This window comes from Polistes dominula, unplaced genomic scaffold, assembly GCF_049000335.1.
Source record: "Polistes dominula isolate Pdom_NZ unplaced genomic scaffold, Pdom_raw_medaka contig_37, whole genome shotgun sequence".
Lineage (NCBI taxonomy): Eukaryota > Metazoa > Arthropoda > Insecta > Hymenoptera > Vespidae > Polistes > Polistes dominula.
In genome coordinates, this window is record NW_028301169.1 from 2,142,760 (window position 1) to 2,269,380 (window position 126,621).

Consider the following 126,621-nt stretch of genomic DNA (forward strand, 5'->3'; position numbering starts at 1 on the left):
ATCGTAATTTAGAAATAATATTATTTTAATTATAAATAATAATATAAATAAAAATATTCTACTCTACATTGTTATAGGCACACATTGCATTTTTATTGCATAATAAAATATAACATAGAATTTGAATTGATGCATATTGATGCATCATGAATAAATATATTTTCTAAATAATAAAAAAAAAAAAAAAGTTTTAAAAACGTGGAATTATCTTGAAGAAGAAGAAGAAGATATTCAAAGTATCAACTGGTGGAAAACGCGTGAAACGCGATCACCGAATGAGGTTGATACGAAACCAAAAGTTAGAGAAAGATAGATAAATAGATAGATAGAAAGAGATAGATAATTGAGAGGGCAAATTGGAGAGGGTTTTAGAAGATGATAGAGAGAGAGAGAGAGAGAGAGAGAGAGAGATGGTTTAGGTCTCTCATATACGTATGCATAGCATTATAACGGAACAATCGATATACGCTGTCAGCGGCATACAACTCGAGCAGCCGCTCTGCTGTGTTGCATGAACTAAGCCAACCATCCTCTTTCCCTTTCCCACCCACACCTTGTCTCTCTCTCTCTCTCTCACTCTCTCTGACTCTCTTTCTCTCTACGTCCCTCGGCAGCACCGTTCAACGACCGCAAACTACCTAGTCCTCCAAAGTCCACGTTTCACTTTGCATAACCTACGAGGCAACCGCAACCTCAAAACCATTTTCCCACCCCGTCTATGTTCACCGCCTGCCATCGATGATATTTTCTTCTCTACGAATCGCAATTACGCCAAAAGGATTTACCCAACTCTCTAGGGAATCAAATATTTCAAATAAATAATATTTGAAGATTGTATGTTCATTATTCCCCATATGTGGGACATGATCAAATTTCACGCATTTTTTTAGTAGAGTGTACTCGATACGTAAAATCCTATCACCACTTAACACGTTTAACGCCACATAAATTCTTAGGGAAATTCTCGTCAGGCCACAGGCGTTACTTTGTATTGAAAAAATACCCTAATAGCACAAAATATTGAACATACATATGTATTTAATATATTAATTGTTATATTAAATAGACATTGAATCTCTTTTTAATATTAAATACACATGTATTCAATATTTAATGCTATTAGGGTAGTTGAACGTGTCAGTCACCAATGACGGACGTGGCCTAAACAGAAAATCTAGTGTCAGCCACCGATGGCTGACGTGGCGCTCAACATTTTAAAATATAACCTAACTGGAAATGAAGAAATAAGAAGAATCATAAAAGAAAGATGAAGAATCACGCAGGTGTTGTTGTGCCATAAGAGAGAAAGAGAGAGAGAGAGACGTTCAAGAAGGTAGACAGGACGTTGGCAGCAATTATGTTCGTCGAATGAACGGGTAAAGAAACTGAGACGAATGAAAAGCCCACTGAGAATAGAAAAAGAATAAGAGAGAAAAGAAGAGGGATAGAGAGAGGGTAAGATAAAGTCAAAAACGAAGAGGAAGAGGAAGAAGAAGGGAGTGAATTTTTTATCGGTAAAAACTCCATTAGAGAGAGAGAACATAGCGTCAGTGTTTGTTATTGGTCATCCTTGGAGAAGATGGAGAAAAGAAGGAAGGAAGGAAAGAAGGAAGGAAAGGGATGAGTAAGAGGGATAGGGAGGGGGAGTTGTCCGGCGCAGAGATATCCATTGATCCGAGGGACGGTAGATCTCCCCTTTACTCCACCCCTGCACCTAAGAGTCCATCTTCTTCTCTTTCGATAGAGAAAGAAAGAGGAAGGACGAAAAATATCGTGCGAGACAGAAAAAGTAAAAGTAAAAGTAAAAGAGAGAGAGAGAGAGAAAAATAGAGATGGTCGGGTAGATAAGTAAAAAAGAATACGGGGGTGAGGCTAAAAAAAAAAAATAAAGTAAGAGAGAGAGAGAGAGAGAGAGACGAACTATAATCCCTTCCAAAGTGTCCAGAGTGTACGAACGTACGCAGGCATCTACAATGTTCCTTTCCTGCGGGTGGTATCAAAGAAATCAATTATCCAGCAATACATACATGTTGTGCAGTCCACCTCTCCAATACTCTCACCCGATCCCTCCCTCCTACCTAGCCACCATTCCCTCTTTTTCTCGCCACCACTTCTTTCCTTTTCGAGCCCCTTCTCCTAGCAGAAGACCTTCCTCCTTTCCTTTCCTTTCCTTTCCTTTCTATCTTTCTCTTTCTCATTCTTTCATACCACCCACATACCCCCCGTTTTCTCCACGACCCACATATTTATTTTATACTGCCCGCAGCTTATACGAGAGTTCCGTAGAAGAGGAAGAAACGCTTTTGCAATACCCCGGAATCCCCCAAGTTCCATGAGGATGCTTCGTCGACGTCGTCGTCGTCGTCGTCGTCGTCGTCGTCGTCGTACCCAGGAAAACTCCGCCTTTTTCTTTACCTCGACCGTGGCCCGTGCTCAATCGATATTGGATGTCACTTCGCGATATACCTCTACACGTGTATAATCCTCCTTCTCCTCCTCCTCCTCCTCCTTCTCCTCCTTCCACAACCCTCTACCCACTGGTCCCCTTCCTCTTCTCTTCTGCGTCCTCTTCCTCTTCCTACCTCACTCCTATCCACCCACTTCCTCTAACCCCCACGAACAGTGGAACCAGAGCTATATTCAAACTCCAACTCCAACTTGTTCCTTTCCGTTTCACCGTTCGATTTATATCCAACGCGTTTCCGCGAGACGGACGATCGTAATTATCGGCGTTGATCGTATGGAACGGATACGAACGAACGAGTAAACAAAATACCAAACGCATATACCCTACCCTACCTCTCTCTCTCTCTCTCTCTCTCTCTCTCTCTCGCTCTCTCTCCATCTTCTTCCCTCAACCCAATATGCGTATATAACGTAAATACATGTAATGGATATGTATATATGTATATACTTGAGATATACGTCGATTCCCCGTTAAGGGTATCGCTTACCCTTAACGGGGAAAGGTTTCCCTTTGCTTGTCCAAAGACACCTTCGTGTTTCGATGTTAAGTCGGTGTCGAATGAATGCCCGGACAAGATACGTTAAACTACTTTCGAGAACTTACCGAAAACAGGAGTAGAAAATACTCCTTTTTTTCTTTGATTCACGTAGTTATCCTACGTAAAGGAATTAATCCAAAAAGAAAGTTCATTCATTTGAAAAATAAAAAACCAAAGAATTTGAGATTTATCAAAAACACGAACAATGAACGTGAATGTCTCCTGGGTTCTAGGGATAAACGATTAGAAAAGATTTGAAAATAAAGAAAGTAAAATAAACGATGATTACTTGTGTAACTATTCCAAAAAAAAAAAAAAAAAACCCATGGCAAAGAGAAGGAAAGAAAGGGTGAGAGTTGGGGGGAGAGAGAAAGTGGGGAGAAGAATGTTAAGCGAGTATATACAAATGAATGGCGCCAATGTCCGGTAAAGCTATAGAGATCCGTTTATCAACGGTGCATCTCGCTTCCAATCACTCGGACGATATAACGGTATTAATCTAAACTAAAAACAGTCCGTCAGAGTAACGTCGCTTCCGGGATACACGGGGCTTCGAATCGAATGGATTGCAAACGGACGGATAGGCAACGTTGGGAATCGAACGAGAGAAGACAATGGCCAACGAACACCAATGAGAGAAAAGGAGAAACAGAAAAAGAGAGAAAGAGAGAGAGAGAAGAGATAAAATGAAACGATAGCAACTAAAAAGAGAGAGAGAGAGAGAGAGAAAGAAAATAAAGAAAGAATGAACAAGAGAGAATAGGAAATAATAAAAAGAGAAGAAAAAAATAATGGAAAGAGATAGAAGAGAGAAAGTGAGTGTGAGTGTGAGTGAGAGAGACAGAGAGAGAGAGAAAGAGAGAGATAGAAATAGGTTCGACTGGACAGCACGTGGACGACTGGACTCTCTCTACCTACTTTTATATCGCTCGGGAAATAATGGGATTCCCATCATGAAGTGGATTTCCCTCGGGAGCCAGTGGACATCGATGCACGCGTCAAGAGATCCTACGCCATCCGACGCCCGTATCCTATCGCTCTTTCTCTCTCTCTTTCTCTTTCTCCCTTCTACACCTTCCTTCCCCCGTAACTATCCTCATCCTACCTACTCTCTCCTCCTCCTCTTCCTCCTACATCACGACAGAGCCCTAGAGAAGGGCTGACTACTCCTCCTCGATCGTCTCTCGTTCACCTGTCCGTCCACGTCTTCTTGTCTCTTTCTTTCTTATTCATCTAACTCGATCACTGTCTATCTCTCTCTCTTTTGTTTCTATCTTTCAATGTTATCATTTAAAAAAAAAAAAAAAAGTTTAACAAATATAATCGATATTTCGTATTTTCAATTAAAAATTTTGAAAATATTATTATTGCAAGTTTTTTTCTTGTTTTGTTTTGTTTTAAATTTAGCGGGAACATTTTTATAATTTCAAATTAGTAAAACAAGAAATTATTAAATTGAATTGATTACCTTTTTTATTTGCATCTTAGTGATAAACTTCTTCGATAAATTGTAGAATGGATTTTCCTCTTCATCCTATTTCGATCGAATATATTCCTAGACTGTTTAAATTGCTCAAAGTTTAGTCTTTAGAAGGGGGAACACTTTTTCAAACGATGTACTTCCTTGGTAGACATATTTGTAAATGTCGAGAACCGCGCTTCTTCAATCTGGTTCAAGTAAATGCACCACTGACGACATCTGTTGATACATTTGAGGAATTTAATTACCATCGTTGGATAAAAAGTAATCTGTTTTACCTTATGAGAGATGGAAGATAATGCAGAGATCTTCTTTATTCAGCCAAACTCCTTGGATAACATCATTGTTGTAGTTTTGGTTAAAAAGCGTATATTTTTTTTAAGTCTATATAAAAAACAAATATTTTTCTATTAAAAAATGAAAATTACTTAATAATCAATTTGATTGTTATAAATTGTTATAAAAACGAATATAATTAAATACATATAAAGTAATACTTGTGCGTAAAAACATCAAAATTGCATTATTTTTTAAGGTTAACCGGGTATCATGGATGTATAATCGAAAGAAAAGTATTTTCACATATAAATACATTTTATACAGTAAAATAATCAAATACGATTCATCATGACGACGTTTTGGAAATCAATTAACAATAATTTAATTTCACGTGCACTTTTAAAATACAAGTAAGCGATATTATCATTGTATTACTTTTAATTTGAATATCTAGGTTATGTTCATAATTATATTTCTTTTTTAATACAAAATATTCTATTATAATTCTTAGTGTGGATATTATTAAAGTTCCTGTACGAGAAAGGTTTGCAAATATACCTAAAAAACGTCATCCAGGTTGGCTTCCTAAACAAAACCGTGTTGTAAGTTAAATTTTATTTAATATTACTAATATAATTGTTTAATCTTACATAGCCTAAAAAATCTTATATAATTGTACATGTGTTCGCATTTTATTAATTACAATTTTATATATATATATATATCTCTTTCTTTTTCTTTTTCTTTTTCATAATAGCTACACGACGAACATATTACCCCAGAAAATAAAACATTTATTAAAGAAGTCATACAATCAAAATATAATTCACCGCTTAATATAAAGCCAATTGAACCAATCACAGAATGGAGAAAAGGACTCAAAAGAACAGGTTTGATAGCCAAAAAAATCGGTATTTATCCAATGTGGTTAACAAATGGAAAAAAAGTTTCATCTACGTTACTACAGGTAAATTAAATGACTCTCATTAACGTCGTGCCATAATAAAAAAAAAAAAAAAAAAAAGGATGAAAATAATAATAGTAATAATAAATTCATTTTTACAGATCGTTGATAATCAAGTAGTAAAATATATAACACCAGAAAATTTTTTCCCAGTTAGAACGAAAGCCAAAAACATAGATTACAGAGTAAAACACAAACTTGGATCTCTCGTGGTAGGAGCAGAAAGTTCAGACCCACAATTGGTATTAATTTTAAAACGAATTTTTATCTATCTTTTTTGTTTCTCTCTCCCTCATTCTCTTTCTCTCCAGTTCACGTCAATGGTACAATTGATAACATTGAAAATATTTTTTTTATTTATAGTTTAGAAAAGAATATTGCGGCCTATTCAAAGATTCCGGAGTAATGCCTAAACGTATTTTGATGAGATTTATGATATCGCCAGAAGCTGCATTACAACCCGGTACACGTTTGTACGCGGCTCATTTTAAACCAGGCGATGTTATTGACATTCGTGCAAAAACGTAAAAACTACTTTATTTTCATTTGAAATATATATTTGTATATTAATGATAAAGCATGCGTTATTCTAAAGAACGATATTTCTATATATCATTATCATTAATATTAATATTATTATTGTTATTATAATAATAATTATTATTATTATTATTAATAATAATTAGGGTAGACCGTGGTTTTCAAGGAGTCATGAAAAGATGGGGTTTCAAAGGAATGCCTGCGTCTCATGGCGTAACTAAAACTCACAGAAGGCCAGGAAACATTGGCAGTGGTGGAGCAATGGCTCGGGTAATGCCAGGTACTAAATTACCTGGTCACATGGGTAATCGGTGGCGCGTAATTAGAGGTTACAGGGTAAGATATTAAACAAATACAATTTACAACTATATATGTATATACATTATTCATTAATTTTTAGTGATATTTCTTAAAAGAAAACAATATTAATTGTTGTTGATTAGGTGTCTCATATAATTCTTGCTTTTTCAGATTTTACGAATAAATACAAAATATAACGTCATTTGGGTTATGGGCCAAAACATACCTGGAGAAACGAATACCTTTTGTTATTTATTCGACACGATGCTACCTTGTAGAAAATCAGAAACTCCCCCATATTTCCCAACTTATTTACCCGATTTAAGTAAAGAACCATTGCCAGAGGATTTATATGCAGATGATGTACATCCATTCAAAGCACCCACAATTCGAATCAGCGAAGAATCTTAATTGTATTATATAATAAAGTTAACATAAAAAATTATATATATACGAAATATATATATATATATATAATAATGTCAAAATAAATTCTTGTTGTTTACGATTACTTTTCCTTTCGATGCTACTTATTTAGCATTCATTGAGATATGTTGTATAAAATAGTACAATTTATTAATTAATTCGACATTAAACTTGAGGCAAAACGCCCAGACTGAAGGTTAGAGTTATGCCGGATTCACGCTATTTACTTTTTTTATTATAGCCGCTAGCTCCTTATAGAAATGTCGACAATCATTAATTATGCTAGTAAAGAGTAGTCAATCGATTCATTTATTTAGTAATCAATATCATTATAAATTTAACATGCCTAAAATATACACGAATCGTTTTATAAATGTAACATCGCTAAGCAAGACTCATCCTGAGTTTGAGTAAAGAGCAACATGTTCAAGCAATAAAAAGGTCTCCTCTCTGCGCCTCCATTTGAGAGAGCAACTAATCAATTTACTAGAATAATTTACTCGCACATATCGTATTGCTAGCTGCGTCCGGCTAAGACTCGCTCCGCCAATACTTTTATTATGCGTAATAAAGAAAGGTAACATACATATCAGAAGAATTGGAAGGATAGAACATAAGGACACAGTCGATGCTTGCTTCGTAACAGTTTGTCAGCTCCATAAATCTTCCATTTTAAGTTTTTTTGTGGTCAGAAAAATCAGCAGATTGCTTTGTCTCTGAATCAGCAAGAAGTACGACTCTTGGTTCAAATAGTGGCACGAGATAAATAATACCACGTGTTGTCAGTGGAGCAGAAAAAAATGTAGGATTAGGAGGAAAGGGAAAGCAGATTTGCTCCACCTCGGATTTTGTCGGGGGACGGCACGATCGGATGAAAAAGAAAGGAGACTCTCTCAGAATTTAAAACCTTCACTCGGAATACTCATTGTCTGATCAAATTCAAATGTTCCATCTCCAGCCTGCGCTGGGCAATTAGTTTCATCAGCCTATGTAATCGTGAAAAAATAAATTCGTTAGTTAAGTCATATTAAAGTAATAAATCTTATCAAATAATTGTTTATAAAAAAAAAAATAATAAAAAAAATTTAACCCTAAACCCTACCGACAATTTTTGTATAACCTATTCCTACCTACCACGCTCGGTCAAATTGACCGGTAATGAAAAAAGTTATCGATTTTAGTATTCAATGTAAAATTATTTTGTATATCTAAAATTATTTATAAAAAAAAAGAAAAAAAATCAAATAAAATTAAACTTTTATATGCAATGTTATGCATACATACATTACTTATATACTATAATACTACATGTATATACTTTATTCGGCTTCCTTACAATATTTACAAATTATTTTAGTCTGAAATGTACATTTGCCGCAAACATATTTTTCACACTTCGAACATATTGTTGTTGTTTTATAATCTTTACAAAATTTCATTTGACAAGTTTTTCAAATCTGAACTTGTGGACGCTGTTGACAAAAGTATTTTTTCGTGAGATTTTTAATATGTATCGCAGAGCTCTGAAACTAACTTGGATCCCCAAATGGACTTGAACATTCTCTCCTTTCATCCTTTCCCAAATAGGGAAACCCATTTATTATATACTTGCTATTGACGTTACACGCCAACCAGAACTTTATTCCAAATTTGTCTGGTTTGTTGGGAATATACTGTGTAAATCTACACTAGTAAATCGATCCCATATTGTAGATACCATATTGTAGATACCATAGAAAATTTATTGGTTTGTATTTATCATTTAGCAATAAATCAATCATTAACTGCATTGAATACTAAAATCGATAACTTTTTTAATTATCGGTCAACTTGATCGAGCGCGGTAGGTAGGACACCTGATAAATTTTTCTTGGACAAAAAAAAAATAATAACTAAAAGTACAGAGTGAAAAAAAATGTTCTATGCATATTCTAAGAATTGTTAGATAGTTCGATAACGGTATTATAACGTTTAATTTAATGTGTGTTATTTCATAGTTGTATAGTTTAATGTATGTTAAACGTGTACATTTTATAAAAGTTTGATAAAGGTCAATTTGACCAATACTATTAGATTTAGTATTAACAATATCGTTCCTTACCTCTCCTGAAAAATATTGCTCGATAATATCATAAGCTAGTTTATAGATGTCTACATTCTCATGATTTTGGAGACTTTCAATTTTATCCAAGCCTATAAAACATAAATATATATTTTCATTAGTTTATACGATCGGATAAAATATTATACTATCGTAAAAACGATACAAACCTGAACATTCCTCTATCATGTTAGCTAAGTATTCAACATGTGCACCAGCAACTTTGAGCATGTTTTGTATACCATCAAGTACAACTTGTATAACTTGGGTATCTTTACATGAAAGGAGATCGCAGAAAGGTGCGATTACTCCTTCTTGAATAAGCCGTCCAACTTGATCACTATTACCACTTATTGTTAAATTACTGATTGCCCATGCTGCTTCTTTTTGTGTTTGGAATTCTCCCTGAAATTTACATTGCAATTTCAATTAAAATTCATCTCTCAAACGTGTCACTTTAAAAAAAATTAAAAGAAAATAAGTAGATATATTTATACCTTCGCCAAATTACGAATAATAAGTGGCAATAATCCAGCATCTATTACCGCTTGAACTTGTGTTTGATTACCCGCAGTAATGTTAGAAAGGAACCAAATAGCTTCTTTACAAATTTTCTCTTTTGGATGAGTTAATAAATTTGGAAAATGTGAAAGAGCGTCACAATTTAAAACAACTTGTGTTTGTTCATCCGAACCAGTTACAATATTGCCAACCGCGCGTAAAGCTGCTGTCAATAGTTTAACTTCTTTGTGCGAAAGAAGAGGAATAAGACGTGGTACAACACCGCTATCTATCACCATCTGGATTTGTTCATTACCGCTATCAGTAAGATAACTTAATGCCCAAACTGTGTCGATAAGAACCTGAAGTAAGAATAATAAACATTCGAATTAAATAATAATAATAATAATAATAATAATAATAATAATAATATAAATATAAAATAATATCTTATTACTACTAAATTTTGTAAAATTAATTTTCATTACTCAAAGAGATATTACGAACATTAATATCTGAGTGATGGATGAGCATATTAAGTGCAGGTAATATGTCCTTTATCGTTTGAACAGGTGGAGGAGGTTCTTTATTTCTACACAAGTTGACGATCACCCATGTGACATTACGTAAAAAAGGTAGTGGAATATCAGGTTTAATAAACCTTAATAAAGGCTGTACAACACCAAGATTGATAACATAGTCTCTAGGTGCTGGACCATCTCCAATAATATTTCCTAAAAACAACGTCTCATTGTTTATTGTATATGAAAACATTCAAATGAATTTTCTTCAAATGAATACTCACCTAAAGCCCAAACAGCTTGTTCACAAACATTTTGCTGACTCGAAAGTAACAAATGTAGAAAAAGTGGAACAGCACCAGCTGCGACTACAGCTTGTGTTTGAGCGGATGTTCCACTAGCGATATTCGTAAGTGCCCATGCTGCTTCGAATTGTAAAGATGAACTACAAATTAAAGAAATAAAATAATTTCAATATATACACATAATCATACATATCATTTAAGTTATATCACATTATCATACCTATTGTGCTGTTCAAGACAACGAACTAAAATCGGTAAGATACCACTTTTAATTAATGGATCAATTGGTGGATTGCGATCCGAAGAAAGTAACTTTCTTGCTGATTGAACAGCTTGTAATTGTTCAGCAGGATCAGGACTTTCCGCTTTCATTACTAATTCCTTTAAATTGATTTGTGACAAATTCTTTTCATTATCATCTTCATCTAATATCATAGAAAGTCGTTAATGTATTATATTGTAAAAAGAAACATTAAGAAAATTATTATTATTATAAAACAACGAAAGTTCTAATAGAACTTTCAATATTTATTTCAGCAATTATTATATTACCAGTTGAATCTGTGATAGGTACGTTTCTCCTTTTTTGTAAAGTCTCTTCGCGTCTGTTTTTACGCAACTCAACTGTTACTTCATTTCGTCTTCTTCGCATTTCCTGTTAACAATATAAAATGAAATATACATACAAATACAATAAACATATACAAATATAATCTTTCATACGAAGGATATAAAGAAAATATACTTATCTATACAAATCATAAGCAAATGATTTATACATAACTTATTTTGACTAATATTGCTATTTGTAAATTAATTGTTCCCGCGTTAAAAAAAAAAAGAAAATAATAAAACTAAAAACGTTTAATAAGAATACACAAATAAAAAATTATAATAAAATATTATCAGCAACATCGATATAATAATAAAACGATCATTAAGACGCAATATAAACAGTAATAAATAATTTAAATGGAAACAAAAAATGTTTTTCTACGATTTCAAACAAATTGCGTCATATTTTGACATAAATAACATTATGATAATTACTCGATTCTAATATTTTTATAATGAATTGTGCGATAGAACAAATTTTATTAAATACGAAATAACGTGTATATAAAAAAAAAAATCTTCCTCAATAATAGTATTTGTTTTGATGTCTGTCGAGAAAGAATACGAGTAATAAACAATCTTTGTTCAAAAACAATACGTTTATCATCACTACCATGATGGTTTGATTTATTCGTACAAATGATATGGAAGGAAAGAGAATGTGGTACATAGGAATCGGAGGAAGAGATTCGCACAAGACGAGGAAGACATATCAAACGTAAATTGTAATTGCCCTGTCATTGCCAAAAGGAGTAAGCATGGCGTCGATCATTCTAGAATGTTAGCTGTTAAAATAGATTATTATCGTATATCTCAAAGACCAAAAAATACTCACTTCTTGATCCTTGCCTTTGTTCTTAAATACCATCATTCGGTTCTTGTTTAGCATTTCGGCCGCCATTTTTCCAATAACCAATCTTTTTAATAGCGTAAATTGATGAATGTATGCCGGTAGAACAGACCCGTACAAACCGTTTTAATCTTCTATCCGTGGAAAAGTATAAATGATTTATTTCGACAACTGCATTCCGTCACACAATATCTTTATTATACGTTAGTATGCACTATCATGCATAACACTCCCTCTTGTTGAACCGCCACACGAATCGGTTGTCGCACGGTCACGTTTTTCAACACGAACGCAACGTTCGACCGTTCCGGAAAGTACTATGGGAACTAATGAAAGATGGCGTTCTAAGTCAAAGAAAATAACTAAGGAATTTTTTTATATATTCACCAATTACAACTCTTACTAATTAATATTTTTGACAATATCCTTGCAAAGAATCATGCGAATTAACCAATCCAATTATTCATAAAGAAAGCGCCAATTTTCTATCGAATGTTTGATTTTCTATTGGTTATTAATTTCAACGTTTTCATTGCGTTTAATCAATTCACCAATCAAATTCAATCTTCCAATATCTTTCGACTAATGAACAATTAGAATTACTTACATTTAAAGATCCAATAACAAAATTGTAAATTAACATTCAATATTTCTCAAACGCTGATTGGCTATCAAATTGCCAACCTATAGACTTGCGAAATATGATAAAATGTACATATTATTTACGCAAATTCGAAACTTGCCGAGTCATGCCATTAATACGTGTACTAAGAACAGTGGTGCACAAACTACAAATCGAGAGGGGGACTCACAATGATTGGCTGTTCGAAAATTTCATGAATTTTATGAATATATAGCAATAATATTATTTCTAAATGATCAATTATTTTCTATTTTTAACATCACATAATATCACTAATGTTATATTCACTAAAGAATTACAGAAAATTGAAAAATTGATTGTTTTTCAGCAACGCCATATACATATATATTAAAATAAGAAACATAATATTGGTAATTCTATTAATAAACTAATGTTGACTTATTATTTCGTTTTCTCGATAATTCGGCTTTTTTGACATCCTGTATTTTTGTTGTGAAAAAACAAAATTTTTATTTCAATTACTTATTATAGAAAAAATTCATTCTAAAATTATATCTATAAATCGTTAGTTCTCACATAAAATTAATTTTTACATCAAATACAATAGAAAAAAAAAGAATATTAATTATTTACTACAGAAAAAAAATTCTCTCGTTATTATGTCAATGAGTATGTTTAAAAATAAATGTCTACAGAGACATTGCAAGGAACGCGCGACGCGTTTACTTCCGTTTAAAAAGAATTGTCACTCAAAGAGAAAATTCTTTTCTCAACATTCGTTCCTCATCATTTCGGGATAGGCCGTCGTTCGTAAAAACACAAACACCTCTCATCTTTCTGCCGTTTGGTCTTTATTATTTTAGACGACCCCCTTACAGCCCACCATCTGCATGCATACCCACGCTCATTTCGGCTTTTATACCCGGTAAGCATCGAACACTACGAGAAGGATCTGCAACTTCGTTTACGAAGAGTGTAAGGCATCCTGAGTATAGTGTTTAAGTCCCGTGACCGATTAAATATCAGGTATCATATTCTTTTTGTCTAACAGGAAGAAGTGACTTCCGATATCTTTTAAGTACCATAAATATGTCACTAATGTAAAAACAAATGTATCAAAAAAAAAAAAAAAAAAGAATGTGAATAGTAAAAGGGGATAAAAACTTGATCGGATCTTTTTGACAATCAGATCAATTAATAAAATATTAATAAAAATTAAAAGAATCTTTGAAAGATGAGACTGATCGAGAAACCTCCATCTTGGTAAATTCGATGGCATTGATGTCACCAATCCCATACTCGTCTCTTTCTCATTTCTTTCTTTATGTACATATTATTGCATACAATTAAGAATGTGAAAATACTTTTAATGAATAAAATAAAGATTTTCTTCAAAAGAGAATTATTTCTTTTGTCAAACACGAGTTGACTCACGAGCAAGAAAATACTTGGAAGAAGAACCGACGCTATTCTTGCATCCAGGTGTGAGCCTGTAACGCCAATGTAAATATACAACACTTACGCCATTCCGACGAAGCCTCTTCGAGAACTATTAACGTATCCCTCTCTTGTTCCTTTCCTCATCCACTTTCTTATATTTCGACCTATTTCTCGGCTACTTGTCTGCGCTCTTTGGCCCTTTGAGGGGCTAATAAAAAAGAACGACGAGAGATAGAGACATCGTTCTCGATTCGAGGGAATGAAAACGATGACTTTTTAAAGTCAACATGTTTATAATTTCAAACTTGTAAAGAGCATTCATCGTTTTTGACATTCTTACAAAAATAATAATCAATAAAAGAGAGAGAGAGAGAGAGAGAGAGGTATAATGATATTAATTTATAGTGAATTAATATTAAATATTATTTTAATAATATATTAATTATTATTTAATATTATATATTATTATTATTACTCTCTGTTATATATAAATATATTGATAGTAATAATAATAATAATAATATTAATACAATAAATATTTAATTAATTATTATTACATTGATATTACATATATATGTTTCCTATAAATCATTTATAAGTGGAATATGTACTAATTTGTATATACTCGTAAAAGATTTTTTTACATCGTAAACAAGCCACGCGTCTTGAATTAAGAAACGCATCCTCATGATCGTAAACGGCCTTGTTTATCGCGATCGGTAGCTGAAAAGTCGAGTTGTTCTCCAGAAGAGTTTTGAAGCGTGTCAAGGAGTCGACTTGTACATCAACCATAGTAATAACAGTCATGGAAAAAGATATGAAATAATATTTAATCATCATTAACAAATATTAAGATTTACGCGCATATTCAAAATGTTTATAATTTTTGTTTTCAACAATAAATGATTTTTGGAAACGTTTGACGTTAAAAATAGAAAATAAAGAAATTGGAATAATACAAAATGTATGGGGGGGAGGGGAGATTGAAAAATATGAAACACATCGTAAAAGAATTTCGAAGAAGTACGAGATTTCACGGTATAATTTCAAAGTTTAAAAAAACGAGCAGTTAACCTTTGTATTTAGAAATAAAAATACAGATAACTCTAATTTCTTCCTAAACCAATAGCTAATTCTTTAACATTCTGAGAAAGTCATCTAAATTATCTCTATATTTCTTTTTTATCTAATGCATCATCACAAGATAGAGTATCGATTCAAAATAATATCTCAAATGAATACCATCTTAATTATCAAATTTGTACACATATATATGCTTATAAATCATTATGTTTGTGTTAATAACTGTTAGTTGAAGAAAACAAAAATTGTCACAAAATTATCTAGAAACTATTTATATTACAAATATAAATAGTAAAGTCAACTTAAAAAGAAAAAAAAAAAGCTTTTTAAAAATTATTCCACTGTCATAATTACCGACACTCATACACACACACACACACATACACGATGCAAATGATTTATTTATTTAAACAAGATTTCTTCGTCGAGTTTTCTGCTCGTTGATATGGTATTAGAAAATGTTACGACCTAAAATTCATCGCAAACATTAGAAACGAGCTGCGATAAGAAACAAACTAGCTGTTAACTACTACTCTTTCTCTCTCTTTCTGGTATCAACATTAACTCGTTTTATTTCTTCGTAAACAATAAGTAATAATCTACGAATAAAAATAAATGTTTAAGTAGAAAAAAAAGAAATTCAAAAATAATAATTTACAATCGATCGTTAATCAATATCGTTAATCGATATGCAAATGCATTTAAAACAATATGAAAAAAACATACATATATCTTACAAGATAATTATTACAATACATTACGTAGATTTTCAATGAGACACGAGTATATGAGAGAGAATCAATCGCAACAATGTCCAACAGTAAAGAAAAAGTAATATTCGAATATTACTGAGAAACGTTATCCAAGAAACATTTCTCGCCGCATTACGATAGCGTAGGACGTACAGAAAAGATGATGAATTGCGTTTGTCTCTCTTGTAAATCCTTTGAAAGTACGTAAGTAAGTATAAATATATATATATATATATATAAATTTCTTGTTGTTGTTGTTGTGTTGTGCGTAACACGTAGAAAATATACATATATATATACACAGAGTAGAATAAAATATACATAGAAGAATAAAATCAGTGTGAGTTCAAAGATATTACATTTGTATATGTTGTATATGTGTGTATAAATGTGTGCGCGCATACGAACAAGTAATGCGAGGGAGTTCTCGAAGTCCCAGTCTTTAGTCGGTCTTTAGTTTCGAATAAGCATTCGTTCAAGAAGAGAGGATTCACCGATCCCCTTCGGTACGCGTTCACGCACCCTTCCTCTCACTCACCCACTCTCACATTTTCTTTCTCCCTCTCTACCCTTCATCTTCTTCTTTTTCATCTTCATCTTCATCTTCTTCTTATTCCTCTTCTTCCGGCTTAATCGTCCACCACCCAGCCGGTTCTTCGTATATGTTCTTTTATCCTATTCGTTCACTAACAATCCTCGAACTTCCGTTCACCAATTTAATCATATTTATTATTTAAATGTTTACACGTCAAATATTACATCGATATCGACATTATTTGAATTATATTCAATATAATACGTTGTTTTTATTTTATTTAACGATGACAATTATATTATAGAAATAGTGTGACGATTTTGTGTTGAATTATATTTTTGATTAATATTAAATATATATTTGATATCAGTGTAATTATAAAGTTTATGTGAACTCTGACAAATATCGATCGATCTAATGGATATAAAAAGAAATGATAATCGTTCTAACAAACTTATGAATAATAGTGTTGGATAAAGAGAAGATACGCGGAAGAGAAGTTTCTCTTGAAGAAGAAACTTACTGCAAATGCGAAATTTTACTTAAAACAATGACGATGTGTTAACGCGTCGATGGTAATTGCAAAACCGGGTGAAGTGCAAAGTGCAACGAACGAGAACAGAAGAATAAAAATCAAAATCAAAATCAAAATAAATCAGGAAAAAGGAAGAGAAATTCTTTTGACCATTTCTTTTCTTGTTTGTTTTTTTTTTTTTTTTTGTTAATTATTGTTAATTATTGTTAATTCGCACGAGTGATTCTTCTATCTTCTATTCTTCTTCTTGTTGTTGTATTTTTCTTCTTCTTCTTCTTCTTCTTCTCGTATTTGAAATTTATCTTCGAAAGAAAATCTTTTTCTTTCGTCATTTGATCGTTCGTTATGGATCGACGAAGGATTCCAAAAAAGAGAGGACTCTCACCTTCCATTAATTCAACTGAAACAGGTAAGAAATGATGAATTAATTGAACAACTAAATCAAACTCAATTAATTATAAGTACGATTTAATATTATGATTAATTAATTCGACGCACACGAATGAAATATCTTTTCGAACGCGTCACGATATTTTGATCTTACGTTGGTGGTCCGTTTTATAAATGTGTTCCATTGATGAAAGTGCGATCGTATCTCAAGTAGCTACTGAATAATACCCTTTTTATTGAAATATTGCGAAGACTCGATCATAATGATAATTTAAATAAGGACGAGGTCTACGTTTCTAACATAAATAATATTTTCTTTAAATATTTTTCATTAAAAAAAAAAAAAAAGAGAAAAGAAAAATATTCTAACCGATAATAAATTATCTCTTCATATTCTAGCGTACAAATAAGACACAACTTAATTTTAACTCAATATTTCACAAAAAATCTAAAATATATATATATTTTCTCTCCCCACATATAAAAAGACAAATACTAATGATACTAAAAATCGTAGAGAAAAAGAAAAAAAAGGGAAATCGGTAAAGAACAAAAAACAAAATTTACATTTTTCTTATGTCTTTCGAAATTATCTTCAATATCGATATATTCAACCTTCTGATAAGACTGTGACCCTCTGAAGATAACCATATGCGTTGCATCAACACACACGAATCTCTCTCTCTCTCTCTTTCTCATAATATTCTAACATGGGGAAAAACGTTAGAACGTGACAAGATTGACATCAAATATGTAGTAATATGATTAATCGTTAAAAATATAAAAAAAAATATATAATCGTTAGAAAAAATGTACAAAAAATATCAATGTTTGTTTGTGCATGTATATATCATCGAATATAATTCAAATACATAGACATATACATATAAAGACGCATAAACTCGCACACATACATATATAATGGACTTTAATACGATTAGTTAAATGAGAGACACGAAGTATAATATAACGAAGGATGGCTTATTGTTATGTTCGTGTTCCATTGTTAAATATTCAACGACGTCTTTATTGTCGTCCCTTCGTTAGCCTTAAAAAAAAAAAAGAAAAAAGAAAAAAAATCAAATCCATCATCTTCATATATCTCTTTTTTTTTAAATTACGATTAGTTTTAAATCCTAAACTAAATCCATACAAGCATGGATTTACAATAATATTAATCCTTTCATTTTCATCCCTTTATCTTACAATTTGTCATTAGTTTAAATTTGAAATAAAATATTCACAATGGTACACGCACAAAAATATAATCCTGTTTTTTTGTCATCGTCAGATTTAAAATTAAATTGTAATTAATTAAATTCTAAACAAATTACACATATAAACAGATAAAATAAATAAATAAATATATATACATATATGTATATGTAAAAACAAGTACAAATTTACAATAAATGGTCCATTATAAGGATAACATCGAACTCTTCTTATTGGATTTTATTACTTAGGAAATTTTTTGTCGAATACACGGGCACACAGAGTCTTGGTCTTCATTACTCTGGTTTAATCATCGGACATCTTCCGCCCTTTTGCCGGTCAGTTAGCTTGCAAATCTCGCACGCTTTCGGCAGAAAGAGAAAGAAAGAAAAAGACGTACACTGGGGAAACGTATATAATGCCTCTATTGTGGCTTCTCTTTCTCTGACCTAAAGCTTGCTTTCGTAAATAAACTTCTCGTACACGTGGTGGTTGATTCGAATGTCCTTCAAAGTTGCTAAATCCTCTATAAATGATCGTCTTTACAATAACACGAGGGTTGTGGTAAACGCTTTCTATTATTCCTCCCCCCCCCTCATGAAATTTATTCTCAATGTACTGTTGCTTTTCTTTTTTGTTATTGAAAAAATAAAACTAAAAAAGAACAAACCAAAATATTGATTAATATTAGAAATGTACATATATTATGAATAAATTTATATGTATATGTATGTGTGTGTATGTGTATACTTTGAAAAGCCTTGAATAATTTCGATAAAAATCATTGAAATGACAATTCCCGGAGGCGAGAAAAAATACGCGGACGTTGACAAACGCTATCGTAGGGGTCACTCGATCGTACGATGACAGTTGTAGCACTTTACGAGTAAGAGATGAAAAAGATCATAAGGTCATCCAATATAACGTCGTAGGTAATAAAGTAGCTTTCTTAACGTTTGAGAAAAATCCCATGACAGTTTTTTTTTTTTTTTTGCTCTTCCCTCTCCTTTTAACTCAACTCTTATTGCCTTTCAATCCAAGACAATGTTGTTTCTCCTACGAAAGACGAGATTTGATTGACTCGGTAAAGTAAAGACACTTCGTACTTCTAATTAAATTGATTACAATGTTTCGTATATATCAGTAAAGTGTTTACGCGACCTTCATACGTTGGAGATTAGAGAACGTGATTAGAGAACTCGCGCATTCCATCATGCGAAATGATGAATTTTTATCGTTTATCTGTTACACAGTGAATGCATTTATTTACTAGCTCTCTATATCCATTTTTTTTATTAAATTATTAAATATACACTATGATATAAATATACGAAAGCTAGTAATATATAAAACCTAGTATAAAAAAAAAGAAACAAATATTAAAGAAAATTAATAATAAATAAAAGCTCGAAATTGATCTAAGGTAGATATATCTAAATAAAAAAAAAAAACAAAAAGCGAGTATAACCTTTTTGACCTTGGTGATTATTTATTTTTTTGTTCTCGCTCATTTATCTCTCCCCATGTTCTACCGTCGACCAATTCCACGAGAATGAAGAACTAAACTTATCTAATCCTGAGAAAATGGTAGTGCGTATTTTTGGGAAGGGTATAGTGATTTTTTGAAAAAAAAAAAAAAAAAATAGTTGGAAACCCCTTTACGCGTACTTACGTACCACGGAGATGCTTTAAAAGTAAGTAAAGGAATACGGGACGATAATAGGTACTCATAGCGAGACTCGTTGTCGGGGAGCGCTGACCGCAGAGATAACGCTTTGACCCGTTACAAGCTCGAAGCACCAAATGAATGCCTTCACTGTATCTATCTTCTCAGGCCCAATCCAAATATGCAGCCCTTTTTCCTTCCTCCGATGCCCTTTTACCGTTTTCTCTCTTCCTTTACATCTTCGCGAATTAACCGCGACTACAACGGGCCGACAACTTGGATTCCCTTTTTCAACTGTACTCTTGTGTTGGATTCTCGAGTTAAATACTTTGATCAGTTAGTTTCTTTCGAGTCTGTATAAGGATTATTCCATCATCGGAACATTGGTTTGTTCAACCTCGATTGACCCTATACCATATTCGAGTTACAATTTCAATATAGAGAAAATGATTATTCAGTAAGATGTAATAATCCTTAATACGAATGATCCCCAATCGAGACAGAAAGAAATGTAGGAAATCAAAACGTTCTCTCGTATTTTCTAAGAATGAAGTAACTGTTCTAGAACCATCGTTACCAGTACCATCCTCAACCAGTCAGCAATATGAAACGATAACTGAGTTTCCAGCAACTAATGGTGTTACGGTAATTAGTGGATGCAAAGATCGGCCTACTATTTGCGGAACTGAAGCTGCCTGTCGTAGTTTCAGTGATAACACCTCCCAATGCGTTTGTCCGCATGATACTTCCCCACCTACGTCAGACCTCAAATGTCCGAAACGTTTGACCGGTAAGGGTTAACTTTATTTTTTTTTATTTTTAAGAGACCTAACGTTGTCCAACGATATTTCTTTATATTTCTTTTAGTCCCTTTGACTCCACGACCCATACATAATATAATACCACCAAGTGGTAATGGAACAAACAGTACAACTGCAATACCAGAAGCTGAACAGGTATTCATTATTTGTACAATTCTATTCGACATATTTAAATTATAAATAAATAATTAAACTTCTTAACGTACACATAATGGATAGTATTATGATATTATCGTACAGGTTGAACGTTCGAGGCATAAAGTACCTGAAATAGTTGGAATTGCTATAGCATTCGTCGCGATTATAGTTATCCTCTTGAGTATAGTCTATTGTGTGAGGAGACGAAGTTATGGTGTTAAGTCACAGAGAAATTCGTTGGATGTAAGTAAAATATTTTCAAGTCAAAAAAGAAAAAAATGACTTCTCACAATTGTTTGATATTTTCCAGTCATCTCCGATGAACCTGAAAAAGGGATTATTGTTACCAAACAAATACACGCCTAATCCTCAATATTATAGTTGTAACTCGCCGGAAGTATTCATTTTGCAACGTGAAAATCTTGTCTTTTTCCATGATATCGGCGAAGGCTGCTTTGGTAAAGTTTACAAAGGTAAATTTTCTAATATATTTAAATATTCTCATTTTTTAAAAATAAAATTAAATATTACCTTTTTGTATTTCTTTGTAGGTGAATTAAGAACTGAAGATGTAACCGAGATCGTCGCGATAAAAGTTTTAAAAAATATCGTCTCAAGAGAAGCTGAGGAAGATTTTATGCGAGAGGCGGATATCATGTCAACCTTTAAACATGAAAATATTTTAAGTTTAAAAGGTGTGGTACTTCGTGACGCCGGTAACAGTCCATGGATGGTATTTGAATATATGTCGTATGGTGATCTCGCTGAAGTTTTGAGATCTAACTCGAGACAACTGCATTCACCTAATCCGGGATTAGAACCTTTAACAAAAGTATTTATTATTATTATTATTATTATTATCATAAGAAAATATTAAACTTTTTAGTTTATTTCTAACGATATTTATATTAATTAGGGTTCCTTACACTGGATAGCCATTCAGATAGCTGCCGGTATGACATATTTATCAGCACAAAGATTTGTTCATCGTGATTTAGCCTGTCGTAATTGTCTCGTTGGATCCGGACTCGTTGTCAAGATCGCAGACTTTGGTTTATCAAGGGACGTCTATACCTGCGATTATTATAAAGTATGTACAAACATGTACAAAGACATATCATAAATAATATTAAATAAAATTTATCATAAAAATTGAAAACGTACTTGACATGAATATAAAATTGTAGATCGGTGGTTCAAGATTATTACCAATCCGATGGATGGCACCAGAAAGTTTGTTATATGGTAGATTTACATTAGAAAGTGACATTTGGAGTTTCGGTGTAGTCTTATGGGAGATTTACTCCCTTGGCAAGCAACCATATTACGGACACAGTAACGAAGAGGTAAGATTAAAAGATTTGTTTGCTTATGTAAAACAAATGAGGTATGTTACTTCATCATCAAGATTTTGTACGTAGGTGATGAAGCTTGTACTACATGGAATTATGTTAATTCCTCCTGACGAATGCCCACAATTCATTTGTCAAATAATGTGCGAGTGTTGGAAGACAGAACCGAAAGATCGTATTAAATTCTCCGACATATTGGAGAGATTGGAAAAAGTCCAAGGAAAATTAAATCAACAGGGAACATTACCTAGACCACCGCAAGGTCCTGTCACCATTCGTACACCTGATATTTTAGATTCTGACGGTTACTTGTTGCCTTCGCCATTTACGCCTCGCGAATATTTACAAACTTTGCCGGCATTGACCGATTAAATTAAAAAAATACAATAATATATTAATTTAAGAAAATATGATTTCTTGAACGATCGTCAACGTTTCGTAGATTTTTGTTTTGTTTTCTTGATGTTTTATTTTTTTTATTTTTTCATTTATTTCGCAATGCAATTCGAATACTTATACATATATATATATATATATATATATATATATATATATATATATATATATATATATATATATGTATCATCATAAGATGATCGAAATTAAAAACGATCCTACGTGCTGTGAGTAATAATTGAAACGAATGAAATGCACGTAAAATGATATCAGGGAATTTATGAAGGTTCGGACGGATCATCGATCCTTCAATGTCCACGCAATAGTATTATTCCTATTATTAGGATAAGTTAATTGAAACGAATCGTTGTTAACACATGTACAACTAATGTATCATACTTCGAGATAATTTATTGAATCCTTGACGCAAAGTCGACCGACTGCATAAGAGTACAGTTAAGAATAATTTGCTCCAATTTGTATACTTGATTTTTTTTTGTAAAATAATAAATAATAATAATAATGATAATAATAATAATAATAATTATTATAATATATTAAGTTAAGAATATAATATCTGTTTTTTTTTTGCTCATGTATTGTATCTACTAATTTTTAAATTTCAAAGATGTATAGAAAAGAAGAGAAATAATAAGAAAGACAAAATAAAATGATAATTCGTTCGATTATTAAAAAATGACATCCATCACGATTTCTTACAATTATTAGTCCAACATTTCGGACGATTCGGCGTTCTGGAGTTTTCTTAAAATTATTGTAGCCGTGATACGACAGTCATTTGTTTTACGAAGTAATCGTTCTAGGGAAATGCCTCGAAACATTCTCAGAATCGTTTTTGTTCGAAGATAGAGCGTTCCAATTGATATCAGCGGGCTGTCCCATCATCATGTACGACGATCGTATACTTTCTATGAGATTTCCTCAAAAACTTTGGAAGATCGTTAACGCTTGTAAAAGTGGTGCAATTCGATGGAACATCGATGGTTCGACAATTCTATTGGATTACAAACAATTTCAAGATGAATACCTTGACGGAGAGACGTCCATTTTCAAAACAAGAAATATCACGAGCTTCATCAGACAATTGAATTTATACGGTTTTCGTAAAGTGACATCGCATAATCGTGATCCTTTATGCAGTTGCTATAATCCAAATGTTCACGAATTCATGCACGAACACTTTCAAGCCGGTCATGTTGAACTCTTATCACGTGTTTGCCGAAAAACTATTGGAAAGAATAAATATTTTCAAAATTTCGGACACCTAAGATACCAAGATGGAACTCCTATTTCGCATTTACGTATGTGCCAGGTAAGACATTTCTCTTTTATTATATGGTTAATCGTTCTATCGACTAAAAAAAAAATATCTTCTTTCTTTTATTTTTAATACGACATAGCTTGCATTGACCAAAACTTTGGAACAAATAAGTCGCGAATGTCGGGAAAAATCTGCAAACGAATCAACTAGAAGCGAATCCTTCTCTTCTATATCTCCGAAACAAGGTTCTATTTATTTATATATTATTAACCCTTTGACTGTTAGCTACTCTAAGTCGAAACGCTTAGCGGTGTGCGGCCAACAGTAGCGGTCGCTGGGGACTGAATACTTTTTCCGGTAATATGAATCTTGTGAGCGGCGTATTAATACATTGTAATATAATTTATAATCCAATTACTATTACTTTGTCTACTGCAAAACGGATCAAATAATTTTTATTTTTTTTTATGTTTAACATATATTGTTTATTCACCAATAGTAAAGTTTTAAAATACCATATTTTGATAGTTATAAATTATAACTGTACATTTACTTTGTTCTTTTTTTATAACTTATATAATGTATATATTTGGATATTTGAAAAATTGAACAAATAACAAATAAGTAACATAAGTACTGTAAATCTAAACAAAATGAAACGAATTTAAGACAGAGAATGACTGACCAAATAAACGAAATTTCATTTTTTTCGTTGCTAATCAACGAGGTTTAAGGATTTCTGCGAGTGTATTGGACATGTAAAAGAGAAACCATTTCCGAGCATACATATAAGACAGCAGTAAACAGTCAAAAATTCGCCCAGCGTGCATTTGCATCCATAGTCTATTTCGATGGCTTGCGTTGGACGCATATTTGAGCCCATAGCAGTAGTCAAAGGGTTAATGTTATCGTATTAAATTATTTCTCTCTCTCTCTCTCATGCTTTTCTATATTATAAATAAAATTATTTCTATTTCAGAATTGCCGGAATTTAAACTTGTTTCGATTCCACAAAATGATCATTCTCAGGAATATCTAATAAAAAATGGAATGCACTTTTACTTAAAAAGAAATTGCACTTCGATCGATAACAATAACATCTACAACAAGAACAACGTTCCACAACCTTGGTTCGTTCCTAACACACATAATTTTGCTTTTTACATGCCTCCAAATAATACTAAGTAAACCTGATTGATTATTAGATATCATTCTTTGTTTCCTTACATATATGGACAAGTTCGTTCAATGTTCTAAAAAATGATATTGTCATAATATATATATAGTGTTTTTTACATTATGTTATATAAATATATATATATCTGTTAAAATATTACCTCTTACAGTGACTAAATGAAACAATGTTTTATTAAAAGAGATACTTTAAAAGTTTAAAAAGTAAAAGAATTATTATTGTTTTGTACGCAGAATATAAACTATGTATGTACATCAGTGCTTCAAAATACAAATCATTTGTATGCAATATATTAACAATGTTTTTTGCTTATTTTAAAATATAAAATAAAAATGACATTTGAACATAGAATATAAATTACATACTTTCATCACTAGTACTGAATTATTCTTGTTGATTCGTAACTTTTTTACTAATTTGTTCTTGTTTATGCCTTTCTAAAAATGTTTTAAAAGATTCGACTTCTTTCTGTTCTATTACATCATCATCATAAGTATTTTCTGTGCCCTCCTCATCTTCACTTGATTCATTGCCAGCATGTTTTAAATATATATCTGAAATTTCTCTACCACTCTTTACGGTTGTTACAAATGATGTTGTTGCCACTTCATCACCTGTTTTAGCATTTTCTAGCGCTTCCTTTTCCATTGTTTTCCTTTCAGTTTCTCGCAGTTGCTTTAATTTCTCCCAATTTGGTTTGTACTCGCTTAAATTATATAAAAAATATATTAGTAATTTTTTTTTTGTTCACATTGTTTTTTTCTTTTTTTTTAATTAAAATATATATATACATACTTTTCATATTCTTTAACCGCATCTTCAACACGTTCCAAAAATTCGGTAATACCAACACCAGTAACAGCGGAAACTCCGCAATGGTGTAAATGAGAATAAAATTCATCGAGAGTAAGAGCCATACTTCTTGTCAAATTACTGATATAACTAGTTTCGGAATTAAGACTTTCTTGAAAAGCTTCAAAATCTTTCATCCAATCTACAGCGAAACTGCAGTCGACAACGTCAATCTATAAATAAATTAATTACAATGATAATTCTAATTGTACTTAATATTAATATTATTTCTTCTTACCTTGTTCATAGCAACGATAAATGGTAATTTTGTTTTGTATAATATGGAACACGCATAGAGCATATTTGACATAAATGTAACAGGATTATAACTACGCACTGTATCTAACACATATACAATAACAGTTGGAAATTGAGATGCCAATGCTTCTGTTATAATTCTACCACTAGCAGACCAGGTAAATACTTCTATTTGTCCTGGGGTATCAAAAATCACATAATCATGTTCTTTACCCGCTTTATCGATAAACTCCATGACTTGATCAAATTTTGTAGTATATAAATTTAATGTTGTAACTATACCACCATTTGGACCTAAGCCATATTGTTTCATAACTTCTTTGTAATTAACGGTATCCCTTATATCTGAAATTTAACCATATCATAATTCATTAATTGAAACTGTTCTATATTATGTATACATAACAATGCATTTATATAATAATTACCTATATTAGCAGGATAAGGAACTTCTTTACAAGCTGGATCTAAATTGATAACATAAGGTTTTTTAATACTGTACAAAGTAGAAACAACTCTTTGTACAAATCTGGTTTTTCCAGAACCAGCCATCCCAAGAACTATGATACAGGTTGGCTTTTTTCTTTGTGAACCTTCACCTTGTACTTCACTTGATTCAAGCGTTTCATTTTCTGTTGATTGGGACATTTTTATATCTACACATAAATATTTTTATAAAATACACGTATTTATATATGTATAAAAATAAATAACCAAATCATTCAATTTCAAATAAAATATATACTTACATTTAAGGAATCTCTTGTCTAACCTCAAAATTAGTATAAACTGTCTGTAATGTTTAACCACGAATTTAACTTATAAATTTGTAAAACAGTCGTTTATATCGATAAATTTTTTATAAATTATCACAAATTTCACGTTATATATGTATAACAATACATAAAAATTTGATAAAACAATTACCGCGTTATGATATCCGATTTGTAATTCGAATTACGATGCACAGATTAAAATAACGTGTTTTGTATACTGCTGGTATTTTCGTCTCTAAATCGAACTATTGTGTATTGTTAGAAACTATCTATCGATATCACTATTTGCGATAATCGATTTACGACGTGTTCTAGGGACTTAATGTCATCGATGCGCGTCGAAATGCGCAGAACAAGAGCGCCAAAAATATCGTATTCAAATATTCTCATTTCTAAAAGACAAAATATAAACATTATATCACATTCTTTCGATCTCTTTCCATTATATATATTTCATTTTCATCTTATAAAGTTAAGAACTTTATATAAAATAAAAATTTATACCATCTTAAATTTTTTATTACTTATTGAAAAGTATAAATGTATATATAATTTTGTTATTGTTATTTCTCTGATATGAAAGTAAATTCAACAAAATGATTATTTTCTTCAGTTTAAATTGTAAAGAATGCAATGAAATTTGACGAAAAAAGAAATATTTTGAAATAAACTATCTGCAGAGAAATGTAGTCTGCATATGTATTTATATTCATTGCTTCCCTTGTAGGGTTCAAGCGCATAATTTGTATGTACTTTTGGTTTCTTTCAGTATAGATGCAGTACTATTCTTATTACTAAAAACACAAAAATCTGATCTAGTTATACTAATTTAGAAACTTACATATTTAATATCTTTTATATCAGAGTATGTATATAAAAATAATTATTATTAAATCCACAAATTAAGTTGCTTTAAAGTGGTCATCTGTACATGTGGTATAAATATGACCTTCGGATATTAGAAAATGGATGATATTATCAACATCACGTAAAATATGTGAAGGTGTACGAGCTCTCACTACACTTCTTTCAATTCCAGAATCACTGGTATCAGCTTGTATTATATTAAATATTGCAGCTTGTTCTGGACTCATGCCAGAGCAATCATTAGCAATTTTCGAATCATCATCATCATTAAAAGGAGCATTATTTGAATCTTTTCCTTTAAATAATTGTTCCGCTTTTAACGTTACATAAGTGACTTCTAACAAGTGATTGGTTAACTCGTTGAGTTCTTCAAGAGGTGATATACGCAATACAAAAATTTGCTTAGTTCCATTCTGTTCACGCAGAAGACCAACTACTCTGACATAACTATTTATTTCCAACGATGGCTCTGGCATTACTTTATTTGCTTCTAACCATCGAACAGCTGTGATTGCACCTGTAATATTTGTTTTATAATTTTAATAACTATTATTATGTTTAGTTTTTATTTATTTTACTTTCTATATTAACCTGTTTCATCTTCAATTTCATATGTGATCTTAGTTGTAGATTCATTAACGTTGCGTAGTATGCCAAGAATTGTAATCATACGTGCTGGAACTCCCCAAATTTCAAAATCGCCAGAAGAACGTAATATTTGTCCTATCATTACAGGAATAACATTTTGTACTCTTTTCAAATTCTTTTCGCCAGAAACCGATAGTGTGTCGTTTAGAAAACCACCCTTGCTATTATCCATACTTGTATCCATGTTTGCGGTTATTGTATTATTATTATACACTATTTTTATAAAAATATCTGTATAAATTTGATCAACTCGTATATAAAATGATAACAATTATGATATAAAGTAGATTTTTTTTCTTTCCGGCTAAATATACTCTTTTAAGTAAGAAAACAACAAATTAGGCAGTTACGATTTTGTATAAATTCGATGACAGCTCCATTGTGGTTACTTTATGAATTATTTTTATTCACTAAAATCTAACTAGAATTGAAATAGCGTATTGCATGGTAGCAGAGTAAACCTCAAAATCATGACAACTGCGTACAATAATTACAAAAGTGTTATAATTATTTAATGATGGAGAAAATATTAACCAAAACATTACAGTCCAGTCGTTATTTAGCTTATAGATCATTACCAATTAGTCAATCAAGTTTAAAGTAAGTTACATAAAATATTTAAATCAGAATGTTGAGAAATATAAGAAATAATATTAATAGAACAATTTCATTAATATAAATACAAAATTATTAATTTGATATATTTTATGTTTATACTTAACATTTTACAGGATCTTAAATAAAAACGTTGTGAATTTACATACAGATTTACAAAATTTTAAATCAAGGCAACATGTTCTTTGCAATAAAAACAAATATAATTTATCACAGTTACAAAAACGTAGCATGTTTATTCAAACCCAGGATACTCCTAATCCAAATAGTTTAAAATTTCTTCCTGGCGTTAAAGTGTTAGAAGGAGGTGGTACTAAAGATTTTCCAAATGCCACTAATGCTTATTGTTCACCACTTGCAAAAATGTTATTTCGTATCGAAGGAGTTAAATCTGTATTTTTTGGTCCTGACTTTATTACAATAACTAAAGCAGATGAAGATATGGAATGGGGTATTTTAAAACCAGAAATATTTGCAACTATTATGGATTTTTTTGCAAGTGGATTGCCAATATTAAATGAATCACAACCTCCACCAGATACACGTAAAAAGACACATTTTTTTTCTAAGTTTACAAAGAATAATTTTTACAATAAAAATAACTATAATAATATTATTTTAATTTTATAGAAATTAATGAAGATGATGATGAAATTGTTCAAATGATAAAAGAACTTTTAGATACACGAATACGTCCTACAGTACAAGAAGATGGTGGTGATATTGTTTTTATGGTAAACATAATTTACAATATTTAAATAACATGACTTTTTTCAATTTTACAGATATTTAAATTGATTTCGTTGCAGGGTTTTGAAGAAGGTATTGTAAAACTTAAAATGCAAGGTTCTTGCACTAGTTGTCCAAGTTCTGTTGTAACATTGAGAAATGGAGTTCAAAATATGATGCAGTTTTACATACCAGAAGTATTAGGTGTCATACAAGTTGAAGACGAAACTGATAAAGTAGCAAAAAAGGAATTTGAAAAACTAGAAGAAAAATTACAAAAGTCGTCATCGAATAATGACAATAACAAATAATTTTTCTCAGTCGCTTCACTTTATATATAGTTGACAAAATACATATATTGTGCATAATTTATAAATCATACGCAGATCAATTATAGTAAAAATACTATGTACATTGTTTAAAAAAAAAAAAAAAAAAAAAAAAAAACAAATAAAATAAATATTTAAAATGAGAAAAATATATTGACGTTTACATTTTTTTTTATTTTTCTACTTTTTTACAAAGTATTAGCGGCTAGATACAGAGACTTGCCATACGCGAATAGTATTGTCGGAGTAACCTGCGAACAATGTTTGTCCATCAGTGGACCAAGCAAGGGACAAGCATTGAGGTGGTTCTGCTTTACTGGTTGCAGATACAACTTCAGGTTTTAATTCCTCAACCATTTCTTTAGTCTCAAGATCCCAAATCTTGATCCATGGTCCAAATGCAGCACAGAGCCAGTAGCGATTAGGGCTAAAGCAAAGTGCAGTAATGATGTCATTATGATCAAGAGTATGGAGGTGCTTGCCGTCATTCAAATCCCACAACATAGCTTTGCAATCCTAAAAACAAACAAATTTATGTTTAACAAAAGTTCACATCGTATTAATAAAACAAATATTTTATTATAAATTAATTCGTTAGGTACCTTTCCACCAGATGCACATAATGAACCATCTGGAGAAACAGTAACTGTATTGAGATATCCAGAATGTCCATTATGGTTGATCTTTAGTCTGCAGTTTGTCAAGTTCCATACCTGTAAAAGATTAATCAATCAATAAAACAAGAATATTTATGAATTTTTAATATATAAATGTAAACATGAATATTCAGTCCCATATCCGCTAACCATTCATAGATATCATGGTGTTAAAAGGTTCATCATTTAAAATAAATTTGATATAACACATAACATTTTTATATTATCTTTTTTTAGCATACCTTAACAACGCAATCCCAGCCAGCAGATACAATAATAGGATTGGAATGATTTGGAGAAAAGCGTACGCAGCTGACCCAATCCGTATGTCCCTCATCTTGAATGGTATATTTACATTCTGCCAATGTATTCCACAACTTGATAGTCTTGTCTCGTGAACCCGAAACAATTTGTCGATTGTCTACAGAGAATGCGACACTCAGGACATCCTAAGAAACAAATGTTGATTTTTTTACTTATACAATTATATTTGAAACATTTGTTAACCCTTATGGAACGATATAATAAACGGGCCAATACTCACAGTATTGTAGGTTTAGCCCACCTCTTCTATATAATATACAAAATAAAATATATAAAAAAAAGCTTCAGTTAATTCCCAATTTGATGTACCGCCAGTATACCCCACTCTCAGAATAAGAGCCCCACCTTGGTATGATCTTCAAATCTCCGAGTGGTCCTGCCTGCAGCTAAGTCCCAAAGGCGCAAAGTTTTGTCCCAGGAACCGGATAGTGCATAATTTCCATCGGAAGATAGAACAACATCGCTGATAAAATGTGAATGACCGTATAGACGCTTTTGAGGAATACCGTAGTTAGCGTCATCACGTGTTAACTTCCACACAATTAATGTTTTATCTATAAATGTAATTAAAATGTTAATGCATTATTATTTTAACACGTAGAGCCAACGTTGCATGCAGGCGTGGGTTGTTTGAGCGGCCATTACTCGCTACGATATAGACAAACCGCCAAATGGAAAGATAATGTATGGCAAACAGTATGAATTTTAGATATTTTATATAAACAAAATTATGTTCTCTTAAAAATTAGATTATTAATTGCACTTTTGAAATACGTCATAACACGAATGAATATCAATATAAGTTATTACAATAAAAAGTATATATAAAAAAGTAACACCAATCTAACAGATGACTTACCACGTGAGGAGGATAAAATCATATCCGGGTATTTCGGATTTGTCGCAATTTGCGTAACCGAGCCATTATGACCCCGAAGAGTTCCCCTTAATTGCAGAGTTTCAGTCATCTTAAATGCAATTAAATTTTTTTAAATCAAAGATGTATTCGGATTACTTGGACCATCCGCTCGTGTTGAAATGTCGAGCATAAAAGACTAGTCGGAAACAGGCAATACGCATTCAAGCATAGTATATGAATACATAGAGAGCAGAACTACTTGTTATAATATTCTGATGGTATATAGATACAAATATATAATACAACAATCACTCTATTAACATTTAAAGAATTTATTTTATAAATAAATAAACATTAAAATCGATAAAATAATTATTAAATATCGATTTTGTTTTTAATCGATAATAATTAGAAGAATAAAAACATGTCGTAATAGCGCGAATTTTAAATTTGTAACTAAGTCATTAAAATATGTCTTAAATAATAGAACTAAAATATAATGAAAGATAAAATATAAACGCAATATGAAATATTATATAATATAAGATACGAAATTGTAATAAAAGCTAAAGAGTTTTGATAATTTTTGTAATTGCGATAATATACCTAGTGCATAGTGCATCTAAATTCCGCTAGGAGGCATTGACGACGCTTGGCAAGCTATCAACAGCATACTTTACTAGTTTCTTGTATTTTATAGTAGTAAAGAGATGAAGCACGATTGGTGAATGAATCGCATGGGTGGATCTTGTAAGAGTTTTGAAGGTGTAAGTACGTGAAAGGGGATAAAGAAAGTAATAAAAATAGGGTCATTGAAATCAGTAGGACAGAATTTAAAAATAACATTTACTCATGAGAGTTTGACAATTTATAATGATGTGGTTTGTATCGATATGGATCCTCCTAAATGTCTGCCAAATAAATGCTTTCAATTTGGAAACACAAATACCTGTTGTTAAAAGAGGATTGAATGGTTCCTACTTCGGTTATTCGGTAGCCGAACATCAAGAAATTACTGAGGATGGTACTGGAAAAGCTAAAAGTTGGTTAGTAATTTTCAATGATCTTACTGATGAAATTTTATTTAAAAATCAACATCGTTTATTATGTCTCTTTCTCATTTTTTTTTTTCAACTCTAAGGACACTCAGATAAGAAGTGAGATAAGATGAATGTAAACATGACACTATCAACTATTATTATTTAGCATAATCAAATTTGAGTTTATTTAAAATGATATATCACGTGGTACTGATGCTGATTTAAAATAAAATAAATGATTCATTTTTTGTAATAAAATTAATAAAACTGTATAATCTTTAATAGTAATGTATTATAATATAATATTTTGTAGGATGTTAATTGGTGCTCCATTAGATCAGAACAGACAACCAGAAACAAATAGATCTGGTGCATTATGGCAATGTCCATTAACGACATATACGAGGGATTGTATTCAAGTTATTACAGATGGACGATCAAGTATGTTTAATTTTGGTTATATATTTTTATTATAATATTGATCAGTAGTAATTTATAATTAATGTTCATTTATCATTGGTGATGGAAATTTTCAAAAGAATCTATTGTGTATTATGTTTATACAGGATGTCCTGTAACTGGTGATAAAAATGAGTAGGGGATGATTATACATGAAATTAATTTAATTTTTCATGTACAATCATCTTTTGTTTGCTTGTATCACCAGTTATAAAAAATTCTGCATATAGGAAAATTATTTGTATATTATTATAAACATAATGGCTAGTATGTGGTCTAACTGTTTATTAATTTGATAAAGCATGTAACTCGTAAATTTGTGGTACCATGTATAATGTAAAGTATTCTTTTCATTATTTTTTTTGTTTCTTTGTTTAATTTTATGTCAGTTGTATAATAAGATTATTTTTTGTTAAATCATGTTTTGGTTAACCAGCAGCAGAGGGTGGTCTGTATGATTCAAGTAAGTGAAACAAAACAGATGTGACAGAATGGTTGAATGAGAAATTCTTCGAACCTTATTTTTTTTTTTTTTTTACTTTTTTTAGATTATTTTTTGAGTATTTTTATGAATACTTTTTTTCTTTTTTTGTTAATTTTCAATGCTTCGATAGGAATACTTCGCATGAGGATTAACTGTATAATATTTATCTTTGTTGTAATTAATACTGTTTCTTCATCATTTCTCTTTCTATATTACTAAACCATTTGCACGTTATGTGTATGCCATAAAAATGTCATAACTCTGTAAATATGGAAAATTTCATTTTTCCAATGAACAATTACGTCATTAACAAGCATTATTTTAATCTATGGCATGTAAAATGATAAACATATTTTGTGTGATTTATAACAGGGACAAATTTGAGAAGCCCTGATTTTTATTGCAGTATACTTCAACTAGTTTTAGTCCCAGGAAGATATTTTGTTTGGGAAAATAATATTGTTTGTATAAATTAAACAAAAAGCTTTCAATTATGGTTAAATTTATTGAGTTTTTTCCAACATTAAATTTAAAGAACTTCTTGGGACTAAAACAGTAATTATTATGATTATTAATTATTAAGAAAAAGTCAAATACTTTTTCTCTAACTATAACTATTTAAATAAATATTGTAATAAGATATTAAAACAACTTTGATTACAATGTAAATCATTTATACTCAATCATATTTTTCTTCATTTCATTTGAAAATCTTTGTGTATTAATAATATTAGTAAAGTACTAACACATGATTAATTTTAATAACAATTATAATAATAATTATATATTGTCATAACGAATTAAAAATATTTTTATATTAAATGATCTGATTTTTCGTATAGGTATACTGCATACGTTCAATTTTTCTTTTTCAACATGATAAATATATATTTTTTTTTAAATCCTGCAAAAAAAGAATTGAACACAGTTAAAAAGAAATATGTTTTATGGTTTGTTTTCTGATTTATAAAGAACAATGGTATATGCAAAAATTGATAAATAAAATAAAACGATAATGTTATTATTCTAAAGTGTCTATTTCTAGGTTTTGATTCTGATGATTTAGTTCCTCCTGGTAAAGATGAAATAAAAGATAATCAATGGTTAGGAGTCACAGTGCGTAGTCAGGGTGTTGGTGGTAAAGTAATGGTGCGTGTTTATAGCATATTATATTATTTCATTATCATTTAATGTAACTAACAACATATTTTTACTAATACATTTCATTAAAGGTATGTGCTCATCGACACATTGTTAAAACTGCTGATTCTCGATGGGGACAGGGTCAGTGTTATATATTGACTCAGGATTTAAAATATCCAGATTTAAAAAAACCATGCTCAGGAAAACCTACTAATAAGTAAGATATATAATAACAATGAATTATATTGTTTTATTTAGTTTTGTTATTTTATTTTGTTTTATTTTTATAGAGCACATGAACAATTTGGATATTGTCAAGCTGGTACAAGCGGAGTATTTACTTCTGAAGATCGTGTGGTGATTGGTACACCTGGACCTCATACATGGAAAGGAACGTTATATCTTTTTACTGTCTCTGATGAATTTTTAAGTAGAGACAATACTGTTTACAATGTTCCAATGCAAGATAATTCACCTGTTAACAAATACAGTTACTTAGGTCAGTACTTAATAATTCATTTGTATTATTTACACACAAGTCTCTTTAAATAATTTCAATTATATTATAAATCAATTTTGTAGGTATGTCAGTTGCTGTGGGTAATTTCTTTGGAAATGGTTTGGCATATGCTGCTGGAGCACCACGTTCGAAAGGTACAGGACAAGTTGTTATTCTCACAAGGAAAGAGAATAAACCTGAGATGGATGTTGTTTTAATCTTAAGTGGTGAACAATTTGCTTCAAGTTTTGGATATGAAATTACTTCTGCCGATGTTAATGGAGACAAGTAAGAAGAAAATTTGTTATAATGTATATACACATTATATTGCTATTATTCAAAATTATTTATTTTTTAGAATTACAGATTTAATTGTGGCAGCGCCATTTTATTTTAATAAAGCGGAGGGTGGAGCTGTATATATTTATACAATGTTATGTAAAAATATTAAAGATAACGATAAATGCAAGCCCGTTAAATTAGTCGGACGTGAAGAATCAAGGTTTGGTTTTGCATTAACTAATTTAGGAGATTTGAACAAAGATGGTTACGAAGATATCGCTATTGGTGCTCCTTATGAAGGAAAAGGAACAGTGTATATATATCTTGGATCTAAAAATGGAATCATTACAACACCATCACAGGTATTTAAAGCAATTAGATCTAAAGTTATTCAATGTTCATAAATGAGATTAAAAATAATTTTATTTATAGATCATTCATTCGGAAGATACTCCAGTACCATTACGTACCTTTGGATATTCATTAAGTGGAGGAATTGATATGGATCAAAATGGTTATCCTGATTTATTGATCGGTGCTTATGAAGATGATGCTGCTGTACTCTTACGTTCCAAAAAAATTATTGACATTACCACGTATATTAGTTATCTTAAAAAAGATGGGACATATCAAGACAAGATAGATCCCATTGATCCTAATAAATTAGGATGTGCTGCACATCCTGATGCAAATCATACATGGTATATATCATTTGCAAGTTAAAGAAATACGTGCATGATTAAAGTTCACATTACTATTCAAAAATGATTATATTTTTTAGCTTTTCATTTGAAGCATGTTGTAAAACAGAATCTTTGGTTAAAGAAGAAGACATGCAAAATTTACGATTAAATTATTTCATAGAGGCTGAGACATATTCTGGTGTTAAAAAATTTTCTAGAGTTTGGTTTGGCGTTGGTAATACACGTCCTCATTATGTTAATCGTACGGTTACTTTGGATACAAAAAAATTAATACATTGTCAAACGGAAATTGTGTACTTAAAGGTAGGATATTTTTTAACGAAATATAAAAATGTATATATAAAATATTTGAAATATTAGTTAATTAATATAAAAATGATTTTTTTTTTTAAGGAAAATACTCGTGACATCCAATCGCCCATTAAGTTCAGATTAAATTATTCATTGATACAAGAAGAACCAATGATGCATGCCGAAGGAGATTCATTACCTGATATTAAAAATTATCCTATTCTTAATCAGCAGGAAGCAGCTCGTATATTTGAAGCAACATTCCAGAAAGATTGTGGAAATAATGATATTTGTGAAAGTGATTTGCAAGTGTATGCTCATTTGAATTTATCAGGTTTGTATTTGTCAATTAATTTATGTAGTTTTAATTTGTTTATGTATACCTTACACATATTGATTTTGTTACGTTTGAAAATATATCTAAATATGTTATAATTATTTTCAGTGTCGTCAGTTAAGCCTAATTTCTACGAATTACTTCTTAGTGAGAAAGAAGAAGTAGTAGTTGAAGTTAACGTAACGAACGTTGGTGAATCAGCATACGAGGCACAACTTTTCATAACTCATTCGCAAAATTTAAATTACATTGGCAGTAAAACCAATGATTCTGTAATTTGTAATTTATACAATGCCACATTGGTAGCATGTTCGATTGGCAATCCATTTAAGAAAGACAAAATGGTGAACATACAAGTACGATTTGATCCTACTGGTTTAGAAGACAATGAATCATTTTTAGATTTTGTAATTTTTGCTAATTCGACATCGAAAGAAGTGACGGAAAAGAAACCAACACTATTACAGGCCACTGTACTAAAGAGAGCTGAGTTATCAATAAAAGGGTAGGTTTGTTGTAATCTACTTATTATTATTTATTATATATTTATGATTTAGTTTGTGTATTAATATTTGTTTATTAATTTAACAGAAGTGCAAAAACTCAATGGGCCTTTTATGGTGGACCAGTTATCGGCGAATCAGCTATAAAACATTTAAGTGAAATAGGACCTAAAGTTTCACACACTTATGAAGTATTTAACGAAGGACCATGGAAGGTGAGTAGCGTAGAAGTGAGAATTTCATGGCCATATGAAGTCGCAAATGATAAATCTCATGGCAAATGGCTACTCTACTTAGAAGAATTACCAACTGTGCAAGGTAATTATATTTTATATCGTTTATGAGAATACTATGAATTATGTATATTTTTAGTAAATAAATAATATTTGTTTAGCTTTAGGTGAAGGAGAATGTACACTTCCACCAGGTCATTCAGTCAATCCATTAAAATTACAAGACTCTGTTAATTTCGAAGATTTGGATTCAATTTTCCCAACACCATCTACGTCTCCTCCTATTTTATATAATCATACTAATCATATAAGAATGAAACGAGATACAGAAAAAGTTGTTAATACTCGAACAATTGTTGACAAAGATGGGCAAAAACATTATATTGTTTCAATGGTTGGTTAATGAAAAACATTAATTAAATATTAATTTAAACACTAGTTATAATACTAATACATATCATTTTATAAATGATATTTATTTTATAGAATTGTAAAGCGGGAACAGCTAAATGTTTTGATATAACATGTATCATATACAACTTACAACGAAAACAAGAAGCAATTATAACAGTTAAAGCAAGGTAACATTTTCACATAGTATAATAAATACCATACTTTTGTATGGGGTAGATAAAAGAGTAACTTTTCATATCAATTTTATATTAAAATTTATCTAGACTTTGGAATTCAACATTGGTGGAAGATTATCCGAAAGTAGACATGGTGAAGATAGGTTCCAATGCAAAAATAATTATACCACCTAATGTTGTGATACAACAAGAAAATTTAAAGGATGATCATGCAATTGTAAGTATATTTTATTATTACAATCATTCTTATCGTATTTTCATTTTTAATTAACAAATATATTATATCTATTTGTATTTTACAGGCTGAAACAATTGCATATCCAAATCCTTTAGATCAACAAGATGTAGAGCCTGTTCCTATTTGGATAATCATAGTAGCAGTAGTTGCAGGTTTACTATTATTCATTTTACTTACATTAGTACTTCGAAAATTAGGATTCTTTAAACGAAGACGACCGGATCCTACTTTGTCTGGTAATCTCGAAAAACATAGAGATGATAATCCAGAAAATGAAGCTTTATTTAAACACTGAAAAAACTTATTTAAAGAAAAAAAAAACAAACAAAACTAAAACAAAAAAAAAAGCACAAAAAAACAAAGAAAACAAAAAATACTTAAAACGTGGTTTTAAAACATTTTCACGATACTTACATTCAGTACTTATGAATAATATATAAAGAATCAATAGCTGACAGCAGCTTTAAAATGACATCAAGGCTGTTTTATACATTTTTTACGTACACTATGTGTATATATATATAACAGAAGCAGCTATATGAGTATATGCAATTTATTAAAAAAAAAAAAAGATGAAATTGTGATAATGACTTTTTATATTAACCCCTTGCATTATAATTAAACGATGAAAAATTATGCATTTCAAAGATACATTTCATTTTAATTAATCACTATATATTATAATCTTTTATATAGAAAACATATTATATTTTATGAATTATATAATTTTGTACATATTACAATATGTTTATTGTAACTTTAATCAAATGTAGTTCTCTCGTTATTGTGCAGTTGTTGATCGTAAAAAAAAAATCTCATGACAAGCTAGACTCGTCATTTTAGTGCAAGTGGGTTAAATATTTACTTCTTTTCTATAATAGTGCTAGCACTATTCTTTAAAGATATATAAAAAATATATATATATATATATATATATATATTTGTGTATTTACATAGATAGATAGATAGATAGATAGATAGATGGTTACTGCGTCCCCGAAGGGTTGCACTCCATTAACAATTATCTCCTTAACCTAACTTAACACTACCCTCTCCCTCACTTCCTCTTCTTCCCCTCCCCCTTCACCCGTTCCAGACCTCCGCTTCTTCCTCCCTTCTTTCCCTCCTTGCCTCTCCTTCTTCTCTCTCATGCTCCCAATCCTCTTCATCCACTCCTCCCCCATTCCACTCTCATCCAAAATTTCCTTGATCCTCTCCTCCACTCCTCTCCCGTCCTCCTCCCCGACCGCCCTACTGCAGCCCTCCAACACGTGCTCCCACGTCTCTCTCTCCCAACCACACACCCTACATTTTTTCTTCTCCTCCTCTTCCCAGTATCTCCCTTCCCTCATCTCATTCCCCAATCTAAATCTCGCCACTCTTCTTTTTCTCTCTTCACTCCACTTTCCTACCCAATATCCTGGCAAACCTTCCGCAACCACCGTCTTGTACCACTTGTTGTATCTCGACTCCAATATCTTCTCCCATCTCTCCACCTCCTGTCGCCTTCTTTCCTCCTATTTGTGTATTTACATATTTATGTTTATTACATAGTATTTTTTATTTTGATAAAACATTACACAACAAATATTACGATAGCTGCTGTTAATGTATCACTTATTAATTTATCTCAGTTAAGTACATTGAAATTTTGTATTTACATATTTTTAATCATCAATAATATGTGTTTTACAATGATGTTGCTTTATTAAAATATAAAGCAAAAATTTAACATCATCATTTTGAATCATAGTTTGAACAGTAATATATTAGGTCTACAGAAGACTGCTACAAAATAATAATATTCATTAATTATCATCCATTTATTTACTTAAATAATATTAAGAAGAAGTGTCCATAACGTGTGTATGTATGAGGTAATGATTTGTTTAAGGATACATTTACAGTATGTAAAGTAATTTTTATTAGCCAGATGGAATAATGGCATAACGTTCTATTAATTATATGAATTATGTTATGCATTGACAGACCAAATGCAAATTAGTTCATTTTTTATTATGAACCATTTTGTATTTAGTTTATTATTTGTATACCAAGAAAACCATTGGTCTTTTAATTAATTGTAAAAGTTTATATACAAGTAATTGTATTGACTGAAATTAGTATGAATATCAATACTAATAATTAACAAGATGGTACACGTGGTTTTTCAACAAATGGCAGCAATAATTTAATTTGTTTTCTCTGTTAATGCATAACTTCTGTCAATAATTTAGAAATGTATTTTAATAATTTTTGTAGATTATTATAACTAATAAGTTACACATTGCCTTATTTACTATTAGAAATTGACGATTTAGAAGAAAAAAGAAAAAATATATTAAGTTAATAGCTTTTGCTAACTTTATACTGCCTTTTATAATGATACTGTATTTTAAAATTTAGAGTAAATTTTTAATTGGCAGTATCATTATATTATATTTAAATATATTATTACTTTTATTACTTAAAGTAACTTTATATATTTATATTATATACACATGATAATAATTAAAAATTTTAAAAACAAAAAAAAAAAAAACAAAAAAGAATTCTGTATATTAACGTAAGATAAATTTGTTTCTTTTTTTTTTTTATACTAAAGAAATGTTATATAAATTAAATATGAAATTATATTTCTTGCAATATTTGTTAATATGAATTATTTAAAGAGTTTTAACAAATTATTTGTAAAATATATTTATATAATATTAAAAACGTAAAAAGACTAGAGATAATAAAAGAGAAGATTTAACTTCTAATAAACATTTGATCATCTTTTTCAAAGTTTGCTAATTATGAGGACGTAAATAAGAGATAAATGTTTTCAATAATTTTTTTTCTTTTTATTTTTTGTATTATGAATACTTATTGGAATTATACAGCATAGAGATATTTTAACTTTTCAACTTAAAAAGATTTTTTTTGGGGTATATTTCAGTGTTTCAAGATTACTCTCATGATTCCCTTAAACAAAATACTTTACGTATGACTAGATTCATGAACAATTTGCGTTTGTACATATTCCACAATCATAATAAGATTACATTTTTTATTTCTCAGTTCAATCAGCATCACTGGATTGTATAATACATTTAATGTAAAATACATTGTAAAAGGTCTATATATAAATGCGTGAAAAGACTTGGAAGTATTGCTTATAATAAGTTAAAACTACCATGTGTGTAAAAATCCTAATATAAAATTGCTTTATAAACAAATGCTAATTATTACATTTGCTTACTAATAATATAATGAATTGTTTAACAATAACAAATACTATTTCTGATATTTCGTAATAAACTTTATAGAAAATTTATGTAATAAAAACGTTAACGTTTACATAAAAATAGATTTTTCTTTATGAAGAAAAAAAACAACATAAAATTTCGTATAATTCGATCAACTTTCAATCAATTAATATGATGCATATTTAATATTGTTTTGTTGTAAAACGTCTGTAGATATAAACAGTCTAAAGTTATAAACCTGTAAAAAGAATTAACACAGAGATTTAAGATTCATTTTTTATTTACATTGCTTACAGTTAATATTTTCATACCTGTATATCAGAATAGTTAATGGTGCTGTAGATGCATGCCATAAGGAATGTGCATCGAAAATCCAAAATATTGGTGAAAAATCCAACACTTCTAACAGAGTAGAAAGAACTGCTAAAATATTGAACCAACCGATGAGATAAGCATGTGATAATTCACGTCTAACATTGTACCACCATGACATTGTTATCACAAAAGTTAAAAAACCTACAATTAAATATTATAATTAAGTATATACAGAATAATTAGAAATGGTTCATTAACTAATTGTATTTTACAAAACTGTGATGCCACCCGATGAATCATTTTGAATTACATCCTGTATATATGATTTATTACCTATTGCTACATTGAATTTCATGTTGTATCCATAATTAATTGCTCCAGACCATAAATGTGTTAAATGTGTATACAAAATACTCATATAACAACAAGTAAGTATAATAAAAGTTTTAGTATGTTTATACGTTATTCTATAATTAATAATAAAAAGAAAACAATCAATTAATTGTTCTATATATATATATATATAAATATAAAATTAAAGGAATTATTTGCAAATAAGTTGTACCTTAATAACATACAATATAATAATGTTAGTACAATAGCAAATGCAGAAGAATAATCCATTACTTCTGTAAAATCTGTGTCACGAGCATGGAATATCGTAGACCAAAACCATCCATTAAGACATATCTAAAGTATTACAATTAACTATTATATATTAATTATATAAATTTATGATAGTATTAAGTTGTATTAAAAAATACGAATACTCACAAGACTAAAATATGTCCAAACATAAAACATCGGATATTTGGAATTAACTTTTTTTTAAATTTCCAATACGACACCCAATGTGCATAGAAATTTAATATTGAAAACAAAACAGAAGCTGGTTCTTGGAATCCAAAAATTCGTATAAATGGCCACTATGATTAAATATATAAATACATTGAGTTTGTCTTATCTAATTTTTGAGTGTTTTATAAATGGAAGATATATAATTCTTATTTTTTAATTAATAATCTTTACAACTTACTTTTCCATTAAATTGTGGAACCCTTAAACCATGACTTACAAAGTAATCAACTGTACGCCACATACACATGTATTTACAATCCTCAATACAAGACCAAGATAATAATGAAAGAGATAATGGTGGTGGATTATTAAAAGTTACATCTGTAAAAAAAAAGAATGTATTAGAAAGATTAATTCATTAGCATTTTATAATATCAGAAAGAAATTCTTATATAGATATGTTTCATAAATTAAATTAAATAATAAATCAAATTTAAATTCTAACCATAAAAGAATATTTACAATACTTACTATTTTGACAATGATTTTTAAGATATTTTATAAGACATTGATTGTAAAATGGTGCTTCGTCTCCTATCGATGCAATTACGTTTGTAAAACAACATATCTGAAGAAATAAACAAATTACCCATGCCGGTTTTAACATAACGTCAAGTATTGTATAACACAATACGTGTAATATATATATATATATAGAAACTATATTTGATATAATATAATAATAAAGACAAGTAAATACTCGATTAAAATATAAAATTACATCTAGTAATTAACAAAAGAATTTAATTAGATAAAATAAAACAATTGAAAATGATGAAATTAAGTATAATATAATAATTTCGTTTGAAAATCGTAATGCATATTCAAATATTGCCGCGCAAAACTCCACATATCGAGATGTGATCACGTTATCACAATCGATAATTGTTTACATGCGATTCGATTTGCACGTGATAAAATAATATAAAACTTATCATTTTTGTTGCTTTTCATTAATGATTACGTCCAATAAATGTTTATTTCGTTAAAAAAATATTATTGGACGAAATCAAATGTTTTATGATGCTTGTTTTTTCTATTCATATTTTGCAAACGTTTTGTACGAAAGAAAATATTTGCGGAAAATTTTAATTTCTAAAATTTGGCAACACTTGCAATGGAACAAATCTTGATTATTTTGTTCTATGGTTTTCCTGCAAATTCTCCGGTATAGAAATTTTTTTTTTCAAGGTGCGTTTTCCGGTTTTATTTTCCGTCACGCTGCGAACTTGACAGTGTCAAAGATGTAGTACAATTACATTTTAAATGATTATATGAAATTATGCTACGTTCAACTAAGATCAATTTATTCTGAGAGATGTAAGTTTTATAAATTGTACTTTTCAATATTTAAATTAATACATTTCATTCAATTCTGTAGTTAAAAAAAAAAAAAAAGAAAGAAAAGATTTTTATCTTGAATTATAAATTGTTTCTTCTTCTTTTTTTTTTTTTTTAAATATGTTGTAATAAATTTGTACAATATGCATATAAAAAAAAAAATAATAATAATCATAATATATTAAATTTTTCTTTGAATTATATTTGATTTAGGTATAAGTACAATAGTATGATTTTATGGATTCATGCTTGTGTTACCTGACGTAATTGACAATGGACTCGGCTTTGACTGCAGTAATAAATCATTTCTATAGTCAATACATATATTAAACAATGCTAGCATCATGGAAACGTCGAACATTCACAAGGGATACATATATTTCTGGAGCACCGTGGAACACAGTGGTAATAGAGAACATAATATATAATTAAATTAAATTTTTTTTTTTTTTTTTTAAATATCATTTATAATAACAAGAATAAAAATATATATATATATATATAAATCAAACTTTTCATCTTTACAGGATCTGGAGAATATACCTGATGAATAAAAAGTACAAAAACCTATAAGCAAACGCTTATTGAGATTTTAAGATTTTAAACTCAATATTTAAAGTAAGATATAATGGCTATCAATCTTATACTATTTAAATATATATAAACATATATATATATATATATTAATGACTAACAACACATCATCATTTCATACAGTTATACAATATGTACCCAAATGTACTCTTGAAATGTTACATGTATTCCTGTGGTGCAAAAAATATCTTCTAACATTTTGTATCTTTTAATCGACGTATGATGTGTACCCAGTATTGTTTGCAAAATTCAATTTGCATAACATCCAACATGCAATATATTCAGTAGATGTACACACATATTCATATATTTACAATTATCAATATGAAATCATGTATTATTATTCATCTTTTTAATTTTCACTTCATACATATTATCAATGATATAGAAAATATAATCATTCGAACGTATTTATCAAATTTATTAAACGATTAGAGATGACAAAATTCATACTACATTAATATCATATATTATGGGTCTCTTTTGTTCATTTCACAAATAATATTAATATTTTAATCGATAAAATATGTCATCATTTAATAGACAATATTAATGGATTATATAGAAATCTGTAGTAACTTAAAAATACTCATGTGCAATTTTTTAACTATATATTACTTTTGTAATATTAATATATTAATAATCTTTGCAATATGAAATTATTTGATTTTTATTTAATCCTAATACATATATATATATATATATATACATATAAGTAGGATAAACCAATGCCATTCCTTTAATTTTGAAGAGAATCAAACAAAGATGGTTTGATGATATCAAATTTGAATATTATACTATTTAATATTATTAAATATTATATTTATATATACTATTGAAATATTTAAATGGTAATTACTGTGATGAGTATACTCGTCAATCAGAGTAAACTGTTTAAAGAAAATTTCCCCCAGTTCAGATTAGAATTGTTTCAGGTATAGCTTTTAAAATGTTTTCATGCTCTTTTTATTTTAAAATAAAACAGTATTTATGAGATTTGATCTTGCGAGTTAGCAGTTCGTGAGAGTAACCAGATATCGCGTAACGATAGAAGGTTTGTCAGCTGCACACGTGCAAGACTATTTTTGAAATTGACGTCATTTGTTGCTATTAAACGAAAAAAGAATGTGCAAACAAGGAGCACGTGTTTTCTTCGTTTGATCATTTTTGCGAGTTGATCAAATATTTAGAAATTTCTCTTTGAAAATTTCATTTGAAAACAAAAGTTTTATTTACTTATACGAAATATATACAATTTAATATATAATTATCAAATGAATATAAAATTAGTTCATTATCATATATCTATGATAATTAAATAATGCGTTTAGAGTGAAAAGAACGCAATAACATTTAAAAAAAAACAAAAACAAATTAGCTGAAAAGAACTTTAAAGGTGGGTGTATTTACCACGAAACGAACGAAAATATTTCTCTGTAATATGCTTCGATTGATTTTTGTCAGTTTATTATTGTATTATTAGTTAAAATTAACTACATTCATTTTTATATATTATAAACGTTGTATTGATTTTTTACGTTTGACATGATACAATACACGAATAAAAAATAAAACAAATGGAACATGATGACGTAAAATAAATATTTAATAACGTCAATATAATCATGAAATTAAAATTAAAATTGATTTATCGTAAATGTTCATTGATTATTGATAAATTTTTATTTATTTATATTGTTTGTTATATGTGTATTAATAAATATGGGTAACAAGGGACTTTACAAATCACACATACGTCAAATGAAAGTTATTAGATTCAACGCTTTCGTATACTAAGGAGTTTGCACAAGTCTCGAGTTAATATAGTATCTCGAATAGAGCCTCTAAAACTTGATATAGTAGTTGAAGTTAATTCTACCGTTGGGAATCGGTTCAAACTGAGTTTCCTACCATCATTTTCTAGTGCACCACCGCGACCTGACATCGCTAATATCAAATTTGTCCGAATACGTGCCACATATGTGTATGGGTATATACATATATATATGTGTGTGTATGTATGCATGCTTTTGTCTTATCAAGTTTCATTTATCCTCATAAATATAACAATCTTCAAAGGATTTATTTGATTTCGTTACACAATTAACGACATAACGAATATTACAAATTTACAATTACTCTTTTGTCTATTTGTACATATCTCTGTTAGGTATTACAATTAATTTGATGTAATTAACGAACAAATTGTTTTTTTATTTCTTTTAATTTTGTTGAAGTGTAAACATCTTTAGAATCAAGGTGATTTGAAATATTATAGTTTTTCCTATTTCCGGTCTCCTCTTTGTGCGGTGCTTCATAGTCCCCACTCCTAGCTACTAAGGGATGTATATGTGTGTGTTTGTATGCGACTGCATACATAAAATATGAAGAAAAGAATATTTGAAATAAATAGAATTAATTCTTTTGAAAATCATATAAACAATAATAGAAATTTTGATTGATTTTTATAAAGGACAATTAGTCAGTCTGACGATGAATTTCAAACAAGACGGTAGGTAAAACTTATGCTCCGTGATTTTCATTGAAATAAAACTTTACCCTCGATTAATTAACAATCATATAAAAAATAACAAATACTCCAATGTATTTTACTTATATTTAAGATTGTTTAAAAACATATACGTTGGTTTAAACATTATATACCTATTGACTTACATTAAATATTAAATAATTTTCAACTGTAATGTTTGTAGATGAAAATTTTATGCTTGATGTCATCACTGCGCAGGTGTGATAAAAAAATTACATTAGAATACAAAAAATACTTAAATTATAACGTTATAATCTTAAATTATATTAATTAGATGAATTATTACCGTTGCACACATGCGCAATGTTTGGAAAAGTCATATAAACAACTTTCAATATAAGAATTTTCATAGATGACAACTCGTCAGTCTGAAGGTGAATTTCGAAGAAGACGATACTCCGATCATATAATTCGAGCTTTTAGACATCAATACACGTTCCCATTGATTAATTAACAATTATTTTAATATTCTTATACACTTTTCTTATATTATAGCATAATTAAACCCTCGAAGTCATCACTGCGCGGGTGTGATAACAAAATTACATTAAAATACAAAAATACTTAAATTATAACGTTATAATATTAAATTCTATTAATTAGGTGAATTATTACCGTTGCACACATGCGCAGTGTTCGGAAAGTCATATAGAAATAATGGAATTTTGACAAAGGATAACCCGTCAGTCTGAAGGTGAATTTCGTGGAAGATGGTATACCTAACATATACACAGTGCTTCTAAATTACAATACGTATTCTTTTCGATTATCTAACAGTTATTTTATTATTCTAATACACTGTTTAATTATTTTTCAGATTGTTTCAACGCATATATTAACCAATTCATTGGTTTAAACTTTACATATCTATTGACGTACTTTGAATAGAAAATAATTTGGTTTCTTTATTTATAGGTTCCATAGAACAACGCATAAGTGTATGTGTGTGTGTGTATGATTTTTTAATTATTATATTTTGTTTTATGTACATTGAAAATTATTTATATAAATGTATATAGAGATTATGTATAGATTATATATGTATATATTAAAATTATTCTAGGGTGTGTTAATTTTCAATAGAATCACATCGATGGTACTTAAATTCTATTCGGGTTTTTGGTGGTACTATTATGGTGGGGCCTAAGAGTTAGGATCTTTCCTTTGAATTATATTCGGATGTGGTCATCTTCAGGATGCACATCCCTCGTGGGTCTTCAGAAGCGGTTACCTCCTCGTGGTTAGACCTGGGCAATGGATATTACTTTCCATGTAATGTTTATCATATTTTTATATGCTATACATTCCATGGCAAGTGAAATCTAGCTAAAGATCGCTTACCATTGATATTGTAATATTAATTGGTTTCTTTCATTTTCCTAATTAATATTATATTCAAATTTTTCTAGTTAATTTCCCTTAAATATTCCCTTCGTATTATATTTCACACAATAATACTCGATTTATTCTGTAGTAACTTTAATCATGTATATTTTTATAATATAATACGAAATGCGGAATGCGGAATGTGGAATGCGGAATGAACGAGCCTCGTGAAAGAGCCTTGTGAACGAGCCTCGTGAATGAGCCTCGTTCACGTATTACACACACCAGTGCCCTATGTTATATATAATAATATTACAATAAATAAACCCTGCATTTATCTTACTCTTGAACATGTGCATCCGTCTGATTCTTTCGAAACCTAATTTTTTGAAGGTATCACTTCTAACATGTGTGATCTTCACACATGATTTATCTGGATAAAAAAAGAAAAACGGAAGAAAGAAGGAAGAGATAGTTATAGATATAAAGTATTATCAAAGGTGTGGTTGGGGGAGGGATGGGAGAGAGGTAGCTTCGAATATAAAATGATCGAGGTAAAAAAAAAATTTATTTTCTTTTGGTTATGACGCGCGACGACGTCTTTTCTTTTCAAAGTCTTTTATATTTTTGATCCTTAGAACTCACGGTGATGAATTTGGTCCTTGGTTCATGTAAAACGTGCAATGGAAAAAAACATCTCGCGAATTGTATACCGAATGTATATATATGGATGTATATGTGTTTGGGAACATACATGTATATATATAGAGATATGCATATTTCCAAGCGTTCTTATACAATACGATTGAATGTGTTCTTCGTTTGCATATATCCTCACCCCCAACCCCCACGTATGCATATACACGTATACATATATATATATATATTTTTCGTATCACGAGTTCAATTTACCCCGTGTAAATATTCTGTTGACAATGAGCGTAAAAATAATAATAATAATAATAATAATAATAAATTAAACGAAATGTTTGTGTTAAAAGAATACGTTTATATTATTTTTATTATTTGTTATACGATTAAATTATAAACAATTTGTGGAAAATAATCAAAGCTTTCGATAAATATCGTAATATGTTAAAAAATGTTTAATGTTTAAAAATTTATTAATGTTTTAATAAAAACATTTTTCTATCTGATATGCAAATTTTTATTATCGTAACGATAAAAATTATCAATCACTTTTTTTATTTCGAATATTAGAAATAATTTGTCACGCGTAGTAACGGAATTACTTTTGGGTCTAATACTTTTGGAGATAACCTATAAGGTACAAAAAAATCTATATATATATATATATAACTACGTTAAAGTTCCCCCCTCCCCCCACACACACGCAAATGTAGTATTAGGTTAACCTCAAAAAAAAATTCTTTGAGTAGAATTTTTGAAATCGTGTTACATACTTAAATTGTTAAAGTTTACACCTTGGTGATGCGCCCTCTAGCATCTCGTTCTAGTTTTCAAGACCTCTCGTTCATTTTCTTTTCTTTATTCTTTTTATTTATCCCAACACGTTTCTGTTTCTTTCAATCTCATTCATCGAGTATGAATTACCCCTACTCTCATTCTCACCCCCATTTCATCTAAACCGGATGTGTCACAGTTGACAAACGAAAAATTCTAGTAGAATAAAGGCAGGTATTAACCTTTTACTAGGTGTACCAACTAAACGTTAAAAAAAAAAAACAAACAAAAAGAAAAAAATAAATTTCCATGTGGACCTTTCTCGTAAAGGAAATCTTTTGTTTTTGCGCCCCATTATCATTCTCAACCCTCTCCTCCCTCTACTCGGAAGTATACGATCAAGCCCCCAAGCAGAGTGAGAGAGAGAGAGAGATTCAGATAGCAGTTTTACAATGGTGCGAGAAAAGGTAGACCCTTTGAACCACGTAGTATGAAAAGACCACTGTGGAATGTATTTTCTTATTTTCTTTTTCTCTTTTTTTTTTCATTTTTCATCATTTTTCACTCTTTTTTTTTTATTCTACCACCAATAGAGAACGTTCAACGGCAAAATTTTTAATAACAATAGGAAGGGAGGGGGCGTATAATTCGAATAAATCTGGGATATAACGAAAGAATTCCATTTATTTTTCGAAAAAAAAAAAAAGAAAACCAAAATGCTTTTGGGAGTAATAGGATTTCAATTTTTTTTCAACCCTCTCTCTCTCACTGTTATTCTCTTTTTACGTACATATATGTTTACAATATTACATACAAATACAATTTACATATACACACATGTGTATGGTGTGTAATAATGTTATAATATTTTTTTTGTTAATTTTTTTTTTTTTTAATTTAATTTTCATCTTCTCGTTTCAAACGAGAATATGAATTCGATCAAGGTTTTTTTTATTTTTAGTTTTGCTTTTTTGATTTTCGTGAACCCAATGAGAAGAATGTACCCAATTGAATTGAATTCAATGCACTTCGTAACGCGTTATAACCTTAAAAACATTGACCCGAATAAATTGTGTCTTTTTTTTTTATTTTTTTTTTTTCATTTTATTTCTTCTTTCTTATTTCTTTATAAAAATGCATCCATTGAGTAAATCTTTTCGCGTTAGTGTTAGAACTTCAGTTTTATTCTACATTTAAAAATGTCATTTTTATGCGGTATCGAGGTAATACGAGATTTTCACGTGGGATTTCCGCAATGTGCTCCTGTTTCCCACTAAACGCCGATGCCGATGTAATTAAATAATAATTAAGGCAGCGTGGTGCACCAGTGAGAATATTTAAACCATTAACGGGAAGAGAGATCATTTTCTTTCTTTTCTTTTTTTTTCTTTTAGTTTCTTTTCTACTTCTTCCTTTTTCTTTTTTTCTTCTTCTCTTCGTTGCTTTAATGTACGATCTCTTAGGAAGAAGACAGAAAGAAAAAGAGTAAGAGAGAGAGAGAGAGAGAGAATTATCGATCCACACGTTTGGCCCTATCTGCACATTAATACCTGAGCTTTCTTTACTCTTCAACATCCTGCGAATCTACAATGTTCTTTACTTTGAAAAATGTCTATCAACTCAAACTATCATATATATTCATATATTTAATGTTTGTGTTTATTCTTTATAGAATTTAATAAATAAATTCTATAAATTCTAAATATATAAGCTGAACTGTGTGTGTGTCTCACTACAAAAAATACAGTTTATATTTATTAAATCATAATTAAAGTTATCTTACATTATTTACAACTTTCTAACCTACAAATTAGAGAAATGACATTTAAGCCTATTCTTCTCTATCTTTCTTTAATTGCTTTAACTTCTTCAAACTTCTTTCCCTCTCTTCTATATCTGTCTAATCTTTATCTTCTAGTATATTCTCTTATCATGTGACTTCAATTGTTTTAACGCCCATTTACGCGCCAAAATTAAAATGGGTTTGTAAATTAGTATCTGTACTACTTTATATATAGTATTAGGTCTACTGGAAATTTCTATCCATTTTTAAAATAAAATAAAATCATAAATTATTAATCATAATTTGAACAATTAATTAATTTAATTACTTTAGAACTCTTGCCAACATGGTGGCAATTTGTATTGGGATCTCTAGCACTTGAATACGCTATCTGGTGGCTAAATTCAAAATTACATTAGATAGGTCGAATTGCTACACCACGCCCCTGCTAAAGATTCCAATATTCTATTTTAAGAAATGGGACCTTACCTCTGGTGACGAAAAATTGAACTAATGTTTGTTTGAACGAACAGAATTTTCCGGTAGACTTAATATATATATATATTACCTATATATAATATATAATATAATGTTTGTCTATTCTATATATAATAGTATAGTAAATTAGATTACCTGTATATATAAAATAGTACACAGATACTATATATGATGGTTAGATGTTGTAGAAATATTTTTTATTAAATTATATTTTTAATGAATCACACATATATTTGCAATATTTCATTTAAATTTTGAAAATACCTGTACACACGTATCCATATTATTTTACGTATATTTAAATAATTGATATATGATATACATACTGTGGTGGTGAGGAGGCGGGGGGGAGGGCGAAGGGAGGACAGGGGAGAAATATGAAGCATAGATTTTTAATTAAAATTCAATATATATATATATATACATATATATATATGTGTGTATGTTTTAATCATTACGCGAAATACTCAAAGCGTATAATATTCGTGGGTTATGTATGCTTAATTTTTCCCTTTTTTTTCCCTTTTTATTTTCAGATATGACTTTAATCATTTTTATTTTTATTATTTTTTTTTTAAATAAATGATAACACGAAAGTAACGTTGAACATGTTCCATTTGATGCTTGTTATTTTGTAAAAGGGTAAAACTTTTAATGAATTTATCCAAAATGAGATAACTTGAGTGAGAAAGAAAGAGAGAGGGAGAGAGAGAGATGACGATGTCTTCTAAGAACTTCGGAAGATCGTTTAAAAGTTTCATTTGAGCACCACTGAAAGGAATCTAAGCAGGAGAAAGAACGTTATACCACGCTACCCTCGTTTTTTCCCCTTCTTTGTCTCCCTATCTCTTTAGCTATCACTCTGTCTCTATCTCTATTTCTCTTTCTCTCTTTCTCTCTCATTCCTTTTCCCTTTTTACCTCAAACAGCCTCTTCCGTAGGAGTCTGTAATCAGTGCAGCTGACTACGGATGACTACGGTTAGGTCAGTGAATTCGAATTTTCTCTAATTCTTTTTTTTTTTTTTTTATTAAATACCTTTTAAGTATTTTCTTTTATTTTATTTTCTTTCTTTTTTCTCTTTTTTTTTTTTTTTGGTTAAAAGTAAATTTTAATCTAGTCGTTTTAAATTAAAACGTTATAGAAAGAACATTGTTCAATATTGTCCTAGTCCTTCTATGAAACATTTACTTTTTTTTTGTAGATTTTATACGATAGTTTTGAAGTTTATTTTTTATAAATAGGGTGGGGGGAGGATTAATAGGGATTTTTAAAAATGTAGTGGTTGGTATCGATCATTAAAATCTCAGTGATATTTACACCAAATTTACAGGACGATGTGGATGATTCTTGAGGTTATAATTTGTAACGTAATTAAATTTATAAACGCGTTTGATTGTTTTAATAATACCGCACAGTAATAATGAAACAAAAGAAAAGAAAAAAAAGAAAAAAAAGATAAAAAAAAGAAAGAAGAAAGGAAAATAAAAAAATGGCGGGAAAAAAGCATCAATAATATTGTACAGTAATAATTGAAAAAAAAAAAAACAAAAAGAAAAAGAAGAAGGAAGAAAAAAACCAAAAAATGGGTGAAAAAATATGGCTCCAAAAAAAACCAAAAGAAATAAAGAAAAAGAAAAAAAAAGGAAGAAAAAAAATAAAAAAAAGTGTGCATCAAAAAAAAAAAAGAAAAAACAAAACAGAAAGAAAAAATTCAAAAAATGGGGGGGGGGGAAAGGTATGGATCTCAAAAAAAAAAAAAAAAAAAAGAAGGAAATTGTGGCTCGGTTTTTAACGAACCTCGAAGAGAGAACGATTACTTTTTTTTTTTTTTGCGGCAAATTTAGAACGACGATCGATTCGCGAATTTCAAGCTGAAGCCCAAATCCGTCTTCTGCAGGAGTTTGGCGAACCAAGTGTATATATATATATACATATACATATGCATGTATTTGCCGTCTTTTACTGTATGCGTGTGTGTGTACCACGTATTTTTGGCGTTATCTACTACGTCCCAGTTTTTCACCAAGGTACCAACCCTAACGCGTTCAACAATGGTACTCGCGCGACGACGCTTTTAAACCACAATTTTTTCCTCATCCCCTTCCCCCACCCCCTTTTTTTAAACTCCTTTTTTCCTTTTATTTTTAGAAAAACACAACGACATCTGCCGTTTGAGAAATGCTGCGCCTTTTTCTTTTTATTTTTTTCTTTTTGATTTTTTTTTCCTTCGACAAAGCTCATCCTCGTGTAAAGCTTTAACGTAACACACGTGATACACACACATACACATATACAGACAATTCGAATGCGGGTAATGCAAGTAGAAGCTCTGCATCGTTTTCTCTGTAAATTTTGTAAAACACATGGCATGGTTGAACTCATTTTATTTTTGATTATATATATATGTATATTGTATGTATAAAGAAAAAAATATTTTTATATGATTTGTTTAAAGTATATATATTAAAAATGCATACAGTGTGATCTGTAACTGGTGGTACAAGCGAAAAGGGGGTGATTCTACGTGAAAAACAAATCGAAGATATAAAATAACAATTTTTCGATTGAGGCTTTGTTTTCGAGAAAATCGACTTTGAATTTTCGCAAAGTACGCGTACACTTGATCATGTCTCGTTATAATGGACATAAGAACTTTTCATATAAGAATAATCTATATACATATATAGGTTAATTCCGAAAAGTTCGTAGGGTATTTCCGAAAAGTTCGTAGGTTATTTCCGAAAAGTTCGTAGGTCCGTTATAAGGAGACATGATCAAGTGCATCATAAGTCGCAGGGTTGCGAAAATTCAAAGTCGATTTTCTCGAAAACAAAGCTTAAAACGAAAAATTATTATTTTATATTTTCGATTTACTTTTTCATCTAGAATCACCCCCTTTTCGCTTGTACCACCAGTTACAGATCACCCTGTACATAGGTTAGTTTGCAACACTTGTTGATTACGAACAAATACTAACAAATTCATGAAGTTATTTAATTCATCAAGCTATCGATTATGAGAATAATCGATATCTGTGACTGAAATATACTTGGCTATTTCCAATGATTATTTTGATTGAGAAAATATAACCTAAAATATTTTAATGATCGTAGTATCTAATTGGTAAGTTCAAATTTTTAATAGAAAAGCTTTTTTCATACTTTACTACAATTATTAATTATTATAGAAATTATTTCTAATAACATACAAATAATTTATATAAAGGTAATTAAAATAATTTAATTCTAACCTTTATTTTTAATTTATTCGTATAATGCAAAAATTGTTTGAAATACGTCAATTATTTTTTTCTTATAAAATGTTACTGATTTTTCTTTTTCAATTATTTTCATTTTTTTTTTTTTTTCAAATTTTGTATCTTACCTTTTTCCATTTATTTTCTTCCTTTCCCCCCCACCCCTCTCTCTTGTCACATGTTATCTCATTCATTTTTTTCCTACGCCATCTTTTTTTTATATACGTAAGATATAATGTAGGATGATTTATGTTTCTATAGTAAACACAGATAAGAATTTTATGATTTTCCAGATGCATTGATGACTAACAATAGGTCAGCAACAATTGTGCACACCTAATAAAAAAAAAAAAAGGGAAAGTTTCAATTCTTAAGGTTATCTTCTTTATAGTTTTTTTTTTTTTTTTGAATTTTCATGAAATGTATCACAGATTGAGAATAGAGATGATCTTTATGTATTTTATTTTTATTTTTATTTTGAAATATCTTTTCAGTAACGAAAGATATTATTTGTAACAATTTAACAATAAATCATACACGGATAATTTGTGTGCTTTAGAAGAAACGGAGAGGGATAGGAGGGTTTGCACATTTTTCATAATCTGCGCCATTTTAATTAACATATTTTCCTGGTTTTTCTTTTTTTTTATTATTCAAATAAATTTAAACTCCAAGCATTTTTCACTCGAAACAATAAAATTTATATATTTATATTTATTTTTATATTTATTTTTACAATTGGAATGTAAATCGAACATACCAATTTGTTAATAGTACAAAAAAAAAAAAAAGAGAAAGCAAATAAACGTATTTAAAATAATTGTTAAATTGTTATTCGTACGCACACATTGCAAAGTACATTTTTTTTTAAATCAAATGTAATTTGCAATGTGTAAAAATTCAATCAAAAAATAATTTTAATATTCACTATTCTTTTATAATGATTATTTTATAGCATTTATTATTATTATCATCATCATCATTATAAAAACATTAACGTTTATGATAAATTTCACTTTCTTATATTAAATAATGACTGATATTTATAAAGTCATTATATACCGTGTTTATTAAAATAGAAGAAAGCTGGTAAGAGCTTACGAATTTCTTTCTCTCTCTCTCTCTCTCCTTCTCTCTCTCTCTCTCTCTCTCTTTCTCTCTCTCTTTCTAACTTGAAACGTATAACGGTGTGAGCGTCATTTTCTCCCACTATACCGAGAAACAGGTATATACTATAGTAGTAGGGGTAAAGCCAATAAGATACGAGCTCGGTATTTTCCAGTCGGCCAGGTAGTTTATTCCTAATCGTTCTCCTCCTCCCCCCTTACCTCCCTTTTCGGAACAGTTAACCTTCCCCCTCCTACCCCTCTTGAAAAAAAGATAGACAAATTTACCGACTTACGTTACTTTTCCAGAAATATTCTCCTTCGACAATATTTTCATGTGAGTATAAGAAAATTAAAAAAAAAAAAAAAAAAAAAAAATACTAGTTTATTATCAACCTCGTACTTTTACCTTCTTCCCCCCTCCCCAACCACCCCCCTCCTTATACTTCAGGATGTGATATGTGTGATTTCCATGTGTAATATGTTACCGGCAATGTAAATTGATAATGAAATATGAGAATTTTTATATACTTTCACTAGGTATTGTATAGAATGACAAATGTATTATTTAGGTAAAGTATGAACAAAAAAAAAGGTTTTGATATGGTTGCTTTAAATGACGTGCATTTTATAAAAATATGAATGTTATATTTTTAAAAAATAATATTTAAATTATTAAATATATAATATATAATATATAATAATAATAATAATAATAATAATAATAATAATAATAATAATAATAATAATAATAAAATATAAAAATAAAAATGTTATATTCTGAAAAAATAAATTTAAATTATATTAAATATAAATTATAAATATATAATGATAAATATAATATACATAATAATAATAATAATAATAATAATAATAATAATAATAATAATAATAATAATAATATATAAATATATAAATAATAAAATATAAAAATACAAATATTATATTCTATAAAAATAATGGTAGAAGTTATATTAAAAACAAATTAGAGATCTATTTCATACATTGCCCGCTAGCTTTTTCAGGCATTATATATAATACCTAGGCATTCTATAGAATATCGGATCTCAAACTTTGCTGATGACATATATAAAAAAATTTTAAAAATTAAAAAAAAAAAAATATATCAATACACTGTATAAAAATTATTAATCAAATAACCCTGAAACAATTTCAAATATTAATAAAACCAACCAAACCAACCAAATTAACTAAACCAACCAAGACGAGTTAGCAAGATATACTTTTGTATATACAATAAGAATAAGAAGAAAGTTACAATGAAGTAGATACTAATAGTAACAATAACATTAGTAATAGTAATAGTAATAGTTGTTGTTATTGTACCATACAAGATGGTGTGTGCGAAATAAAACCAACTGACGACTAACGACTGACGACTGACGACTGGTTGCTTGCTTGCTTGCTTGCTTTTGCCTTTAGTTAGAAAGAAGGAGAAAATAAGAAACTCCTCTTTTGCTCCATGCTCTCCTCTCTGCTAGGTGGTCTTCCCGGTTCAGCCTGAACAACCCAACAGACCGCAGTTGAGCGCGCGACGTAGTCGAGTGCGGTAGTGGTAGACGTTTGCTATCGTCGTGTTGATTGGATTTTTTTTTTTTATTTGGGTTGGTTGTTTGTTAAGTAGTTAATAAACATCATCTAACCCATAATATTAACTTTAGTTATATTATTTAAACATTGTGTAATACATTTATTTACATACATATATATATCACACATATAAATTATTTATTTCGTATATATGTGTATATATATATATGATGTTCGTGTATAGGTGTATTCGTGATCAACGTGTATTTTCCCCTCTCATTGTATTATTCCCTACCATTGTGTTATCTTTTTTTCTCATTCGTACGTTAACGAAACAACCGCCGGTGCCGTTCCTTTCCAACGAACTTTACCACCCTGTATCCTTGCTGGATACAACCGTGACGACGACCAACGTGTTATCATCGTTGTTGTTGTTCTTGTTTCCTGTACAACTAGGAATAACTGGACTTTCAACAATTTGAAATACATATACACACATATACTTCCAAGAAGATTGAAAATAAAGAAGAAATTTTTCAAATAAAAATAAAAAAAATCTATTCAAAAGAGAGAAACCTTCGAAGAAGAAAAAGAAGAAGAAGAAGAGAAAGTTTGAGAAATAAAAGGAAAGAAGAGAAAAAAAGGTTCGTACAGGGAACAGGGGAGAGGGGAAAAAAGGACGCTTTTATAGTCCCAAAAAGACAGGGGGAGGAGGAGGGGAAGTTCCTCTTCTACTTCTTCGTGTAAAAGTTAACAAGGGTGGGGAGAGGACAAAAATATTAGGAGAGAGAGAAATTTAGAAGTTAGTATAAGTATAGTGATCTAAGAGTGTTACACTGTGGACTAAGACGAAATAACTCGTGCTCTCACCTTTTATATATCATAAAAGGTATATATATATATATATGTATATTGTTTTTTTACGTTTTATTTTATTTGTTTGAGTATCAAACATTTTTTGTTTTTTTTATTAATTTTTATCTCATTTTGTGAGTGTTCTGCTGTTGTTGCGCATTCCTACCTTTCTTTATCTGAATACTGTACCTTTTCTTTTTTTTTTTTTTTTTTTTTTCTAAACACTCTATATTATCTGTTGTTTTCTTGAACCGTTCTCTTTTTTCAAACGGAAACATCTCCTCGAATTACTGGTGTGTTGTGTGTATGTGTGTGTGTGTTCGTTCGTTCGTGAGAAAAGGAAACTATGAACAACTGCGTCGTCGTCCTGACGACGACGCTTCTTTTTTCGTTCAACCGTGTGCAAGAAAAGAAATTGGACAACAACTACTATTACTACTACTACTACTATTACGACACGACAACCTTAAACAAAAATAATAATAATAATAATAATAACGTTGAACGATATTTTTTTGTTCACTAAATTTTTCATATTTTTATTGCAATAACAAAAGCAACGTTTTAGTGTCTCAATTTTTCTTCTTGTATTTTTCTTTCGTCATTTTTGGTTGGTTAGAAAGAGGGGTTTTTTTTCTTTTTCTTTTTTTTTTTTTCAAAACAACGTGCGTATCGCCTCATCTATAACCTTAAAAAAAAAAACAAAATACTACGAGGGACTTAAAAATGATTGAAATAGGTAAGAACGCAAAACTTTTTCTTTTCTTTTTTTTTTTCTCTCGAAACAGTTGTTTCTCTTCTCCACACATTATTTTTTTGCAATTTGAAAAAAAATGCACGAGTGTTGTACAGTAGATATAACTGTGTAGTAGTAGTAGTAGTAGTAGTAGTAGTGACGTAATTCATCTTCCACGAAAGGATTACGCTGTGATTCGTAATTTATCATATTATGTTAGCAATTTTAACAAGAACGATAAATATCTCTTCGTAAAACCACCAACCAACTTTTTTCCTCAAATATATATATATATATATATATATATATATATATATATATATATATATATACAATATATTTCAATAGAAAATAGTTAATTACTATATGATTTAAAAGATAAGATAACGAGATAAAAAATATGATGTTTTAACGTTTAACACGTTGAACGTAAGGTGAATTCTTAGAAAAATTCTTGTCAGGCCACAGGCGTTACTTTGTATTGAAAAGAATATGAACGTGTCAGTCACTTATGACTGACGTGGCCTAAACATAATGTCTAGTGTCAGTCACCGATGACTGACGTGGCCCTCAACGTGTTACAACTTAAACACACTGCACAATTTTTTTTTTCAATCTTGTGTTTCCACAGTTATTAGTATTCTTTTTTCTTCGTGATAAAAAACTAGTTTTTGATAAAGACAAAAAAAAAATGAAACAGCTTACGAGTAATCTATGTCAGATAACGATAGAACAATTGAGATTTAGAAAAAGAGAGAGAGAGAGAGAGAAAATAGCTAAACGTTAGGTCACGTTTCCTTTTGTTCGATCTTTTATCGCTTTCGTTGTTGCTGACGCATGTGTCTAGATTGCTACCCGATTCTTCTTTATATATTCGTGTTCTTTCCCAACCTACCCCTTCCGTCTCCTTCTTCCCCTTTTTTTTCTTTTTACAAAAGTTTCCCTCTTGTGGTTTGTTTTGCCAAGTGGATTTTCTGTTTCCGCATATTTTTCGTATTTCTTTTTTTTTTTTGATTTATGAACGATGATTATAAAAATATTTGAACTCGATTAATTTTATTATCTTGAAAATCTTTTGGTTTGTTATTTTTGTGTGTGATAAGCTATTTATATATATATATATATATATATATATATATATATAATTTATTATTGCTGTAATAATAATATTTTAATTTAATATAATATATTATTTTAATATTAATTTAATGTATAACATTTTATTATATATTAAATTTATTTTTAATTAAGTAACATATATATATATATATATTTAATTAAATATACCGAAAAAAGAAAAACAATATTTTGAAATATGTTTCTAGGTTATATTCTCGAGAGCAAATGTTATCTAATGACTTTTACGATTACATTGTATTGCTTGAGTATTTTTTTAAGGTTTAAGGTTATCACCATATGAGTAATATAAATAAACGCTGTTTATTATATTGACACATTCAAAAAAATAGAAAAATGTATACATTTATATTTATTATTATTATTATTATTATTATGATTAGTGGGAGAGAGATAGACGAGACATTATTCGAGAAAATAGTCGAATTATTGAAATGTCATTTGTGTTTTGTCTGTCTCTTACTTTCTGTCGTTTATTTTCTTTCTTTGTGGAAAGAGCAAAAACCGGTTAGTTTTTTTTTTTTTTTGTTTTTTTTATTTGTCGAATATCCCGCGTTCAGCAGAGAATAGAAGGAGACAAGGACTTTTCGAGTTCTTGTCGAAGAAGTTCCTTGAAAGTGAAGTTTCACACTACCCAAGGAGAACCAGAGAGAAGCTACCTTCTTCTTCTTCTCCTAGGTGCAGTTTGTAATTAACAACGAAACTAACTGCCATAGTCTACTTCTTCGTCCTTCATGTTGTCCTTCTTCTTCTTATTCTTCTTTTTATTCTTCTTCTTCATCTATTACTCGTTGTCTTCACTTATTCCGTGCAACTTCGTTTTTAAAGATTTCATTAGAAGAACAAAAATTAAGAAAATGAAAGAAAAAATGTCCTGCTGGTTTCGTTTCGTTTCGTTTCGTTTCGTTTTGAAGAAACTTTTGTGTGTCGTCCGTCCGTTTAAGATAAATTCTTTTTCTCCGGTTGTCAGACCGTTAATCCTAAAGTTGAATGACTTACCTAGACGTGTCTTATCGTTTTGCGAATTCTTTCTTGCTACCTTTACACAAGGACAAATATATATATATATATATGTGCGTGTGTGTTTGTGTATTCTATACAAATAAAATTTTTCACGATTATTTTACGTTGTGTTTGTCTGTCTACTATCCTGTTTGTGTTTATATATGTGTGTATGTGTGATGTGACAAGTAGACGAGTTTAAAAATAAATTGTTCTAGATTTGATTATTTTCTTTGACAAAAATACTATGAATTTCTATCTCCTTTATTGGAATTTTTCTTTTGGACGAAAATATTTCTTTTTATCGATTTTCAATTGGAAATTTTAAGATAATAATATTTGTATTTTAATTTAATATTTAATTAATATCACATTAATATCGGATTACTGAAGAATAACCATAAGTGAATGTATATTGTTGCATTCTCGTTTTGTTTTTTGTTTTTTGTCTTTTTTTTTTTTCATTATTTTTACAGATACGTTTTTGTTTGTTACAAATTATTCAATGAATATTTTTCGTTCATTCATTTATTCATTTTTGTTTCGTCATTCAGAAGTAAGTTTTTCATTCATATATCCTTTGTTCTTTGATTTCGTCATTTTTATTTATTTAATTTTATAAATATTACATCATTGTTATATTTTTATTTGTTATATCAATTTATTTTTATATTTTATTTAATGTTTTATATCAACTCTGGGACAATTATTTTTTTTTCTTGAAATACAATTTTATCGATCAATACAACAAAAGAGTATTAAAAACAATATCTATATATATATATTAATAGGTAATAAAAAATATATTTAAATATTTTATAAATAGTTAAGAATGTTACATGAATATATTAAACATTTTTTCTTATGATTTTGTCACTTTTTTTTTTTATTTAATTTTATAAATATATTACATTGTTATATCAATTTAATTTTATTATATTTTATTTAAATTTTATATTAACTCTGTATTGAATCTCAAACTAGTATCAACAATGTATTAAATATTTGTCCTTTTATTAAACTACGAGAATTCGTATGAAATTGAATTAAAAAATTTTCCACAAAAAAATCTTACTTTCTCAAACATTTACCTTTCTATTATTCTCTCTCTCTCTCTCTCATTCTCTCATTCTGCGAGAAAAAGAGAGAGAAAGAGAGAGAGAGAGAGACTAAGAACATAATACCCACAGCAGTTTTATTTCAAAACATTACCACCGATCGTTTCACCGTGTCATTTTCTTTCCCATTTAAGGGAAACTCAAGGTAAACTTATACCTCGAGCGCATATACGGGCGTCGTCATATTTGTTCTTTTACTTCGGTTCTAATATATACCAATGAATAAAAATTAGTAAACGTAGACAAAAAGAAAAACAAAATAAGAAACAAAAAGAAAAAGATTAATGAAAAAGAAAGTATAGAACATAATATAACAAAAAATATATCTATTATTCTTACAATAAACGTAGTATAAGTATAATTAACCTACATGAGAATGATGTTATTACGTATACGTATGTGTATATATGTATATATGTATAAATGTATAAATGTATATACAGTGTGTGTGGTCTTATCAATTATGTTTATAGGACACTGAAAGAGACATATAATATACTCATGAAAAACTTATCGTTATATCATAATGAACCATTACTAAATATACACATATATACACATATATTAATACTAAATTATACATATATATATATATATAATTTAATAGTAAATATACTATAAAATATTTTACTATATATTATTAATATTATAAAATACTATTTTTTTTAATAATATAATTTAGTAATACTAAATTAACTTAGTAATACTTTATTAACAATAATAATTAATATTAGTAATACTAAATTATATTATTTAATAATACTATACTATAGCATACTAATATTATACCAATAATACTAAATTATTTTATTATATAATTAAATTATATTTATTATAGGTAATTTAATTTAATATACTAAGTTATATTATTATAATTATTATATGAATATATAAATAAATATAATAATAAATATTATAGGTTAATTATGCTTATACTACGTTCGTTGTTAGAATAGCTATTTTATGTTTCTTTTTATGTATATATATATATATGTTATTAATTATTATATTATATTTATATAATAAATATAATTTAGTATTTATATGATTTGAACTAAATTATATTTATTATATAATATAATTGAATAATATAAATATAATAGGTTAATAATGCTTATACTACGTTGGTTATTAGAATAGCTATTTTATGTTTCTTTTGATATATATGTTATTAATTATTATGTTATATTTATATAATAAATATAATTTAGTATTTATAATACTAAATTATATATAATATATTAATAAATACTTATATTACTTTTTCATTTTCTATTATTCTAACCTAAAAAATTGATAAATAAAACAAAAATACATACACACATATATATATATATATATTATAAATGATTGGTTATAATTTTATTTCGTTACTATCCTCTTCTCTCATGTTGTGAAATGTTATAAGTGTCGATCAGGTTCTCTCTCTTGAGAGTATTGAAAGTTTTCTTTAAATAAACGCTACTTCGAGTGGTGAACGAGACTTATGCTTTTATTTGCTTCTTTCACGTGTTAGAAGAAGAAAAAGAAGAATAAGAAACTAGAAGAAGAAAAACAACAAAAAGTAGATGGTAGTATTAGAAGATGAAGAAGAAGAAGAAGAGAGAGAAATCGATTATCCGAATAACATGAAGGATGACGAACGATCGAGAGGAGGAGGAGGAGGAGGAGGAGTAGAATACTCGTAAAAATTAGATACACATATATACGTTGGTTACTTTATACGTGTTTTCTTCTATCTTTATCTTTTATATTCTTTATTTCTTTATTTCTTTTACGCTTTTACGGTTACTCCGTCAAAGTTTCGAGGTTTATACTTCGACACACGGTTTACGATGATTCTTACTTCGATGAAAGGTGAAACGTGTTACGAATAAAACCATATATATATATAACTATGGTCGATATATCGTTCAATGTAAGAAGAAAGAATATAAGAAGTTGTGATTTTTAATCTTTTTTGTTTTTTTTTTTCTCTCCTCTATAGTAAGTCGTACAAAGTTTTATAAAAAAAGAATAAAAAAAAAAAAAGGGTAAGGAGGGATTAAAAATCGAGCATCCTAAGTTACTAAACTTAGTTGTTAACTTGGATTCTCCATTTTGTTATTTTTTCTTTTTTTTCTTAGTTGGTTTTAACGTAAAATGAAAAAGTAACGAACTTAACGTTTGACTCCTCTTTCATCGGGGATTTGCGATTTCTTTTTCGTGATCCGCTTTACCGATGATAAAACTTTTCAAAGAAGAAGAAGAAAAGGTTAAAGAAAAAGGTGGGATGATAGAAATAAAGTTTTTCTTTAAGAAATCAAACAAAATTCTATCTTGTTTGCTTCCTTTTTTTAGTTGAAGGTGTAGATGAAATTACTTTTACTCTTAGAAAAAAAAAAAATTAAATCACAAAAGAGAATTATTTAGATTGATTAGATGTATATTATAGTTAGTCATGTATTGGAAGTGAACAGTTAATGGAAAATGAATGATAGAGAGAGAGAGAGAGAGATAGATAGATAGAGAATAACCATAACATAAATATTTACTACTAACCAATGCATTTTCTCTTTGTTATCCGATTGCAATAACGATCCACGATCCCTCGGATTGTATTCATGTACAAAGAGAAAGAGCCACATATGGGTTTCATCGATGCACACGTTACATGAAAAGGTCGAACTAGCTTTGCACCTGCTTTGTGTGTTCCGATGTTGTGATAATCTATTGTTCAATCCCACTAGGGGCAACTATCGTAACACGAATATAACATATATATATATTGGTAATAAAAATACAGAAATGAAAAAAAAATAGAAAAATCGATTATACGATACAACGATTTGATTTGAAACATTTTTACTTCACTGAAAAAAAAATTTAAATGTTTTATTCACGAACAACTGAATTATAATAATTATTACTATTATAATTTGTATTTTTATATGTTATTGGTTTATGTGAGTCCAAAATATGACGTTGTTGTATAAATAAATGTTAGGTTATGTTCAAATGTTTCGCGCACTTACCGAAATCTATGACCAACAGATGGTGCTGAACTTACTTGTATCTTTTTTTCTTATTTTTTTTTAAATTATTAAATTATTTTTTGATTTGAAACATTTTATACTTTACTGACAAAGATTTCAAATGTTTTATTCACGAACGATTAAATTATAATAATTATTATTATTATAATTTGTATTTTTATATGTTATTGGTTTATGTGAGTCCAAAATATGACTTTGTTGTATAAATAAATGTTAGGTTATGTTCAAATGTTTCGCGCACTTACCGAAATCTATGACCAACAGATGGTGCTGAACTTACTTGTATCTTTTTCTGTTTTTTTTTTCAATTAATTAATTATTTTATTAATTAATTAATATTATAAAAAATTAGCTGTATACAAATGCAACGTTGTATCAAAATTTCCAAACAATCGATAAAGTATTATATTTTTTGGAGGTTATCACGGATTAGGTACAAACTTAATTTACATTTTTATTCATATTATAAATTTATATATTATTAAAAAATGAAGAATTAGTGTTGCTAATCAAGCATAATTGAGATGTAACTATAATTATTAATTTAAAGGGTTTTATTTTAATTGGTTGTCATGTTGAATGACAGTAATCGAATTAGATTCAAAATATTCTTGTGATAGAGGTTAGAAATATCATGTGATTAAATTTTATAATATATTAAAATTATAAATGACATTTATATATTTTGATTGAATACATCGTGTCACAATTATTATTATTATTATTATTATTATTATTATTATTATTATTATTTATTAATATAAATATCTAACAGAGTGTATCTTATCATAAAGATAAACTGATAAATTGATATTAGCAACTTATACGTTAATATGATTCACATTTTCAATATAAAAACCTTCTTTTTTTAATATTAAACTGATAAAATTGATTAACAGAAACAACTCAAAATATGATTCATCATTTGATTTTACAAATATAAACTATATATATATATATATTTCTCAATTTAATATCATTGGAACACATTAATACTAATGAAATTATTTTGACGTTTGATATTTCCTACAATTATTATTATTAACACTTAATTGGATTTTAATTAAATCACACCCAGAGAATGATTTCCAATTAAAATCAAATACTCAAGGATTTATTCAAGTGAAATGTAAGAAACATTTTAAAGATCAATCTTCCGAATTATTTAACATTTTATTCGTAATAATTATTACGCGTATCTCACACAAAACTTACATCTCGTTTTACATACATTTATTTGCGTCAGAGAAGAGAACACATGATGGGGGTTAGGGGGTGGGGGGAGGGGTGAAGAAGGGGGTCGGGGGTGGGGGTTGGGGGGTCCGATCGATACCGAGAAAGAGCTTTCTGCGTCCCTTTTATTACTTACACGACCTCCGCATACTGTGAATGCAGTTCTGTTCGACGGGTCCCTTCGAGAAGGGCCGAACAACGAGAACGAGAACGAGTATAAGAAAAAGAGAGAAAGAACGAGCGATCGTTTCAGCCGAAAAAGAGAGAAAGAAGAATTATGCGGGAATAGAAAGAAGGATGGAATGAAAAGGGGAGAATCGGGGGGTGGGTGGGGGGAGGAAGCGGAAAGGGTCGAAAAAAGGTTCTCGACAAAATTCCGTTGCCACGAAACCCGCGAACTTTTCTATTTTTTTTTTTTTTTTTTTTTTTTTATCGAGTTCTTATAACTTTAAATCACTATCAAAGATTCATATTACACTGATAACAATTGTAATCTAACGTATTATGATAATAACTTTTATGATTTTTTTATGGAATTTTTTTTTTTTTTAGGAACTTATAGGATTGGAAGTTACTAAAATGAATATTATGTAAATGAAATGTTATTTTTTAGTGATCATGATGTAAGTGAATATTTTTGTAATAAGATCTCAGAGATTTAAATATATATATAATTAAAAATTATATTATTTATAATTATAATATAATTATATATTATATTGTATTAATATTATATAATTAATATATTATAATATATAATTATATTTATAGTAATATAATATTAAATGTGAATAAAATATAATATTATATTTAATAATATATATTATAATTAATATAAACAATTTGTTTATATATTAATAAAATTATAAATTAATAACAAATTAAATGTATAATCGATATATTACAAATATATGCAGAATTGAATTTATTTTACATATTTTATTTTTATTAGTATTATTATTATTATTATTATTATTATTATTTTGTTAAATATGTGAGTATTTAAATTTATGGTGTATGTAAAATAAAAATAGAAATTTTTTGTAATAAAAGTATAATCATTTAAAACATAATTTAAATGTCATTGTATTATCATTATGTTAGAAAACGTTTGAGATATGGGAAAGTATGAAATGAAGTATAATATATATATATATATATATATATGTTATATGTGGTTTTAAGAAAGTAAAGTTGAAAGTATATAATCTTTGAAAGAAAAAGAAAAAGAGAATTTACGAATGATGAAATCGTGTAAAATACAGTTATACGTACGTATGTGTATATATATGTGTGTGTGTGGGTGTGCGTGTTCCTTGTTACTTTGATCAAAATCGGGTGTTTCAATCAGAGCGCAAAATCGATTACCCATACGTCAGAATAGAACAAAAGTATCGCACGTCGCTTATTCTTGTTTCCCGATTGGTTGCTAGCTTTCGCGCGTCTGTTCACTTATAAAAGGGTTCTTTCCTGATTGCTCTTTTTACTTGATTTTTTTTCTCTTTTTATTTCTTTCTTTTTTACGTTTTTCCCTTTTTACAACACTCCAATTTGCTAACAATTTAAAATATGATATAAAGGGTCTATTGCGAATTGAATGAAAAAAAAAAGAAAATAAAATACCCCAATTTTTATTTACAGTTATTTCTCTCTATATATTTTTTTTTTTTTTAATTAATTATTTGAACGTTATTTTTTTTTTTTTTATTAATTATTTGGACGTTATTTCTTTTATTTTTTTTATTAATTATTTGGATGTTATTTTGTTTTATTTTTTTATTAATTATTTGGATGTTAATTTTCTTTTATTTTTTTTATTAATTATTTGGATGTTAATTTTCTTTTATTTTTTTTAATTAATTATTTGGATGTTTTATTTTCTTTTTTTATTAATTAATTATTTCGGTGTTTACTTTCTTTTATATTTTTATTAATTATTTGGATGTTATTTTGTTTTATTTTTTTATTAATTATTTGGATGTTAATTTTCTTTTATTTTTTTAAATTAATTATTTGGATGTTTTATTTTCTTTTTTTTATTAATTAATTATTTCGGTGTTTACTTTTTTTTATATTTTTATTAATTACTTGGATGTTTACTTTCTTTTATTTTTTTTATTAATTATTTGGATGTTTTATTTTCTTTTTTATTAATTATTATAAATGTATATAATCTCTTTTTTCCAATTAATTATTTAAATATTATTTATTTTAATAATTAATTAATTTCATCTAATTTAATTATATCATCCCAAAATTCATATTTATTCGTAAAAAATATTTCTAAAAATTCACCACCACCATCACTACTTACAACTACCAATCATCAAATAAATTATTACAGCATGGAATATTTTTCTACTCTGACTAAATTGCAAAGATTAAATAGAAAAGAATATTTATATATAAAAAAAAAAGTCTACAAGAAAAGAAATCAGAGATAGAGTAAGAAGAAAATACAGCAACCACAACAACAACAAAAAAAGAAAAAAAAAGGAAAGAAATAAAACTAACCGTAAGAAAAGAGGAGTTATTTTAACTTTTCGATGTTAAAAGATAAACCAAGAGGAAACAGTAAGTTCTTTTATACTTGGGCTTACTTTTTTATATGAGATGGTGGTAGTCGAAGGTTACTAAATTGCTTGAGAACCACTGTTGCGTGCACCTTGCTTTAAGGCTTCGTTTTCACTGCACTCACATCAGCTGCAGCAAGCAAGTAAAGCAAGTAAAGCAAGTAAAGCAACCATCAGCATCATCGGTTAGACAGTTGGTAGCAATTTTCAGATAATATCTTTTAATCTTTAAATATATCTTTTCATCTCCTATTATTTTAAATACATATATATATATAAATTTATTTATCATCGTAATGTATCTAGATTATTCATATCTAATGTATCATCACATCAGCATAAATTATTTATTATTTATTGCTAAAAATTGTATTTTTTTCTATTAATAATAAAAAAAGATAATATATTGATTCGTTATCGTGACCAACATCTTTTAATCTCAAATATATTTTTGCATCGTATTATTTTGTATATATATATTTATTACTAATTATTCATGTTAATGTATCATCAACGTTAGCATAAATTATTTATAATTTATTGCTGAAAATTGATTCTATTTTTTTCTATTAATAATAAAAAAAAAATATATATATATTGATTCGTTATCGTGACCAACATCTTTTAATCTCAAATATATTTTTGCATCGTACATATTTGTCATTTATTATTCATGTTAATGTATCATCAACGTTAGCATAAATTATTTATAATTCTCACTAAAAATTGATTGCATTTTATTTTATATTAATAAAAAATATATATATATATTGGTTTGTTATGGTGATCAACAAAATAAAAAAAGAAAATCAAACAAAAAAGATACATCGAAATATCAAAATTTATTTAACAAAATTATTTCACTCGTGTTATTTAATTATTCCTGTTGAAATGGATACTAGGATGATGAGGTGGGGGAGAGGTGGGGTTGAATAAAAGATGTAAAATGTAATTTAATGGGATTTAATGCTGCGAAAGTAAAAGTTAACTTTTACCTAACAATAGTTAATGCAACACAACCTATTTCATTCCATTATTTTAACGTTACTCATAAAACAATACAGTATATACATATATATATATATATATATATATATATATATATATACAATTGTGTGATACATGTAGCAAATCTCACGAAACTATATGAAAAGTAATTAAATAGCAAATCGCGTGTCCTTTACTTCACCACCACCACCACCATCAAAGTAATGTGACGCTTCAATGGCAATTGTGACCCTGATGATGATTAACGACGAAGTATACTTGGTTGTTGGGTTTATTCTTTATGCTTTCACTAAAATCATCGAAATGCACAATGCAGTCAAATCAAACCGTTAGTCAAGAAAAATTCGTGTCGTTGCATTGGTTGGTTGCTTGTTTGGTTGGTTGGTTGGTTGTTTGTTGTAGTCTTCAATGATTATTATTCATTTCTTTTATAGTAAAAGAAATTATCGATCTACCTGGTGATGATGAATAGTAGTGGTAGTATTAATGGTAGTGGTGGTTGGTGAGAAAGAAGAGGAGGAGGAGGAGGAGGAGGAGTGGAGGTATCGTCGAACTGCTAAAAGAAGAATATTCATTTGAAAAACACGTCAAAAGAAAATTTTCTTTTCTTCCTATTGGTGAATAGAGAATCTATTGTGATCTACATTTTATTCACGAACCCATATGAGAATATATATATATATATATATATATATATATATATATATATATATATATATATATATATATATATGTATGTATGTATAACGGAACAACGAATATTCGATAGGTTTCTTCTTTACCTGCTATGAACGAGAAAAAAAATCCTTTGATCTTGATTGAAATTAAAAAAATAAAAAAATATTAAAAATTGAAATATAAAAGAATAAAAATATTTAAAAAAAAAATAAAATAAAATCAAGTAAATAAAAAAAAAATTAAATAAAATTCGACCTCGATTTTTGGATGAGATAAAAAAAAGTTTTGTATTCCAAAACTACGTACGTCTATACACATGCACACACATACATACATATATATGTATCTTGATTATCGTGATATGGGTTAGGGTGTCGCTTTATCTCGTATGGATCTTTCGTAGATGAAAATTTGTTTCTCACGTAGAGTTGTTGGTTGTAAGCTCCTTCCATGGTTGGTATGCACGCGAAGCATGGCCTCGACTTTGCTGCTGTTACAGCGAAATATAATGAGGATTACTATGACGACGACGACAACTACGACTACGACTACGACAACTACTATGACGACTATGACGACTACTACGACGAAGGACTTGCATTCGTACTCATTTGCTCATTCGCACGTGCTTGTCGTGTCGGTGCATTATTTTTAAATGCGAAATACGTTTCGAGAAACAGACTGACTGACTGACTAACTGAGTGAGTGAGTGAGTGAGTAAGAAGGTGAAAAAGAGAAAGAGAGAAAGAGAGAGAGAGAGAAAGAAATACACACGGATAAACAGAGAAAAAAAACGGTAGCACTGGTGGAACGCAAACACCTGTTAACTCAACATCAAAATGCGTTACTAATTAGCGTTTTATTAATAAGCTCGACGCGTTAAAAGACGAGAGAAGCTTAGTACTTTATTATTATTATTATTATTATTTTAATACTTTAAGTTAGATACTAGCATTTTTCTTTTACTTCTACTTCTATTTCTTTCGTTCATCTTACTATCTTTTTTTCATTTATTTTATTTTTTGTCGTCGTCGTCGTCGTCGTCGTCGTCATCGTAGTCGTGTAGTGTTGTTTCCCCCTGCACAAAAAAAAATATTCTGCAACACGTTTTTTTCAACAAATTATTTAAAAAGGTAGACTTTAATGGGTAGGTGGGGTGGGGTGGGGTTGGGGGTGTTGTTAGGGAGAAGTTGACTGACACGTGTAAAGAAAATTTGTTTCTTTCTTCTATACATATGTCTATACATATATAAATATATACATATACATATATACATTTTATTTTTCGTTTAATTTCATTTCTAGTTTATTTATTTATTTATCTATTTTTTTTTCTTTTTTTTTTTGTATTTAAAGAAAATATACCCTACAGGTAAATGTGAAAATACGTGTGTATTCGGTCGAGCAGTGATGCGTAAAACCACCAGACACTACTACCAACACTAATACATATTTTTTTTTATCTTTTACACATACACATGGAAAAATAGAATGCACATATACACGTACATACATACATACATGTATACATATATATAGAGAGAGAGAGAGAGAATCGTTCGTGCGAATTCGTTGCTCGTCGTTCGGTTCGTATCTCCATCTCTTTTTCTTTCCCCCACCTCCCCTCACCACCTCCTCCTCCACCTCCTCTTTTATGATCCCGCCTACAGAGTTTTGCTCCGCTTTTCGGTCATAAACTTTTTTTTTTGCCCTTTTTTTTTCAGTTTCGCTTTGCTGAGTTTTGAATGTGTTTTCTTCCTACCCCCACTCTACCTCCCAACCTCCCCCCCACCATTCTCATACGTCGTTTCGTCGTGTGTGTCTCTTTTCATGATTCTGTATCTTTTTCTTTTTTCCCTTTTTTCTTGTTCTCTTTTAATACCTTATCTAAATTTATGCCACGCTCTCTCACGTGAGTCAACTCTCCCCTCCTCCCACCCCTCATTCTCCACCCACTCCTCCTTCTTTCTTTTCCTTCTCCTATTTCTTTACCACGTTTTTTCTTCGTCCTTCGGATGTTTTAATCCCTTATTCTTGACCCAATATCATTTAAGACGTCCTCGTAGAAGTGGATCGATTTAATTGGGTTCAAGGATTAAAGATTTTGTCGCAAGAGATCAATTTCTAAGAGAAGATTATCTCAGATTCTTTCAAGATTTTTCGAAATGTCAATATAAAAATACAAAGTGGAACACACAGATACATATAACAAGAGTCAGATATAATAATAATAATAATAATAATAATAATAATAATAATAATAATAATCGCATGGGATTAACATGCATGATTCGTTTAGACCACGTTGCTAACACACGTTGGCTCTGCTGAGTCACATGGCATTACAGATCTCATATGTTAACTTCGTAGATATTCCAGATGATATTCCAATATAGATAAACAGGTAGATAGTTAGGTGTTATGTATCAAATTTTTGTATTAACAATTTGTAATAATTTAAAAGAATTGTTCTAAAAACAATTGTGTGATTCCAGATTAATTGTGATATTCCAGATGATATTATATATATATATATATAGATATATAGATAAACAGGTAGATAAATAGATGTTAATTATACAATTTTTTTATTAACAATTTGTAATAATTTAAAAGAATGGTTTTAAAATAATTGTGTGCGTTTTTTAAATTGATAAAACGTTTAAACATTTGAGTGTTTAATACTTTTATCTACAATGTTTTGTAGGAACAGAATAATTTATTATTAACCACATTCTAATAATAAATTATAATTAATATAATAATTGTTAGTTGTTTATTAAACTATTATATATAATTATTATTAATTAGTTTTATTATTATTATTATTATTAATAAGTTATTATTAATTATTTAATATAATTATTATCTATACATATAATAATTATTTTAATAATTGTTAATTATTATTATTATTATATATTATAATAATTGTAGTTTTTGTTTCTATAAATATAATTCAATTAATTAATACAAATATTAAATTATTTTACATTAATATTAACAAACACGTATATATTCTTCGAATGATAAGATTAGTAATTTTTACTAAACGTATATATGCGTCCATAGCACTCAAAGGATTAAACATTTCAATCTATTTTCTATTTGAAATTATTTTTTTTAGATTGAACAAAATCCTTCCAAGCCTTTCTGAACTTTTAATGCATTCTCGCGTGACTCGATAGATCTAATTAAAGTCATATATATATATATATATATATATATATATATATGTATTACAGATACCAGGTAACTAAATAAATCTTTAGTTATATAGGTCAAAGTGCAAATCTTTGATATATAAATGACTTATGATATTTCTCAAGATATTAATCATTCCAGACGTTTGATTTAAATATTAAAAATAGAATAACATGTAACATAAGTAACTGATGCAAAATATTAATTTTGATAATGAAAATCATGTATAAATAAATAAATAAATGTATATATGTTTAGGTGGTTTTCTTAACGTAACCAACGACCCATCACACGTTTAACCGTAAAAACGTCACGTAGAACTAAACTCCCTGGTTTTTCCTCGTGTCGGCACGTAAAAGTCATTCCTCCCATTGGTCTCTTTCTATCTATTCTTTTTGTAACGTGAAAAATAGAGATAGAAAGATAGAATGTATTAAAGATACCGAACGAGTTTCTGGTATCTATCTTGTGCACCTAATTTTGTTACTTCGAGGGTTTTCGATCTGACGTAAGATATCGATTGCTTACGTTACAATTATTTGTGCGTTTAGGTTTTGCAATACATATACAATCACACTCCCACTCTTTCTGTTTACCTATATATATATATATAAATCTTTCTTCAATATATATCTATATATATATATATATATATATATGTATAGATTCTTGAAACATTTGGTTTACTCTCAAGCCACGTTCTTCTATTTCGTGAATTTCAACTCTTACAACAGAAAGTAGTTTCAAGATGAAAACCATTTTTCTTCTTCGATGTTTCAAACCCCCCACTCCCACCCCCAATCCCAACTCCAACCCCAACTCCAACCCCGAAATCTCACGTTTTAAATCGCTTTCGTCCATTTAAGTGAATACGAACGATTTCTATTTCGAGACATTATTCGAGTATTCCGTTCACCGATGAGATATTAAAACGTAAGAGAGAGAGATAGAGAGAAAGAGAGAGAAAGAGAGAGAAAGAGAGGGAAGATCCATTAGCTCGTAGAAATTAGTCATTCTATTCTAGAACGTGGAAAATTTTCTGGATAAAAATTTCTCCTCTTTCTCTCTTATCTTATTTTTTTTTCTTTTTTTTTTTAAAAACGTTCGTTCGTGACGAGTTTTGTTACATAATCTTGACGTATTGGGGGTAATGTTACGGTGAAAGTGGTGTACGAATTTTTTTTTATTTTCTTTCCTTTCTTCAATTGAAATTTTACGATATTTCTATCAATCATTTTTCACAATAGATTATCTTTACAATATATGTGAGTCATTTATTTTGAAAGTGAAGTGGCTTAACTGCATTTATGTACGAATTGAGACCCTTGAGTGAAGGGTTTCCGTTTCAATGCAATTAAAAATATACGTAACGAGTTATACTGCTTAAAATATATATATTATTTAATATATATTTATTTATATTTTAATATAACAAATTTTTTTTTATTTTTGGAATATATATATATACATTATATTAATTATATTAATATATTAATATAATATAATATTATATTATACTAATTATATTATAATATAATATAATATATATATATATATATATATATATATATATATATATATATATATATATATATATATTCGTATTTTTAATATAACGAATTTTTGTTAAACTATCTTCCACTTACCCCATAATTGATTTTTGATTTATATACTTCCCCTTTTCCCTACCCCTACAAAACTTTACTTATATATATATATGTTTTCTTTAGCATAATATATATTTGCATCGTTGATGTTTAAAGTTATCGTTAAATATTCATGTAAAGATAATAGATATAACTACGAAGTTAATAAAACTATAATATTCTTTTAAGTTGAACCTTTTTTTTCTTTTTTTTCTTTGAACAATAATATTAATCTAACATTTAAACAACCATCTCATTTTCTCTGTCTTACTTCATTATATTACTTGAATTATTCTTTCCTCGTTTTCTGTTTCGTGTCAAGGAACGAATTGTTTACGCTTTATAACTAACCATGGCAAGTTTTCACAAAGAAAAAGATGATTACGATGGAGGAGAGAGATGGTCGGTGGTGATGGTGATGGTGATGGTGATGGTGATGGTAGTGGGATGTAACGGAAATTCAAATAGTTTGTGAAACAATGTTTGGTTCTTGTCTAACTGACAGGCTTACTCTATAAATCGGCTGTTAAAATAATATTTAGTCGTTTCAACATTATTTCTGTGTTCGTCTACTTCTCTCTCTCTCTCTCTCTCTCTTTATCTTTTTCATCATTTTCAATTTATTCTATCTCTTTTGTGAGAACATGAGATGAACCAAAAGCAACCCATTTTCAACTCCTCTTCTTTACCCCCGTACTGTGTGTGTGTGTGTCCGTTTCTTCTTGTTCTTGTTCGATCTTTCATCTTCGGTAACTCAGGACCGACATTGTAATTGAAATTTTTCGAATTCTCTCTTCTATTTTGTTCTCTCTCGTTCTTGTATTATTTAAGTAAACCCAAAGAGAGGTATCCGAAATTTCTTTGGAATGTAACATTAAAACTTTTTTCTTTAAAACCCCCACCCCCACCCCCACCCCCACCCCCCTTGATTTTCTTTGTTTGTTTGTTTTTTTTTTTTTCTTTAGATAGAAAATCTTTTAATATTAATAAAAAGGACGTTGTTGAAATTGTTTGACTAAACTTCATTTGAATCTTTTATTAGCTAACTGATAGGGTCTGTTACGAATGTGTACTCGTTTTTCATTAAAAAAAAATGTATTTGTGTGTGTGTGTGTGTGTGTGTGTATGCGTGTTCATGATATACCAACCACCATCCACCACTTTTAAATATCTGTGTTAACCCTCTATGGGCCCGTGTAACTTTTAAGTAACATATTCATTTTTCAGCATTTTACTAAACAATTTTAATTTTTTTAATGAAATGTCATATTCATCTTAATTTTTAAATCTTTCCGAGACAACTAATACCATATACATGATGGTTACTAGCATAATTAACATAAAATAACAAAATAAATGTTGTACCAACTGTCTGTAGTAAAAGCAAGTGAAACCTTCTTTTTTCATTGATATTATTTTTGTTTCTGTCGGTATTTACCGAATAAAAAATTATTTATATAGTAGTTCTGAGTTGGAAAATCCATAAAGACTAATTTTTTTGCATTTCAAATATCATTTTTTAAATATTTTTTTATGATAAAGTTCTGTTACTTTGAAGTAACATTGGCCTATAAAGAAATCTTCTGTATATTTAGGATCACGCTTTTGTGTTCCATCGAATGTTGGAAATAGTTGAAGAATTCGTTGCAGCAAAAATTCTTGACCATTTTTATCAGTTTTATTTGCGGAAAAGATTCAAAGATTCTAAAAGGATAAATATTTACGAAAAAAATAGATAAGTTAGACCGGTGGTCAATGCTTAGCTGTTATATAAGCAAAACTGTTCATTGCATTCTGTAAGACCCAGGAATCAATTTAACTTATTACCATTTAAAATTAAAATTGCATCCTGTCTACGTCAGGAGTACAAAGGAATCCGTAAAAAAAAGGACCTTTTTTTTCCACCAATGTAGATAAACAATTTTAAAGAATATAAAAAGATGACCAAGTACAATATTTCCATCAAAGGACGTGCGAAAAGATGAAGTATATTTATATATATTTATTTGTAACGTCAAGTGAAAACTGTTTCGTAGAATTTCACGCTTAAGTTTTTATACACAAAAGTTCGAATATTATAGGCCGTTGTTACCTGAAAGTCACATATTGAATATACTGCAATAAAATTGTTTAAACAAAAAAATTTTGGTTCATTTGCATATACATGTTTATAATTGCTGATTTTTAATTCTCCTAATTTTTTTGGATTGAAAAAAAAAATTTGGCCCACAGAGGGTTAAAATTAAATTTAGAATTTTGTTGTTGTTCTTCCTGTTTTAGTTCATTAAAAGGATTTTTTTTAAAAACACATTCTGTGTATTACTATGAATATAAAAAATACTATAAATATAATTACTATAGATATAAAAAATTACTATAAATTTAATTACTTTAAATAAAATTACTATAAATATAAAAAATATTATAAATGTAAAATAAATATAAAAAATTACTATAAATAAAATTACTAAAAATAACATTTCTACAAATATAAAAAATACCACAAAATAAATGGTTATAATAATAATAAAAATATAAATTATAAAAATAATAATAATAATTATTATTATTATTATATAAATTATAATATTAATAAAAATACCATAAATATAATTACTAAAACTAAAATTACTATAAATATAAAAAATACCATAAATATAATTAGGTACTATAAATATAAAATAAATATACAAAATTACTATAAATATAAAGATTGCTATAAATATAATTATTATAAATACATAATGAAATAACTAAATGAAAATACAAATACATATACTAAAAACAAACAATATATATATATATATATGTTATTTGTATTGCTTCAGTCATTTGATCTTCGAGAATGAAATAATTATTTATTATGCAATGATATGTGCACACACACATACAAAAATTAAAAGAAATCAATGTCATGTTACCGTAATGATATACTAGATCGTTATCTGAATACGATACCACTAGATATGTTGAACGATTCATTATTATTTCCTATTCGTTGAAAATGATATGCACGTTCCACAATGATCATTTTTTTTACATATACATACGTTATTAGAATTAATATAATAAAATGCATGCTTCGTTGCATTTCAATGCATTCCTTTCATTGTCGCTTTTTTTTCTTCTTCCCCCTTTTCCCTTCCCCCCCCTTTTCGTGTCTATTTTAATTTGTAGTAATTTATTAATCGTTCACTTTTGATATTTATACGCAATTAATTTGTTAACAAATTATATCAGATATTTTTGTCTTCATTTATTTGAAATCGTTTCCTTGAAATAAAAAAACAAAAAAGAAAATGAGGATTATTCGTCAAATAATAAAAATGAATAGAACGTTTGCATTTTATATTTTTCTTCATGTTATTTTTACGCGTGTTTTGAAAATTAAAATTAGGAAATTATTTGAATATCTAGGAAAAAAAAAAAAAAACAAATAATGTTGCTAAAATTAGGAATATTCAAAAGTATTTTATTAATGCTTCGAGCTTTTCGTGCTTTCCATTACGATTATTAAAATGTATTTTTGTTTTTTCTTTTTTAATCTTTTTTTTCAAAACTCATTTTTTCGAGTTAGTATTAAGAATAATTGTACAAAGTATAAGTCACTAATTAATTATAATTTGTTATCACGTGTTATAAATAATTGATCATCGTGACAAAAATCGATAAACAATTTCCAGTTCATTCTACTTTTTATTTTTCGTTCTATTTTATATAAAGTTGAAACAAATAAGAGAAAAAAAGAAATAAAAATATAATCAAATTTTTAGGATTCGTTGTAGATATTTTTTTTATATATATATATTTTTTTTTCGAAGTACACACGATGAACATATGTTTTTTTTAGCAAACACGAAAGTTTGTTTTTTGTTTACATTTCTATTTTATTTACATATACATAGAGTGTATACCATCAATGTTTGCATTTATAAATATTTTGATTAAAAATATTTAAAAAAAAATCCAAAATCCACTGTTACAAATCTTCCACGAATAAAAATTTGTTCTTTAAAAATAATAATTTCTTTTTGAACCAACAAATTTCAATGTTAATATCATTCCCCGTGTTTATCATTTATAAAATATTTATAAAATATTTAAATAAATACTTTATGAGTATATCAAAAGAGATATAAGTAATAATAATAATAATAATAACAGTTAATAAAAATAATTAATCATTCCGCGATGAAACTAAATAATAAAGTAATTAAAACTGAAACCTTTGATCGTTTGAAAGTTTAAAAAAAAATAAATAAATAAAAAAAAATACAACCCAGTAAAAATATAAATTAACAGGTTATATATCCGATATTATTTAAACTGTAATATATATCCAACATTCATTACAATATTTATTAAAGTACTTTAAAATACCTTTGATCGTATTAGGTGCATAACCTTTTGCTTCCACCATTTTTCTATAAGCCATCTGTAGGAAAATATTGGAAGTAAAGATGTACACATAATATATAAGCAACTTTACTATATATAATCGATTTACTTTGATCAATTCCCACATTTATAGACTTAAAATCTAATATAAGATATCATTAATAGGAATAAGAACAACCAAACAGTTAATAAACTATGATATAAGTGAATTTTCGAAGAACCTTCCTTTCACCATTTTTCTATAAGCCATCTGTAGGAAAATATTGGAAGTAAAGATGCACACATAATATATAAACAAACTTACTATATATAATCGAATACTTTGATCATTCTCACATTTATAGACTTAAAATCTAATATAAGATATCATTAACAGGAATAAGAACAACCAAACAGTTAATAAACTATGATATAAGTGAGTTTTCGAAGTCTTATATTTTCCTTTGATAAAATAAACCGATAAATGTGAAAATTAAGGAGCAAAAAGGTTAGAAGAGTAGAACTGAGAAAGTGAGGGGAGTTGAAACACGTAAAAGAGAGGAAAGAGAAACCCTCTTTCTCCTCTCCGAGACATCAAATGATTTTTATTTTCAACTTTTACGATCCCCTTTTCGTGTTGAGTTATTTCGCTTTTTATGATTCTCGATTCCACTAGCAGCGTATTTCTTCGTGTCCAAGAAAACTGACCTGCCTAGTACCATCATCTCACATCTTATTCTCTCTCTCTCTCTCTCTCTCTCTCTCTGTTTTTTTCATTTCTCTTTTTTTCCTAGTTTTTTTTTTTTTTTTAACTCTTTTTCCATCATACCCTTTCTCATCACCTACTCTACCGCTTCCACTTCCGTGAAATCGCTTGAAGAAGAGACTCTCTTACTCTCGTGACACTTTTCTATCTTTTTCTTTCTTTTTTTCTTTTTTCTTTTTTTTTTTTTTTTCATTCGCGTCTTTCAGACTTTCGACAGTAGTTTATCAGGTCGCTTGACAAACTCTTTTTCCAACTTGTCGTCGTAGTCGTCTCGTTGGCAATACTTTTGCCATCCACGGCGTGTCACCCACTACGCTTTTTCTTTTTTTTCTTTTCCCTATTCAATGTAGGTATGTGTATGTGTATGTGTGGAGGTGGGGGGGGAGAGAAGGGGATCTGACTTTTTAGTCCGACCAATGGTCGTTTACCTTTCTCTCGAATTTTGTCGATGAAATACTTAAAAAGATGTTTGTCCAATTTCCTTTCGTCATTGTCGATACTGGCGTTGTTTTTCTTTTCTTTTTTTTTTTTAATTTTTATTATTGTTGTTGTTGGTTTGTTGGTTGATTGGTTGGTTGGTTGGGTCGATGAATAGTCGATAAAACGTTTACCTAATTTATTTTCTTACTTAAACTCCCTTTTTTTTTTTATTGCGCTAAACTTTAAATTAATGCTCTTATGTTAAACTTCTTTATTTTGACTTCATTTTATTGAAAATACTTGTTTTATTATATATATATATGTATGTATATGTGTGTATGTGTGCGTGTGTGTGTATGGGTATATAATCTTGATAAAAGTATAGTTTCGTAGGATCGATAATATCTCGCAAATCGTTGCTAGGAAGAGAAAAGTAATTCTTCATTTTTATTTTCATTTTATTTTTCTTAAGTTATGTTTTATCAGAGAAATGTTTTATAATTATTATATTATTTTATATTAATAACAAATTGTTTAAACTTGTTTGTTGAACAATTAAATGAATTATTTTGTTAATAACTCTCATCGATGTAGTATATTTTTATTTTAATTATTATATTATTTGTTATTTTTATTTTATATTAATAAGAAATTGTTTATAATTCTTACCAAACTTATAAACTTACTAAACTTTACCGGAATTATTTTTTTAATAACTCTCATCAAAGTAGTATCTTTTTTTATTATTAATTTTTATTATTAATTTTTATTATATTATTTTTTATTTTTATTTTATATTAATAACAAATTGTTTCAACTTGTTCTTCAATAACTAAATTACTCTTTTAATAATTCTCATCGATGAGGTATTTTTTTTATTTTTTTTTTATTTTTGTTATTCGAACTTTATCCGTAGTTTTAATCTTAAAAATGTTAAGAATCCAATAAGAAAACGATTAAACTATGTGGAAATTTATAATATATAATATATATATATAAAGATGGTTTGTAAGATTAAAAAACTTGAAAAATAATCTCTTGATATCAATTTTTTTCTTTCTTGTTTTACTTATTTTTCATCTTGTCTACGATTACCTTACTTTCTGTTTATTTTTATATTTTGTCTTATTTTTAAATTCTTCTTCATGAATTATTAATATTTTTTATTATTCTTATAGTAACATATTTTTTAGAAAATTACTATTTTTTTATTATTATATTATTTTTCATTATATTTATATTATTTATATTTATTATATTATTATATTTACATTATTTTTTATTATATTGTCGTATAATAGAGGTTATGATAACGAGGTTATGTACATTTCCTTTCCTTTTCTTTTTTTTTTGAAAGAAAATTTTTCAGAAATAGATAGATCGATAGATAGGTAGATAAATAGATAGATAGATATATAGATAGAATGAATAGATAGATAGATAGAAGAAAAACCATTCGTGTTCGATTTCTTCTTTTGGATAATAACGAGCCACGGTGAATTTCAATTCGGTCGGAAGAGTGAGGGCTGGAAGATGAGATGCTGGGGGAGGGGGTGGGGGTAGTACTAGTTATTTTCTTAGTCAGATAGGATTCGAAAAAAAAAAAAAAAGAGAAAGACACAAAATAATGGTTATATTCCATCTTTTGAATGCGAAACGAGTTAAACGGATATCGAATGACAGATTCGTTGTTCTCGTTTTAACTTTTGCAAAATTTAATTGAAACGATCTGTAACTATATATATATATGTAAAACCCTTGTTGTATTTCAATAATATTTAATATATTACGTTTATTTTAAACTACACCCCCTTCCTCCCTTCCCTAAAAAAAAATAAATCTGCTTATTCGTTAATCTATGTTTTCTCGTTCGTATTTTGTAAAATTTCTCGTACGTTGACCTATGAACATTTTTAATGGATTTTTCTTTCTTTTTTTTATTTTTTTTTTATTTTTTTTTTTTTAGACAACAAGGATAGGATACAAAGCTTCAATACTTTTATCCGAGAGCTTTTCTCGAGTTCATGAAGCTTTTTATCTTGCCCCCTCCCCTACTCCCCTTTCCCCCCACCCTGTATTCTCTTTCATTCGGTCGGATTTACTCTTGGATGTTGAAGTATTCGAGTGATTTTTGCGGATCTATATCTTTCTTTGCCCATTTTTTTTTATTTTTTTATTTTTTTCTTCCAACTACCTATTATTTTATATCCATGTTGATGGTGGAATAAGGATGTAAGAGAAATGGAAAGTTTTTCGACGATTTAAAACCCCGAGGATCTCTTGGAAAATCGATATCATTCGCAATCGTAATTGCTTGCTTGCTTGCTTGTTTGTTTGTTTGCTTGCTTGCTTGCTTGAGTTTTCAAAATTCGTTAATTGAATTCAATTGCTTTTCAATTGATGTAGAATAGAGTTATTCGCTTAACTTTACTTCTACTTCTTCTTATTCTTATTTTTATTTGTTTAAAAGATATATATATATATAAATGTAGATTTCGTTTGTGCCGATTGTCTGAAAATTGTGACTCAATGTTGTGTTTTTGTATACAGCTAGGTTTTTATTACATTAATTTATTTATAAAATAAATAATTACTTGAAAAATGAAAGAAAATGATACAGGTAAGTCCAGCGCCATCTGTTGGTCATAGATTTTGGTGAGCGCGCGAAACATTTGAACATAACCTAACCCTAACCTTTATCTTTACATACATACAAAAGTACTTTATCGATTGTCTTGAAATTTGGATACAACGTTGTATTCGTATACAGCTGGGTTTTTGTTACATTAATTTATTTAGAAAATAATTAATTAATTGAAAAATAAAAGAAAAAGATACAATTAAGTCCAGTGCCATCTGTTGGTCATAGAATTCGGTGAGTGCGCGAAACATTTGAACATAACCTAACCTATATCTACACAAAACCATCATATTTAGGCTCATATGAGTCACAATAAATAATTTAATGAGAAACAAGTTTATCTTAGATCAAATTAAATGAACATTTTGATCAAAACGAAATAAGATAAAATAATTTAATCAATTTGAAGAACAATTTTAGTATAAACAAGAAAAATAAAAGCTTTTGAAGCTTTTTATTAACCAGGTTTCATATATATATATATATATATATATATATATATATATATATATATGTAACAAACTCGTGTGTGTGTGTGTGTGTATGTGTGTGTGGTTTGGATCTTTGGATTAATGCTACTCGAAATTCTTTTTCTTTATTTCTCCACACTATTTGTAAAAGTTTTGTGGTTGCTTTTACCATTTCTTCAGAAGGTTTTCCAGCCTCCAACAGAGTAGCATCAACAGCAGCTTCTTCTTCTTCTTCTTCTTCTTCTTCTTCTCTGGTTTCGAATTGGTAAAGCTATACCAACCCAAACCAACACACAACCATCAACATTTACTATTAGGGTTGCCTAGTTCTTTCTATCTTGTATCTTTTCTCTTTCTACTTCACTAACATTTTCTTTAAGTACGTCGAGATCCATGTACCAACACACGGTGTTTATATAAAGTAGAGAAAAGTCCCTACTATACATTTATAACTTTCAATACACGTTTTCTATCTTTTTCCTACGTTTAGATTACCTAAGATATTAGTACAACTCGGCTTGGAAAATAAGTCTGGATTTCAAATATCTTTCGTTTTCTGTCTTTTATATAAATATATATATATATATATTTCTTCTCTTTTGTCGTATATTTTCTTCTTTTGTACAAAGAAGAAAAGAAAGAGTGGAGGATATATTCTCAACGTTATTTATCTTTAATTAAAACGTGCACCACTTTCTTCTTCTACTTAATAAAAAAAAAAAAATAAAAGAAGAAGAAGAAGACAAAAATATAATAATAATTTAAAATTTTTCTTAATTCGTATTATTATCCCGTATAAGTGTTTGAATTGTTATAATTCTTAATTAAATTATTTTAATTTTAGATTTGAAATAAAACAAAATATACAGAAATTAAATTGGAAATATAAAATTGGTTACTTTTTCTTAATTTTTATTTTATTATCAGTGTCAGTGTTTATATTATTCGAATTTTTAATTAAATTATTTTAATTCTAGATTTTAAATTAAAAAAAAGAAAAAAAAATATAGGAATTTAATTTGGAAATAAAAATATTTTTTAATTTGTCCTAATTTTTATTTTATTATCAGTGTGTGTATCAGTGTTTCAATTAAATTTAAATTTAAATTAAAGTATTTTCATTCGAGATTTTATATCCCCCCCAAAAATTATTAATTTAATTGCAAAAAAAAAAATATTAGATGAAAAAATGTAATAATTGAATTAAATTATTAAATTAAATTAAATTACATTTAAATTTAAATTTAAATTTAATTATTTTAATTCGAGATTTATAATAAAAACAATTATTAAGTTAATTTCAAAAAAAAAAAAAAATGTTAGAAGAAAAATTGTATTAATTGATATAAAATAATAAATAATTGTATTAATTTTTTACAGGTATGAATTTATACGTTGTGAGCAGTATTATTGTGGTTGGTCTTACCATGACCACCGCTGCATCCGACGTATTGATCCTTGGATCTACGTCTATGGGGTTTGCTGAGAAACAGGAATCGTCTAAGGTTCATTGTCGATATAGTAAGGCCTATTCGATGTTACAAGTTAGATGTTCTGACCCAAAATTAGAAGAAATTCCTCGTGATTTAAATTCTAATATACAGGTAAGATAAAAAAAAAAATAAAAGCATACGTTCTATTTTTAATTATAAACATTTAACATATAACATTGTTCAATTAAAATTGATTTAAATCATATATCCGAATTATGATGAATATCATTTGATTTTTATGTTAACAAATTAATAATGTGGATAATAAAATAAATTATTGTTATTAATTATTATTATTTTAATAATTAATTGTTAAAATAATGATATATATGAATTAAAGTAGTAAACGTTGTTGATTTATGAACGTATCATTGTGTAAATAAATATTGAAGAAAAAATAAATATAAGAAAATAAAAAAATTTATAAAATAATATAATAAAAATATAATAAAAAAAAATAAAATAAATAAATAAATAAATAGAAGAAATTCTAATATATGATTTTAATTCTAATATACAAGTAAGATATTTAAAAAAAATAAAAATAACCAAAATATAAATTACAAAAATAAAAATAATAAAAACACACATTCTATTTTTAATTATAAATACTTAACATATAACACTGTTTATTTACAGTTACATTAAATAATATAATAATTGAATATAAATTAATTATTATAATATAATTATATAATTAAATATTTTATTAAATTATTATATATATTATTAGATTATATAATTAAATATATAATATAATAATGTAATTAATTAAATTAATTAAATTACTGTATTAATTTCTATTCTTTCAATAAAATAAATGCATCGTTAAAATAACAATATATACGAAAATAAAGTAATAAAAGACAAATTATTATCATCATCATCATCATCATTATGTAAATAAATATATACGAAAAAAAAAAATTAATAATTAATTAAATAATTTATAATCTTGTTTTTTCTTTGAAATTGTTAACAGATCCTTGATGCATCATTCAGCCGAATACGTGATCTGCACAACGACAGTTTTTCATCGTACACAAAATTGGCCTTCATTTATCTTGGCGATAATTTTATACAAAACATCGAAGAATCCGCATTCTCACGACAATATTATCTCGAAGTTCTCGATCTAACAAAAAATGGTTGCGACAATTTACCAAAGAATCTCTTTCAATTACCCTACTTGCGTAAAGTTTATCTTGCAGTTAACAAATTTGGCGATTCTGTGTTTCAAACTGAAGTAACATCGCCTCTTAATTTTCTTCAATTGCATCGCAACAAATTAACCAAATTACCGGAAATGGGATATTTACCAACACTTACGCAATTAAACGTTTCCGAAAATATGATTACTAAAATAACAACGAGAGAATTGGCGCGTTTTTGTAATTTAAAATCGCTCGATGCTACGAAAAATCCGCTCAATCTTGAAGAAGACAATTGCGAATGCGTCGTTATGAAAAGTTGGTTGAAATTACGTGAGATTAAATTCAAGCCTGATTACAATTGTACACCTGCGGCGTTTAAACGTTGCAATGGAAAAAATGTCACCTTTAGCAATGACACTTTAACGATCTACGATGAATGTACAAACATCCTCAGGATACAAATGCAAACGAAAAAAAACACGTAACATGTGGATCATCTTGGCATCTTCGGCAGCCTGTTTCATATTTATAGCATTTCTCGTATTACTATGTTTACATAAACGTAACAAAAGGAAGAAAGATAAATTAATGAAGGAACAACAACGTATTGCTGCCAATAATGCTAATACCCAATTACTAAATAGCAATTTGAAACACGAAAGTGAAAAATAAAATATACTACTTTCATTTTTATTTTGAGGATTTTTTTCCTCTAACGGAGGAGGAGAATGGAAAAAAAATGGTTTCTTCTTTTCATATTTTTTTTTTTTCTTGTTAATCGTAAAATATAAAAGTTGAGCATTTTTCTCTCGTTTACCTCACAGCAAGCACGGATCCATTTTTTCTTCTTCTTCTTCTTTTTCTTCTTTGCTACGATCGAAAGATTTCATCGTTATCGAGGATATTGAACTTAAGGAGAAAAGCCGAAGAAGAAGAAGAAGAAGGAAGAAGGGATTGGGGGAGGGGAGGGGGTGGGGGTGGCAAAAGAGGTTTCGATACCTCAAGGAGAGTATTTGGCCCCTACCCTACCCCCATCCCCTCCTCATCGTTGTGTTTGCTCCTCTAGGGAATACTTTCAAGAGGATTTACGTTGAAAACGTTCAAGTATAAGTCTCAGGTAGACTCGCAGAACAACAACGACGTATCTTTTGGGACTGTGATCTCTCTCTCTCTATCTCTCTCTATCTCTCTCTATCTCTCTCTCTCGTGTTTGAGTATGAAAGTTTATGTATGCTCTGGTAGAATTTCACAGTGTATGTATGTAATGTATGTGTATATGTACTTAAGCCTTAAAAACTATTATAACTTGGCATATTATCGTTCGTTCGTTCGTTCGTTCGTTCGTTCCTTGTATTTTTTCATTTATTTTTATTCTCGTCACCCGTTATATAATTTTTTGGAATCAATCTTCTCCTATATGTATGTTTATGTATGTATGTGTGTGTATGTGTTTTTTTTTTTTGCATATTGTATCCTTTTTATACACACATATATATTGTATGTTATGATGAAAGTATATATTGTTTTGTTATTCTATAGTATATATATATATATATATACACACATATACATTAATATAATATGCACATATATGTGTATAATATGTGTGCACAAATTACAGGACTTAAATACAAGGATAATAGAATGTTCGACAAAAACAACAAATGATTTTACATCGTAAACGAAATAATTGTACTTAAGATTTTGTCCTATAAAATTATCTTAGATAATAGTACTTTGAATATTTTATAATAAGATAAAGATAAAAATGTTCTTTTCTTTTTTTATTTTTTATTTTATTTTCTATTTTGATAATTCTTCTCTCTATTTAAAAACAATTGTGGCACTTAGTAGACTTAGGGTAGATATTAATAGTTCGCATTTGGTTGTACAAAATCGTTCGATTATTTAAACAAATATATATATATTTCAACGTACTCGTTTGATAGATAATAGACAATTCATTACTTTCATTAAGATAATTGTATATTTATTTTCTTTTTTTTTTTTCTCTTATTATAAACAAACAAACAAAACGCGTGTACGAAATTAGTCAACAACGCGAAAAACGAGACTGTACGGAAAAAAAAAAAAAGAAATCTTTTTCCTCTTTGCGAGTAAGTTTTACACTATTTTTCTATAAAACGATTTGTCGTTTTATAAAATATTTCAATAATAATAACAATGATAATAACAATAATAATAATAATAACAATAATAATAATAATAATAATAATAAAACAATCATACGTCAGTTTGTAATATTAGGTCATCCCCAAAAGTTTCTTTCATTTTGTTTTCTTTTTTTAAATAATTTTATGGGCACAATATTTTTTATGTTAAATAATAAACAATAAAGAAAAACATAATATAGAGTGGAATCGATATTATTTAATAAAATAACATAAAAAAATATTTAGAACGATCATACATCGGTTTGTAATATTTGGTCATCCCCGAAAGGTTTCTTTTATTTTTTAAATAATTTTTAATAAACAATATTTTTTATGTTAAATAATAAACAATAAAGAAAATGATAATATAGAGTGGAATCGATATTATTTAATAAAAAATAACATACAAAAATATTACGCATAAAATATTGTGAAACTTAGTGTCAAATAAAAGAAAGACATTTTTTGGGACAAACTGATATGACCCATAATTATTATTATTATTATTATTATTATTATTATTATTGTTATTGTTATTATAATTATTATAGGATGGTTGTTGTTCTATTCGATAATATTATATAAAAAAATATTAATTAGAAAATTAAATCCTAATTCTACTACACATATATCGACCTCTTCTTAAACTTAATTTCAATTTCAAACGAAATAAACATTTCAAACGCTTTTCATTCGAGATAGAAAATTATTGTTATATATACGATATATGTAAGTTATTATTAATAATATAATATAATATAATATAAAATATAATAAATAATAAGGACATTTGAAAGAATTAAAAAATTCAATGGCTTATTAAAAGTTGACAATTATGATTAATAATAAATAATACAAAAAAATAAAAAATGTAACACATGTTATAAACGTCAATAACTAATAATTGCTAAGGGGACCTAATTAATAATTATTAATAAATGATCACGTTGTTTTTTTTTTTTATAATATAATAAAAATAAAAATATTTCGATGTAATTTTTTTTTTTTTTTTAGTAGGGCCACGTGTATAGAGCCAGATTATTTAAATAAATCAACATAATTCATTATTGTACAGACGTAAACAACAAAACAATGAGTGAGAAAAACATTAAAAACAAAAGAAACAACTGTTTTGTGTGTATGTGTGTGTGTTGTGTATGTTTGTGTGAACGATGTGAATAACTAATTATTACTACTATTACGACTCTGTACATATCATTTTAATTTTTAGTTTAATTATTCACGAAAATCAATGAAATTATTTATAAACGAGCGTTCCAATTTAATATTAATATTAATAATAATAATAATAATATTAATAATAATAATAATAATAATAATAATAATAACTACGTCCGTGTTGTGTATGTACTTTTGAAAAGAATTGAAGAATTCCTTTTCTTTTTTCTTTTTTTTTTTTTCTATTTCAATTATATTAAAGTAAACTTGCCAATGCTATGGGCTGTGCACCTTTATGCACTTTAAGTGAACGAATGATATGCGATATTAAAAAAATTAAATTAAAAAAATATATTTATTGTTTCATTTTTAATTTTTCTTATCCTACATTATTTTATTTCATACCTTTATTAAATTATATATATATAATTATATTTATTATAATTGATAATATAATATTTATTATATTCTAGATAATTTAATATTATATTAACTATATTAAAATAATAAATTTTTGATTATTAAATAATTTTAATATATATTAATATTTAATATATAATAATATTTAATATATAATAATAATAATTATATTATTTTATTTCATTCCTTTGATAAATTATATATACAATATAATATAATAATTATATTTATTATTATTGATAATATAATATTTATTATATTATAGATAATTTAATATTATATTTATTATAATAAAATAATAAATTTTTGATTATTAAATAATTTTAATATATTAATATTTAATAAAATAGAATTTATTTATTATCAATATTAGTAACTACTTTTCAACATAAAATTCTATTATTTAAATCAGAAATAGAGAATGGAATTTTACGACTTTTTCATCGAAATTTTTTCCACTACGATATCATACAAAATCATCATAAAAAAATAATCTTAATAGAAAATATTTATAAGAAATCGATTGAGAATTTTACTTGATAAGATTCGAAGATTCGAAGATTTTTGAAGAAGTTCTGAACGTGCATAATAATTGCTGATGATATTTAAAGAAAAATTTCTAAAGGAGATTTTAAAAAATGTTTGCGGCATCCTTGACTTTTTGGATAAGCTCAACTTCAAGTTCTTTGACGTTTCATGCTCGATTGCTCGCAAAAGAGAATTTCAAGTGCTTCGCATATTCAACAGCTTCAAGAATTTTTTCTTCCTTTTTTATTTTTCCTTATCCTTCACTTTTGTCATAAAGTCGTCAAAGCGAATAATAAATGTCGAGGTTTAATAAATTGAAGAATATATATTGTAATAAATGTAAAATAAATGTTTTATTAATATTTTTTTTTGTTTTTTTTTTCGTATAACAAAAACGATTAATGGAAACGATGACAATATTAAGGGTAGCAAATGTGAATTTTTCAATGTAAATTTTAAATAACAATAAAATTTGGTATTTATTTATAAATATAAATATAGTACGACATTTTACATGAATTATATTCATTTGAAATAGTTTCTAATAATTGTTGAATTACTCAATGATGCAAACAAAAATATATATATACCCTTAGTGGTTTTGATGGAATGAGTTTAACACAAATATACCCAAATTAATTGATACGTCTAATATAAAGGGTGATCTGTAACTGGTGGTAGAAACGAAAAAGGGGTAATTCTACATAAAAAAATAAATCGATAATAAAGAATAACAATTTTTCGTTTGACACTTTGTTTTCGAGAAAATCGACTTTGAATTTTCGCGAAGTTCGACTTTTCGTTAGGCCGTGTCCGTCACGGGTGACTGACGTACAACTAGTTTTTCAATACAATGTAACGCCTGTGGCCTGACAAGAATTTCCATGAAGAATTCGCGTTGCGAATTTTGGCGATTATTCTTTATTTTCGATTTATTTTTTTTATGTCGAATCACCCCCTTTTCGCTTGTACCACCAGTTACAGATCACCCTGTATATATATATATATATTTTTAAATTATTTTATATTATACTAGGGATGCCCCGCCACGCGTTACTGTGGCTCACAATCAGTCTGATACACACGTCTTTAAGTCAACGAATTACCTTATACTGCCATCTGTTAGAATCTTATCGAACTAACAGAGATAATCATGACTCTTTGTTAATAAACAAATAATTCGATTATAAATTGAGATATAAACTATTCTATCTTTCAAGTTGGATGAAACTGCACACAGTGTGCTAAATTTTATTAAAATCGGTTCAGTAGTTTAGGAGTCCATTGCGGACAAACAACGTGACACGTAATTTATATATATATATATACATATTGAAAATTAAAATATAATACTACGTTGAAAATGTCTATTATTTTTCGTTGTGTCATAAATTTAACACACATCAAATTTTTGTGTTACATTATCGATAAACCCCATTTGTTTGTAATATAAATATATATTATAAAAAAAAGGAAACCTAAAATAAAGAAAGAAAATATAAATTACGTGATATAACGTGTGATTCCCGACGATGTTACACAATGATAATATACTTTACTTTATTATATAATCTACAAAATTTTCTCGCCCTAACTTACGGTAAGACAACAACAGTCTTCGAGTATAGTTCAAGCTGTTCAAGTAAGTAAACGAAATCAACTTGTATACGAAGCAATCAACGGGTGTCGTAAAATACACGTGTGTTAAACAACAACAATAACAACAAGTTTCTAGAATGTGTCATGAACAATTCTGCAAGTTCCGAAACATTAATTGAGATATTATAAACAATTCAATTTCTTTTTTTTTTTTATTTCATCATCATCTTTCCTGACTTACATTATTTTAAGTAGATTTTTCTTGTCTCTCTTTTTTTTTCGATTTGCAGATGTAGATTACATTTGGTCTATTATGTTTTCGTATGTTTCTTTTTAATAATGACAATGGTTATTGTAAGTTAAATTATATGAAATATAATTAATTTATATTAATAAATAATATATTAATTAAATTATATTAAATTATATTTTAATTAAAAATATATATATTATATAATAATTTATTAATTATAAATTATATAAAATATAATTTAATTAAATAATTAAAGTAGATTTTATATAATTATAAATTAAATATTAATTATTTTATTTATTTTATTTTATCATTTTTTTTTTTATTTAATAATATATTAATATATTATTTTATAATATATAAGTCATTGTATTAGAAAATGAATGTTTTATTCTTATATTGAACTTTATGTTAATTCACTGTCATAATTATTAACATAATTATATATACATCTATGAATAGCAATTATTGGTGAATAAAAAATGTCTGCGGTTTTTGATGAGTTCTTTGAACGATTGAGAAAAAGTAATTTATATTTAATCTCATAATCGAATGTAGAGAAACATCGGATAGAAATGTTAATAACGAAATAAATGAGATGACGTACTATAATAAGAAAGGTAGGAAGTATACGTTAGCTTTATCCTTGAATTCTATCAAGTATGCGTTCTTTCAATCGATCCATTTCAAATTGTATCATTTCTCTTCCATATAGGATTATAAAAAAAGAAACTTCAACGACTTCAAAAGAAAATTGATAACTATATTACTTCCTTTGAGAAAATAGATATTCATGAACGAATATAATTAAAGAAATAAGCATAATATACTCAGTGTCATATTTTCAAAGATATTCTCAAATGTCTTCACATCAATCATATTAATTTTATAAAGAAATTAATTATTGGCATCTCTTGCACTTGAATACGCTATCTGGTGGCAGAATTCAAAATTAGAGTAGATAGGTCAAATTGCTACGTCACGTGGGATCTCTAGTACTTGAATACGCTATCTGGTGGCTAAATTCAAAATTAAAGTAGATAGGTCGAATTGCTACGCCACACCTTTGCCAGAGATCCCCATATTAATATTGCAAGACTTTTTTTTATATTAATATATTATATTCAAAATTATATAATATAATAATATATTATGAATATTATATATAATATTTATTTAAATAATTAAAATAAAAAGGTAAATTAAATTTATATAATATATAATTTAATAAATAATATATATAATTCTAATAAATATATAAAATAAATATATTTAATATTATATAATAATAATTATACTATATCTAATATACTATATATTTAAATATAATATATACTAATAATTAATATACTATTGGGGGATCTCTGACAGGGGCGTGGCGTAGCAAAAAAATTCGACCTATCTACTCTTATTTTGAATTTAGCCACCAGATAGCGTATTCAAGTGCTAAAGATCCCAATATTAAATATACTATAGTAATATACTATAACATAATTTAGTAATATTTAATATACTATATTAAATATTATATATTTAAATATAAATATTATTATATATATAGTCTATATAATTTATTAATTAACAATTATATAAAATATAATTTATATTTATAATATATATATATATATATATGAATATTGTATTATATATTATTATTACTATATTATTAAATATAATATAATAATATTATTAAATAAATAAAATATATAAAATATATTAAATAAAATTATTAAATATAAGATAATAATTACATAAAAAAAAAAATAAGTAAATTCGAATTTAAATAGGACACCCTGTAAAAGATATCTTCTAACGAGGAATGAAGAAGGCTTATGATTTTTCTATTTCTCATTTCTTATTTCTTATTTCTTATTTCTTATTTCTTTTTTATTCGTTTAATCAGCACCTAATGATCCTTATTGTTTCATCATGGAATTACTTCTATGTCATTTCCGAGCATTTCCCTTTACTGCAATCCAATTTTACAATGATTATCTTTCACTCGGATTTACTCATGAGAGACTTGTGTATTTTTATTTTTTTATTTTTATTTTCTTTTTTTTATTCTATTCTATTCTATTCTTTTCTATTTATCAAGGAAGTGATTTTCGATAATCGATTCGGGAAAAGAAAAAGGAATGCAGTTCTCCTCTCTAACCTCCTTAACCACCACCCCCCTCCTCCTTGTATACACAGAAAAGATCCTAGGTTTCTGAGTTTGTTCTTTCGCTTTCGAATGGCAGATGTTCAAGACGAAGATGCGAAAAAAAAAAAGAAATAAATAAAAATAGATTACGTATAGTTTAGGATTGAGTAAGGGCACTTTTCTCTATTTTATTTCTCTTCTGTTCTCTTTCACTAAGGCGAAACCGGTGATTCGATCCGTGCTAAAAATCGACCGTTTCAAAGAGAGGGGTAGAGAACAGAAAAAAAAATGAGAGTAAGAAGAGTAAGTTGAGAAAGGGGGAGAAACGGGGAGAAACGGGGGGAGAGAAGGGGGGGGGAAAGAACTCTAATTCTCTGCGGGGGGCAAAAATACGTCGTTAATGGAGGCTTGTAACCAATCAGTCGATTTCACGCAAAAGGATACAGAAAAATCTTTCAACCGTACTTTTTTTTCTTTTCTTCTTTTTTTTTTTCTTAACGTGTTACCCTTTAATGCGTACCACTTCTGTGTGGCGTTTGTTAAATGGGGCCATATGTATTTTTGCGTTTGAAAATAGCAATTGTACCGCCATCATATATATATCACTATTATTCTATTTATATATATATATGGAATATATATTATATGTTATATAATATTGAGTTTTATATACAAATTTATATATATATATATATATATATATATATATAAAATTATAAAATAATATTTATAAGTTGTATGTAAAAATATATTATATGTTTTTATAAAACAAAACAAAAACTAAATAAATAAATATAATATAAAATAAAATAAAAACAAATATAATATGAAAAAAATACAATATAATATTATTTATAATTAATATAATTTTAATTACTATATATAATTTATATATAATATAAAAAAATAAAATATAATTTATAATTAATATAATTTATAATTGATATACTTTATATATAATATTTTTATTTATTTTATACATATAAAAATATATTATATGTTATTATGAAAAAAAAAATAAATATAATATAATATGAATAAAAATAAAAATAATATACATAATTTATAATATATAAAATAATTTAAATTTTATTTAATAAAATATATAATATATGTGTATAATAATTATAGTATAATTACATCGTATTAAGTATAACATTAATTATAGTAAATAAATATTTTTATTTTAATTATATATCAGATATCATTTAATTTCCTTTTAAAAAGATAAAATTAACATTTAAAAAAAATATATATATATATAGAAACGTAATAATAATGATGGGAATATGGTGGCAGTACAATTGTTATTTTCAGACGCAAAATACGTGCCTCATTAACAACTGTATATATAAGTGACACACACACATATATATATGGAAGAACTATCGTATTATAATCGAATGAAATATTAGAAACTTCGAAAAAGAAAAGAAAAATATAAAAATCGATGGACCATACTGTTCGAATAATCCCATTGCATAATATTAGGTGAAACTTATCGAGATATAAATAAGCCTCTTATGTTTCGTTGTTCAATTAAACGAGATAAACGTATACTGCATTTGAATAAGAAGAAAGTAAATTAAACACCTTTTTAATCATACTATAATTTAGTTTTTTATTTAATTATTAAAAGTGAAATTTATATTGATATACTATAATGTGTGTTACGTATTAATATTACACTGTCATTAATTTGATATCACATATTAAAGAGGTTATATATTAAAGTTATTATCAGTTAATGTGTATAACCATTTTAATATAATTATATTTTATTAAGTATTCTTAATTAATATTAATTTTAATTTAATTATATTATATTTAGTATATTCAATTAATATTAATCTTAGATAATTATATTATATTAAATATACTAAATTAATATTAATTTTTACACACAATTGTGTTATATATTTAGTATACTAAATTAATATTAATTTTAATATTTAATCATTTAATTAATTTTAATTAATTTTAATATTTAATTATTTAATTAATTGTAATTAATTTGACTATAATAAATATTAATTGTAATTATTATTAATTTTGTCCAAGAAAATAAGATTGAAATATAAAACAAACAAAAAAATTCATTCTACATAAATGAATATTCCTTGAATTTAAATTCATATTATAAAATAAAAAAAGGAAGTATATAAAAAATCTGTTAAGTGGATTAACATTTATAATTATTCTTGTTAACTCTTATCATCAGATTAAAAAAAAAAAAAGAAAGGTAATGCTGCCGTTATCGTTGACAACATTTCATTGAAATATCTTAAAGGTAACTTAAACTGAATCTACAAGGAATACAAAGGAACTTGAGAATAAATTAATTAAATTAATTAGATGCAACTGTAAAGGCACGTCGTCTTCTTAGTATAGTACGAAGTAAATAAATAAATATATATGTATATATCTATTTATTTCTTTTTTAGATGATAGTAAGCATCTTACGGTATTTGCTTCGCGTAAACGCATCTTGCCGAAGGTATACCGTAGAGACATTTTCTTCTAATGAAATGCTATCGCACGTATGTTTTTAGATGAAAGAAGAGAGTACTTCAGTTCGTTCGTTCCTTCGTTCGTGACCTTTCATGTAAATGTAATAACATCGTAATTGTATGTTCATCCTTTTTTCTAAATTATTTGCTGAAAATATTCTTACGAGTTCGCGATAAGTGATAATATTATTCTTCGTTTATAATACGTAATTAATATTTAATAAAATGAATCCTTTTTTTTTGTTCAGATTCTATTACTTTAATTAAAATTTATTTATTATAATTCTTCTTTTAATTAGATTTTAAATGATTACCTAATTCTATATTTTAATAAATTCAATAAGAAAATATATTCATGGGTGGATTGAAAAGTTTTGAGGTTAAGTATTAAACTTTAAAGTTTTTTTTTACAGTCAAATTAATTTTAAAATAATTGATTTATTTGTTATTAGATTTCAAATAATTACCACCATTTTATAAAATACATAAATGGGTGAATTTAAAAGTTTTGAGGTTAAGTATTAAACTTTAAAATTTTTTTTTTACAGTCAAACTAACTTTAAAATATATGATTCACTTGCTATTAGATTTTAAATAATTACCTAGTTTTATATTTATATATTTATTTAAAAATAATTTCAATAACAAATACATGGGTAGATTGAAAAGGATTTGAGGTTAAATTTTAAACTTTACAGTATTTTTTACAGTTAAACTAACTTAAAAATAATTAATTTATTAGCTATTAGATATCAAATAATTACTCCCATTTAATATTTATTTATTTAGAAATAATTTCAATAAGGAAATACTATACATCGGTTGATTGAAAAGGTTTTGAGGTTAAATTTTAAACTTTACAGTATTTTTTACAGTCAAACTAACTTAAAAATAATTAATTTATTAGCTATTAGATATCAAATAATTACTCCCATTTAATATTTATTTATTTAGAAATAATTTCAATAAGAAAATAATATATAATGGTGAATTGAAAATTTCTGAGGTTAAGTTTTAAACTGTAAAGCTTTTTTTTTTTTTTACAGTCAAACTCACTTTAAAACAATACATTTATTTCCTATTATAAAATAAAATCTTTTTTCTCTTTTAAATTGAATGATTTAATTATAGATGAAATTGTCGATTAAATCAATTTAAAGAATGTTATAAATGCATTTTAATTTAATGATTTCGTAAAATCCAATGCCATGAATTTACAATACGACGAGGGATTCCCATAGCGAGTCGAATTTCTCTTAGGTAAATGTTTATTTTAACGTTTTGCTTTCTATAAAAGTGAGGTGTAAGAGGTAAAGAAGAAATGGTAACCATTAACAACAACTACAACTTACGGATTTACCACCAAAGCGATACAATCTGATTTAAATTTGATGCTCTTCTTACCTATGATTACCTAACGGCGGATAATTCATTTCGTAACGGAGCATAACGGTCACGCAATGTGGTCTCTCATCTTCTATCCTTTTTCTTTTTCTTCGTTATATTTAATTTACCTCTTCTTTCTCTCATTCGTAAGAGTAAAAAGCCTCATCACAGCGGGTAGCGAGTCTGCCTGCCTGCCTGCCTGTTTGCTTGCATTCTTTCTCTTTGGCACACAAACACACAACGGGTTGCTCTAATTACACAGCTCGATGCTGATTAGCAACCGGAGGCTAAAGTTTCTTCCTTTTTACCACCCACCACCCCAACTCCTCCCCCAAATCTCCTATTCTTTTCTTATTATTTCAAAAAAAATAAAATAAAATAAAATAAAACATGTATCAAGAAATGAGGAATTTTTCTAAGAAAATCATATTGAAATAAAAAAATAAAAAAATAAGAAGATTCCTTTCAACCACCCCTACCCATCCCTCCTCCTCAATTCCCTATTATTTTCTTTATTATTTAAAAAAAAAAAAAAAAAAATATATATATATATAAAAGCACGTATCAGGGTAGGAAAATTTGTTTAAGAAAAATTATATTAAAATAATAAAATAAAATAATAAAAATACTTTTCCACCACTCCCACCTATCCCTACCCCAATATTCCATATTTTATTCCGTATTATTTAAAAAAAAACAATATTAGAAGAAAAAAAAAAGAAAAAATTGTATTATCAGTGTACAAAAAATTTTGGTAAGAAAAATCATATTAAAAAAAAAAAAAATAATAATAAAATAAAATAATATAAAAATACTTTTAAATTCATTAAATTAATAAAAATACCCATTTTTCCCCCAAAATTCCCTATTATTTTCTTTATTATTTAAAAAAAAAAAAAAGAAAAAGATGTATCAGTGCAGGAGTAATTTTTTACAGAAAAATCATATTAAAATAAAGAAAATAATATAATAATAAAAATACTTTCCACCACCCCCACTTATCCCTTCCCCAATAGTCTATATTATTTTCCTTATTATTTAAAAAAAAAAAAATATATATATATATAAAAACACTCATGATTGTACGAAAATTAAAAAAAAAAAAAAATTATATTTAAAAAAAAAACAAATAAACAAAAAAAATAATAATAAGATAGGAAGAAGAAATAATTGTATTCGTAAGTATCAAAATGTTAAAGGTATTCGTTCACACGGCCTTCATAACGTTCCCATTGACTCAACGAAGTATCTTTTACATCAATGTATATGTATATATGTATGTGAATGTGTAAAAGTAAAGTTTGCGTAAAATAAAATGAAGAGCAGAACGGAAAGAAGGGCGTAATTATTTGAATAACATCTTAAGGAACACGTGGTTTTTTTTTTCTCTCATTTTTTTTTTTTTTTTTTTTTTTATTTAGATTTACGCAAGCGTTGATTAAATTCGATGGTAGACCGAGTTACAATTAGTAACGCTGAATAATAGCTCTCTTTTGGTTTTCTCGCTCGTTAGCTAGCCTACCATAGTAAACTTAGTACATATATATATATATATGTGTGTGTCTGTATGTGTTTATTAGTGGTGGTAACTTTCGTGGGCGCTTTTGTAAGTAATCTCGTTAGTCTTTTTCTTTCTTTAGTGAATCCTGTTGACTCATGCGATTAATACCACTTCAACTATTCTTACTTTTACTATATATATATATACATATATATGTACAAGTATCCTGCATTATTTTGATATCCTCAAGAGTATCTCTTCCATCATTATATCTTTCACCATTTTACATTTTAATCCTTTAAACGAGTGAAATCTTAATATCATATCCCATGCTCCTTTATTTTATCTTAATAGATAAATAAAAATATAATAAAAAGGGTTTTATCTTAATTGGTTTAATCTTACAATGTATTTTTTTTATTAAACACTCGAATGCGTTGAAATTAATTTAAATTAAATCAAATTTCAATAAAGGATTCAACCAACGTACGAAGCTATCTTTAAGCATCCTTTATTTTATCTTAATAGATAAATACAAATAAAAAGGGGGTTTTATCTTAATTGGTTTAATCTTACAATGTATTTTTTATTGAACACTCGAATGTGTTCATATTAATTTAAATTATTGGATTGTTCGGAAAGTAATTTTGTTTCGTTTTTGTAAAAATGAAGACAATTTTTGCTTCGAGATTAAACTTGAGCCTTTCAAGTGGGCATAAATAATTGAATTTGATAAATTTAACCTCTCATCGATATCACGTGTTGTTATTTGCTGGTTTGTATCAAATAATGCCAAAATTGTGTGAGGAAAAAACGAAATTACTTTTCAAACAACCCAATAAATCAAATTTCAATAAAGGATTCAACCAAAGAGTACGAATTTATCTTTAAGAAACATTTTATCGTGTTTCCAAAAAATACTAAAATATAAATGATAATGATAGATATAAGTAGAAAGGTCCTGAATAAAATATTACTCGACGCATTTTTCTCTGTCTGAGAAGAAACTCGAGTCACGTTCTAAGAAATCCCCGAGAAATCTGGGCTATCAAAGATAACACCTAACGATAACCCGCCTTGCATAACGAGATCAAAGGATATCGTCGTTTGATCAAGATCTGACGTCATTTTTGGAAGCTTTTTTTTCTTTTTGGCCGATGATAAAAAATAATTACGAAAATTCTGTCTTCTTTTTGGATCCTGACCTATTATATTGCTCCAAATGATTATCTTGTTTTCATTTGATTTATGAAAATGTTCTTAATTAACATAATTTGTTGTTTTTTTTTTATATAATAAGAGAAATTTAAAAGACATGGATTAAGAGGATTGATATAATTAAAGGGCTTGATTGTTTAATCATCGTTTTATTGTAGAAGGAAATTCATTAATTTCCTGTTGACAATTTAATAAAAATAAAAGAACAAATATAAAATATGACGTTGGTTTATTTTTGTTGTTGTAAAACGAATACGTTCTTCAATTATCTAATTGTTCTCTCACCATCAGCGATAAAATATAACAGATAATTGTTTCGAACAGTTGTGATTTTAATAAAATTAATGAAATTGTTTAAATGAAAATTTGACAATAATAAAATAATGAAAAATACTCATTTGTCTAATAATAATAAATTCTTTCGAAAATTGATATTACAAAGATATATATAAAATTGTAGGAAAATAAAAATTTAATAAAACTGCAATAAATATGCAAAGAAAGTAGGTTGGTTCTATCGTCATAATGAAAATACTCATTTGAGTAATATTAGTCTTTCAGTGTGACAACAATCAAATTATTTCTTTTGAAAAATGATCTTACAAAGTTATATATAAAATTGTTGAAGTAAAAATTTAATGAAAAAAAAAAAAAAGAAAAAGAAATAAATAAGCAAAGATGGTACGTCAGTTCAGTTGTTAAAATGAAAAATTTCATTTGATTAATATTAGTTTTTCAGTGACACAGAAATCAAATGAATATTTTTGAAAAATGATCTTACAAAATTACATGTAAAATTATTGAAGCAATAAAATAATAAAAATAATAGATGCTCGTTTGACTAATAAAAAGCGTTCAATATGAGATCAAAATCATAAATAAATTCTTTTTAAAAAATAATATTACAAAGATATACATAAATGTAAAATTATTATAATAAAAATTTAATGAAAAATATAAAAATAAAATAATAAAATAAAATAAACAAGTTATTATAATAAAGATGCTTGTTTGATTAATAATAATCTGTCAATATATTAGAGGTATACCTTTGTTTCCACTATTTTCCTACAGATGGCTTATAAAAAAATGGCGGAAGCAAAGTTATACACCTAATAAGATAAAAATCAAATGAATTCTTTTAAAAAATAATATTACAAAAATATATATACATAAATATACAAGTATATATAAAATTATTGGAGTAAAAATTAAATAAAAATTATATAAATAATATAAAATAAAATAAACGAGTTATCATAATGAAAGCGCTCATTTGACTAATAATAATCTTTCAATATAAAACAAAAGTCAAATGAATTCTTAAGACAAATTGTATGTATGTATGTATATATAAGATTATTGGAGTAAAAATGAAATGAAAAAAAGAAATAAATAATAAACGAACGGTATTACGTTGGGCCCCCACCCTGTCGTCATAATGAAGACTCAACTGCCTAATTAGCGTTCCCTCGAAGCAAAAAAAAAAAAGATGGAAAGAAAGAAAAAAGAAGAATAAAAATGCGGTCGATATGCGTTAGCCCAGGTTATCCCACGGCGTCACACAGCACGTTCGCAATGAAGCAATCAGCTTTCTCCGTACGAGTTAGAAAAGAAGAAGAAGAAGAAGAAGACGTAAGGGTCTCTTCTTCTCATAGCTGGCATCTTCATCGTCATCGGGACTGTTGTTGGTTGCTTGTGTATTACTATTACCATCTCCACAATTCTTTGTCGTTCTTACAAGATAGGATGGGGAGGGTGGGGGCCCGAAAATCGCACGTACACGTAGGCCAGAGCACAACGGGGAGCCATGAAAACAATGGTGAAATAAAGCGCGTGCTTTCCATAGTTCCTTATGTGAACTACATTATATACAATACTAATATACATTTTATACACCGAATATAATACAATAATATTCGAAAATGTTTCGTGTATCTTTTGATAGATGACTTTTTTTTTTGTTTTTTTTTTTTGATGAAATTTGAGAAATTGAAATAAATTATTTGAAATGTGAAAATAAAAAGACATAATTGATAGATGATATTAATGATAATTTTAATTAGATTGAAATTAATATATAATATCTATATAAGTTTATAGGTTAGGTAAATATAAAAATATAGTTTTGTAAATTTATAGGTTAGGTAAATATAAAAATCTAGCTTTGTAGGTTTATAAATTAGATAAAAATAAGAATTTAGTTTCCGAAGTTTATAAATTTGGTAAAAATAAAAATAAAGTTTTGTAAGTTTATAGGTTAGGTAAATATAAAAATATAGTTTTTTAAGTTTCTTTTGTGTCTGTAACTAATTACTTTCAATTAATATTGTTTAATTAAATGAAAATTAATTTCTATATGATATATATATATATATATATATATATATATATATATATCTGAATTATGAACAAAATGAAAGATTTTCTGTATAAAGTATATACATAAATAAATAGATAATTACATAGTAGTCTAAGACATACGACAGAAGTTTCGGAATTACAACGAAGTTGTTGTTGTCCAAGGATTATTTCACCCTCTTCTTCATTCTCCTTACTCTCTTCAATCTTATGGTTGTATTCAACGTTCTCCTTCTAAAACCTCGAACGATGAATTCACGCGCACGAGCGACTGGCTGACGCAGGAAATGGAATCTTCGTGGAAGTAGGAGCACTGTGTGGCTATATAAGAGAGACTGTAACATCCTGCAAAACGTCAACGTTTGTTTCTCCTCGAGAAGGAAGAAGTCAGTCGTGTCACGAGAGTATTAACAAACAAAAAAACAAAACAAAAAAAGTAGACAAAATAATCAAAAGAAACAAAACAAATAGAAAACAATTATTCCAAGTTTCGCGACTTCTTTTTTTTTCTTGTTCATCATTTCATATTGTCAATATTTTCGTTAACATTTTGTTTATCGGTTTTTTTCTTTTTTTTTTTTCTATGAAAATTATCGTCATCATTAAAAGCAGATATTTTATTGAGTATCATCATCATCATCATTATCATCATTAGAAACGTTCGTAATATTATTTTTTGTTTATTTCTTCAACAACATGGATGCATCAATACGTCATCAGGTAAATGAAAACTTTAAAAACATACATAGAGATAAATTGTTGCTTCTGATGCACCTGCAATTTATTATTTTTTATTTTGTTAATATTTTGTTCCCTCCTAACCTTACTTTTCGTTCAGTTCTTCCTTTTTTTTTTCCTTTTCTTTTCTTTTCTTTTTCTTTCTTTTTTTGTTTTCCACCATATTCCACTTTCCCGCTATTGCGAACGGTGAAGTACTACGTGAATAAAGCCAGTGAATGGGGATGAAAAAAAATAGGAGTTGGAAGGGAGAGGCAAAAAAAAAGCTACGCGTGATTTTTTTTTTTGTATTTTCTGCCCTTTTTTTTTTGCTTTTGGTTTTTGTTTTGTTTTTGGCACGGGATTCTTCTTTTTCTTTTTCTCTCTTTCTCTCTCTTTCCTTTCATTTTTATTTTTATCTCGCTTTAAACCCTTTTTTTTCTTCCTCTTTTTTTCTCGCCTCCCACGTTTGTCAACGTATTATCACCACACAATTCTGACGCGATTTGACAAACACGAGAAATTCAACGCAAGTTTGCGAAATACTTTATAACTATAAACGCGTGTCATTCTTTATAACTCGGTGTGAACGGAAAAAATATTAACCAATGAGAAATATATGCTTTGTTTTTTCATCTACTTTTTAATTTTACTTTTACTTACATTTTGTTTTTTAACAATGAGAAAAATTTCTTGAACGATTGTTGTTTTCATTTATTGTTTTGTTTTTAAAATATTAGGTTTTCCCAAAAAAGTTTCTTTTTTTATTTTTAAAGAATAACTTTCATTAATTATTTCAATAATATTTCATATTATTTAGTATAATAACATAACTATAATATAATAAATATTAATTACATTATTTAATTATATATTAACTATAATTATTATTAACTATATATATAATATTAATGATATATACATATTTTTTATTTATGATAAAAACTTATTATATAATAATTAAATTATATTATAATATATTAAATAATATATTAATAAATAATTTTATACTTACTGGGATTTGATCCACTGAATCTTGAATGGCAATCGAAGGAGAGATAGCGTCTCTACTACCTGAGCTATTCAAGGACTACTAAACTAATTATATATAATATATATATATATATATTTTTTTTTATTTATAATAAAATTTGTTATATAATAATAAATTATTATTTAATATTATATATATTAATAATATTAATATAATAATTAATATATATAATTAATTATTATTTTCTTTATCATCAATCAAAAATCATTAATTATGATTTTTTTTCTTCTTATTTTTCAATCAATTAAACAAAAATTCATTCGAATTCAATGTAAAAACAAAACCAAACCATATTAAAAAATTTAACTCATTTGTTATCTACGTGTCTGTAAACAATTATTCTAAATAATTAACTTGTACTTTTTTTAATACGTTTACCACAGTTATTGTTAGAGGCATTGTCGTGAGAGAATACACCCTGTTCTAAAGGTGTCGCAAGTCGGTTCAATTTCACACTCAGATAGATGCAACAGGATTGCTTGTTTCCTTTTCGCATAATAATAATAATTATTATAATAATAATAACAACAATAGTTTTATAACATTAAAAACCTTACGTCAACTAACACTCATCCCACCCCTTCCTTGTTTCTTTACACTTTAACGAGGAAAGTTGTTTAATAAACGAGAAATAATGCAAATCTTGTTGAAATCATCTTACGTTATTTTGATAATAACAATATTCTATCTAACTTTGAAAATCGATATTGGAAATAAAAAGATAAAAAAAAAGATAAAATGAAATATGTGAGCTTGCCAAATGGGGGTGGTTTTTTTCCTATTCCAGATAATACGTTCTTTTCTTTTTTGTTTCAATAATCTCTCAGTTGATAATCGATTTTTTCTATTCTAAAAATTCATTTTTCACTTGAAACAAAATTTCTCATTTCGACAGGTTTATTTTTTATTGATAATCAGCATCGGTTTTGTGTATTGCGAGCCACCATTGAGTAATCAGTACGGATACCCTTTGGAAGGTAACAACGGAAATTTCCTCGGTGCTAACAACGGAAATTTTCTCGGTGGTGGTACTACTGGTGGTAATAACAATTACAGACACCATGACGGTGGTGGTCACTCGTCATACGATGACGGACACAATGACAATCAAGACTATGCCGATAATTACGTGAGTAATGATCGTTTTTTTTTGTCAATCAAATATGTTACTGTTTCTCGATATTTTTGATATTAAATAAACAAATGAACATTAAAATGAAAGTTTTCATCTTGCAAATGTGTTTTAATGATTGTTGATGACTTTAGGAAGAATTTTTTTTTAAGTGCACGTGCATTGAAGTTTTAGTAGTCTTCTAAAGATCAAAGGGATTTCGTAAACTTTTATGACGACACTTCAAAAAATAGGTTTTGGAATCTATGATCCCTTTGATCCTTTACGTGCTTGAAATATGTGTCACTTATTTAAATTTATCATTTTTTATATTATTTATTAATTATTAAAATTATTAAAATTAATTTTTAATAAAAATTAAATATACAACAAATATATAACAAATATATAACAATATTTAATTGTTTTTTAAAATTAATTTAATTATTTTTATAAAACATTATCTATATATATTATTTTTATATGTATAAACTTGTCACAAAATTTTCTTAATTTCAATTTTTACATTGATATTATTTTTTAATTTCAATTATTTTACCGAGTTTTTCATATTTTCAATACAACCTATAACATAAAAAATATATGCAATATTATGCATGTATATTTTATTAATTATAAAATAAAGTAAGAAACTTTTAGAACAAGTTAATATTTCATTGGACAGGATACACTTTTTTTTAACATTTTCAAAAAAGAAACTTGAAGTAATTTCTTCATTATTAATTTATTTATTACTTCGATTAAGATATTTTATTCTTTCATTATGTCATATTACGTCGGTAAAGTCACTCGCGTCTGTTATCTAACAGTGAACTACCTTATTGAACCCTTTTGATAGGCAACACGTATTTCAAACATGTACAGATAAATAGTTTATCGTATGAGATAAATCAAATTTATTACTGGAAGATGGTAAACAATATTATTGATATTTTATAGATTATTATTTTTTGATTTTTAATTGTAGATATTAATTCATTTCAAAGATAGAAAAAAAACATGTGTGCATATCACACAAGTTAGAAGCGAAACCTTCAAATAAACAAGTTTCGAGGATAATTTAAAATATATAATATTATTGTAATATTATTTTTACATTTAATTTGTAATTATTTTTTTAATTAATTATTTAATTATAAAAATGCGCGCCTGTTCGTATGCAACCCTCCAGACACACTTTGAAAATGTTGCTTGCGAGCGCCATCTACTGGGACGCAATTTTTTTGCAGTAAAAACTGTTTATACACGTATGTAAGACAGGTTGCTTATCTTTCGGGCAGAAAAAATATTCCTACCCGAAAGATGGCGCTCGCAAGCAACATTTTCAAAGTATGTCTGGAGGGTTGCATTCATACAGGCGCGCATTTTAATAATAATAACAAAGAAAGTAAACAATAAAATACTTTAAAAAATGTTTGCAAATCATATATTTTTATAAATAATGATAAAAATTGAACTCTAATATTGTAATTAATTTATGCATATTTTTTAGAATAATATTTTGTATTTTATATGAAATAAAAATAAAAAATCATGTGTGCAGATCACACGTGCTAGAAGTGAAACCTTCAAAAAACTAAGTTTCGAGATAATGAGTCAAATTCAGAGTATCAGGAGTAAAATAATTGTAGGATTTATTTCTTATAAAAAAAAACAGCTTTTTTGTGAGAAACGTGGATAGTCTAGTGGCCAGTTGAAGAACTAACTAATATTTTAGAATATGTGAGTTGAGTTAATATGAGTCTACGTTCCGTAGTATGCAGTTGCACACAAACACACACATATACGACACTTAGTAGCCAGGAGTGGGAGACTACAAAACACTGTTTAAAGAGGAGACTGAGATAATAAGAAACAAATGCATACTGTCTTCTATCTCATTCTCTCTTAAGCTAAATCCTACAGATGTGCATATGTTTGTCTCATTTTCTCTGTTTAGTAACGTACCCGTTTCATCATCGTTTCGTTACCGTTACCATGGATTTTCTTCGTTCACTTTTTTCAAATCACTACCCCCATTCTAAAGAAGTTTTCACTTCAATAAAACTTCAATTAATTTGAATTTTTCAGCCAAAATCGTACGAATTTGGATATGCGATAAAAGATGTTGCAACGGGTAATGATTTTGGTCGAAAAGAGACGAGTGATGGTGAAACAGTTCGAGGTGAATACAGAGTACAATTACCTGATGGTAGAACACAGATTGTAACTTATACAGCAGATTGGAGAACTGGTTTTCATGCAGATGTAAGATACGAAGGTACTGCGACTTATCCCGATCAGTACAACACTCAGAACAATGGTTATAATAATAATAATAATAATAATCAAGGCTATGACTACCAAGGAAATGGTATAAATAATGGATATAACGGAGGTAAATCTTTTTTTCGTTTTTTTTTTTTCTAATTATCGTTGGACTGTGTTTGTTTTAAAAATCGATGCTTGAATATGAAAATTAAGAACCATTAAATAAGAAATGTTTTGTTTTTGTTGTTGTTTCAGGTAATAATGCTAATTATAATAATAATCATAATAATAACAACTACAGACACGGAGGTAGCAACTACAATCAAAATAATTTTCAATTAGGCACAAATGCGTTGGATAATAATTATAATTTTGGTGATGTTACGAGAAATACTTACAAACCACCGGTTTATGGGCCACCAGTTGGATAAATATAAATATTTATATATATATATATATATATTTTAATAATATCATTAACGACTGTATAAAATTTTTACATACATTTTTTTATTAAATAAATAAACGTTTTCTTAATTTTTTTTTCATAAGATTTCATTTCAATTTAATCGTACGTTTCTCACGTTTTTTAATATTAATTAGAATTAAATAATAATTCTATTAATTATTTTTATTATTAAATAAAATAAAATAATATTCAATTAATATTTATATATTAATATATTAATAAATATATTAATTATATATAATATTAATAAATTTTTAAATATATTATTTAAAATATATATATTGTAATTTAATAATTAATAATATATATATTATATTTAATATATTATAAATATATATATTTTTTATAATTAATATATAGATGTATATTAAATATTAAATTAATTAATTAAAATTGAATTAAACAAAAAATTAAACATAGAAAAAAAACAATGATGTAATTTTAAAAAAAAATGTACTATATATTGTTTTTTTATTCTATTATTTATTTTATATTTTGAAAATTAGTAATCCAATGACAATTATTAGAATTTATTTAACAATATTTAGCAATATTGAAAGCATGTTATGATTATCATGTATATACTTTGTACTTTTTTATGTACTTTTTTACAATTTCATATTTGCTTAAATTTACATCGTTAATATATTAATTTTATTGAACAAATTTCAAAAGATTACTTATCTTCAAAATAATTTCAAAAGAAACACAAAATATAAATGGCTACATAATATATTTTTATCTACGTTTTAATAATTCAAAATAAAACAAACGTTTATGCTCTCAAATTTTACAAAGTTAAATTATTTTCTTGTTATTTTTATTAACAATCTGAGAAACATATCTTTTGAAACAAAACAAAATGTTACTTTACAGAATAAATAACCATAGCATATGACAAAGTTGTTTTAATCACCTTAAACAAAAACATATATATATATATATAACATATGAAAATAAAAATTGTAAAATAATTTGTTATTAATTAATTTTTTGTTCTTACCGTCATGGAAAGTTCGACAGATAATGTTAAAAAATTGACGAGTACAAAGTAACATGGTTTTAAACTTCTCATCATCATGAACAACAATAATGTTTGTGATTTTGTTGAAAGTACGTACCATGGTATATAAAACCTATAAATTGATCAGTTTATAATTCAATAAATAAATAAATATACATATTTTATTAAATAAATATATGTGGTGATTATTATATATATATAAAAAAAAAAATTAAAATATAATTGAAAATGTAAAATAAAAAATTGTGTTCATCATTGTAAAAAAAAAAAAAAAAAAGAACATTTTCAAATGAAAAATTATTAATAAATATAATGAAATATATTTTCAAATAAAATAAAATAATGTTGTTTACGTTTTGTTGACTATAATAACGCTGTGATCTATTATTTTTTGGCCTAAATAACAATTCATGGATAATATACCGCAATTGAGGATGATATTAAAAATTGAAAGAACAGTTTCTCTTATATTTTGTCGTTCAACAGCTGAGTTATGTAAAAGCTATAAAAAACAAAAACAAAAAACATAAAAATGTTAACCTATAACTTGTCACGTTTTAATTAAAATAATAATAATTACAAAAATAATAATCATACCCGTATAAAAGTAATAATTATAAGAATTGAACCAAGTATAATCATTATAGAAGAACATTTTTCGTATGACGAATTAAAGATGGAGTAAAATCTTGAATGATACAAATTTTGGTTTAGGTTAAAAAATAAAACATATTGAAATTGATTGATGAACATGATTTTTTTTCTTTTTTTTTTTTTTTTTCATATACTAACTCTAATGTTTTTTTGTGATATTTTATACTACGAATTATTTTCTCATAAACTTTATCTTCTGTATAACGATCATATAAAATTTCCTTTCTAATTTCATCCAACATGTTCCTGAATAAAAGATGAACGATTAAAGTATTATTAGGATAATCTTAGGTTATGTACTTCTGATTCACAATAAAATTTGTTATGTGTGTGTTAATATTTATTTTTTTTTAGATAATCGTAGTAAAATTATCTTTTTTGTTTTTAATTTCTTAGAAGAAAAGACTAATTTAAGGGGACCTTCTACTCTGCAATTAAAAAAATATTTTTTTTTTTTTTTTTACATTTTTCGAATGTATATATATGTAGAAATATTGTGTTAAAATTTCAAAAAGATCCGATGTCTCTAACTACATTTTTGGTGCCTGAACGTAACTACCTCGGACCGCTTTCCTGAGCGTTCGGTGCGCACGGACGACTCTTATCTTGTTCAATCCCTTTCTCTTTCATTGTTTATTCAAGCAGTTTTTTTTATTGTAATCTGTATAATCCTTCGTATTGTCAGGTATATTTTTCGGGGGATCAGACATAGAGAAATATATAACTGTCTGAAGATGATGATATATAGATTATTAAATTATGATGATGTTAATGGGCTAATAATTTGAATAAAACGTGGCCCATTGCTGGGCCCATTAATCGGCCAATGATCAACTACCATTAATGGGCCGATAATAACTGCCGGTAATGGGCCGATAATAACTGCCGGTAATGGGCCGATAATAAATGCCGGTAATGGGCCGATAATAAATGCCGGTAATGGGCCGATAATAAATGCCGGTAATGGGCCGATAATAAATTTTAGTAATGGGCCGATAATAACTGCCGGTAATGGGCCGATAATAACTGCCGGTAATGGGCCGATAATAAATGCCGGTAATGGGCCGATAATAAATGCCGGTAATGGGCCGATAATAAATGCCGGTAATGGGCCGATAATAACTGCCGGTAATGGGCCGATAATAAATGCCGGTAATGGGCCGATAATAAATGCCGGTAATGGGCCGATAATAAATGCCGGTAATGGGCCGATAATAAATGCCGGTAATGGGCCGATAATAAATGCCGGTAATGGGCCGATAATAATTGCCGGTAATGGGCCGATAATAAATGCCGGTAATGGGCCGATAATAACTGCCGGTAATGGGCCGATAATAAATGCCGGTAATGGGCCGATAATAAATGCCGGTAATGGGCCGATAATAAATGCCGGTAATGGGCCGATAATAAATGCCGGTAATGGGCCGATAATAAACGCCGGTAATGGGCCGATAATAAATGCCGGTAATGGGCCGATAATAACTGCCGGTAATGGGCCGATAATAAATGCTGGTAATGGGCCGATAATAAATGCCGGTAATGGGCCGATAATAAATGCCGGTAATGGGCCGATAATAAATGCCGGTAATGGGCCGATAATAACTGCCGGTAATGGGCCGATAATAAATGCTGGTAATGGGCCGATAATAAATGCCGGTAATGGGCCGATAATAAATGCCGGTAATGGGCCGATAATAAATGCCGGTAATGGGTCTATAATAAATGCCGGTAATGGGCCGATGATCAACTATTATTAATCGGCCAATGATTAATTACCATTAATGGGCCGGGGTTATCATTTGGATATTGAGCCCTCTATGGGCTATTAGAATACGTCAATGATCGGCCGTTAGTTGTCATCCTTTGCCCGGCGATTGGCCATCCAAGGTCCTGTTTTCAAACTTTGTAAGGGGAATTATTAATATCCCTCGACTTGAAAAAAAAATAAATAAATAAAAGAATAACTCCACCCCAACTTTTCACCTTTACCAACCCCTACCCCAACTTCTTCTTCATATTCTTCTTCTTCCTCTTCCTTTTCCGCGTTGTGTTTACACTTCCCTTATTATTTTATTTTCAATTCTCATTCTAATATCTTCGACAAGGAAACATTTTTATTTCATAAAAAGAAAAAGAAATGAGAAATGTTTAATTGATCATTGAAGTTGAATTTTATAAAATAACAGATTTCCATGTTCTCAACCTTTTCAAAGTTTGTTTGCATTTTAATTTATTTTCATTTCAACTTGTTCGTACACTTTCGATGGAGACTGTATATTTCCTTACAAATAGAAAGGGATCATAATATCTCACGATTCATAAAAAAAAAAAAAAAGATAATAATAGTTACCATACGTGTTCCATCGACTGGTGTAAGTACCTCAAAACTAAGGCACTGAAGCAAAAATACAAGCATCCTCCGGCACATTCTAAAGATGTACAGAAAGTGCTAAAGCCTATTTATGAGGATCTGACTAAGACAGAACTGCTGGAAAGATGTTTAGGTGGACATACGCAGAATAATAATGAAAGCTTTAATAACTGCGTATGGAACATGGCACCTAAACACCTGTTTAACGGCAAAAAAGTTTTTGAAATTGCGTGCAAAGTTTCAGCATGTATCTTTAACGAAGGATTTCAAACAGTGATGAAGATAATGGAAATTGGGCCAGGAGCGATCGACTTTGCTAAAAGACGCGACGACCGACGTATCGAATCTGCGAACCGTCGAAGCTCTGAGTGCTCAAAAGATGCCAGATCAAAGTGGAAGAAGGCAAGACTGGAAGAAATTGAAGAATATGAACAAGAAGAAGGTCTATTGTACGGTCCAGGCATCGCAGATTAAGTTTAGGTAAGAATTTTTCACGATTTTGAGTAGAAAAAAAAAACTTTAAACGCGTTTATCTCGAAACTATGTTTTGAAATACTAGCTCCATCGTATCTCACGAACCAGTAAACCGATTCTTATAAAATTTAATCCACATATTCTACACATGAGCTGTAACAAAGTGACGGAGAGTTTTTTCTTATATTTTAATTTTTACTATTTATTTTTAGTCAAAAACAATAAAAAAAAGGTCAAATTTACGTTTTTTTTGTAATTTGTCCACCATTTTTTTATTTATTGATAAAATTTTTATATAAAACTGTCACTTTGTAGCTGAAGTCATACAGAATATAAAACCATTTTACTTTTATGTTTCAGGTAAGCCATTCTCAAATTCTGATGGAGCTACTAAAGCACTAAAGTTTTAAGGTGTTTTTTTATACTACTGTTTTTGCAATAAAAAATTAATTAAAATGAAAAAATAAAAATTCATTTATATAGTTTAAGACTCAATTTAACAAACCCAACAACTTTTAGATCGATATCTTTCATAGTTTTCTTGGAAAAAATTCGCGAATATAGCCTTTTTTTTAGGTGCTCAGAGTAGAAGGTCCCCTTAAAGTCTCATTTGAACGACTAAATGAAGAAATTTTAATCAAAATAAAAAAACAAAAATTCCGGAAACTGTATAAAGATACAATAATTTAATTTAAACCAGTATAGTAACATTACACGTATAATTTATGTGTATATAATAAATTAAATATTAATAAACATTAATATAATTAATAATTAAAAAAAGATATGAAGAAATTTGAACAAAAACAAAATTCCTGAGACTGTATAAAGATACAATAATTTAATTTAAACTAGTATGGCAACGTTACACGTATAATTGATCAGTGAATAATAATTAAATATTAATAATTAGTAATAATACATAATTAAAAAACAGATATGTGATGAAATTTGAGCAGAAACAAAAAAACAAAATTTCTGAAACTGTATAAAGATACAATAATTTAATTAAAACCAATATAGTAACGTTACACGTATAATTTATCCGTAAGTATTAAATTGAATATTAATAAATATTAATATAATTAATAATTAAAAAAAGATATGAAGAAATTTGAGCAAAAACAAAATTCCTGAGACTGTATAAAGATACAAAAATTTAATTTAAATCAATATAGCAATGTTACACGTATAATTTTTTCTGTAAATAATAAATTAAATATTAATAAATATTACTAATTAATAATTAAAAAATAATAGTACAGTCGTACAAAAATATTCGTTCGAATAGTGTATCGTTGTTTGGAATAATTTAAAAAATATTAATCTAACACACATGAATCAAATCTTATGGTGATTTAGTTCAATTTAAATGAATGATTTATCTTTGCTGACATTTATTTAATCAATTAAAAAAAAAAATCTATCGTAATATAATTTTACCCAACAACACAAAACATTCCACAAATGTGATATATAAGTACTGCAAATAATGTATAATTTCCTATTACAGTTGTACACGTTATTGATGACAGAACAAATGTTATTAACAATATCACAAAGTAATATTTTTGTATGTCTATAAAAAATTCCATAGGAAATGGTAATGTACGATGACGTGGTTGATTTAATGGAAAATACATGTCTAAAATAAATGGTATGGCTGATATCGATATTGCTGTTAATATCAACCCATAAGTCAATGCTAAAAACAAAAAAACAAAAAAGAAATTAATAATTGTAAATTATTAAATCAAATTAAGTTAACACGTTCCGTGCCAAGTGTATTAACGGTGGTACACTTTAAACTTGTTCTTCAGGCCACGTGTACCACCGGTGGTACTCACCATTACACATATTTATTTAATGCGCTGTAAATATATGTTTATAACAAATTTAAAATATTCCTATTGAAATATTGATGCATTATTACAAAATGCAGTATAAAACTAAGCACATAAGTTATATTTAAAATAATTAATGATTACATGTAATGGTTGATTTTGTTAAAGCAAAATTAAATGGCCTGAATAACAACAAGTCAGGTAAAAGGGGTTGGCACGGAACGTGTTAATAATATTTGACTGTATTTACATATTATTATCAATGAATACGTTCTACCATCTTCAGCATATTTCTTCATTATTTGAAATTCTTCCATATGTTCTCTTTCATGCCAATTTTGTTTGATAAGTTTTAACAGTTGACTTATCTGCATTAATGAAAAATATTAATTGTTTTGCATCTTCATTGTAATTATTATTAATTACATATTATTCATACCTTCGCCATATTGAATAAACTATTGTAATAAAGGAAAACACATGTTAAATATAAAATAAAATTAGAAACAATTTCCATGAGTAAATAAAAATTTGTTGCTTTAACAATCGCTGTTATCTAAAAAATTAAAATTTTTTTATATAAAAATATCATGAATAAAATAATTTACCCAAGTATATAGTTTACCTGTAATACGAAAAAAATGAAGAAAGTACCGCTTATTATTAATCTTCTAAAATATGTTTTATTTCTTTCGGAATATGGCCAAAGTCCGATTAATGATAAACAAATTTGATTAAATTTATAGTAACGTCTTTTGAAAAAATCTACTTCATTTATTTGATAATTCTGATCCATGTGTAAAAACACGTTTATTTTCTATTATATTTCTAACCTCAATGTTTCTTCGTGTTAGCTTTTAAAATACAATCGTACGATCATTTTCTTTTCTATTATTTCGCGACAATATATTCTTTTTTTTTTGTCTTCCTTTTAATCGATAAATAATAAAACACTGTGTGTCTGAGTGTTAAGTTCAATTTTAACTTACTTTGTATACACACATGTGTGTAATGAGAAATAAAAAGGGGGTGGTAAATGTGATAGCATGACACGTGTCAATCAAAATGATTATTTTACGAGTATATATACCCTCTTCTGTATTTTCTTTCATTAAAACTAATCATTGAAAAAAAATTGCTTCAAAGAACGATTTGTCAACCCTCCCACCCCCCCCTACTCTTTCACATATGACTTACACTCTTTACAGAGTTGTTTAAACGAACATAACAGTTGGATGTTAGTTTTATTTAATTGGAGTATAGTGTATCATCTATGGATTCGATTGTAATGAACATTAACATTTTGATTTCGGATAAGAACGAGACACATGTAATAAAAACAAATAAGTATGATACAAATTTGTAAGACGAGACATACATTTTACAAAATTATGATATTATGTAAGTAAATATAAGACGAGTTAGAGATTAATGTATTGAGCAAAACACCATAGCGTAAGACACTGCTGTTTGTAACATCTTAAACAAACAAACAAATATTGTATATGTATGTATATGTATACAGGGTGATTCACCAGATCTTGCCACTTAAATAGCACCGAAATTATGCTAGTAGCAGAAAAGTATTCGGGGGACTGGAAAATAATGTCGTTTTTAACGAATGTAATAAATTTCGAACAAGTTTTTATTTTTTTTATCATTAACGTAATCAACCTTCGTTATCAACAACTTTTTTTAACTAGTATGTAAATTTTTAATACGGAACTGATACAAATCAATCTGTTTTTGATTAAAATATAAAAATTGAAATGTCTAATACTTTTGGAGCTATTTAGTTGGCAAGTGCTGGTATTATTCACCCTGTATATATATATATATATGTATGTAGACAATTGTTTTAATTAATGTTTGATAAAATCGTAAAATTTGATTTCTTACCGATGCAAAAAATTGTATGGATACGTAGAAATATTTGCAAAATGATAAATAACATGGTTTTGTACTTCTTGCCATCATAAACCAAAGTAATATTTGAGATTTTTTATCAAGCATGTACCAAGGTGTATTGAATCTGATTAAAAAAATCAATGATTAGATATTTTTAACTTCATTATTTTGTATATTTAATAATAATAATAATAGTACTTTAATTTTTAACCCTTTGAGTGCAGAATACTTTTAACTAAAATGTTTTGAAGGAACAGAATAATTTATTATTAACTAGATTCTAATAATAAATTATATTTAATAATATTGTTTTTGTTTCTAAATATATATAATTTAATTAATTATAAATTATTAACTTAAATAATAATTTTTAATAATATATAATATATAATATATACAATATAATATATATTATAATAATATATAATTAATTATGAGTTATTAATTATATATTATTAATAGTTATAATTATCATAAACATTACATTATTTTATATTAATATTAACAAACACGTTTATGCTTTGAATGATAAGGTTAGTAATTTTTATTGTACTAAACGTATATATGCGTTCATAACACTCTAAGGGTTAATTTATTTAAAATTTTAAGAAAATTAATATGCATAAAATATTATTAAAATAAAAAGAAATAAGAGAATTACATTTTGTTTAATAAATAACTGCTGTGATCGATTAATTTCTGACCGAAATAACATTTCAGATATATTATGATTATTGTATTAACAAAAACGGCGATAGATGTTGAAAATTCTACTGGATTTTCAAACTTTGTTGTATTTTTTTGTATTATCTATAAACAATAGAAAGAAAATTGTTTATGAATGATACCTTTTGATATGAATGATTACATTTTGATTTTTATGTTTCATTACAATCATTAATTTTTTTTCATTATATCAAATATCAAAGATATTATAATAATTTATTTTGATTTTACCTGTATAACAGAACTTGATATTAAAAATAATCCAATTACAATTAATCCAAAGTAAACCCATTGATACAAGGCACGTAGTTTTATTTCAAATCTTAAAACAATCGTAAATAAATGAAATTTTACGTGTCGATTTTTAAACATCCAAAAAAATAAAATAAAATAAAACCTTGACAAAAAATATTCCAATTTTTTAATACTAACTGTAATGCCTGTTTATGGTATTTTATACAATGAACTATTTTCATGTAAGTTTTTATTTTCGAACAATTTTTATAATTAAATACACTGTCCACCATGTTACTAAAAAAAAAAAAAACGAAAATGTAAATTAAATATAAACAATATAATATTAACACTTTAATGGCCGCACGTCTATGCAGTCAAACGTTGCTAGGAGCCGGTAATATTTTTGAAAAATTAATTTTAAAAAACTTTATTAAATTTACGAAAAAACAAACATGAGAAAAACAACAACAACAATTTACCAATAAATTTAATTTTATATAATTTTAAATATATAAAAAGTTATAAATAAATAACGGCTAATAACTGTTGTTCCGGCTGTCACACACATGTCGTGTGAGCGGCCATTAAAGTGTTAATTACGTAACAATAAAATGGTTACGTTTAAAATAATTTATTTTTGAGCAAAACAAATTAATAATTATTTATATATAAAATAAATATTATCATATATTAAATAATATTAATAATTAAATATTAATTTAATATTAATTTAATATTGAATACACTGTCCACCATGTTGCTAAGAAAAAAGAAAATGTAAATTAAATATAAACAATATTAATTATGTAATAATATGGTTACGTATTAAATAATTCATCTTTAAACAAAATAATATAAAATAAATATTATTATATATTTAATAATATTAATAATTAAATATTAATTTAATATTGAATACACTGTCCACCATGTTGCTAAAAAAAAGAAAATGTAAATTAAATATAAACAATATTAATTATGTAACAATATGGTGACGAGTGAAATAATTCATTTAAAAACAAAAATTAATAATTATTAATATATAAAATAAATATTATTATATATTAAATAATATTAATAATTAATAATAATTAAAAAAATATTATTATATATTACCCAGTGACGTAGAACATTCCACAAAGATGTTGTATAAATACCAAAAACAATATGCAACTACTAATCAATGTTAAACCTAATATAAATATCATAACAAATGTGATCGTTAATAAGGTATAAAAGTATTTCTGTTCGTCGATATAAAATTCCATTAAAAATGGAAGAACTCGTTGTCGAGTCTCATTCAAGGGGTTGATGATATCAAGTGCAAGAGGTACAGTCGATGCAAGAATTAATGAAAATGATGCTCCATAAAATATTCCTATCATAACAAAAATCTTAAATGATTTTTATTCTTTTTTTTTTTTTTTTTAACACGATTTTTTGTTTGTTTGTAAACTTACCTATCATTACTATCGAATAAATTTTAGTTTCGTGTGCAAATTTTTTCATAATTTCAAATTCTTTCGTACCTTCGTATTGGCGCCAATCATCTTTGATGATTTCTAAAAGTTCATACACCTTAAAAAAAAAAATAAAAATAAAAATAAAATAAATGATTAATCAGACAATAGGAAACAATAATTATTATTATTATTTTTTTTTTTTTTTTTGTAAAGAAATGACTTAAAAAAGAAAATCAAAACAGACAAATAAAGTTTTTGTTTTGACTCACGTTCAAATAATTAAATAAATAAATAATTTACCTGCGGTAAATTGACAGAATTATTGGAATAGATAAATATAGAAGTAAAGGTGATTAAAAAATATGGCATAATTTCGAAAATTATATCTATTTTATAATTATTATGGATGATTTTTAATGACTGAAAAAAAAAATGATAAGGTTAGGTTTGTTTTTTGTTTTGCATTACACTTTTATCTATATAATTATTATTATTAATATTATTTTAATATAATAATAATAATAATTATTATTATTATTGTTTAATTTGATACCTGTAGTAAAAAAATGAAGAAACTGTTAAGTGCAACGATAAACATTCGAATTGTTCTGCATTTTGGTTCACTGTATGGCCATAGTCCGATTAATGTTAAAATAATTCGAATAAAATTATAATTTTCAGCTTCAAATACGTCAATCATAATTGTTTTTTCTTCTCTTACGTATGATTAATGGTTAGAATTGAATCTTATGGGAAAAAGGTGACAATTCAAACTGACTAAATTCTCATAAGTTTTGTTCTTTTTACATAAACGTTTTATTCTTCTTTTGATTTTTCTGTTTTGTTTTTTTTTTTCTTTCTTTTCAAAGTACAATTAATTTCCCTTTTTCTTTCCCTAGCAATGATGAATAATATAAAAAGCAATAACGTTGGATAAAAGTCACACACATTGTGTTTTCGAAAAATAGAACGACCAAATGTCGATGGAAAGTTGAGAAATAATAGAAGGGAAGTAATAAAAATGAGGGGGTTGTATTATTACATTGACGATAATGATTCAACCATTCGATTGAATAGAATTATGTGTGTTAACCCTCTTTTTTTCTTTTGTATAAAAAAATAATGGTACGAGTTGGACATATATTTTCTTGGAACTGTAATTAAAGGGAATTTTTGATTAGTATAATACGTCGTATCACATCCCCCACTTTTAGGTTTGACTTGCGCACTTCGATAATAATTCGATAAAGGGAAGTATTGTATTATTTTTCTTCAGTATACATTGTGTCTTCTTGCTTGCATTGTTCATTTAAACTATCATCGTATCTTTCGTATAAGGTTTTGTTTTTATAATTTGTTTGGTGAATTTTTACAAAAAAAAAAAAAAATGTGAGAACAAGACGTGGTAAAAAAATAAACGAAAAATATAACAGGGGGTAATTTTATTAAAAAAAGATCAAACAAAACAGAAAGTATTATTGAATGTATATAAAAAATAATAATAATAATAATAATAATAATAATAATAATAATAATAATAATAAAATATTAAGTTATATATTATAAAAAATAAAAAAAAGTATTATTGCACATACCCAAAGTTTTACTAATTTTTGAAAGACATTTTTTCTCCATTTTTTTTTTACTACTTTTTTAAAACTTTGTCAATTGCTTTATCTTATCCAATTTTATTTCGTACAATGTCCCCCGAATATTTTCATGAATTGGATAAAAATAATGAACAAAGGGGGAAAAAATGAAAAAATAAATTTTGAGGTTAGGTTAACTAAAAAATTCTCCAAAAGAAAAATCAAGATGGAAGAAGTTAGTCGTATTTTTGTTTTGTTGTTTTTATTTTCTTCGATAAACAATGTAAAATTGATAATTTCGTGAATTTTTGTGTTCATTATTAAACGTCATTTTTATTTCAATTGTAACACATTATTATTATTGTTTAATTATAATCATAGGGAATAAAATATCATGGCGTATGAGACTGATGATTGTGTTATCTAAAAAAAAAAAAAAGAACAATTCCAAATTATTTATTAATAATAAATTGAATGTTTAAGAATGATTTTACTCTCATGTGTTTTATTTATAATTAATGATAAATCTTACCGATGCAAAAAGTTCCATAGAAGATGTAAATGTTCCACCGATCATCACGTAAGACGGTTTTATACTTCTCGTTATTATTAATAAAATTAATTTTTGTATTTTTGTTGAAGACGAATACCATCTCGCGTTACATCTTCGTTTAATTATTTATTTAAATATAATAATCTGGTTTTTTCTTTTCTTTTTCTTGTGTTTTTTTTTTCTTTTTTTCTTTTCTTTTTTTTTTTTCTTAATGAATGTTTTATCATTGTTTTCTAATTTTTTAAATAATAATAATATACTTACATTTTTGTGTGTACTTCTGTACTACGATCAATCACTCTTTGTCCAAAATAACAATTTAAAAATGCCCAAGCTAAATTACCAATTATGTGCATTATACTAGTCATTATTTCCTTGACATTTTCTAGCGTTAATTGTGTATGTAATATCTATGAAAAAAATAAAATTAAAAAAAAAAAACTAATCATTTTATTAACAATATATTTGGATATTTAAATGAATACTTTTAACATTCAACATGTTTAAATATAAAATAGTAATTATTCATTCATTATTATACACACACATGACATGAGACATGTATTCGAAGGATTGTAAATATTTTTGTTAATTAATAATATTGAATTAATAATATTGAATTAATAATATTGAAAATAAAAGTTGTCTAATGTCATAAAAATAATTGATGATAGTAAACATTTTTGTTAATTAACAATATTGAAAATAAAAAAGTTGTTTAATATTACAAAATTAATTCTGTGATTATTAATATTACATATGATATTTGTTTATTATTTAAATAATTTGATCTTAACGTTTATAAATTTATAAACAAAAAGAAGGACAACACTTACTCGAAGAATATCGGCTCCGATTAAAATTCCAAGAAAAATAATTTGAATCAAATAACAATTCTGGCAAAGGGAATTTATGGTTGCGATGAATCTACGAAAATAAATTAAATAATTTTATATTTAATAATATAATAATAATAATAATAATAATACTAACTTAATTGTTCTTTTGTGAAACCAAACACCGCGTAATAGTTTCTCCAATATTTTGTTATTTTCTTTATCGGTACAAAATTCTTTCTCTTCAATCGAATTTTCCAATAGGTAACTGAAATATAAATACAATTTTTATCACTTAAAAAAAAAGAATTAAATTATCAATTAATTAAATAAAAAAAAAAAAGACAAAAAATATTGCCCATAGATGCACTTGTGAATATTTCTAATCTGAAAATTCAGAAAATTATAAAACTTTGAAAACATTTATGGTAAAAGTATTATAATATAAAATATATGATTGTCAATGTATAATTTTTTTCTTTTACACCAATATACCTACAAAGCTTGTATTTTATACTACAAAAAAAACAACAACTACAAAGTATTATTCTGTATATATTATATTGCATATAAACTCGAAGTTTTCATGATTTTCTTATTTTCTGGATTGAAAAAACCCAAATACACTTACAAAGCTTGTATTTTGTATTAAAAAAAAAAAAAAACAATTAGAAAGTAGTATTCTGTATATATTGCATATAAATTCAAAGTTTTAATAAATTTCTTATTTTCTGAATTGAAAAAAAATGTTGTTTATTTTGCCAGTTGTTTATATCTTACCCAACAAGTTCGAATAAACCACTGCAATGTTGTAAAATCATCAGAACAAACCCATATAATCCTATCGATACACATCCCATGACATTTAGCAAAAAGTACATTAAAAAAATAGTTACATAAAAGTGTTTTGTATGATCGTAAAATGTTTCTATTGGAAATGGTATTTCATAGATACGTGATTCATTTAATGGTGCAACGATATCCAATATAGCTGGTAATAAAGTTAAAAAAGAAATGATATTGATAGCTCCGAATAATATGGCTGAAACAAGAATTAATTAGAGACAATCAACCAAAATTAAACAAAAATTATTTAAAAAAATACTATATATGTATTCGAATATTAAACAATTAATTATAATTGCATTTCACGTAAAAATAATGAATTAAAGCATAAATTTATTATAACGTTAAATTATATTCATATTAATATAATATTATATTGAAAAATTATATTTATAAATGAAAATAATAATAATTGTTATTAATAATATTCAATATGTCTCACTCAGTAATATAAAAGTGCAAAAACGTGATTCCTTGGCATACTTTTTGAAAATCTCAAATTCTTCCTCAGATCTCAATTTTGTCCAATCAGAACTGATCTGTTTTATTAATATCTTACACTGTAAATTTATTTAAATAATATTTCTATATATTCTTCTTTTTTTAAGATAGCATCAATAAATTGTATTAATTTTCTTTTTTATTTTTTTATTTTTTTTAAATGAATATAAATAAAACAATATGGTAGGATAATTAACGTACCTCTTTTTCGTTGACGTAAGCAGTAATAAATGTTAATGAAATGCAAAAACAAATAACAAAATTAGTCAAAATTTCAACGAATAAATT

General features: G+C 27.3%; 13 protein-coding genes and 1 long non-coding RNA gene across 17 annotated transcripts; 8 read left to right on the forward strand and 6 right to left on the reverse strand.

Moving 5' to 3' along the window:
• Positions 1-4,828: 4,828 nt before the first annotated feature.
• On the forward strand, positions 4,829-7,060 carry mRpL3 (mitochondrial ribosomal protein L3). Its single transcript, XM_015326775.2, has 7 exons — positions 4,829-5,174; positions 5,276-5,366; positions 5,522-5,731; positions 5,830-5,970; positions 6,092-6,252; positions 6,415-6,604; positions 6,740-7,060. The coding sequence occupies exons 1-7, from the start codon at positions 5,113-5,115 to the stop codon at positions 6,977-6,979; spliced, it is 1,095 nt and encodes a 364-aa protein (XP_015182261.1). The 5' UTR covers positions 4,829-5,112; the 3' UTR covers positions 6,980-7,060.
• A 220-nt stretch (positions 7,061-7,280) lies between these two features.
• Positions 7,281-12,204, reverse strand: Kap-alpha3 (karyopherin alpha3). Its single transcript, XM_015326774.2, has 9 exons — positions 11,873-12,204; positions 10,975-11,077; positions 10,643-10,847; positions 10,402-10,562; positions 10,104-10,330; positions 9,593-9,958; positions 9,266-9,500; positions 9,096-9,187; positions 7,281-7,980 (listed from the first exon to the last, which is right to left on the reverse strand). Exons 1-9 carry the CDS (start codon positions 11,936-11,938, stop codon positions 7,888-7,890), a joined length of 1,548 nt encoding a protein of 515 aa, XP_015182260.1. The 5' UTR covers positions 11,939-12,204; the 3' UTR covers positions 7,281-7,887.
• A 4,899-nt stretch (positions 12,205-17,103) lies between these two features.
• LOC107069436 (tyrosine-protein kinase transmembrane receptor Ror) lies at positions 17,104-22,983 on the forward strand. Its single transcript, XM_089179245.1, is given in 9 exon segments — positions 17,104-17,245; positions 20,673-20,897; positions 20,975-21,063; positions 21,148-21,320; positions 21,322-21,539; positions 21,618-21,898; positions 21,983-22,156; positions 22,254-22,412; positions 22,488-22,983. Coding segments are annotated over 9 exon segments (1,686 nt in total). The 5' UTR covers positions 17,104-17,181; the 3' UTR covers positions 22,791-22,983.
• Positions 22,984-23,120: 137 nt separating this feature from the next.
• On the forward strand, positions 23,121-25,292 carry LOC149030432 (heat shock factor protein 3). Its single transcript, XM_089179246.1, has 3 exons — positions 23,121-24,147; positions 24,236-24,341; positions 25,076-25,292. Exons 1-3 carry the CDS (start codon positions 23,722-23,724, stop codon positions 25,282-25,284), a joined length of 741 nt encoding a protein of 246 aa, XP_089035372.1. The 5' UTR covers positions 23,121-23,721; the 3' UTR covers positions 25,285-25,292.
• Positions 25,293-25,436: 144 nt separating this feature from the next.
• LOC107069433 (GPN-loop GTPase 1) lies at positions 25,437-27,405 on the reverse strand. The gene is made up of 5 exons (XM_015326748.2): positions 27,151-27,405; positions 26,830-27,057; positions 26,382-26,746; positions 26,087-26,316; positions 25,437-25,997 (listed from the first exon to the last, which is right to left on the reverse strand). The coding sequence occupies exons 2-5, from the start codon at positions 27,047-27,049 to the stop codon at positions 25,676-25,678; spliced, it is 1,137 nt and encodes a 378-aa protein (XP_015182234.1). The 5' UTR covers positions 27,050-27,057; positions 27,151-27,405; the 3' UTR covers positions 25,437-25,675.
• Positions 27,406-27,443: 38 nt separating this feature from the next.
• On the reverse strand, positions 27,444-28,883 carry LOC107069435 (Replication protein A2). Of its 2 annotated transcripts, XR_001476116.2 has the most exons (3): positions 28,636-28,883; positions 28,019-28,561; positions 27,444-27,569 (listed from the first exon to the last, which is right to left on the reverse strand). XR_001476116.2 is itself a non-coding variant. In XM_015326750.2 (2 exons), exons 1-2 carry the CDS (start codon positions 28,874-28,876, stop codon positions 28,080-28,082), a joined length of 723 nt encoding a protein of 240 aa, XP_015182236.1. In that variant the 5' UTR covers positions 28,877-28,883; the 3' UTR covers positions 27,675-28,079. The 2 variants fall into 2 exon arrangements, 1 of the variants encoding a protein (XP_015182236.1); XM_015326750.2 differs by lacking the exon at positions 27,444-27,569 and having other exon boundaries at positions 27,675-28,561.
• Positions 28,884-29,152: 269 nt separating this feature from the next.
• On the forward strand, positions 29,153-30,496 carry LOC107069434 (NFU1 iron-sulfur cluster scaffold homolog, mitochondrial). The gene is made up of 4 exons (XM_015326749.2): positions 29,153-29,292; positions 29,424-29,851; positions 29,938-30,041; positions 30,117-30,496. Exons 1-4 carry the CDS (start codon positions 29,207-29,209, stop codon positions 30,345-30,347), a joined length of 849 nt encoding a protein of 282 aa, XP_015182235.2. The 5' UTR covers positions 29,153-29,206; the 3' UTR covers positions 30,348-30,496.
• A 22-nt stretch (positions 30,497-30,518) lies between these two features.
• On the reverse strand, positions 30,519-32,421 carry Rack1 (Receptor of activated protein kinase C 1). The gene is made up of 5 exons (XM_015326747.2): positions 32,205-32,421; positions 31,691-31,899; positions 31,264-31,470; positions 30,968-31,078; positions 30,519-30,881 (listed from the first exon to the last, which is right to left on the reverse strand). Exons 1-5 carry the CDS (start codon positions 32,311-32,313, stop codon positions 30,564-30,566), a joined length of 954 nt encoding a protein of 317 aa, XP_015182233.1. The 5' UTR covers positions 32,314-32,421; the 3' UTR covers positions 30,519-30,563.
• A 502-nt stretch (positions 32,422-32,923) lies between these two features.
• On the forward strand, positions 32,924-39,337 carry mew (multiple edematous wings). 3 transcript variants are annotated; one of them, XM_015326743.2, is made up of 17 exons: positions 32,924-33,250; positions 33,558-33,685; positions 34,140-34,166; positions 35,233-35,336; positions 35,420-35,547; positions 35,621-35,829; positions 35,913-36,117; positions 36,188-36,473; positions 36,544-36,812; positions 36,893-37,118; positions 37,209-37,440; positions 37,552-37,948; positions 38,035-38,264; positions 38,341-38,573; positions 38,666-38,760; positions 38,857-38,986; positions 39,072-39,337. In XM_015326743.2, the coding sequence occupies exons 1-17, from the start codon at positions 33,078-33,080 to the stop codon at positions 39,300-39,302; spliced, it is 3,303 nt and encodes a 1,100-aa protein (XP_015182229.1). In that variant the 5' UTR covers positions 32,924-33,077; the 3' UTR covers positions 39,303-39,337. The 3 variants fall into 3 exon arrangements, with proteins under 3 accessions (XP_015182229.1, XP_015182230.1, XP_015182231.1); XM_015326744.2 differs by having other exon boundaries at positions 34,143-34,166; XM_015326745.2 differs by lacking the exon at positions 34,140-34,166.
• Positions 39,338-41,831: 2,494 nt separating this feature from the next.
• On the reverse strand, positions 41,832-44,070 carry PGAP3 (Per1-like protein PGAP3). The gene is given in 8 exon segments (XM_015326718.2): positions 41,832-42,496; positions 42,570-42,774; positions 42,907-43,040; positions 43,139-43,263; positions 43,348-43,397; positions 43,400-43,499; positions 43,610-43,752; positions 43,903-44,070. Coding segments are annotated over 8 exon segments (969 nt in total). The 5' UTR covers positions 44,039-44,070; the 3' UTR covers positions 41,832-42,420.
• A 522-nt stretch (positions 44,071-44,592) lies between these two features.
• On the forward strand, positions 44,593-49,593 carry LOC107069419 (uncharacterized). The gene is made up of 3 exons (XR_001476113.2): positions 44,593-44,751; positions 44,986-45,177; positions 45,300-49,593. It is a non-coding gene; the product is annotated as an uncharacterized LOC107069419 (long non-coding RNA).
• Positions 49,594-60,374: 10,781 nt separating this feature from the next.
• On the forward strand, positions 60,375-92,117 carry Lapsyn (Leucine-rich repeat activity-regulated protein at synapses). Its single transcript, XM_089179082.1, is given in 4 exon segments — positions 60,375-60,458; positions 87,144-87,367; positions 88,239-88,880; positions 88,882-92,117. Coding segments are annotated over 4 exon segments (1,080 nt in total). The 5' UTR covers positions 60,375-60,445; the 3' UTR covers positions 89,083-92,117.
• A 13,726-nt stretch (positions 92,118-105,843) lies between these two features.
• On the forward strand, positions 105,844-111,397 carry LOC107069416 (uncharacterized). The gene is made up of 4 exons (XM_089179112.1): positions 105,844-106,405; positions 108,352-108,585; positions 110,659-110,965; positions 111,094-111,397. Exons 1-4 carry the CDS (start codon positions 106,382-106,384, stop codon positions 111,267-111,269), a joined length of 741 nt encoding a protein of 246 aa, XP_089035238.1. The 5' UTR covers positions 105,844-106,381; the 3' UTR covers positions 111,270-111,397.
• Positions 111,398-112,172: 775 nt separating this feature from the next.
• Positions 112,173-118,191, reverse strand: LOC149030433 (uncharacterized). Its single transcript, XM_089179083.1, has 8 exons — positions 118,114-118,191; positions 117,925-118,042; positions 117,274-117,535; positions 113,124-113,231; positions 112,972-113,019; positions 112,685-112,834; positions 112,311-112,443; positions 112,173-112,223 (listed from the first exon to the last, which is right to left on the reverse strand). The coding sequence occupies exons 1-8, from the start codon at positions 118,189-118,191 to the stop codon at positions 112,173-112,175; spliced, it is 948 nt and encodes a 315-aa protein (XP_089035209.1).
• Between the last annotated feature and the right edge of the window lie 8,430 nt (positions 118,192-126,621).

Excerpts from the sequence above, each read along its gene's own strand:
- mRpL3 (XM_015326775.2), top strand. The coding sequence starts at position 5,113 with ATGACGACGTTTTGGAAATCAATTAACAATAATTTAATTTCACGTGCA. Across the intron at positions 5,175-5,275 it reads CGTGCACTTTTAAAATACAA|TGTGGATATTATTAAAGTTC; the intron begins GTAAGCGATATT and ends TATAATTCTTAG. Across the intron at positions 5,367-5,521 it reads TTCCTAAACAAAACCGTGTT|CTACACGACGAACATATTAC; the intron begins GTAAGTTAAATT and ends TTTTCATAATAG.
- Kap-alpha3 (XM_015326774.2), bottom strand. The coding sequence starts at position 11,938 with ATGGCGGCCGAAATGCTAAACAAGAACCGAATGATGGTATTTAAGAAC. Across the intron at positions 11,078-11,872 it reads ACAAAGGCAAGGATCAAGAA|GAAATGCGAAGAAGACGAAA; the intron begins GTGAGTATTTTT and ends TATTGTTAACAG. Across the intron at positions 10,563-10,642 it reads TGTCTTGAACAGCACAATAG|TTCATCTTTACAATTCGAAG; the intron begins GTATGATAATGT and ends TTTAATTTGTAG.
- LOC149030432 (XM_089179246.1), top strand. The coding sequence starts at position 23,722 with ATGTACGACGATCGTATACTTTCTATGAGATTTCCTCAAAAACTTTGG. Across the intron at positions 24,148-24,235 it reads CGCATTTACGTATGTGCCAG|CTTGCATTGACCAAAACTTT; the intron begins GTAAGACATTTC and ends AATACGACATAG. Across the intron at positions 24,342-25,075 it reads TTCTATATCTCCGAAACAAG|AATTGCCGGAATTTAAACTT; the intron begins GTTCTATTTATT and ends TTTCTATTTCAG.
- LOC107069433 (XM_015326748.2), bottom strand. The coding sequence starts at position 27,049 with ATGTCCCAATCAACAGAAAATGAAACGCTTGAATCAAGTGAAGTACAA. Across the intron at positions 26,317-26,381 it reads TTATCGTTGCTATGAACAAG|ATTGACGTTGTCGACTGCAG; the intron begins GTAAGAAGAAAT and ends ATTTATTTATAG. Across the intron at positions 25,998-26,086 it reads GCGGTTAAAGAATATGAAAA|CGAGTACAAACCAAATTGGG; the intron begins GTATGTATATAT and ends ATATAATTTAAG.
- LOC107069435 (XM_015326750.2), bottom strand. The coding sequence starts at position 28,876 with ATGGATACAAGTATGGATAATAGCAAGGGTGGTTTTCTAAACGACACA. Across the intron at positions 28,562-28,635 it reads TGAAATTGAAGATGAAACAG|GTGCAATCACAGCTGTTCGA; the intron begins GTTAATATAGAA and ends CAAATATTACAG.
- LOC107069434 (XM_015326749.2), top strand. The coding sequence starts at position 29,207 with ATGATGGAGAAAATATTAACCAAAACATTACAGTCCAGTCGTTATTTA. Across the intron at positions 29,293-29,423 it reads ATTAGTCAATCAAGTTTAAA|GATCTTAAATAAAAACGTTG; the intron begins GTAAGTTACATA and ends AACATTTTACAG. Across the intron at positions 29,852-29,937 it reads ACAACCTCCACCAGATACAC|AAATTAATGAAGATGATGAT; the intron begins GTAAAAAGACAC and ends TTAATTTTATAG.
- Rack1 (XM_015326747.2), bottom strand. The coding sequence starts at position 32,313 with ATGACTGAAACTCTGCAATTAAGGGGAACTCTTCGGGGTCATAATGGC. Across the intron at positions 31,900-32,204 it reads GATTTTATCCTCCTCACGTG|ATAAAACATTAATTGTGTGG; the intron begins GTAAGTCATCTG and ends TTACATTTATAG. Across the intron at positions 30,882-30,967 it reads TATGTGCATCTGGTGGAAAG|GATTGCAAAGCTATGTTGTG; the intron begins GTACCTAACGAA and ends GTTTGTTTTTAG.
- mew (XM_015326743.2), top strand. The coding sequence starts at position 33,078 with ATGATGTGGTTTGTATCGATATGGATCCTCCTAAATGTCTGCCAAATA. Across the intron at positions 35,337-35,419 it reads GTGTTGGTGGTAAAGTAATG|GTATGTGCTCATCGACACAT; the intron begins GTGCGTGTTTAT and ends ATTTCATTAAAG. Across the intron at positions 36,474-36,543 it reads TCATTACAACACCATCACAG|ATCATTCATTCGGAAGATAC; the intron begins GTATTTAAAGCA and ends TTTTATTTATAG.
- LOC107069416 (XM_089179112.1), top strand. The coding sequence starts at position 106,382 with ATGGATGCATCAATACGTCATCAG. Across the intron at positions 108,586-110,658 it reads AAGACTATGCCGATAATTAC|CCAAAATCGTACGAATTTGG; the intron begins GTGAGTAATGAT and ends TGAATTTTTCAG. Across the intron at positions 110,966-111,093 it reads AAATAATGGATATAACGGAG|GTAATAATGCTAATTATAAT; the intron begins GTAAATCTTTTT and ends TTGTTGTTTCAG.
- LOC149030433 (XM_089179083.1), bottom strand. The coding sequence starts at position 118,191 with ATGGAAATTGTTTCTAATTTTATTTTATATTTAACATGTGTTTTCCTT. Across the intron at positions 118,043-118,113 it reads GTTTATTCAATATGGCGAAG|ATAAGTCAACTGTTAAAACT; the intron begins GTATGAATAATA and ends TCATTAATGCAG. Across the intron at positions 112,444-112,684 it reads GTTATTATAGTCAACAAAAC|GTTTTATATACCATGGTACG; the intron begins GTAAACAACATT and ends ATCAATTTATAG.